The sequence below is a fragment of the Psammomys obesus genome, unplaced genomic scaffold (assembly GCF_907164565.1).
Source record: "Psammomys obesus unplaced genomic scaffold, mPsaObe1.curated_primary_1811, whole genome shotgun sequence".
In the NCBI taxonomy this organism is placed as follows: Eukaryota; Metazoa; Chordata; class Mammalia; order Rodentia; family Muridae; genus Psammomys; species Psammomys obesus.
Window position 1 is genome coordinate 1,529,435 of NW_026594311.1, and position 137,192 is coordinate 1,666,626.

At 49.3% G+C, this 137,192-nt stretch overlaps 9 protein-coding genes and 8 non-coding genes across 22 annotated transcripts in view; 8 read left to right on the forward strand and 9 right to left on the reverse strand.

The window, feature by feature from the left end:
• Eif2b3 (eukaryotic translation initiation factor 2B subunit gamma) overlaps nt 1–11,076 on the forward strand; it is a 65,131-nt gene extending 54,055 nt beyond the window's left edge. For both annotated transcript variants that reach the window (XM_055618532.1, XM_055618531.1), the window contains exons 11-12: nt 7,055–7,158; nt 10,917–11,076. In XM_055618532.1, coding sequence (XP_055474507.1) covers nt 7,055–7,158; nt 10,917–10,969 — 157 coding nt within the window. In that variant the 3' untranslated portion in view covers nt 10,970–11,076. The remainder of the gene's footprint in view (nt 1–7,054; nt 7,159–10,916) is intronic.
• Nucleotides 11,077–18,328: 7,252 nt separating this feature from the next.
• On the forward strand, nt 18,329–37,847 carry Ptch2 (patched 2). The gene is made up of 22 exons (XM_055618465.1): nt 18,329–18,400; nt 18,851–19,043; nt 27,216–27,405; nt 27,492–27,561; nt 27,684–27,775; nt 28,563–28,758; nt 29,717–29,838; nt 29,927–30,074; nt 30,157–30,288; nt 30,370–30,525; nt 30,616–30,708; nt 31,082–31,207; nt 31,299–31,417; nt 31,525–31,873; nt 31,966–32,278; nt 32,365–32,507; nt 32,592–32,772; nt 32,879–33,159; nt 33,270–33,407; nt 36,608–36,750; nt 36,826–36,925; nt 37,131–37,847. Exons 1-22 carry the CDS (start codon nt 18,329–18,331, stop codon nt 37,320–37,322), a joined length of 3,549 nt encoding a protein of 1,182 aa, XP_055474440.1. The 3' UTR covers nt 37,323–37,847.
• Nucleotides 37,848–47,192: 9,345 nt separating this feature from the next.
• Btbd19 (BTB domain containing 19) lies at nt 47,193–52,844 on the reverse strand. 3 transcript variants are annotated; one of them, XM_055618576.1, is made up of 8 exons: nt 52,507–52,844; nt 51,080–51,212; nt 50,895–50,948; nt 49,361–49,420; nt 48,553–48,621; nt 48,340–48,471; nt 48,113–48,238; nt 47,193–47,993 (listed from the first exon to the last, which is right to left on the reverse strand). In XM_055618576.1, the coding sequence occupies exons 1-8, from the start codon at nt 52,590–52,592 to the stop codon at nt 47,859–47,861; spliced, it is 795 nt and encodes a 264-aa protein (XP_055474551.1). In that variant the 5' UTR covers nt 52,593–52,844; the 3' UTR covers nt 47,193–47,858. The 3 variants fall into 3 exon arrangements, with proteins under 3 accessions (XP_055474551.1, XP_055474550.1, XP_055474552.1); XM_055618575.1 differs by having other exon boundaries at nt 51,080–51,281; XM_055618577.1 differs by lacking the exon at nt 48,340–48,471 and having other exon boundaries at nt 51,080–51,281.
• Nucleotides 52,845–53,908: 1,064 nt separating this feature from the next.
• Dynlt4 (dynein light chain Tctex-type 4) lies at nt 53,909–55,547 on the forward strand. Its single transcript, XM_055618574.1, has 2 exons — nt 53,909–53,968; nt 54,875–55,547. Exon 2 carries the CDS (start codon nt 54,883–54,885, stop codon nt 55,540–55,542), a length of 660 nt encoding a protein of 219 aa, XP_055474549.1. The 5' UTR covers nt 53,909–53,968; nt 54,875–54,882; the 3' UTR covers nt 55,543–55,547.
• A 12-nt stretch (nt 55,548–55,559) lies between these two features.
• On the reverse strand, nt 55,560–60,525 carry Plk3 (polo like kinase 3). 2 transcript variants are annotated; one of them, XM_055618572.1, is made up of 15 exons: nt 60,059–60,335; nt 59,848–59,955; nt 59,637–59,753; nt 59,355–59,484; nt 59,176–59,263; nt 58,382–58,477; nt 58,093–58,291; nt 57,856–57,982; nt 57,546–57,637; nt 57,209–57,302; nt 56,990–57,073; nt 56,735–56,897; nt 56,461–56,590; nt 56,194–56,307; nt 55,560–56,089 (listed from the first exon to the last, which is right to left on the reverse strand). In XM_055618572.1, exons 1-15 carry the CDS (start codon nt 60,266–60,268, stop codon nt 55,898–55,900), a joined length of 1,944 nt encoding a protein of 647 aa, XP_055474547.1. In that variant the 5' UTR covers nt 60,269–60,335; the 3' UTR covers nt 55,560–55,897. The 2 variants fall into 2 exon arrangements, with proteins under 2 accessions (XP_055474547.1, XP_055474548.1); XM_055618573.1 differs by lacking the exon at nt 60,059–60,335 and adding an exon at nt 60,496–60,525 and having other exon boundaries at nt 55,562–56,089.
• A 13,351-nt stretch (nt 60,526–73,876) lies between these two features.
• On the forward strand, nt 73,877–77,211 carry Best4 (bestrophin 4). Its single transcript, XM_055618547.1, has 9 exons — nt 73,877–74,028; nt 74,113–74,207; nt 74,615–74,848; nt 75,009–75,163; nt 75,692–75,769; nt 76,216–76,413; nt 76,521–76,601; nt 76,692–76,846; nt 76,959–77,211. The coding sequence occupies exons 1-9, from the start codon at nt 73,877–73,879 to the stop codon at nt 77,209–77,211; spliced, it is 1,401 nt and encodes a 466-aa protein (XP_055474522.1).
• A 3,739-nt stretch (nt 77,212–80,950) lies between these two features.
• Rps8 (ribosomal protein S8) lies at nt 80,951–83,455 on the reverse strand. The gene is made up of 6 exons (XM_055618559.1): nt 83,375–83,455; nt 82,891–82,997; nt 82,322–82,421; nt 81,803–81,978; nt 81,487–81,616; nt 80,951–81,106 (listed from the first exon to the last, which is right to left on the reverse strand). The coding sequence occupies exons 1-6, from the start codon at nt 83,376–83,378 to the stop codon at nt 80,997–80,999; spliced, it is 627 nt and encodes a 208-aa protein (XP_055474534.1). The 5' UTR covers nt 83,379–83,455; the 3' UTR covers nt 80,951–80,996.
• Nucleotides 81,209–81,278, reverse strand: LOC129685165 (small nucleolar RNA SNORD38). Its single transcript, XR_008721447.1, has one exon. It is a non-coding gene; the product is annotated as a small nucleolar RNA SNORD38 (small nucleolar RNA).
• On the reverse strand, nt 81,695–81,762 carry LOC129685166 (small nucleolar RNA SNORD38). The gene has a single exon (XR_008721448.1). It is a non-coding gene; the product is annotated as a small nucleolar RNA SNORD38 (small nucleolar RNA).
• On the reverse strand, nt 82,494–82,597 carry LOC129685167 (small nucleolar RNA SNORD46). The gene has a single exon (XR_008721449.1). It is a non-coding gene; the product is annotated as a small nucleolar RNA SNORD46 (small nucleolar RNA).
• Nucleotides 83,082–83,160, reverse strand: LOC129685164 (small nucleolar RNA SNORD55/SNORD39). Its single transcript, XR_008721446.1, has one exon. It is a non-coding gene; the product is annotated as a small nucleolar RNA SNORD55/SNORD39 (small nucleolar RNA).
• A 6,949-nt stretch (nt 83,456–90,404) lies between the features above and the next one.
• Nucleotides 90,405–116,302, reverse strand: Kif2c (kinesin family member 2C). The gene is made up of 21 exons (XM_055618478.1): nt 116,108–116,302; nt 114,732–114,826; nt 111,900–112,001; nt 111,675–111,723; nt 108,000–108,122; nt 105,765–105,887; nt 104,384–104,484; nt 103,750–103,845; nt 102,477–102,531; nt 102,220–102,382; nt 99,823–99,913; nt 99,538–99,601; nt 99,352–99,443; nt 98,370–98,512; nt 97,472–97,676; nt 97,257–97,367; nt 95,318–95,385; nt 94,913–95,018; nt 94,710–94,823; nt 90,646–90,769; nt 90,405–90,517 (listed from the first exon to the last, which is right to left on the reverse strand). Exons 1-21 carry the CDS (start codon nt 116,166–116,168, stop codon nt 90,435–90,437), a joined length of 2,169 nt encoding a protein of 722 aa, XP_055474453.1. The 5' UTR covers nt 116,169–116,302; the 3' UTR covers nt 90,405–90,434.
• Nucleotides 101,572–101,678, forward strand: LOC129685172 (U6 spliceosomal RNA). Its single transcript, XR_008721453.1, has one exon. It is a non-coding gene; the product is annotated as a U6 spliceosomal RNA (small nuclear RNA).
• A 6,611-nt stretch (nt 116,303–122,913) lies between the features above and the next one.
• LOC129685169 (U5 spliceosomal RNA) lies at nt 122,914–123,029 on the forward strand. Its single transcript, XR_008721451.1, has one exon. It is a non-coding gene; the product is annotated as a U5 spliceosomal RNA (small nuclear RNA).
• Nucleotides 123,030–128,151: 5,122 nt separating this feature from the next.
• Nucleotides 128,152–128,246, forward strand: LOC129685170 (U5 spliceosomal RNA). Its single transcript, XR_008721452.1, has one exon. It is a non-coding gene; the product is annotated as a U5 spliceosomal RNA (small nuclear RNA).
• Nucleotides 128,247–132,817: 4,571 nt separating this feature from the next.
• LOC129685161 (U5 spliceosomal RNA) lies at nt 132,818–132,934 on the forward strand. The gene has a single exon (XR_008721443.1). It is a non-coding gene; the product is annotated as a U5 spliceosomal RNA (small nuclear RNA).
• Nucleotides 132,935–133,679: 745 nt separating this feature from the next.
• Nucleotides 133,680–137,192, reverse strand: part of Armh1 (armadillo like helical domain containing 1) — a 41,241-nt gene continuing 37,728 nt past the window's right edge. For both annotated transcript variants that reach the window (XM_055618417.1, XM_055618418.1), the window contains 6 exons: nt 135,551–135,673; nt 135,405–135,477; nt 134,536–134,665; nt 134,359–134,436; nt 134,004–134,085; nt 133,680–133,926 (listed from right to left, as the gene is read on the reverse strand). In XM_055618417.1, coding sequence (XP_055474392.1) covers nt 133,811–133,926; nt 134,004–134,085; nt 134,359–134,436; nt 134,536–134,665; nt 135,405–135,477; nt 135,551–135,673 — 602 coding nt within the window. In that variant the 3' untranslated portion in view covers nt 133,680–133,810. The remainder of the gene's footprint in view (nt 133,927–134,003; nt 134,086–134,358; nt 134,437–134,535; nt 134,666–135,404; nt 135,478–135,550; nt 135,674–137,192) is intronic.

Consider the following 137,192-nt stretch of genomic DNA (forward strand, 5'->3'; position numbering starts at 1 on the left):
GTTTGCTGTGCAAGCTTGCAGCCCCAAGTTCAGATCCTCAGAACCCATGTATGTGCATTTATTGTTTAGTTATAGACAATGTCCCACTGTATAGCCCAATCTGACCGACAACTCATTTTTTAGCTATAGATGGCCTCGAACTTCTGATTCTCCTTCCTTCACCCCCCCTCCCACATACTGAGATTACAGGTATAAGACACCATGTCAGTTTAAAGTGAACCTCCTTAAAATTAAGTGTGTGAAGTACAACAAGCTTGTTTGACTAGCAGTCCCTCTTGGCTTTTTCTCAGTGCTGAGCATGAAGCTCAATGGTATAATAATTTCCCAATATGTGCAAGTTTCTGGTTCAATCTCCATCATCAGAAAGGAAAGAAAAGACAAGAAAGCTGCCCTTCTAAAAAATGATGAGGCCAGGTGTAATGGCACACACCTTTAATCCCAGCACTCAGGAGGCATGTGCAGGTGGATCTCTGTGAGTTTGAGGCCAAGTGCCTCAGTGCCAAGCCAAGAGCTTAAGTTCTGTCTGATATACATGAATTTCTGTCTAAGAAAGAAAGAAAGAAAGAAAGAAAGAAAGAAAGAAAGAAAGAAAGAAAGAAAGAAAGAAAGAAAGAAAGAAAGAAAGAAAGAAAGAAAGAAAATGCTTGCTTTTGTGTGTGTGTGTGTGTGTGTGTGTGTGTGTGTGTATGAGAGAGAGAGATTGAGATTATAGGCATACACCTTCAGACCTGATTTATGTGATGCCAGGGATCAAGTCCAAGACATTGCGCCAAATACAATCCTGCCTGTTATCCAGGATTTATGTCAGGTAGCTCACAAGCACCTGTAACTCCAGTTGCAGGGAATATGACACCCTCTTCTGCCCTCCTCAGGTACTTGCTCTTGTGAGTGCACACACATACACATAAATAAAAATAAGACACATCTTTAAAGTAAAAAAGCTAGTCATAGCATAGCACACCTAAGATTCCAGTCTGGAGAAATGCAAACAGGAGGGATCCCTGGGGCTTGCTGACCGGCTAGTTTTGGCAGAGTTGTTAAGCTCCAGGTTCAAATAGAGGTCCTGCCTCAAAAGCCCTTCATAAGAAGGGCTCAGCAGATGGAGGTGCTTACTGCCAAGTTTGGTGAACTTGGCTGAACTTGGCTCCCCAGAACCCATAGTAAAGGCAGAGTGACAACTCTTCTGACCTACACACACTATGGCGCACACACACTAAATAAACAAATGTGTAATAAAAAGATGGGGAATAATTGAAGATGAAACCTGAATTGAGCCACCAGCTCCCAAAAGTGCATGCTCACCTGTACACTTTCTGTGAGTGAGCACAAGCATACACACAGACGTGTGCACATTGTACATACATACATGTGGATACGTGAAACAGAAGACTTTCTCAGAGTCTTCATTTTTGTTTAAAATGTGAGCCCACCAAGAAGTAAGGACCAAGACTCCATTAACCTTAGCCATCACTGAGTGGCTTCTCAGAGAACACTGAAGAGTCTCCAGTGCCAAGCCGAGAGCTCATACTAGAATGCAGAAACTGGTACCAGCCAGTTCCTCCCTGGGGTTCAAGGAACTCACCTTTCCTCCTTAGGTGCCCAGTGGGAAGCTGCAGTTCTTGCCGAGAACTGGCAACTTAAGAGAGGCCAGTTGATATGGTCCTACCTCTCCATCTCCTCTAGCATGAGCAAATAATTAAACCCCTCATCTCTGGGCTGACGCAGTGGTACAGCTTATGTGTAATGGTCATAGGCTGTTTGTGGGAGTTCATGACCACAATCTCAGCATTCAGGAGGCAGAGGCAAGAGGACTGCCTCAAGGGGTAAAGTAAGCCTGAGATATACCATGAGTTCAAGGCCAGCCTGGACTACAGGTATGAGATCCCCTGTCTCAAAAAATAAGAAACAGATAGGTGGGTGTGTTATCACATACCTGTAATCCCAGCACTCTGGGAGGCAGAGGCAGGCGGATCTCTGAGTGTTCGAGGCCAGCCTGGTCTACAAAGTGAGTCCAGGACAGCCAAAGCTACACAGAGAAACCCTGTCTCAAAAAACCAAAAATTTTAAAAAGAGTAATAATAAGAAGAAACAGGGCTAGAGATGGCTCAGTGGTTAAAAGTACTGGCTTTTCTTCCAGAAGATATAGGTTCAAATCCCAGCACCCACATGGCAGCTCACAGCTGTCTGTAACTTCAGTTCCAGAGGATCTGACACCATCACATAGACATACATGCAGTTACAACACCAATGTGCATAAAATAAAAATAAGTAATTTAAGGAATAGAAAGAAAAAGCCAGGTAAGCTATTGTATGTGTTTAATCTCAGCAGTTGTGAGGCAAAAGCAGGCAGATCTCTGTGAGTTTGAGGCCAGCAAAAAAAAAAAGAAAGAAAAAATTCATTAGGCCCTGGTTTCAAGTTCCAATACCAAAGATACATAAAATATATAATGTATTCTGATATATAAAATACACTTATAAATATATGTGTGTTACAGTACTAGGGTGACCCCAAGACATACTCTCTGCACTGGGGCACACTCCAGCCCTTGGTGCTTTTGGGGGTTGTTTTCTTTAATGGATTTTTGTTTGTTTTAAGAAAGTTTCACTGTGTAGTCCTAGCTGGCCTTGAACTTGCAAGAGATCTGTCTGCCTTTGCCTCCCCAGTGCTGGGGTTAAAGGCAATTGTGAGAACTCTAATGAAAGTGAGGACAGTGAGACAAATGGTCAGAAAAAAGCTTGATACCCAGTGTTGACCTCGGAGTCTTCATAGAGCCCCTGAGCGGAAGCTTCAGGCGTCTCTCAGTCGACCTGCTCTCCCAGTCATGTCGGCAGTCTACAGTGATCAGCTGTATCTTACAACACGTTACACACAAGCAAGGTAGGGGGATCAATAAAGGAAGTTCCTGAAGACCCTGTGTAGAACCACTAAACAAAAGGAAAAGCCAGCTCTGGGTTTCTTAGGAAATCAGACCTCAGGCATCCCAGCCACTCCCCTCCAGTGACTGTTCCCACCCATGTCCAGACTCCAGCAGAGTCGGTTAGTGGTCTTTAATTATGTCTTTGTCAACGAAAGAAACAGCCCTCACCTCGAAGGAATAAGATGGGGCTTATTCTGGAGCCAAATATGAGCGGCCCTGGCCCTGGAACGTAGAGCTAGGTCTCCCCAAATAAACATGTTCCAGTAAGGTTACAATCTTGTGAACCTTCTATAGTAACAGAACAAAGAAAGGCATGAATCAAAACACTTTCCCAATATGTTAATGGCTACATGGGGTAGGCAGGCTACAGCAAGACTTGGAGAACTCTGCTCTGCCTTACATGCTGCCCGACAGCATCCTTCGCCCTTCACTGGAAGCTCAGGCTTGTTAGGTTAATGCCTTCCGAAGGTTTTTATCTGTTGGTCACAGGATGTTAGACTCAACACAGCGGTGGGCAAGGACTGAAGATAGAACCTGTAATTAGGCTCTGGACCTACAGCATTCCAGCCTGTGCACATCACTGAGGTTTTGATCAGTCAGCCTTTGCAGATATGGCTTCTTTCCAGGAATCCTCATTCACAGCTTCTTGCATCCCATTGGTTATTTCTTGTCTGCCCACTGACTGACTGCCCACTGGCTGTTGTTTGCCTGCTGCCTGTCTACCACTGTTTTTCCACCTTTTGCCTGGCTTCAGAGCATGCTTTTAGGATCTTAACCACTGATGGGAAGTATACATTGATACTACCTTCAGACATCGGACTTTGCTTTGGCTAATTGAAGATCTGTTCTGTCTCTAGAGCACATGAATATAAGGCATTCTATAACTTCCTTATTACATTCTAAACGGAAATTTTCCCCAAGGAGCTGGAACTATCGTAACCACTGACTGTTATGTGTTGCAATTTGGACAAGTTGCAAAGTTCTGGATTGTACCTTGTGGAACACCCACAGAATGAATCCTGAGACTGCCAAAAAGCAAGCTAATACTTGTCCCGTTCATACCACCCACAGAGATGCTTCAGCCTTCTAGAATAGGCTTTAACCTCCCTGGGAATGGAGATAGCATAGATAACCTGTTTCCTATTCCACTCTGGTCTGAAGCAGTGACACTCTGCATGCCGAAGGGGCACCTTGTGCTTTGTGTGCCCTTTCATGCTCATGACGATTTGTCTGTAGACTGTTCTGAATGTTGGCGACACGTCAAAATCCCATCACCTTCAGTAGGTGGGTTGCATCCCTAGGCTTCTGGGTTGTACCAGGAACTGGCTGCTCTGTAGCTGAATCCTGCCAACACCTTGTCTGTGGCATCAGAAAGTCCTTATGGGTGTGGCCATTCTCATTGAAAGTTTAATCTCCTATGAATAAGGCAGCTTTAGTAATATACCTCTGGGCATAGCCCAAGCCTCTAATCCTAGCCCCAGGGAGACAGAGGCAGCCTGGTCTACAAAATGAGTTCCAGGACAGCCCAGGACTGTTACAAAAAGAAGCCCTGTCTTGGGGCGGGGGAGACAGTGTGGGTAGTATCAAAACAGAACTGGATTTAAATATGTTGTTTACCAATTACATGGTTTGGGATAAATGGTTTAAATTCTCTAAATCTGTTATTTTGTCTGTAAAATGTGAGTGCTATTTTTACTGCATTAGATAAAAATGGTATTCAGAAAATCACCTAAAAAGTTGTTCTCTAATTAAATACATAAGGTTCTCATCCTGGACCTACTAAAAAAGATTGCTAAAGGCCAAGATAAAAGATGTTCTTTTATGTTGATTTTTTTAATTAGTATGCGTGTGTGTGTGTGTGTTCGCGCACACACACTATTTGCGTGACTAGGGTAGGGTTGGGGTGGGGACATATATTATGGCATATAAGGGTCAGAGGACAACTTTCTGGAACCAGCTTTTCCTTTTCACTTTCACATCGGTTCTGGGAATTGAACTCAGGTCTCCAAGTTTATACAGCAAGTGTCTTTACCCACTGAACCACATCAGTGGCCCTGCCCAGGTGATTTTTTAGATGAAACAGCTAGATTTGTAAAAATTCATTGTTGTAATATATGGAGGGTTTAGCATATATGTGTAATAAATATTAGTGATGGTTTTCAAAAAGACCTTTTCTGCTAGGCATGGTAGGCACTCCTTTGATACCAGCGCTTGGTGGATCTCTGAGTTTGAGGCCAGCCTGGTCTACCATAGTGAATTCTGGGACAGCCAGGGCTATGTAGAGAGACCCTGTCTCAAATGTAAAAAAAAAAAAAAATCCTTTTCTGGCTGGTGAGATGGCTCAGCAGGTGAAAACACTTGTGTGCAAACCTGAGGACCTGAGTTGAGTCCCTGGAACGGAACCCACACATGATAATCTCTTTAAAAACTATTCTCCCCAATAGTCCTTTGGGAGATAGAGAGGTGGTTTCTAAACACAGTCAACACAGAGGTGGTTGCTAAACACAGTTACTAAACACACATAGTAAGAGCCAGTGCTGCTTTTGAGTGTTTAGTAAAGGACAGCATCATTTGGAACAAAGCAGTCTTTCTGGAATAGAGCTTTTTGTTTGTTTGGTTTGAGGGGAAGGTGATAGTGCTAGGATTGAACCCAGGGGTTTCCACATGCTAAGCAAGTACTCTACAACTCAGTAATAATGTCCAGACTACCCCCTTTTTCTTTATTTTGATACAGAGTCTCACTAAGTTGTCCAGACAGGACTTGATTTCGCTGTATAGCCGAAGAAGGCCCTGAACATATAGACTTCCTGTTTTAGCCTTCTGAGTAGCTGGGATAACAGTCCTGAGCCACCATCCTTGGCATGAGCTGAGCTGGTTTTTAAAATATCTTTTTTTTTTTTTTTTTTTTTTTTGTGCTAGGAATGTACTTCAGTGGCAGAGTACTTGTCTACCATTTATGAGGTCCAGGGTTCAAAACCCAGCAATACCAACACACACACATACACACACACACACACACACACACACACACACACACACACACACACGTATATAAAGACCCAGCAAGACAGTTGTCTTCTCTCACCAAGCCTGGTGACCTCCATATGGTCCCTCCCAAACAAAACTGAAAAATAGTAGTGAATTGAAGACAGATAATTAGCCAGGTGAGGGGGCCACACACCTATAATCCTAGCACTCAGGAGGCAGAGGCAGGCAGATCTCCAAGTCTGAATCTACAGAGCCAGTTCCAGGACAGTCAGAGCTACACAGAGAAACTCTGTCTTGAAAAAACAAAAAACCCACAGACCAAAACAAAACCCTGAAAACAAATCATTAAAATGTGTACACACACATATCTCCCCTCCCATCCCTGAATGAATGCCCTTTTTGTTAAGGAGAATCTGTTAACAGCTGTAGGAGGCCATTGTTTCCATAGTTATCAGAAAGATTCTTAATTTCTGCGCCTCAGTAACACTGTCTTATGATCCTAGATGAGAGGTCTTGATGGGTGAGCCTATAGACCAGCCTCAGATTCCACCTCTACATCAAGGAGAATCTGAATGGAATTTATACCCCAAGATCCCAGGTACCTAGAGAATTAAAGTCAAGCTAGGAGCATGGCATAGTAGCACGCCCCTTTAATCCTCGTGCTTGAGAAGCAGAGGTGCGTGATCTCTGTGAGTTCAAGGCCACTGCATAGTGACTTCCAGGACAACCAGAGCTATCGAGCCCTGTCTCAAAACAAATATACATGCATACATATATATGCATACTAGGTGTAGCAGTATATGCCTGTAATCCCAACATTTGGGTGTCTAGGGTGGGAAAATCATTAGTTCCAGGCCAGCCTGGAATATATAGCAGGACCTTGTCTCAGAATAAAAAGAATTTGGGCCAGCAAGACAGCTAGTGATTAAAGGTGCATTCCACCAAACCTGAGCAGATTTCTATACCCAGAACCCACATTGTAGAAAGAGAACCAGCTCTCAAAAGCTGGCCTCTGACTTCTACACACACGCTGTAGCACGTGTGCCCCCATCTCACCTACCCACACACAGTCAAAATAAGAGCCTGAGCTTCCTGGCTTGGGTTAGTGATGAAGCCCTGGGTTCTCTCACGTGGCTGCTGTGTTCCAGGAGCAGCATACAGGGCAGCGTCATCTGCAACAACGCTGTGATCGAGAAGGGCGCCGACATCAGGGACTGTTTGATTGGAAGTGGTCAGAGGATTGAAGCCAAAGGTAAGCGACACCCAAAATTAAGAGTCATGGAAGCCTTTGTTTGTTTGTTTGTTTGTTTGTTTGAAACAGGGTTTCTCTCTGTAGCATTGGCTATCCTGGGCTCCCTTTGTAGATTAAGCTGGCCTCAAACTCACTGGGATCCAAGATTAAAGGCGTACACCACTACTGCCCAGCTCTTGGAAGCCATTTTTATCTATCACATTAGCACAGATAATGTTTACTGGGCAAGTTGTAACAAGCTCATGTTTATACTGCAAGTGAAAACAAATTTATAGTCGTCTTTGGAAAGCAGCTGATATAGTTATCAAATCTTTAAAACTTTGATTTAGTCTTATTTCTAGAAATATAGCTTATGAATAAGTTTGCTCATGTATGTGTATAACCACACTATCAAAAAATGAAACTACAATAATAGATCTTGTCCAGATTCACAGCAGTACTTTTAAATTTGCTTTTGAACATGATAGAGGTAGCCAGTAATGGCGGCTTAGGTTCTAGGATGTGCTGGGTGGGGCTCCTGAAGATCATGATCACTCTTCTGACTTGTTTTGTGTATGTGTTGTTGGTTTGGGGGGGGGGGTGATTTTGGAATTTTTTTTTTTTGGAGTTTTTTGTCATTGTTGTTTGGAGGGGTTGTTTTGTGGTTGTTTCTGTTTGTTTGTTTGTTTGTTTGCTTGCTTGCTTGTTTTTCAAGATAGGGCTTTTCTGTGAACAACTGTCCTGAAACTCATTCTGTAGACCAGCCTGGCCTCTTCCTCCCGAGTGCTAGTATTAAAGACGTACACCACCACTGCCCAGCGTATTTGTTTTAAGCAGAGCAAACATACATTTATTACAGAAAAGCAAGGAAGAGCTAAGAGTTAGAGGAAGTCCCAGGGCAGGACTCCTGACCTGGTTTTTAAGGACAGTGATCTAGATTTAACCTGGCAGGGCATAACCTGGAGAGCCAGTCTCAGCTGCTGAGAGGTGTGGCTATGAGCTGTGCTTTTAGCATATTGTGCTATACAGCCTGTAAAAAAAACTGGTAGAAAGCATAACATTTGTGCCACTGTTACATCATATGCATATCTTGCTATTCCAGAAGTCATTGTAGTTCACAAGACTCACAGCTATGTAAGGCTGTTGGTGAGTGTTTTTCCCTAGCAGCCTACAAAGCACCTTCTAGTACTGTGATAGCTAGCCATCAGGGAGAAACAATAACAACGCGATTTTTCCATGTACTATGACCGAAATGTATGGTGTTTTCAGCAGCAGCAGCAGGGTCTTACTGCCAAGTTCTGGTAAGCAACCAAGAGCAATAGCAAATAGACTGTTTGGGAGGAAATTTGTTTGTTTGTTTGTTTGTATCTGGGTATACTGACACATGCTTTAATTCCAGCATTCAGGAGGTAGGCAGATCTCTGTGATTTGAAGGTTAGTCTGATCATATAGTGAATGTTAAGCCACCCAAGGCTACAAGATGGTGAAATCCTGTCTCCAAAGGTAAAATAAAATAGGTGCCAGAGAGATGGCTCTGCAGTTTAACACTTGCCATTCTTGTAGAGGACCTAAATTCAGTTCCCAGCATCTACATGGCAGTTCACAACTGCCTATAATTCTTCTACATATGTGTGCTTCTTCCATACTTATGGATAGAAGCAACAATAGGGAGATTAGGAATGCAGGGCCATTTTCCTCTACTAATGTGTTCTAGATCAGCCTAAGCTACAAAATAAAATAATAAGTTCCTATCATTATAGTACTCGAAACCTGTTACTTAGAGGGGCTAAAGAGATGGTTCAGTGAATAAAATACTTTCTGTACAAGTATTAGAACCTGAGTCCAAATCCCCAGCACCCATGTAAAAGCTGAGCATGATGGCAATCATTGGTAATGCCAGCACTGTGGGGGCAGAAACAGGCAGATCCCTAGATTTGTTGGCTAGCCAGTTTAGCTCAGAAGGCTAGCTGCAAGTTCAATGAGAGACCCTGTCTTAAAAAATAATTTGGAAGCTGGGAGCAGTGGCACACTCAGCTCTTGAGAGACAGGCCAGCCAGAGAAGCACAGTGAGACCGGCAGTAAAATGAAATAAAATTAAATTAAAATAACAATAAGGTGACACCTGACCCAGCCTCTCTTTTCCAGCACTAACAGAGCACTCCTCAGCTTCCTTTCTGACAGCACTGGCCTCACATACTATATACCATGTCATTGAGCTGCACCACCTCCACCCCTACCCCCTACCCCCTACCCCCTACCCCCTACCCCGGCCCAGAGGCCCTTACAACATCTGATTCTTCTCACTCCAGCTGAGCACTCTCAGGTTCTGGCAAACATCCTGGCAGCCAGGTTTGAGCTGCTTAAGCAGTAGATGGGCCACAGTAGACCATGAGAACCAGGGAGACAACCGGGTGCTTCATTGGTGTCTCTATGTACTACAATGACAAAGTTTAGACCTCTTCTCTGTTGAGCATAGTGATGAGTCACTTAGCCTCTAAAGTGGGCCTGGTAAACTCAAGGTCTTGACACATTTGACATTCGTCAAATCCTGGTTAGCAGGAATTCCTTATTCTTTCAGCAGTGTAGCCTTTCATTAGTAACATGAGAAATCTTTCTGTCACATTTTCCTTCAGTTACCATATTCCATTGTAGCCTGCCTTTTGGAATGGTTTCATTTATCTGTGTTCAGGTGTGTAAGTGCAGGTGTGTGCCACAGATCAAAGGACAACTTTCAGGAGTTGTTTTTGTTTGTGTTTTTGTTTGATCATACTGTGTACTCTAGGCTAGCTGGCCTGCAAGCTTCCAGTTGATTGTGATTCTGTTCCCATCTTGCTGTGGAAATGCTGGCATTACAGACAAGAGCCACCACATCTGGCCTTTTACATGGCTTCCAGGGGTCAGATTCAGGACGTCAAGCCTATGTGGGTTGCACCTGCTGATCAGTCTCTCCTCCCCACCCCACCCACCCTTTTGAGATATTGACCTGATTCCAGTCCAGAGCTTCCCTGCCCCCATCTCACTTCAGCTCATCATGTAAGGACTTCATCATCTCAGGAATAAACACCATAAGATATTTAGGGAGAAAGACCACATTCATATATTGTCATAATTATATTTTATTGTTAGTTGTTAGTCTCTGGGTCTGACTTGTAAATTTTATTATAGGTATGTATTTATAGAAAAAGAAAAAAACAAAACAAAACCAAGCTGGGTGGTAGTGACGTACACCTTTAATCTCAGCACTTGGGAGACAGAGGCAGGAGGATCTCTGTGAGTTTGAGGCCAACCTGATGTACAGAGAGAGTTCTAGGACAGCCAGAAAAAAACAAAACACATAGTATATATAGATAGGGTAGTCAGGAAAGTGCTGTTCATCTTTTTTTTTTAATTTTTTATTTAACTTTTATTAATTATACTTTATTCATTTTGTATCCCCCCATAAGCCCCTCCCTCCTCCCCTCCTGGTCCCACCCTCCCCCCCCTTTTCTGCATGCATGCCCCTCCCCAAGTCCACTGATAGAGGAGGTCCTCCTCTCCTTCTTTCTGATTGCTGTTCATCTTAATGACGCATTTACACTCTATCCTCTTGTTATGTACGTTTCCATGAAGCCAGGTATTAGAGTAGTTCCATCTTTGTGTCGGAAGATGCTCTCTCGCGGGCCCTTTTGTTGAAGGGAACATTGTCATCTCTGGAAGCAGCTGGATTTGGAGTATATCTTTTGCTGCCCATTTGCTGAAAACCTCTCTCTCTCTCTCTCTCTCTCTCTCTCTCTCTGCAGCTAAACGAATGAATGAGGTGATCGTGGGAAATGACCAGCTCATGGAGATCTGAATCCTGAACAAGTCTGACCCCTTCCTTTTGGCCCCAAAACTACAGATGTTGGCTGGCCCACCTGTTTGACTCTGTATTTATTTTTCAATAAAGAAGAATTTTCAGCCTGTAGATGTGGGTGAAGTGCTCACCTAGCATGCATACGGTCCTAGGTTCAAGCCCTGCTCTGAAACCAAAACAAAAAGAGAGACCCCCAAAGGCACATATGAAACAGTCTCAGGTTTGTGGTATGTGGGCTCCAGGTATGGAATAACAGTTATGTTTGTGGGTTGTATAGTAAGTCTACTGAGAACAACAGTATAGGGTAGACACAGTGGGCTAGGTCTAAGGTTGACAGGCAGGAAGCAGCTGTCCAGTGGCTTCTCTGAAGACTGCTCTCTGACTGGCCAACCCAGCCCAGTCTGTGAAGTACCTTCCTTCTGAGGCTGAGCCTAGAATCATGTACCTGTAACCCCAGCACACAGCAGTGGAGGCAGGAGGATCAGTAGACACTTAGGCATGGCAGCTCGTAGGGCCGTATCTGAGTGGCAGCCCAGGACTTACTGTCTTCTGCTGCAGTGGCTCCATACAGATATCCAGCACCTGCCACTACCCTGTCCCACTCAGGAGATTCACTCTGAGTCTCTACCCCTTTTCTCCAACTCAGTTAATTCTTAAACCTTGAAGGTTCTTCAGAAAAACTGAAGGAAACCCCTGGCTATTGAACAGCCTTTCCCCATGGTTTTCAGGCAAGCAAGAGCTATAATCTAAGATGGTGTTCTGAGGCAAGCCTAATCCATCTCTACCACATCCTGGGTGCCTGCTTAGACTGGTAAAGAAGAGCCAGGAACCAGTATTGTGGTTTGAGAGTCTTCCTGACTTTTCTCCAGATGTGTCCTTTTTGTCCTAATTATATAGGCACCCATGTTCACATAATTGAAGAATGAGGTTTCTCTGTTCACAGCCCTTTGGAGTCCTATCCCCTTCCAATTGCCACCCTGCTTCCAAACATAAGAACACTGCTCTTGTCTCTCCCTGCACTTCGTTTACAGCCTCCAGGGGTTTAGTGGAAGATGAAAGGGACTCCTCGGGTAAGGTTCACCCCCAAGATTATCAAAGTAAAAGTTTCTCTTGATGTCCTCACTGTGGGTGGCAGTAATTATAACAAAGGATAGTTTGAAATACTGGTTTCTACATCGCTTCAGAGAACTCCAGGCTCTCAAGTTCACTTGGGTAATCGTGCCTGATCTTATGCTTGTCCCATTGAACTTGTGAGAGAGATGAGCACCCCTACCCTGGGGGAGACCCACCTCCAACAAGCCTTGAGAGCTCTGATTCTCCATTCCTCCCAGTGCTTAGGACTGGGCTCCTGGAAACTCACCTTCGTCAGACAGGAGCCCGATGTTCTAGCAGAAGTGGTTAAATCCATAGGAGTGAAGGAAAGAGCTGTGGTAGTGTCCAAGAACTAAAATTAAGTTTATAGGTTCTTTGCCAGGTATGAGACCAGTCTAGGCTACATGAAACCTGTCTCAAAGTAATTTTTGTAATTTAAAAAAAAAAAAAAAAAAAAGCCAGGCATGGTGGCACACATCTTTTTTTTTTTTTTTTTCAGGATTTATTTATATAGCATTCTGCCTACACACCAGTAGAGGGCATTAGATCTCACAATAGACAGTTATGGCCCACCATGTGGTTGCTGGGAATTGAACTCAGGACCTTTGGAAGAACAGCCAGTGCTCTTAACTTCTGAGCCATCTCTCCAGCCCCCCACCTCCTTTTTATTTTTTGGTGGCACACATCTTTAATTCCAGCTCTAGGAGGCAGACTCAGGCTGATCTCTGAGTTTGAGGACAGCCAGACCACATAATGAGACCTGTCCTGTCTCAAAAAAATATTATTGTGGTGGTTGTGGTGGTTGTTGTGTGGTGTCAAGTACTGGAGTCCTGGCTGGGGCAAGAAACTGCTTGGGTAGTGGTCTTTAGTTCTAGCCAGATCGTTGCCTCTCCTGTCCTGGAACAAGAGTTAGGTTGAATTATTATCGTTGTTGTTATTACTACTTTAGATTTTATTTTGGGCTGGACATCAGTTGCTCTCTTAGTGGTTGAGAGCACTAGCCGTTCTTCCAGAGAACCCAGGTTCAATTTCAAGCACCCACACGGGGATCTGAAGCCTTCTGGCCTCTGGGCATCAGATGCACAAGTGATACACAGAATGCCCACACATAAAAATAAATATTTTTTAGGATTTTGTTTTTAGTTCTTGTGTCTGTGTGTGCATGTACCTGCAGAAATCAGCATTCAGAGACCCCTGGACCTGAAGTTACAAGCAGTGCTTATTCTGGGGTCCTCTGGAAGAGAAAGCACTCTTACCCACTGAGCCCTCTCTAGCTCCCGGATTGACTGCTTTTCAAAGGTGCTTCCTTATTTACAGCTTCTGTCCCTTTCTCAGAGCTTCTGGCCCAGGCAATCAGAAGTCTCAGACCTCAAAGGGGGTAAAGCTAGATAGATGTGGAAAAGTAAGGTAGAGGCAGAGAGATGTCTAAACTGTTCCAGACACTCCTTCCTTCCCATCCTTCCCTGCTTCGCCCTCAGAGCCCTCAGAGACTGAAGCAGAGGGAACTGTCTCCCCTGCCTTCCCAGGGCAGGGAGACAGTCACACCACCTGCACCAAGGAGAGGAGGAGCTGAGGAGTGCCTCAAGTATGAAGCCCAGTAGGGAGCAGCTCCCAGCTGAGGACACTATTGCCATTGTCTTAGCAACTCTGGGATGGCCACCATGCTTTGTTTTTCTTCTCTGTGCTTTGTTTATCTACCAGTAGGCAGAAGCCATTTCCCCTTGGTAGCTGGAGATGTCTGCAAATGTAGTGTGTAGTGAGCATTGAATGTCCACCAGCCTGCCAGCCAGGAACACGTTGCTGATGGGAGTCTGTCCTGCTTTTCCCAGCCATTTTTGATAAAGAGAAATAAAGGAAGAACAGGCGAAGGCAACCTTCAGAGAGGCCTCAGAGAAGGTGCGAACATAAAAAAAAAAAAAAAAAAAAAAAAAAAAAAAATTAAATAAATAAGTAAACCTTCTGATGTCAGGCTTGGTGGTACACACCTTTAATCCCAGCTCTCAGAAGGCAAAGGCAGGCAGATCTCTGAGCTTGAGGCTAGCCTGGTCTACAAAGGGAGCCCAGGACAGCCAAGGCTACACAGAGAAACCCTATTTGGAAAAAAAGAAAAAGGAAGGAAGAAAAGCAAGAGAGAGAGAGAAAAAAAAAGGGCCTCTGCAAGCTTGCCAGACCAGAAAACTCTGGGGCTGCTCATGCAGGAACCGCCTCTCAATACTTGGTTCCTGCCTCCTGACAAGGCTTTAACTTATGCCAACATTACCCTACAAGTTCTTCCCCAATGTGAGACTTGCAGGGAGTATGCTGTTTATCTACAGCCATCCCTGCCCTTAAGGAGGCAGGTAAATGAAACTTTCATAGGTTACTTTCTAAGCAGTCCAGTGTGTTTTCAGTGCCCGTAATCCCAACACTTAAAAGCACAGGAGTTGCAGATCAGCTTGGGTAACACAGGAAGACCCCTTCTCAGAAACAAAAACAAAACACTAAATAGCTAACTGTGTCCATGGGAAGGACCACCCAGATACAAGGTCTAGAAAGCTCTGTGAGGCAGCTGACCCTGAGGGAAAGAGAGGCAGAAGCAGAACACATTGTGTTGGAGGCCAGAATGACCTAGCCTTGACCTGAGCCACATGGAAAATGATGAGTTGCCTGTTTGGTACCAGAAGTCTCTCTGCCCATGCTCATCTGACCCTGGTTGCAGGCTCTGGCACCAGACTTGATACCTGCTATTGATCTGAAGCTGCCTAATGGGAAGATGAGCATGTAGCAGACATGGCAGCTACATCTGATAGGCCTCTTTACCCCACTATATTATGGTCATCATCTCTGCCTAGCCTAAATAACAAAAGCAAGCAAAATTCATGTTAAGTCTGGAGAATTACAGAAATGGACTGTCCTGACTCTCGTTGATCATCCCCTGAACTACAGCCCTCGATTTCTCCCACAGTATGTGTGTGTGTTCTACCTTGAGGCACTGTCCTCTGTTCTTTTGTTGTTGTGGTGGTGGGTTTTTTTGTGTGTGTGTGTTGTTTGTTTTTGAGACAGGGTTTCTCTGTTCTGTCTTGGACTCACTTTGTAGACCAGGCTGACCTCAAACTCAAAGCAATCCCCTGCCTCTGCCTCTGGAGTGCTGGGCTTAAAGATGTGTGCCAGCACTGCCCTACTGTTCTCTTACATTTTTTGGTTGTGAACCTTTAACAGCTGAGTCATCTCTCCAGCCCAAGGCACTATTCTCAGCAACATCTATTATCTCATTTAATCCTATGTTAAAGGCTAGAGTTGTAGATCAGGTTACAGAATACTTACCTATTATATGGGAAGCCCTGGGTTCAATCCCCAGTACTGCATAAACCATATGTGGTGGCATACACTTGTAATCTCAACACTTGAGAGGTAGACCAGCAATTAATATTTTACATTTACTAAAGTTCAAAAGGAAAAGATTGAAAAAAAGAAAAAACGCTGGATGTAGTGATACAGTCTTTAATCCTAGCACTCAAGAAGCAGAGGCAAGCTGGGCATGGTGGCGCATGCCTTTTTTAAATCTCTCTGTTCAGGGAGGCAGAGGCAGGAGGATCTCTGTGAGTCTGAGGCCAGTGTAGTCTACAAAATGAGTTCTGGAACAGCCAAGACTGCACAAAGAAGCCCAGTCTCAAAAAACAAAACAAAAAAGCCCAAGCCAAGTGTCATGAGAATGAAGAGCTTAAGATACACCTCAACTGCATATGATCATCTTGGGGGGGAAAAAGCTAGGATTTTGCCACAAATGGGAATTGCAGCAGGCAGCAGGCAACTAGTAATGGAAGCAGAGTGGAGGCCGAGGTGACAACAAACCTGTTTCTCTATGACCTTTAGCTTGCAGAATATGGTAAGAGGAAAGATCTCAAGAAATGACAGACTTCTGGCGTTATAATGCCTTCCAGTGCTTATTCCAGGGATTCCCTGTTTTTATAGCCCCAAGAGCAATGTCAGGGGCCTCGGAGGTCCACTTCAGAACTGTTTCTATTTCTTGCCAGTGGTGCACTTTCTCTGCAGTGGACTTCATCGTGTGGCAGACAGGAGGAAAAGTACTGTGCACACAGGTTTCCTTCCTCTTTGTAATACTTAAGCGTATGTGCCTCATGTGTGTGAAGTTGCCCTCAGAGACCAGAAGGTGTTGAATCCCCTGGAGCCAAACCCAGGTCCTCTGCAAAAACAAACAAAAGAGCCACTGCAGCCACAGGGCAGCAGCCTTGTAGGCAGCTGCCTTAATTCCTCCCTAGCTGCTCATCCCTTGGGAGTGTATTCACCCTAAGACTAAGCCCTAGAGCTGATGTTAATTCACACAAGTTCTCAAAAAGTTTGACAGTGTGTAGGAAGACCAAAAACAGAGTCATGCTGTTTGACCCAGACAACCCCATTTCTGGGAATCTGTCCTGCTGACATTCTGCAGATGATTGATAGGTTGACTGTGTAGTAATATAAAATATTTATGATATAATGATTAAAAAGTCTGGAAGAATTGAGCAAGAGGCTAGCCAGATGTGATAACAGATTCAAAATAATGGATTTATTGCACTCTTCCTTTTCCCCAAACTTTGCTTTGTTTGTTTTCTGAGACAGTGTCTCTCCAGGTAACCCTGGCTGCCCCGGAACTTTCTAAGTAGGCTATGCTGGGGCCTTGATCTCCAGAGTGCTAGGATAAAGGCCTGTCCACCATGCCCAAATGCCCAAAAGTTCCCAGATGTTCAGTATTAGGATATTGATTTTTGCCCTCTGATGCCATATCAGACTATACCAGGTAGGAGCAAACAGACACAATCAGATGGGAAAGCTGACACCTGGTTTCTTAGGGATGGACTCAGCATCACTGAGCACCGCTTACTTTTTTCTTTTTTTTTTTTTAAGATTTATTTATTTATACACATATGAGCACTCCATTTACATGTATGCCTGCATGACAGAAGAGAACATCAGAGCCCATTATAGATGGTTGTGAGCCACCATGTGGTTGCTGGGAATTGAACTCGGTACCTCTGAAAGAGTGGACAGTGCTCTTGACCACTGAGCCATCTCTCCAGACCCAAGCGCTTACTTTCCAGTAGAGTAAACAGATTTTCAAATGTTGTACATAAATTATGTCATCACAAATACAATAATAGGACAGGCCAGGACAATACAGGCCTGAACTTGAAAGGTGGAAGCAGCAAGATCAGGAGTTCAAGGCCAACCTGAGGTCTATCTCAAAAACCCATTTTAAAAACTACATTTTACAAACTGAATGTTAGTAAGAACCTAAAAAAAAAAAAAAAAAAAAAAAAAAAAAGGCAATTATCTGCAAAGAGTAAAAGGGAATAGAGGAAGGCTTCCAAAAGTTTGGGCTGATTCAAATTCAGGTTTAAAGTTTATCTGGGGCTGGAGAGATGGCTCAGCCGTTAAAGGCTAGGCTCACAACCATAAATAAAGTTTATCTGCCAAGACAAAGGGGCCCCGACATGTACAAAGGCAAGAACATGTGAACTTGGGAAATTACTGAGGGCAATTCGGGACTGGAAGACAACCGAGTGGGTGTGAGGCACTTAGGAGCGAAAAAGCTTTAGTTAAAGTTTGGATGGTGCAGGGCTCTGGGCTTTGGAGCAATCATGAGAGTTGCATTTTAGAGCGATGACTCCGGCCTGCATGGAAAGAGTGGGAAGGAGGTCTTCGGGGTCGCGCTGGGTCGGGAAGAAAGGCTGGCCCTAGGGAACCAGCAGACTCCCTTTCTCAACATCCTTCCCTACTCTTGGCCGGCGACTAGCGCCTCCAGAAGCCCCCTCCCTTCTCCGCTCCTTAGGGCCTCGCGGGCGGGCAGCCGAGCCGGGGAGGCGAGGCAAGGGGTGGCCCTGCCTGGGTGGTCTCCAGCCCCGCCCCCTGCGGCGCCGTTACCTAGCAACAGATCCGGCAGCAGGGCGGCGGGTAATTTGCGTCCCCCTCAGCCAATGGGAGGGCGTCGCCCCGGCCAGCTACTTTTTCTGAGGCTCCTGCTGCTTCCCGAGATCCACAGTTGCCACCTTGAGCTGTGAGGCGCTTCTCAGCCGGCCGGTCCCACCCACACGCGAAGAGCGCTTTGGAGCACGGCCCACAGACCCAGCGGGGCTTGGCGCCACCACCCCGCACGGCCGCTCCCCGCTGCTCCTCTGCGTCTGCACCCGTGTCTCACCCACGACCGGACGGCACAAGGGGCCAAGGTAGCCAATGGAAGCGCTTAGATAACGCAGGTCGGGGGCGCTCGCGCCCCCCATCCTCGCCAGCATGGTTCGGCCACTGTCCCTTGGAGAGCTGCCTCCAAGCTACGCACCTCCAGCTGGGCCCTCAGCACCTCAGGTGAGTAGTGGAGAAGCTAGAAGAAGCAGGGCCGTGTCTGTCACTTGACCGTCCTTCCGCGGGGTTTGTGATGTTTACACGTCAAGTGTTCCTGGATCTGTGTTTGAAGACAAGTGAGAGTTAGCCAGTGGTGTGTTACTTATTTACTTCCTATTACCTGGTCAGTGAAAACAGTGTGTCTGTGGGTTCACCTGTGCCCAACTGACAGCTAGTGTGTGTTCGGAGCTCACAAGGCTCACCAAAAGGGGAGGGCGTGCTCAGGTGTGCTTATAGAGCAAGCACAGGGGAAGAGAGTTAAGTCTTCAAAATGTGAAGCCTTTATCTGTAGCTGCTTCCAGGATGCAGGCATCGAGAAGTCAGGAGACCAGGACGCACTTGACAGAGGGAGAAAGGGGAAGGATTCCACATCTTTACGCTGACACCTGGCTGACCCTTCTCTTCCCATCCCAGATCCTAGCTGGGAGCCTGCAGGCTCCTCTCTGGCTTCGTGCTTACTTCCAAGGCCTGCTCTTCTCCCTGGGGTGCAAGATCCAGAGACACTGTGGCAAAGTGCTCTTCCTGGGACTGGTGGGCTTTGGGGCTCTAGCACTGGGTCTCCGAGTGGCCATTATTGAGACAGACCTGGAACAGCTCTGGGTAGAAGGTGAGTTACCAACACTGGCCATAGCTGCTTTGGTATACAGAGCCCAAGACAAGGTCGGGATGAGGAGCTGGCTCCTGATCTTGGCCGGCAGGCCTGGTCAAAGATCTAGTGGGGCATTTCCTGGTCAGAGCCTGTATGTCTGGGCAATTTGGAAAATGCCTATTTCTCCTCCAGTCTCCACAGTGCTGTGAGTGGAGCCAGGGCTTTGTGCATTCTAGGCAATTAAGTCTCTTCCATCAACTGTATCCAGGTCTCACATCCTCCTTTCTCACCTGTAATGGACACTTGTAGCGTCCTGTGAATAAGCTGCTGGCCTCAGACTCACAGAGATCCCCCTGCCTCTGCCTCCTGAGCGCAGAGATTAAAGGTGTGCACCACCACCTCCCAGCTGCTCCCAGCTGGAATATTTGTCTTTGATTTGTGTGTGTCTATTTAGCATTTATAGCTAGCCTTTTTTTTTTTAACTGTACATCAGGGTTCACAAATGGAACAAGACCCATTCTTTTTTTCAGTAGCCAAGGAAAGTAAAATATGTTTTGGGATAAGTTCCATACAAAACAAAGCAAAGTGTTATTGTGTTGGCTAGCAGGGAGAGACGTCTCACTGAAAACTCGGAAGTTAGCGCTGTGATTCTAGCTACTCAGGGAGTTGAAGCAAGAGAACTGGTTTCAGTCCAGCAATTCGACAACAGCCTGTCTCAGAGACAGACAGACAGAAGGAAGATTACTGGGGATGTGGCTGGGTAGCATGGCAGGCTGCTTGCCTAGCGTGCACAAGACCCTAAGTTTGATCCCTGATGCCGTGGGGAGGGGAGGAGGCGAAGCAGAGCAAAAAAGAAAAGTTAGGTCTGGAGGAATAGGAAACCTTGAGCAACCTATCTGACCCGGCTTCTGAGCAGAAATCTCAGGCACCCAGGCCCCTGCAGCCATTTAATGGAGAAATAGCCTAGACTTTGAGGCAATAGTCAGGGTCAAACGAGATCAAATCCTCACTTCCTAGTGGAGGCATTAAGCAACTCAGAATTTCAGCATGCCTCTATTCTTTCCCGATGCCTGGTTTCATTCGGCAGCTGTTCCACAAGGGCAGCGTCTGCTCTGTTCTTCCCTGGGAAATCTGCATTTGTGGGCTCCCCAGACCTCCCCAGCCCTGGCCCGTTCCCAAGGCAGGTCCCAGGTCGCAGTCTCACACCCTCGAGTTATTTCAAATGCTGGCAAGTCCTAGGATACGGAGCAGATGTTCCTTGGAGCCTTCCTGCATCTTGGGCTCCCACACCCCATCTCCACCCCCAGCCCTCTGCAGACTCCTAAGCATTCACACTCTTTAACACAGCCCTAGGGTCCAGAGCAGATGTTTCTCCCTGCCTGCCAGCCTGCCCCCAGCATCAGGACACACATGTACACACATGCAGAGATGCTTGCCCCCACACAAACCACTGCTGCTTGGGTGGTCCCAAATGACTTCTGAATACCCTGCCACAGGAGAGGGAGTCTCCCTCCGGTGCCCTGCCCTTCCTCTTTCTGCATTCCCCACATCTTCCCCTGTTAAACTCTGGCTTGGACAGCCACAGTCGCTCATCTCTCTCCTGTCCTAGTCACTGCTAGGTTTTTGTGGTGGTTCTGAGGAAGGCAGTGTAAGAGGATGGTGGCTAGTCCTGGGTCTTTTGAGATATGGCCTCCTCATGTCATCCGGGTGACCCTGACCTTGGGATCCTCCTGCCACAGACCTCTCTGTGTTGAGATTAGTAGGATCACTGTCCAAAAGCAGTGATTGTGGTGTGATCTTTTCTCTATATGGACGTAGTTGAGTCTGCTCTCTTCACAGGGAGGAGCTGATCAAATTGAGAGCTGAAGAGACTTTGTTTTTCTAGGACTAGAAGTAGAAGGAGCCTGCTTGGTTAGCAAGGTTCAGAGGTCGGGACCCTCCTCGGCTGTAAATGTGATGATGTGTTTCCCTTTGCCTCTCCTGATTTTGGGGGGTAGGTGTGAGGGCTAGGGATCAAACACCACTTCCCTGATCAAAACGAAGAGGCTTGCCCAGCAGTGATGGCGTACACCTTTACTCCCAGCACCCCTGAGGCAGAGGCAGGAGGGTCTCTGCTTTTGAGGCCAGCCTGGTCTACAGTGTGAGTTCCAGAACAAACAGAGAAACCCTGTAAACCACAAAAGGGGGCAGAGGGGCCCAAAAGTTGGTAGTCATGAGGCCAGAAAGATGGCTTGTGGCTAAAGTGCTTCCTGTACAAGCCTGAGAACCCGAGTGTGGACCCCAGCACCCATGTAAAAACCAGACGTGGCAGTGCACACCGCACTGGGCGAGTGGGGCAGGCAGGGTCTAGAATTGCCAGCTAGTCTAGCCGGTGAGCTCCAGCTCAGGCAGAAACCGCCTCTCCAAAAAACGAGGTGGAGGGACTGAAAAGACGGCTTAGTAGTTAAGAGCATTTGCTGTGCAGTCTTGAGGACCAGAGTTCAGATTCCAGCACCCATGTAACAAACTGAGGGTCACATACACGCGCTTACACACGCACAAACACACAGTCGTAAGCTGCAGCGTCAAAGGACACCTGATCCCCTCCTGCCTCCCTCTTCATGTGGACGCGGACATGGACAGCTGCACGCATGCACACACAAACAGTAAACTGCAAAGGATAGCATGCACCCTCACTTGAAGACAAGGGGCGGGCAGCCATTGGATGGCTCATGGCGAAGGGAGGGAGGATCACCCAGCTGTTGGTGGAGCCCACAGCAGCTCAGAGCTAAATCCCTGGGGCTGGTCCCAGTCCTCGCCCATTTATCGGTTCCTCCTTGCTCATGTCTCTCCAAGCTAACTATCCTTTCCACCTGGTGATGATGCCATAGTTAAGACCTTTTCAATCTTCCGAAAAACCCTGCTAATTATACATTTGGAGTCCTCGGAGCCACATGAAAGGGAAAGAAAGGGGGCACACAGAACAGGAAGGAAGAGGCTGGGGTTTTATTGTTGTAGCAGGAAATTTGGCAATAGAGAATTCTTGGGCGATTAGTCTGGCAGACGGGACATCAGCCAGGACCCAGGTTCCTTCTTTCTCCTCTGTCTTCAGCACATGAGACTTTGTCCTCAGGCTCATCCCAAGAAGCTGTTGTTCCTGGCACCTACCTATAATTTTAGCACTGGGCAGATGAAGCAGGAGGATCATCAGTAGTTCAAGGCTAGCCTCAGCTACATAGTGAGTTCAAGGCCAGTCTGGGCCACATTGATGATGATGATGATGATGACGATGATGACGATGACGATGACAAGCTGCTGCTACAATAGTGGGGAACAAAAGTTGTACCCAGGCACAGTGGCTCATGGCTAGAAGCAGAGGCAGGGTTCTTGTTGAGAGCTCTAGGCCAGCCAGGGAACGTAGGCAGACCCGGTCAAGAAAGAAAGAGAGAAAGACAAAGGATTCTCTCTATCTTGCGTCCTTTTTCCTTTCTTTAGACAGAGTGTAGTCCAGGCTTGCCATAAACTCATAGTGAGGGCCAGCCTTGGTTCTCCCGCTTTCATGTCCTCTTAAGATCACCGATGAGTGTCGCCACAGTCGGTTATGTGGCACTGGGGACCGCAGCATGCCAAGCTGAATCGTGTTCCCAGCCCTGCATCTCCTTGGGCCGGTATGCATAGGCCTGTAATCTCAGTCACTTGGGAAGCGAGATCGAAAGTTCAAGGACTTTTCTGGGCTAGAGAGTGAATTCAAAACCAGTCTTGGCAACTCACTGAAACGGTGTCTCAACGATAAGGTACTAGGCCTGGGAGGTGCCCCTTAGCCTTGCTACACAAACATGTGGACCTCGAGTTCCCAATACCTATGCAGACGCCATGGGGCACACATCTATAACTCCACGGGCAGCATAGGCACAAGTGGATCCTGGGCCTTGCTGGCCAGCCGATATAACAAAAAAATGGTGAGCTCCAGGTTCAGTGAGAGAACCTGTCTCAAAGAACAGAAAGTGATAGAGGAAGACACCACCTGACATCAACCTCTGGACACACACACACACACACTCTCTCTCTCTCTCTCTCTCTCTCTCTCACACACACACACACACACACGAGGCACACACATGCACAAAATGCAACATGATTCTGCAGTTGGCTTCTTGGAAAATGTGGTTTCACTCTGTGGTGCTAGAGAGGAGTTAGGAGTCCAGTCCATAGCCATCGGCCTTTTGGAGGATGGCTAGTGAAACCAGTCTGCTTAAGGAACCAAATCAGCCTGGCCTTCAAGTCTGCCTCCACATCGCCCCCTGGGATACATAGAATTCTGGCCTGCTGGTCAGTTCCTGCTTGGAGTCTTCCTGTCCTTTGCTTCCTATCAGATCTTGCAAAGGCTCAGACATGAGCCCCGAACACACCCCTCTAGGCCCTCCACGGTTTGGTTCAGTTACTTACTCGGCGCTGCTATGGCACTTTGCTGTCTCACTCTTGTGTTTGTTTTTTTTAATGTGCTCCGGTGTTTGTCTACATGTATGTCTGAGCACCACATGCTTGCTGTGTGCCTGCAGAGGCTAGAAGATGCCAGATCCCTTGGAGCTGGACTCACAGGCAGCTGTGAGCCACCATTCAGGTGCTGGGAATCAAACCCGGCTCCTCTGAAAGAACGGCTGCTGAGCCAACTCTCCAGCCCCCTACCTAGTTTCTCTTAAGTATCGAAACTCCAAACCTTTAACAGTGGATCCTAATTTATGGGCCGGCCCTTGCTGGCTTGTCAGATAATGAAAACATCAGATCATCTGGGCCTTTGTGCAGAACCTACCGTAATCCCTGTTCCGATCACAAGGCCCGAGTCTCTGCAATAGCTCTTAGGCTCTGACAGACACAATTTTCAGACTGGTACTTTCAAGCATCAGTACTGAAAGAGTGTTCCAAACCACGCTCCACAGTGGACCTCTATAATCCAGAAAGGCTGTCAATTTTTACATTTCTATTAATTTAGTAGCTAACAATCTATTACTGTTTTGTTATTAAAACAGGATCTTACACAGTAGTTCAAGTTGGCCTTAAACTCACAGTGATCCTACCTCAGCCACATAGAAAATTTGAAGCCAGCCTGGGCTGTACGAGGCCGCACTGCCAAAAAAACAAAAAGTGCCAATGTGCCCAGATGCTGTATGGCTCGGTTGGCACAGTGCTTTTCTAGCATTTGGAAAGCCCGGGTTCAGTTCCCCACACTGCCTTTAGACAGGCATGCTCATCTCTGCAGGAGGCAGGAAGATTATATCAGTTCACTGTTGTCCTCAACTGCAGAGCAAGTTCAAGGCCAGCCTGGGCTACAAGAGACCGCCTTAAAAAAAAAAAAGAGCCAGGCACAGTGGCATATGCCTGTAATCCCAGCACTTGGGGAGGCAGAAGCAGGTGGATCTCTGAGTTAGAGGTGTACAAAGCGAGTACAGAACAGCCAGGGCTACACAGAGAAACCCTGCCTTGAAAAAAAAAATTATATAATTATTTATATATATATATAGTGGATTAGGGGCAGGTATCCTAGGACAGAGCACTTGGCTGGCGCACACTGTTGCCTGGGAGTAGTGTCTACACTGGCTAATATTTCATTTTGTGAAGGAACCAGTCCTTGGCGGATGTGTTCATTTTCTGTTCTGCTCCTGCCTTCCTCCCACTTCTTCCCAGCTGCTATTTCTCTCTCCTAGTCTCCCTCCTTTTTCTGTCATGTCTTTTCTCTCCTAGCAGTTAATGGCTACAGTTCCTTATCTGCACCTTTGGTGCCAGGCAATTTCCTAGGTCTTTTGCCTGCCTTCATTCCTTTTTTAAAAAGTGATTTATTTATTTTTATTTTATGTACATTGGTGTTTTGCCTGTGTGTATGTCTGTGTGAGGGCGTCAGATCCCCTGAAACTGGAGTTACAGACAGGTGTGAGCTGTCATGTGGCTGCTGGGACCTCTGAGCCATCTCTCCATCCTGCCTGCCTTTATTCTAATCCTACCAAGGTGTGCACCTCCGTTTATTTGGTTGGTTTGGTTTTTGAGACCGGGGGCTCACTGTATAGCCAGGCTGGGGAAGCCCATGAAATTCAACATTGGTCCCCCTGTCTCAGCTTTTGAAGTGCTGGGCTAACAGGAATGAGCCATCACACTCGGCCTCACTTTGAAGATGAGTAAATTGGGCTGGAGAGGTGGCTTGGTGATTTAGAGCACTGGGTACTCTTACAGAGACCCAGGTTTGATTCCCAGCAGCCACTTGGTGGCTCACAACCATCTGTAACTCCAGTCCTGGAGGATCTGACTTCCTCCTCTGACCTCCAAGGGCGCCAGGCATGCACCCGTTACACATACAAACATGCAGACAGAACATCCATATGCATGGAATAAATATACCTAAAAAATCTTTTTAATATTTTAAAATAAATTTTAAAAGTGAAAATTGAGGCTCAGAGAGAGTAATCTGCCAAGACGCAGACTATTAGAAGCAGGGCCTGGGATCAGGCCTGAAGATAGCTTTGTTCTAGTGTCTGAAGCTATCTCCTCCTCCCGAGTACAATGTGCTCTCTCTGCCCTGGTATCGGGCACCAGCCTTGTCAGCTGATGTCTGTCTTCCTCTGTCCACATTTTGTCCTGAGGATTCTCTAGTCTTGCCAGTGTAACTGTGTTTCTTTCTCCTAATTTCTTACCATGTCTCCCAGTTTCTTTCTCCTCCCATGCCTCCGTGTTCTCACAGGGCAGTTTCTCTCTGCCCTTCCCGGCTTCCTTCTGTGTGGCAGCCGCTAACCCAAGCCTGGTGGAATAAATTAATCAATGTAGACCTGGGCAGTCATGGGGATGGGGAAGAAGAGTGAGTGTGAAAGCGGTGTGGCTGTACCAGATGTTCACGAGGAAGGGCAAAGGACGGAGCACGTGTGCAAATCCGCATTGGGAAGCTAACAGAGGCTTGAGTGAGGACAGGCCTGCGGGCTCGAAGAGGGACTGGCTACTAGGAATGGTGGCACACACTTGTAATCCCAGCACTTGGGAAGCAGAGTCAGGAAGACAGTCCCATGTCTGAGACCATTTCGGCTACACAGTGAGTTCTTGGCCAGACAGAGTGAAAAAAAAAAAAAAAAAAGAAAGAAAAGAAAAGAATGGGGAACAGGTGAAGTGGATTCCAGAGGGGGACAGTGACTAGCAAGAAAGGCCTCCAGGCAGGTAGTCTGAGAGCAGACCAAATCCACAAAGTGACCCTGCTGGCCCTTCCCCTCCTCCAAGTCACGGGCATGTCACCTCAAAATGTCCCTTCCTAGCCAGGCATGGTGCCTCATGCCTTTAGTTCTAGCATTTGGGAGGCAGAGGCAGGTGGATTTTCTGTGAGCTCAAGGCCAGCTGGGGCTCTTACACAGAGAAAACCTGTCTCAAAAAACAAAAACAGCAACAAAAAAATCCCATCCTTTCTCACGTCCCAGTTGTACAGTATGGTTCCATGGCTAGCGTGATGTAAAACTTGAGGGATGCTGGGATCAAGGAAGTCAAGACAGGCCCGCCTCTCATCTCGGTGAGGCTGGGGAAGGGTGTCGGGATCTCTCGGCCCCCCTTGATTTCAACTGCACCAAGGCGTGGAGGCCAGGGGCAATCACACCGAAGACCGACCCTCCCTGTTGCCCTCGGGCTGCAGGGTATCATTCCCAGGTGCTGCCGTCACTGCCCTGGGCTGACTGGAAGCAGCCTCTAGACCATATTTTTAGTGAATGCTTCCTACAGACCCCCGTGGCTCCTCCTTGTCCTGACTAGCTAAGCAGAGAGGGACTGGGGCCTCCTTGTGGATATCCCTACAACCAAGCAAGCCCAGCCGACACTGAGATTTTTCTTTTGCTTCAGGGTTGGGGGCTGAGCCCAGGGCCCTCCCTGCATGTCCTTTGCAGGCATTCTACCACTGAGACACACCCGGTTCACATCTTCAAGCCTTTACACTGAACCCCAGCCACTGTGGGTCACACTTAAACTCTAGGCCACCATATAGTCCTGCAGTTTTCGCTTCTCTGCTCTCCTGAGATGAGGGACAGGATATGAGATTTGGGGGTTGGGGGGAGTTGAGTAAGGCCACCAAGGAAAAGGCAAAGACTCTTCCACAGCATTTCCTAACCTGGAGCCCTCAGAGATTAGGACCCCATTTCCCAGAGCTCCGGTCTGCCTGGACCCTCCCCCCTCAGCCCTTTCTCTTGGCTTTGGCAGTGGACAGCCGGGTGAGCCAAGAGCTGCATTATACCAAAGAGAAGCTGGGGGAGGAGGCTGCCTACACTTCCCAGATGCTGATTCAGACTGCACGCCAGGAGGGGGAAAACGTCCTCACCTCCGAGGCCCTGGGCCTTCACCTCCAGGCAGCACTCGCAGCCAGTAAAGTAACTGTGTCACTTTTTGGGAAGTAAGTCCGGCAGAGGCCCTGGGTACGTGGAGGGTCAGGAACAGGGTTCTCTCTCCTCCTGAGCTCCTGGGCCCTGGTTCTTACAGGTCCTGGGATCTGAACAAAATCTGCTACAAATCAGGGGTTCCCCTTATTGAAAATGGAATGATTGAGCGGGTGAGTACCCCAGGGCTGCTCCTGAGAGCCGGGCAGAGGTACCGTGGGAAGGGTGTGGGTGTTGGGAGGATAACAGGGTATCCCAGGGGCAAGAGTGACGAGGCCTGGGGTGTCCCTGGCAGATGATTGAGAAGCTGTTCCCGTGTGTGATCCTCACCCCGCTTGACTGCTTCTGGGAGGGAGCCAAGCTCCAGGGGGGCTCCGCCTACCTGCCGTGAGTGCCGCCCCCGCCGCCCCCAAGCCCTGTTTTATCTCCCGCCAGGGACTCCCCTGCACCCCGAAGAGGTGTGGGGGCATGAATGAAAAGGATAGTGGGAGCCAAGTCCCGGTTACCTCCCAGGAGGGATCAGAGAGAGCCCGGCCCGCCCAGGGCTCTCCACCTGCCTCTTGTCCTCCGGAGGAAAGGAGGGCCTGTCTGGTTTAGACAGAACACATAGACCCTCAGGCGAAGATCTGAGACTTTCCTGCTCACATATAGCTGACTATTGGCTGAGTTGCTGCTTGGACTAAAATTAAAAAAAAAGCCTGTTAGATGCAGGTGCATGCCTGGTGACAGGTTAGAAGCGGGGCAGACATCTTTTTTATTTAACATTTGAGACAGGGTTTCTCTGTGTTGCCCTGGCTGTCCTGTACTCACTTTGTAGACCAGGCTGGCCTCAAACTCCCAAAGATATGCCTGCCTCAGCCTCCCAGAGTGCTGGGGTCACAGGCGTGCGCCACCGTGCCCAGCTTAGGGCAGCCATCTTAGTGTAGACCCCCTGTGAGGCTGTTCTGGACCTGTCCATAGGTCAAGCACACTTACCCCAGGGTCCCTTGTGTCCAAAGCTCACTGCAGCAGCCCGGTGTGCGGGTGCAGCCTGGCAGCTGAGGCAAGCTGAGCCTTGCACTCTCTCCTTAGAGTCACCCTCTGAGGGTGAGTGGGCGGGTGAAGCAGGGTTCCACAGCAGCGGGCCGGGGCAGGCGTCGTTTCCCGACCGTCTCTAACCACAGGCTTTCCCCAGGGGCCGCCCCGATATCCAGTGGACTAACCTGGACCCCCAGCAGCTGCTGGAGGAGCTGGGCCCCTTCGCCTCCCTGGAGGGCTTCCGGGAGCTGCTCGACAAGGCACAGGTGGGCCAGGCCTATGTGGGACGACCCTGCCTGGACCCCGGTGACCAGCACTGCCCACCTAGTGCCCCTAACCATCTCAGCAGGCAGGTGGGTTCCTGGCCAGATCTGCCAAGTCAGACAGTTTCTCGTCCCTCTCTATTCCCTGTGTTTCTGTGTTCTGAGAGGCGCTCTGCCCATCTCCATTTTCTGGAAACACACACGCGTATGTGCACATACACGCGCACACGTGAGCGTTCCGGTCTCATGTACTTCTAAAGAACCCTCAAGACACACGAATAACCTTCTTCTAAAAATTGTATGTAGGTTTATGTGCCTGAATGTGCGTGTGAGTGTCAGGAGCTGGGCTGACAGACAGTTGTGAACTGCCTGAAATGGGTCCTGGGAACCAAACTCGGCCCTTTGAAAGAGCGAGCAGCAAGTGCTCTTAACCTCTGAGCTATCTCTGCAGTCCCCTGTCCTTTCATTTTGTTTTTCAGTATTTGGCTTTGTTGTTGTGTGGGTTGGTTTGGTGGGGGAAGGGACAGGGTTAAGACAAGGTCTCACTAAACAACCCTGGCTGGCCTGGAACCTACTGTGTAGACCAGACTGGTTTGGAACTCACAGAGACCCACCTGCCTCTGTCTCCCAAGTCTACACCCTGCTTTTGGTTTGTTTTGCTTTAGGGTGTATGTGTGTGTTGCCTATTTGCATATATGCGTGCCTGTGGAAGCCAGCAGAGTCAGGCCCACTGAGTTTTGTGTCAGGCATGGGTCCTGGAGGTACAAGCCCAGGGCTTTATCTGGTTTTAGTTGTTTTTTTTTTTTTGTTTGTTTGTTTTTTTATTTTATGTATATAAGTGACAAGGGCACCAGATCACTTTATAGATGGTTGTGAGCCACCATGTGGTTGCTGGGAATTGAACTCAGGACCTCTGGAAGAGCAAACAGTGCTCTTAACCACTGAGCCATCTCTCCAGCCCCCCAGTTTTAGTTTTACACACTCACACACACTAAATACAACTTTTACAATTCTGAAGACTCGTAAACCTTTTCCTGCTCCCCTCTAGGCCCCCAGTGTGGCCCGAGAACTGAGTGGGGGCTGCCACGGCTTCTCCCACAAGTTCATGCACTGGCAAGAGGAACTGCTCCTGGGAGGCACAGCCAGAGATCTCCAAGGACAGCTGCTGAGGTGGGGCCTCCCCCAGGACTTGACGGAGGGAGGGGAGGAATCCACACTGAGTGTCACACTCTGACCCTCCCTCCCATACTCCCCCCAGGGCCGAGGCCTTGCAGAGCACCTTCCTGCTGATGAGTCCCCGGCAGTTGTATGAGCACTTCCGAGGCGACTACCAGACACATGACATCGGCTGGAGTGAGGAGCAGGCGGGCGCGGTGCTGCAGGCCTGGCAGCGGCGCTTTGTGCAGGTCAGTGTGGGCCGGGACGAAGGAGTTCTCCGAGGCCACTCCGTCCTCCTGTCCCCTCCTCACACTCAGCCTGTCACTCCAGCTAACCCAGGAGGCTCTGCCTGCCAACGCATCCCAGAAGATCCACGCCTTCTCCTCCACCACCCTGGATGACATATTGCGCCAGTTCTCTGAAGTCAGCGCGGCCCGCGTGGCAGGCGGCTATATGCTCATGGTGAGTCCTGGGTGTAGCCTCACCTCCAGCAAGTGTCCACCTGGGAACCCCAGTCTGAGACTGTGTCCTCTCTCCCCATAGCTGGCCTATGCCTGCCTAACCATGCTCCGGTGGGACTGCTCCCAGTCCCAGGGTGCCGTGGGCCTTGCTGGGGTGTTGCTGGTGGCCCTGGCAGTGGCCTCAGGCCTTGGGCTTTGTGCCCTTCTTGGCATCACTTTCAATGCCGCTACCACTCAGGTAAACCAGAACGGGGCGGGGCAGCCTTCGGGGCGGTCTCCGGGTGACACAGTCCTTCCGGGTGACTGATTCCCCGCTCTGCCCCTCCAGGTGCTGCCCTTCCTGGCTCTGGGCATCGGCGTGGATGACATTTTCCTGCTGGCTCATGCCTTTACAAAGGTCCCACCTGACACCCCTCTCCCAGTAAGGACCCACCCACCAGCTTGGGCCCGGCCCATCTGAAGTTCATCAAAGTGGTTCAAAGCCTCTTAGTTTGAGTGATCCTGTCTGATTGGCTCATTAACCTTTTTGTGCATAGAAAAGGCACAAAAGTATATAAGTATAGAAATGGGAGTGAGGTTAGCAGTGCTTGCGTCCTGAGGGCCGACACAGGACCCGAGATGTAATTCAGGACAGGTGCATGGAATGGTACATGCCCCGTTCATGGTACCCAGCAAATGTTGGCTGCTGTGGCATCAGAATTCCATTTCTGCCAGGTTCCTGAGCCTCCCTTTGCCCTGCCTTGACGTCCCATAGTCGTCTGTGACCCGTGGGTATGCCCGTTCTGTCCCGGCAGGAGCGGATGGGCGAGTGCCTGAGACGCACAGGCACCAGTGTGGCGCTCACCTCCATCAACAACATGGTTGCCTTCTTCATGGCTGTCCTGGTTCCCATCCCGGCGCTGCGGGCTTTCTCCCTGCAGGTGAGGCCTCGCTGGCGAGCAGGTGCGCGGGGGCGGGCGCGGCGCGGAGAATGCCGCTTCACTCCGCCTCTGCCCGCCCCCGCCCCCCCAGGCAGCCATAGTGGTGGGCTGCAACCTGGCCGCAGTCCTGCTTGTCTTTCCCGCCATCCTCAGCCTCGACCTGCGCCGGCGCCACCGCCAGCGCCTCGACATTCTCTGCTGCTTTTCCAGGTACCGTCCCTTCGTGCCCGAGGTTTTTCCCTCCTCAACCTCCCCCTCGCCTGTCCCCTGCCCCGCATTTCAACACATGACCCATCGGCTCTCCCTGACTCTTCCAGCCCCTGCTCTGCTCAGGTCATTCAGATGCTGCCCCAGGAGCTAGGAGACAGAGCAGTACCAGTGGGCACTGCCCACCTGACTGCCACCGTGCAGGCGTTTACCCACTGCGAAGCCAGCAGCCAGCATGTCGTCACCATTTTGCCGCCTCAAGCCCACCTGCTGTCTCCGACTTCTGACCCACTGGGCTCTGAACTCTACAGCCCTGGAGGGTCCACACGGGACCTTCTAGGCCAAGAGGAGGGGACAGGGACCACAGCGGCCTGCAGGTCCCTGCTCTGTGCCCACTGGACTCTTGCCCATTTTGCCCGCTATCAGTTTGCGCCCTTACTGCTCCAGACACAAGCCAAGGTTAGTCCAGGTGGGGCAGAACGTCTGGCCCAGGGAGGGCAGAGGGCTTGAGGCCAGCCCTGGGCCTCCTGCTTAGCTCCCATTCCCCACAGGCCCTGGTGCTGCTCTTCTTCGGGGCACTTTTAGGCCTGAGTCTCTATGGAGCCACCTTGGTACAAGACGGGCTGGCCTTGACAGATGTGGTACCTCGGGGCACCAAGGAACATGCCTTCCTGAGCGCCCAGCTCAGGTACTTCTCCCTGTACGAGGTGGCCCTGGTGACACAGGGTGGCTTTGACTACGCCCACTCCCAACGCGCCCTCTTTGATCTGCACCAGCGCTTCAGTTCCCTCAAGGCTGTGCTGCGCCCCCCTGCCACCCAGGCACCCCGCACCTGGCTGCATTACTACCGCAGCTGGCTACAAGGTAAGAGGCCAAGAGACCGACAGGTAGGAACGCTTCACAGCACTTTAAGAGCTGTAGGCTGATCCTGGCCCGTCCTGTGTGTCCAGGTATCCAGGCTGCATTTGACCAGGACTGGGCTTCTGGACGTATTACCCGCCACTCTTACCGCAACGGCTCTGAAGATGGCGCCCTGGCCTACAAGCTGCTCATCCAAACCGGGAATGCCCAGGAGCCTCTGGATTTCAACCAGGTACGGAGTGGGCCAACTGGTCAAAGAGCGCTGGTGGGCTCCAGGCCTCAGAGCCCAGGCCTTTAGCCTTCTCTGCCTTCACAGCTGACCACAAGGAAACTGGTGGACAAGGAGGGACTGATCCCACCAGAACTCTTCTACTTGGGGCTGACTGTGTGGGTGAGCAGTGACCCCCTGGGCCTAGCAGCCTCCCAGGCCAACTTCTACCCCCCACCTCCCGAATGGCTGCACGACAAGTACGATGGCACTGGGGAGAACCTTCGCAGTGAGTCCCGGGAGCTCAGCTGGAGCCTGGCCCTCAGCCCACATGGCCCTCCCCCCATCCCCCTGACTGTTCCTTTTTCCCTCACCTCCCTCTGTCCTGTCCGCAGTCCCTGCAGCCCAGCCTTTGGAGTTCGCCCAGTTCCCCTTCCTGTTGCATGGACTCCAGAAGACTGCAGACTTCGTAGAAGCCATCGAAGGGGCCCGGGCAGCATGCACTGAGGCGGGCCAGGCTGGGGTGCACGCCTACCCCAGCGGCTCCCCCTTCCTCTTCTGGGAGCAGTATCTGGGTCTTCGGCGCTGCTTCCTGTTGGCCGTCTGCGTCTTGCTCGTGTGCACCTTCCTTGTCTGTGCTGTGCTGCTGCTCAGCCCGTGGACAGCCGGCCTCATAGTGAGTACTTGCAGGGTGGCGTGGGAGAGACCGCAGTGGCAACCCACCCCGCCCTGTCCAGACTGATGCTGCTCCTGCCAGGAGCCCTGGGTAAGCCCTGCCCTCCGCAGGTGCTGGTCCTGTCGATGATGACTGTGGAGCTCTTTGGCATCATGGGATTCCTGGGCATCAAGCTGAGTGCCATCCCCGTGGTGATCCTTGTGGCCTCTGTAGGCATTGGTGTTGAATTCACGGTCCACGTGGCACTGGTAAGCAGAGGCCCTGGAAGAAAAGGCCAGCTGGCCAGTTCTTAACAACAAACAGTGAGATCACCCTCTGTGTGCCAGGAACTATTTAAACGTTTAGGCTGGGCATGGTGGTGCACACCTTTGATCCCAGCACGCAGGAGGCAGCGGTGAGCAGATCTTTAGGAATCGGAGGCCAGCCCCATCTATGAATTGCCAGGCCAGCCACTCTTACATAATAAGACGCTGCCTAACTGCAACAACAGCAGAAAGAACTGGGAAAGCCAGAGGCAGGCATGGTGGTACACACTTCTAACTCCATCGCTTGGTAGATAGAGGCAGCGAGATAATTCAAGGCCATCCTTGGCTACAGTATGAGTCTGAGGCCACAACAGCTCCAAAGAGGAAGAGTAATTTGGAGAGATTTGAGCATGGCGGCTCACACCTGAAATCCCAGCTTCTCAGGAGACTGAGGCAGACGGCTCAAGAATTCAAGGCCAGCCTGAGGAATTTAGCAAGCTCTTACCTCAATAAATAAAAATAAGGGTTAGAGAGATGGCTCAGTAGTTAAGAGGTCTGGCTACTCTTGCAGAAGACCGTGGTTCAATTCCCAGCACCCACTTGGTGGTTCGCAACCATCTTTAAAAGCTCCAGCGGACCAACTCCGTCTTCTCATGTCTTTGGGCATTAGGCACACACAGCGTACGTACACGCATGCAGGCAAAGCACTCATGCACACAAATAAATCTAGAATATAAAATGAAAAGGGCTGCAAACACAGTGCCGTAGTGGGGCCACGGCCTTTTTACAGAAGGCTCCGAGTTAAAGCTGCAGTTGAGTCGCTGTGTGGGTGCTGGGAATTGAACCCAGGTCCTCTGCAAGAGCCACAAGTGCTCTCAATCACTGAGCCTCCTCTCCAGCCTTAATGCTTAGATCTTAAGTAATCTAGATGGTCAGTAAATAAAGAAGGGTCATGTCTGTAGTGAGAAAGAAATGAAGGCCTGTTTGGAGTCGCTTGGAGACAGAATGGAAGGTGGGAAGACAGGAAACATTTCCCCCTCAGCCAGGCTCATGTAATTTAGGCTGACCTCCTACTACCTGTGTGTCTGAAGATGACCTTGGACTCCTGATCTTCCTGCCTCCACCTCCTCCATGCTTGGGTTTACCACCATGCCAGGCTACATCCTCATCCCTAGGATCCAACCATTCTTTCAGGTAGTTTTACTGTAGAGGGGATCAGGAATTGCATGGATAGCAGTGTGGGGGTGAAGGAGGGATTCTACTGAAACAAATGCCTAAGAGCCAAAAAAGGTCCAGGACTCTCCCAGAGCTTCACATTTATGGGCCAGCTAACACCAACACACCAACCAGTCTCCACAAAGAGATTTCTTCTCCCATCCCCACAGCCCTACCAGAGTGGATTCCAAGAACAATATATGAGCCTGCTTTGATGGCATGTGTGTAATCAGGCACTCAGTCAAAGACAGGAGGAGCACAGCAGTGCTAAGGACAGCTGGGCTACATAGTGACCTGAAAGACCTTGCCTAAAAGAATCAAATAAATAATAAAACAAGCTGTGCGAGAGGTAGCATAGGACTATAATCCCAGAACTTGGTTGGTAGAGGCAGGAGGATGAGTTCATCCACAGTATGTAACAAGTCTGAGGCCAGCCTACGTAGCAAGTCAGAAACCAGTTAGGCTACATGAAACCCTGTTTCAAGCAAACAATGAAGACTGTAGGTAAACTTCAGGAGTGAGGGCATGGGGAGGAGCCAGTGAACACAATACAAAGCCTGTGAGCCAGGCAGTGGTGGCTCACACCTTTAATCCCGACACTCATGAGGCAGAGGCAGGAGGAGTTCAAGGCTAGTCTGGTCTACAGAGTTCCAGGACAGCCAGAGCTACACAAAGAAACCCTGTCTTAAAAAATGTTACCCTGAGTGAGGTGCTGAAGAAAAAGATTAACAGAAAAAAAAAAAAAATATTAGCTACTCTTGCAAAGGACACAGGTTAAATTCCCAGAACCCATTTGGCTGCTCACAACCATCTGTACCTTCTTTCAGGGGACCCAAAGCTCACCTTCTCAGGCACTGCACATACATACACATGCAGGCAAAACACCCATACACATAAAATTAAAACAAACAAATTTTGTTTGTTTGTTTTAATTTTAAACACTACCCTGGGGCTGGAGAGTGGCTCAGAGCTAAGAGCACCGGCTGCTCTTCCAGCGGACCTGGTTCAATTTCTAGTCCCCACATGGCAGCTCACAACTGTCTATAACTCCTGCTCCAAGGATTCAGTACTTTCTCTCTCTCTCAATACTTTCTCTCTCTCTCTCTTTCTCTCTCTCTCTCTCTCTCTCACACACACACAGGCAAAACACCAATGCACATAAAATGCAAATAAGTAAATTATTAAAAAAAAACACGCACATACAGAAAAAGCTACCCTGAGGGCAGGCATGGAAGCACATTCATGATCCCAGCACCTGGAAGGTAGAGGCCGGCAGATCTGTGTGATTTCAAGACTGGCTTCGTCCATAGAGTGAGTTCCAGAACAATCGAGACCCCTGACCCCGAAACAAAGAAAAACAGCTATCCTGAGAAGTGACGTCAGCACGTTGTCCACCCTCTTCGGCTAGAAGCCGGCATACATTTTTTATTAGTGCCTATGTTTAACTTGGAGGCACAGAGGAGCTGTTCAGGGGACAACCTGTAGTAGCCAATTCTCTCCTTGCAGTTTGTGGACCCTGGAAATGAACTCAGATCACCGGGTTTGGCTGCACGCTCCCTTATCCCCTGAGCCCTCTTGCTGACTTTGTAAAAAAGCCAGGCAGTAAGCGGTTCAGATTCCACAGGCAATCTTACCATCATAGCATAGGCAGCAATGCTTTTTTTTGGGTCTCACTGTGTATCTCTGGCTGTCCCGGAACTCACCATGTAGTAGACCAGGCTGGCCTCGAACTCACAGAGATCCTCCTGCCTCTGCCTCCAAGAGCTGGGATTAAAAGTGAGCAAAATTACTGACCAGACACCATCAACACCTACCTGGGCACTGCGCTGTGTGGCCAGACAAATCTCTAACGTTAACAGAGTGCACTGGAAGACGCTTCCAGACCATTCCCTTCTACGGGGGAAGGCCTGGGGGCACCCTGGAACTGGAACGGGAAAACCTTTGCTAGGAGTGACTGGCAGAGGAGCAACTCCAGGCCTCTTCCCTAGGGCTTCCTGACCAGCCAGGGTAGCCGGAACCTGCGGGCGGCTCGCGCTCTAGAGCAAACACTCGCCCCTGTGACGGATGGCGCTGTCTCCACGTTGCTGGGTCTGCTCATGCTTGCTGGCTCCAGCTTTGACTTCATCATAAGGTACAAGAGGGCTCAGGAAGGGAAGACTGCCCACCCTGGCCTGGGGCCTGGCCACCAACCCGCCCTCTCTCCCAGGTACTTCTTTGTGGTGCTGACAGTGCTGACCCTCTTGGGCCTGCTCCATGGACTCCTGCTGCTGCCCGTACTGCTCTCCATCCTAGGCCCCCCACCACAGGTGACCAAACTCTCACCTTGCCCACGCCTAAGGGACAAGGTGGAAAAGTAAGGGAGGGGACAGACCCATTACCAAATGCCCTCAGCGGCTAGCAGAGGGCCCTCCGTCAGCTGAGAGTGGCAGCTTTGGGACCCAGAGCGGAGGGAGTGTTGAGAAGCCCGGCTTGGTCGACAAAGGGGCTCACCGGGGCTGGTGTCTCTTCCAGGTGGTACAGATGTACAAGGAGAGCCCACAGGCCCTACGCCCTGCGGCTCCACAGGGAGGCGGGCTCAGGTGGAGCATGCCTGCCACCCTGCCCCAGAGTTTTGCCAGAGTGACTACCTGCATGACTGTGGCCCTTCACCCGCCACCACTGCCTGGAGCCTACGCCCACCCAGCCTCCGATGAGCCCACGTAGGCTCCGGCTGCCACCTCAGCTGCCACCGGCTCCCAGCAACCTCGGTTCCGGAGGACTGGGTCTAGCCACTGCGTGAAAGAGCATCGGAATCACAGAGACACCACAGGGCCGTACGAAGCCGCTGGGGAGCAGTGGTGGGGTATGAGAGGCCGGGTGGACCCTCGGAGGGGCCTCATGCTGCTGCCTGCATCTCCTCCCCTGGCTCCACTGCAAATCTCTCTGACACCCAAAGAGAACACCCAAGAGCGTCCTAGCAGGGAGGACTCACGGGAGCTCATGTCTGTATCCAGTTTGGGGAGAAAGACTGCATTCTGCCTGCAGTGCAGCCCTGTCCCCTTCCGCCCTGCACTGTCACCTCAGCAGACCAAGCCTGAGGGTCCTTAGCACATTCTCCCTTTCCTGGCCCTTCATTGCTTGGTGACTCCTAGGAGGCCCTCTGCCCTCCCCACCGCCTACCGTATAAATTATTTATGTGAAGATGTTTATTTTTGTATATAGATGCTATTACTGCTGAAAGTTTTATTTTTAAAGAGTGAAATATATTCTATACAAACTCATTTCAAATGACTGTGGTGTTTTTTTTAATTTTTTTCTTAGATGACTCATGAAAGTTAGCCATCAGAGGTGGCTTGCAGGGTGTCAGGGCCTGAAATCCTGGGCTTGTCCAGTTTTGGGTGGGAAAGACTTCAGATGCTGATGTTTTATCAAAATATTTGGTAGTGGGGTCAGCATAAATGTTTAATAAGGCGCTTTGGGAGCCTGGGGTCACCATGCAGGGATGGCCGGGTCCAAGACACACAGCACACACTACCAGTCCTGAAATGGCACAGAAATGGCATCAAGAAACCCTGTCACCAAGACATGAATCTCTTAAAAAGATCTACCCAAGTTCCTGCGGAACGTGCAGCTTGCCAAGAAGCACAAGAGTTGTGCCTGAAGGAGACGCAGGCAATGGGGGCACATGCAGAGGCCATCAAGGCCCTTGGGAAGCCTAAGGCAGTTAAGGCCAGGGTGCCAAAAGACCCCAGCTGTAGCCATCTTGCTTTCATCGCTCACCCCAAGCTTAGGAAGCAGAGTTGAAGCTATGGCTAAGAGTCATAAGCTGTACCAACCAAAGCCCAAGATTCAAGGCAGAGGCCGCAGCAACAGCTCAGGCTCCCAGAGTGCCCAGGCCCCTGTGGAGGCCACATAGAAAAGACTTCTATCAGCCAATGGGAGACAGATGGACTAGTGTGACACACTATTTGCAGATGATCAGTGTCCTACACTGTTTTCACACACACACAAAAAAAAGCTTAGTAAACTGAATGTGGGGCGCACACCTTTAGTCCCGGCGCTCAGGGAGGCAGAGGCAGGCAGAATTCTGTGAATTTGAGGCCAGCCTGGTCTACAGAGCGAGTTCCAGACCAGCCAGGGCTACAGAAGAAACCCTGTCTAGAAAAAAAATAAAAAACAACAAAACAGGCTGGTGAGATGGCTCAACAGATAACAGTGCCTGCTGCACCCTGGCGCAAACCTGACCGCGGGGTTCAGTCACCGGGACCCATGCCGAGGGAGAGGGAACCAGCTCCAGCGCTGTCCTCTCATCTCCACATGTGTGCCGGGCTGGGGACACCACACATGGACTCCTCCCTCTCCCCACCATACACACTGATAATGGGAGGGTTAGGAAAACAAAGAACAGGGAGAACGGCCCTGAAAAAGCCTGCGACTCGGTGGTTAGCACCCTGGGCAGTAATACATCTTTAGAGCCCAATACACCCCAAGGGAGGAAGGATTGTACTAAAAGTTTAAGGCCAGCCTGGGCTACAGAGTTAACACTAACCTGCTGAACAATCTGGGAAAGTTAACCCACCTTGTTTATGGAGAAATCAGGACTTTTATTTGGGTGCTGGAGTGGTGGGTTAGTGAGTGAGAGCACTTGCTGATCTGGCAGAGAACCCAAATTCTATTCCTAGCACCCACAGGGCAGCTTAAGACCTCCCCTAACTCCCGTTCCAGGGGACCTCATGTCCTCTTCTGAATTTCATGGACGCGACACACGTGCAGGCAAAACACTTCATACACATAAAATAAAAGATATGTAAATTTAAAAACAGATTATACCAGAGTCTGCTGGGGGTTTTTTGTTTGTTTGTTTTGTTTTTCGAGACAGGGTTTCTCTGTAAAGCCTTAGCTGTCCTGGACTTGCTTTGTAGACCAGGTTGGCCTTGAACTCACAGAGATCTGCCTGCCCCTGCCTCCCTGAGTGCTGGGATTACAGGCGTGTGCCACTGCGTCAGACCAGAGTATGCTTTTTTAGTTTACTTATTTAGAGACTGGGTCTTACTATGTAGACCTCGTTGGACTCGAACTCATAGAGATCTGCCTGATTCTGCCTCAGCCTCCAGTGTGCTGGGACTACAGAGAGGCACCACCACACCTGACTTTGTTTTTGTTTGTTAGTCAGTTGGTTTGTTGGGGTAGGTTCTTAGATTGCCAAGCTGGCCTCAACTCCGTGTAGCTCAGGTTGGCCTAAGACACACTGCTGCCTTGTTGGCATGGCAGGCACCTACCACCATGCCCAGCAAACTTGAAGAAGTGTGGCTACTTTTTTTTTTTTTTTCTTATGGTTCTTTTTGCAGTATTGGGATCAAACCCAGGGCCTCCTGGATGCTGGGGGAACGCTCTCCCACCAACCCACTCCCCAGCTCCTTCCGATATTTTATTTCCCCTGTGTTTGTTACAAGCTTTCCTGAACCCCAGGCCAGCCTCACATTCACTCTAGGATGATCTTAAACTCCCGATCCTCCTGCCGCTGCCTTCTGGATGCTGGGACTGCAGGGGTCACCAACAGTTCTTACTGTGCGGCCCAATCTGGACTGAAACTCAGCAATCACCCTGCTCTAGTCTCCACCAGCCCAGTTTCCCTTTCAGGACTTCAAGTGTGTAGTGGAAAGCCACCTTGTTTAAAACTCTGTTTGGGATGTTTAGGCCTCTACCTCTCTCTCTCTTCTACCAACCCCCAAACCTTAAGAGGGAGAAAAGCTTAGTCCCCACTAAGAGGGACCCAGACCCCTTTACTTCTCCCTGCTAGTCAGGGTCAAGGGGCTCTTTTAGGGCTCTATACCAACCTCCATCAACCGCAGACACAGCCAGCAGTCTCCTCCATGCCGCTATGCCCTGAAGCATTTCTCTCAGTCTTTCTGCTCCAAACAGCCAAACCGTCTCTGGTCTCTCCAAACCACAGGCCACATATCAATACTGAACGTCCTGCCTTCCCTCTCTGGGCTCTCACATTTATACTCTGAGTCCTAGACCACACCCCTCTCCATGCGGCATATGAAAGGCCGTTACCAGCTGGCGAAGATCACGCCCCGCACTTGACATTTAACAGGTGTGGACAAACTATAGCCCAACTAAAACCCCACACTTGTAAACAAAAGCATAGTTACAGAGACACCAAAGTTTCCATTCCCCAGGTGAAATTAAGGAACCTGTAGGAGAAACGGTCTGTTATCTCCAATGTTCCCTGTTTACTTTTTTGTCTCAGCACCCTGCTACGTAGTGCGGGATGGAAGCACTCCGTAGAACAGTCTGGCCTCAAACTCTCAAACTCCCAGAGATCCACCTGCCTCTGCTTTTCTGAGTGCTGGGAATAAAGGCGTGTGCTACCATAGCAAATGACCATGCGCAAGGCCGTGAGTGGCCGAGGCCTAGGACCACAGACTTAGGTTACTCTATGCTCCAGTGCTCACAGTCTGATGAAGCTTTTTTGTTTTCGTGTGGTTGGTTGGTTTTTCTTTGTAACTTATTTGTAATTTATATATTTATTTTACATCCCAATCACAGGCCCCTCTCTCCTCTCCTCCTGGTCCCTCCTTCCCACCCTCTTCAACCTAACCCCCTCCCCTTGTCTTCAGAAAAGGGGAGTTTCCCCTCCTGGCCCACCCCAGCACATCAAGTCATACCAGGACTGGGTTTTTGAGACAAAGTTTCTCTGTATACAGCCTGGGCTGCCCAGGAACTTGCCCGGTAGACAGGGCTGGCCTGGAAGGGCCACCACACCCAGCCTGGGAAGTTTTCGTGCCAATAGAACAAAGGAAGTCGGAAATCAAGATTTAGGAGGCTGGAGAGACGGCTCAGCACTTAAGAGCACTTGCTGTTTTTCCGAAGTTCCTGAGTTCGGTTCCCAGCACCCATGTCAGGTGGCTCACAACTGTGTATAACTCCAGCTCCTGGAGATGTGTCCTCCACAGGCACAGGCACAGGCACCTGGGCACGTGCGCTTTTATCCCAGCACTTGGGAGGCAGAGGCAGGTGGATTTTTGAGTTTGAGAACAGCCTGGTCTACAGAGTTCCAGGACAGACAGGGCTACACAGAAAACCCAGTCTCAAAAATATACACACATACATATTTTGTTTTAAAAAGTGAAATTATAATAGGATTTTGTTTTATTTTGAAACAAGGGTCTCACTATGTTGCCCTGGCTGGACTGGAACACACTGTATAGACCAGGCTGGCTTTGAACTCATAGATCCACCTGCTTCTGCCTAAGAGTGTAGGATTAAAGGTATGCACCACCATGCCAAGCAGAATAAGGTATTTCTGAGAGAAAGATTTTACTTACATAATTTTTATTACAGTATGTTGTTACAACTGCTCTATTACTATTCTTTTCGTTGATCTGAAGTTTTTGTTTTAAGACAGCATCTCACTATGTCATGCATGTTGGCTTTGATCTTGCAGGAGTCTTTATGCCTCAGCCTTCCCACTCCTGAGATTACAGGCATTCACCACCACATTTGGACACACACACACACACACACACACACACACACACACACACAGCTGCTGGGTTGCAGACCTAGAAGCAGCTGAGGCCCTTATTGAACTTACCAAAGCAGCCCTCAGTCCCTGTTACAGGGCGTGTATGGCAGACCCCACTCTCTACCCTGAGCTTTCCAGCCCAGCTGGCCTTCCTCTCCCTCAGAGGCTTCTCTCTATATAATCCAGACACTGTTATTTCTCCCTCCCTGTTTGTACACTCTCTCTTTCTCTCTTTGGCCCCCTTCTGTCTCTCTGTCTGCCTGGAAGTTCCCCTGATCTCATTCTCTGGGACAAGTGAATCTGCCTGAGAGCAGCCCCCAAATAAACCTGCTTTTATACTTTTAAATGGGCTTGAATTGGCTTTTTTTGTTGTTGTTGGCAGAGAAAACCTACTAATGGCCACAGGGGCCACATATAATTAAAAATTATGTGGTACATGCCTTAAATCTCCGCACTCAGGAGGCAACGGCAAGTGGATTTCTGTGAGGTGCAGGCCAGCCTGGTCTACAGAATTCCACGACAGCCAGGGCTACTCAGAGAAACCCTATCACAAATATAATTTAGAAATTAAAATTTTAGGGTTTCGAGGTCAAGAGCACTGGAATGCTGGCCCTGACACTCCTCTGCCTCGAGGGGGCGCAGGCGCAGAGGTGGGGCTCTGTGTCTGTCCCTCACCCTGACACCTGCAGCACTCAGAAGAGGAGGCCAAGTACCTTGCCTGGACAGACCGCCCTGTGGAGGGGGCACAGGAAAGCCGGCCCTGCGGGCACGGGTGTGGGAGAGGGGCCTCACCCCTTGTCTGCTGCGAGGTGGAGATGGGGCAGGGTGATGGCCCCCTTCAACCCTTGTCACCTTCTGTAGTCAGGTGACGCCTTGACTGGGCAGCACGATGGGGCTGACTCTGGAGGTGTGGGTGCAGGTGAGCCAGACTTGAGGGCATGAGACTGAAGAGCTGCCCCCGCCTCCTGCCAATGGCAGCACTGAGTAGGCCAGCGGAGCAGCGCTGGAGAGCTCGCTCAGGTGGTGCAGGCAAGAGAGAGCCTGTGCCCTGACCAGCTCAGCTGCCATCCACAACTGAAGGATCTCCGTGACACAGGCCAACAGGATAACCGGAAGGAGTCCCCGTGAGGATCCAGCAGTGACTGTGTCATGGAACCAGAGACCTCAAAGCAGACCAATGACACAGTGCAATAAACACTTGCAAGTGAAGATGTGTGGACAGCTGTGGGACATGCTGTGACACTATGCAGCCTCCAAGAGGAGGAATTTTCTATGCTTTGTTTTTTGTTTGTGTCTCTTTTATTTGGAAGGGTGGAGGGCAGACACAGGGGACAGGGGAATGAGTGGGACTGGTGTGCCTGATGTGAAACTCACAAAGAATCAACAAAAAGCTTAAAAAAAAAAAAAAAAAGACAAAATAAGATCCTGGGGCTAGAAAGATGGGTCAGTGGTGACAGGCACTGACTGCCCTTCCAGAAGACCTGGGTTCAATCCCCAGCACCCGCATGGCAGCTCACAGCTGTCCATAACTTCAGTCCCAGGGATCTGACACCCTCACACAGACATACACACAGGCAAAACACCAATGCATATAAAATAAAAATAAACTGTCTTAAAACATTTTTTAGCCAGGCGATGGTGGTGCATGCCTTTAATTCCAGCATTCAGGAGGCAGAAGTAGGTGGATCTCCGAGTTTAAGGCCATGTGGTCTACAGAGGGAGTTCCAGGACAGCCAAGGATACACAGAGAAACTCTGTCAATCTTGAAAAATCAAATAAATAATAAAAGATAAAATAATTAAATTTTTATGATACATTGTTGGAAACATCAGGTCGCCAGGGTTTCTACAGACAGAACTGCTACAGGCCCGAGGCTGGCAATACTCAGAGCTCTTTTGTTGGTTGGAAACTAAAAATTTGTACATCTCAAAAGATTCACCAGGCGAGGTGGCACACACCTGTAAGTCCCAGCATTCAGATAGGAGGCAGGCGGAACTCTTGTGAGTTCAAGACCAGCCTGGTCTACAAAGCAAGTCTAGGACAGCCATGGCTACACAAAGAAACCCTGTCTCAAACAAACAAACAAACAAAACAACAACAACAAAAACCCTAAAAATATGACATCATATAAAGAGGACAATAAATGGTAATGCAGAGGCCAAAGATGCCCCCGGATGATGCGGCTCTAGACTTAGAGCATTCCAATCTTACACCACGGAAGTTCTGAACACTTAATCAGCCTCAAACAAGGTGTGGTTCCTTTTAGGATCATAGCTGTGCTGCAAGTTTCTACCCTGACTGCATCATCAGTTGCAGTCCTGAAGAATGAGGGAGTCACTGGTGTCAACGAACGGATAGTCAGAGCTGAACCACCCCAGGCACGGTCGGTCATGGCCACTGACCTCATCTAGCCTGAGGTGAGAAGTCCCATACTGCTTGTAAAGTGTGCTCACCCTGTGTAGCACCTAGCCCCACTCCACCCTCTAGCCTAGCACCCTTCCATGGCTCCCCATTTCTTATATAAAGCCCAATCCCTTTCCAGGTTCCACTAGGGCTGGACTCCACTGCCAGATGCAGCTCTTTAAAAAAACACCCTAGCTAGGCCCTGTGGCGCATGCCAGTAATCCTAGCATTCAGGGAAGCAGAGGCAGGCAGATCTCTGTGGGTTTGAGGCCGGCCTGGTCTACAAAGCTAGTCCAGCACAGCCAAGGCTACACAGAGAACCCATGTCTCAGAAAACAAAAACAAAAAAGCATACACCCCACTTTCCAGACAAGAATGATTCACTACTCTTTACGTCACTACAACTTTGAACTTGTCAAACCAGGCTGGTTTTTGAATTCACAGAAATCTGCCTGCCTCTGTCTCCTGAGCGCTCAGATCAAAGGTGTGTGCCATGCTCTGCATAAATTCTTCCTTACCTTCCTTTCTCCAGGAACCTACAGTGATCTCCTCAGTGATACGATTACAGGCATGAGCGCCATGCCCAGTTTGTGGCCCAGTTTTCAAAAGCCTTGTTTTCCATTGCCTTTCACAGAGGTTTGAACAGCAGGCTCTGGGGTGTACTCCATGCCTGTAATTATAGTTCTCTCACTTGGGAAGGTGGGGCAGGAAAGTCATCACGAACTTCTTCCTTTTTGTTTGCTAAGACTTGATCTTTCGATATAGGCCGTGTAGGCTAGCTTCAAACTCCTGGCAAGCCTTCTGCGTTAGTCTTCAGTGCTTAGATTACAGGCCACCACAACTAGTTTGGTTTTGATTTATATGTAACTCTGAGTGGCCTGGAACTCAGAGACTTGCCTGCCTCTCCATTCCGGAGTGTTGGGATTAAAGGTGTGTAACACCAGGAATGGAGAGGTGGCTCAGAGGTTAAGAGCACTGGTTGCTCTTCCAGAAGTCCTGAGTTCAGTTCCTAACAACCACCTATAATAAGATCTGGTGCCCTCTTCAGGCGGGCAGAACACTATATGCACAATTAAATAAATCTTTAAGAAAGAACCATGCCCAGTTTATTTATTTATTTATTTGAAACAGGTCTTACCATAAAAGCAACCTAGACTGGCCTCAAACTGCTGACCCTCCTATGCCCACATCCTGAGTGCTTACATTTATAGTTCTATACCACCATCTGATTCCTGCTTTATGGAGCACAAAGGTAGCAACGTTAGTCTGAATGAAAGAAAAAAGTTTTCTGTCCTCAAGTAAAGGATTGGTGGTTTTGAGCAATTTGAACGACATCCAAGTTCCTGAGGACAATTTAGAAAGCCTTATTATTATTATTTGTTAGGAAACGTGGGAATGTGAAGGTTACACGAGGGTTCACAAATCACACCACGAGATCGGTTCCACATGGGAGGCTTATTAGGGGAAGTGGGGAGAGGGGAGGAGAGAAAGAGTAAGAGAGTAAGGAAGAGGAAAAGGAAGAGAGAGCGGAAGGGGAGGGCTCCAGTTCTCTTATAGGTAGTTCCAGGTGGTCAGGGTGTCTTCACAAATGCCTGATAACCGGTTAGGTCCCTTGGAGCTGGCCGTAGAAGTGCCCAACATTATTCTTTTGTGGTTTTTCCAGACAGGGTTCTATAGCCTTGGCTGTCCTGGATGGCCTTACAGTGATCCACCTGCCTCTGCCTCCCTGAGTGCCTGGATTACAGGCATGTGCCACTACACCAGCTAGAAAGCCATTTTCATCGCAGTGCTCTGGCAGAGCTAATGGAAGCACAGGGTTAGTATACGGCCACTAAAGCTGGCGTACAATAAGGTAACCAAAAGTAAGAAAAGTACAGGCAGGCAAAGAGCAGATCCCCTTCAGTGTGCACTAGCCAAACCAGCGTACCAGGAGCGGTCCCACTGGGGAGTTGTTTTTTCAACCTGTAATTCATAAACAACAGAATTATAATTTTATTTCCTATTAAATTGTCCACTGTCCTTCATTTTTAGATCTTTGCCCTACAACTCCCTTAAAATTATTTACTGAGATCTGGGTGGTAGTAGTTTTTTCTCCAAAAACCAATAAAAATAATCATTTGCTGAGTAAGGAGGCAACAGCCTATACTATAGATATAGCTTATAATATATAACTTATGTATTATACTACAGTAGGTCCAGCTACTGAAGGCAGAGGTGCTAAGACAACTGTTTCAGCACAGTAAGTCCGGACAGCCTGTGCAGCCCTGGCTGTCCTGGACCTTGCTCTGTAGACCCAGACTAGTACCCTGGATCTGCCTTTCTCTGCTTCCCTAGTGCTGGGATTAAAGGTTCGCACCACCTCTCCCAACCCCGCTTCTTTTGATTTTAATTTAGCTGGGAGTGATAGTATATGTCTTTAATCTCTGTATCAGGGAGGAAGGGGCAGTCCGAGCTCTGTGAGTTCAATGCTAGCCTATCCTACATATTTCTACGCCAGCTGAGGTTACACAGTGACAAACTGCCCCCAACACCCCCCCCCCGCCAAACACCCCAAAAAAGTAATTCTGGAATTCCCAAACACAGAGTTGAAGATTGCTAAATACCTAGGAACCTTAGAATGTCCTGTTAAGTATGTTGAAGGACTCAGGAGAAAAAGCTTGACAATCACAGCGATGTATTGTGCACTGATTTGAAAAAGAGTGAGGGGCACTGGCTGGGGTGATGGGAGAAACGACCCCAAAACGTGTCAGAAGATAGGCTGCAGACTAAACCTGCTCAAAAGTAGTATTAGAAGGGAGAAAAAGAAGCCGGGCGCCGTGGAACACGCCTATAGTTCCAGCACTCTGGGAGGCAGAGACAGACGGATCTCCGTGAGTTCAAGGCCAGCCTGGTCTACAAGGCTAGTCCAGGACAGCCAAGGCTACACAGAGAAAAACACCAAAAAAGGGAGAAAAAGCATGAAGTAGGCAAGAATGAGGTCCTGGTTCCTGTCCCGCAGAAACGAGAAACGCTAATTTCCGGGGCCGAGAAGGTGAGAGGCTCGAAACTGCAGTGAGACTGGAGCCAGGAAGCTCCAGAGGAGCGACCGGCTGAGGCCGAGCGAGCTCCTGAAACAAAGGCCACCCTCGCTTCCGGTTCCGGGACGTCCAGCCCCAACCGTAGGCCCACTGTCCCGCCTCTAATTCTCAGCGGAGCCTGACTCTTCCGGCATCCGGCCCGCTAGGCTTGCTGGAAGCGGAAGCCCGCCTCCAGCGCAGAGCACCTCGGGAGTTGTAGTTTGTTTTGGGGGCGTGGTCAAAATCCGAGGAAAGTCCGGAAGTGGGTCATTTGAAACGAAGGTCGAGAAAGCGGTGGTGATCCCGGGGCACGGTGCCCCTCCGCCGGCGGCATGGTGCGCCTCGGGCCGCATCCCCTCTCCGTAGAGCGTGGCACTTCCATGCCTCCACAATTTGCTCAACCTATAGGGGAAAGAGGAGTGTGGGCGTTAACCACACAACCGGAAGTCCCTGGCCATAGTGCCCATCCCCTCGTCCCCACGTGGTACAGTGGATCGAAGCTTGGTTACTTCGGTACACACCGGGATGAGCGGCTCCCGCCGGTTCTCCTCTTCCAGTGCGCTTAGCTCCGCCGGGGCCAGCAAAGCCAGCCTCAGCTCTCGAACCACTGGAGCCGCCACCTCGGCCACCGGTTGCTCCAACACAGCCTGTGGAAGTGAGCCTTGAGCCTGTGCCCCGCCGCCCCCTTGCCGAGTGCCTGCGGTCCTTACCGCTTCAGCGTCCTTGCCCTCCCCCAGACCCCACTCACGGCGCCCACGCGCGCCCAGCTTCGGGCTGCCTGGACCAGCTCAGCCTCGTCCACGCAGAGCTTGTCACTGCGTAACACGGGCAGCAGGGCGGTGGCGGACAGTTCCAGGAAGCCCCGGGTGCGGAGCGCCTCCTATGGGCCGGTGTATCGGTCAGGGCGGAGAAGAATGGCATGGGGGAGGCAGGTTACCAGTGTCAGGATGGGGAGCTGTACCTGGCTGTGAGTCTCTATGAAGGCTATGCACCGCTCCTGCAGTGGCCCCAGGCCAAAGGTTACAGCAGCCTGAGAGCAGAGCAAAGGTGGTCAGGCTGGACACTAAAGAGGCAGTGTAACCCAGATCTGCACACAAGCCTGAGCGTAATCCATACAGGGGAGGCTAACAGCACCTGCAGTATCTCATGAAATTAGACCTGGGGAAAGCACAGACCTGAACACCAACCAGATTCAGATCCCTGAAATCCCATCTTTGAGTTCAAGCTTGGCTTCTAAACGCCATGTCCCACCTTCTCCTATCCCTGTTTAGAACCATTACCCACTTTTTGTTTTTCTTCCAAAAACAGGGTTTCTCCGTGTAGCCCTGGGGGTCCTGAAACTTCCTCTGTAGTCTAGGAGGGCCTTAAACTCAGAGGTCCTCCTGCTTCTGCCTCCAAAGTGCTGGGATTAAAGGCATGCACCACCATCTCCTGGCTCCATTTCCCACTCTTAATAGATCACTGTGTAGCCCTGGCTGGCCTCGAACTCTCATCTGGCTGCTTACGCTCCCACAGTACTGGGATTAAAGGCCCCATGTCACCATTCCTCCCTTTCCCAGCTCTTTGACTCTTCCTCCTACGTATGACCTTACTGATAGGCTCCACATCCCACAGATCTGGGCACAGGGTTTATCTCATGAGCACCCTTGAGCACCCATGCCCTCACATCGTTCCTTAGCAGATGTAGCAGTCAGGGCTTCTGATACAAGGAGGCCAGGAACACATTCTAAAAGTGAGATTCCTCCCCGGGGCTGCTCCAAAATACCCACCTGCAGAGCCTCACAAACCAGCTCCACATCCAGCACCTTCACCACAAACTCCAGGCATAGCTGGGGACAGAAATGAAAGTGACCGACCGGCGTGCCAGTGTCCCTGTGTCAAGACCCCAAGTCCCACCCTAGAAGCATCAAGTAGCAACGAGTCATTCAGATTTCCAGGAGCCCCAGAGCCATCTTGACCTCCCAGATTTGGCAGATAGATGGAATTGTTCGGACCTGCAGTTTAGCAAGCCCAGAAGGCATGGAGGCTAGCAGAGAAGAGTGGCCAGAGCACAGTTCTGGGGCACTTGTCCCTGGTAAGACCCATCCAGAAGTTCCGCTCTCCTCTTCCCTCACTCTCTTCCCCCACTTGTTCCCTTCCTTGACTCAATGACACTTCTATTTTTAACAGAAACTTAAAATTTCATGCTTGACATCTCCCTCTCAGAAAAGTGCTGGGTGGTGACAGCCGTCTCTTCTCAGCCACCCGCCTCTCGGACTGCCATTTCCCTGTTGGCCACACCCTCTTGACTTCTTCACTAATCTGACTGGCCTGACAGGCTTTCCCTTTCCTGTCAGTCCCTTTCCCCCTTAGCTCCCTTGCCCGGAATTTTCAGTGAATCTCCACTACCCTTGAATTAAAAGGAGTCCAGGAGAGGAAGAGTTGAGACAGGGTCTTGCTGGGTAGTTTTGGCTGGCTTAGAACTCACTCTGTAGACCAAGTTAGCCATGAGCTTGGAATTTTCCTCCTCACCACACCTGGCTAGTGCTGGGAATTGAACCCAGGGCCCATAGCATGCTTTGTCAGTGCTCTACCGCTGAACTACACTCACAGCCTCAAGGCCAACTTTTTTTTTTTTTTTCCAGAGCTGAGGACCAAACCCAGGACCTTGCACTTGCTAGGCACAGGCTTTACCACCACTGAGCTAAATCCCCAACCCCAAGGCCAAATTCTTAAAGCACCTGTGTGAAGCAGCTTTCTGATGCCCTTTTCAGCTCACCCCACACCCACATTCCCAGGCCACCGCGTATCTAACCAGCTCCTTGAGTGCTCTGTGATTACGCCATCTTCCCACTCCTGAACAAAACCCCGCTGTTCTTCCAGCTCTGAAACAAGAGTTTCCTTCTCCAGGAATCTCTCTCCGCACATCAGCAGCTTCCCTATCACACTTAGAAACCTACTTTTAAGTTTAGCTTTTTGAGACTAAGGCTCACTCTGAGCCCGGGCTAGCCTGGAACTCCTGAAACACGCCAGCCTCCCCAGCCTTCAGAGTGCTGTGAGTGCTAGCCTAACGCACTAGGCTAGCTTGTGTCACTCCTTGCGTCTCTCTCTTTCCATTCCAATCACCTGCCAAAGCCAGTTTACCCTTGTACTAAAACTAGCCATGAATACGTTCTGTGCTCACCCAGCACACACTGAGCATGTGCAGATCCTGGGCACACAGAGAGCTATCACACTTGTCTCTGTGTGAGAAGGTCAGGCTGTGTGAAGGGCACTATGAACTGAAAGGCAAGAGACACCAAACAGCCGGGCTGAGACACCCACCTCTCTGAGTTCCTCCAGTCCGTATTCCACAGCTGCTGTCAGCACCTCCAGCACCTGTGGGGGGATGGTGAGGGAGCAGAGGGAGTTTCCCCTGCCCCTCAACCCACAGCATAATGAGCAGATGCCTGCCTCTGCCCCCCCCCCCCCCGCCTCTTTCCCACCCGACCCCAGCTTGGCGGGCTCACAGAGTGTCGGTGCAGCTTGACGCTGTTGGTGTACAGGAACTCCAGCACGGCTAAGAAGGCCTCCGCCGGCACAGTGCTCAGCACCACGGGACTAGGCACCCCGGGGCCCAGAAGTCTCTGGAAGTAGTTGCATCTACAAGCCAACAAGCACCGGTGGGCAAATACCTCTTGGCGTTCTTGACCAACCACAAAGCAAACATCACTGTGGGAGAGAGGGCCAAGAGCCAGGGAGTCTGAGAGCTAGATTGCACTTTTGCTTTTGCCTCTGCCACACTGGGCTTAGCTTCTTTTTATGTAAGGTCAAAGCCTGGGAGACACAAGCCCGAACACTAGTCTCTGTTCCATCCTGTGACTTTCTATCTTTGACTCTTAGACTTCTCAGCCATGACTGCAGGTCTCAGGGGAGTTGACTGTGATTGGCCAAAAAGGGGATACCAGGGTTCAGGCAAGCAAGAGTGATGTCTCCCCAGACTGAGTCTTTGGGGGGGGGGGAAGAAACTCCTCTCCCTCTCGGGACTTCTCCACGAGACGCCAACTCAGCATTTTCACCCTTCCTCCCGTAGGAGGGTGAGGATGTGGGGTACAGAGTGCAAACAGACATGGCAATGATGCGCCATCATGAGGTGAGACCACATTTTCCATCTTCATAGTCACTTCCGGCCCCAGCCCCTGGGCCTCTGGGCCTCCTGTGCATAAGGTAGAGGGGGTAGGAGGCAGCAGAGGAAAACCTCAGCTCCCAAAGCCTCCTGCTCCCAGGCTCAGGCCTAAGCTTCTACTCTTCAGGCCAGACTGTGACACCCCCCCCCCAAAAAAAAAAAAGAGAATGATGACAGTTGCTAACCCCAGGGGGAACAGAGCGGCTTCTGCGACAGTGGGAAAGGGAAGCAGCCTTCTGTCTCCCATGACCAGCCCTGCCCCCAGTAAACTCTATTCCTGCTTTCAGACAGCCCCAGCCTCTTAGGCAAGCAGTGGGCGGTCAGAAACCTTGAACTACTTCCTGTCTGGGTCTCCAGTTCAATCCTTTGTGCTTCGTTCCTCTTATGATTCCCTAGAGTCATCTGCTCCTCTGTCAAGGAAAGAAGTCCAGCCCTTACGTGAATGCCAAACGAGAGCGAGTCAAGTCCTAGCCCACCTTTCAGGGCTGAGGGGGCAAAGGATTTCTTCCTCAAGCCAGAGACTAAAGGGCTTTGCCTGAGTTCACACAACTGCCCTCCCACCTACCCCCCCCAACACTACCCCGACCCCTGCCTCTCAGGGGATAGCATGGACACAGGCCAGTAGATTTCCTCTGTACTTGACTTCCTCACAGACTGAGTTTACCAGGGAGGCCAAGTGCCCTTTCCCAGCCTCTTCACCCATAGCCTCCTCAAATGCAGAGGCCCCTGAGAGCCAGCTAGGGAAAACCCACCAGGGGGCCACTGCCTCACCTGTACAGGGGGTTGTTGACAAGGCTTCGAAGTGCTGTGGAAAAGGGTGCATTCTGCCCATGCAGCACCAATCCTGGGTTCTCCATATGTGGGATAGGCAGCAGGTCAGAGGGTGGACCGGCCTAGGAGGCCCAGCCAGGCCAAGAGCACATGAGGCCAGAGAAGCCTGGGAGGGAGGGCAGGAGCTGTGGATGTCTGTTTGCTGAGGAAGTAAAGTTTAGGAGAAAAGAGGCCCAGGTCCCTAAAGAAGGCCTGACATTCAGAAAAGGGGTGCCGATGCAGAGGGGACCCAGAGAAGCTGGGTCTGGAAAGGCCTACGGTCCCTAGAGAAAGTGGTGGTGGATGAGGCCCAGGTTGGGTGTCTGCCCAGCAGCGGCTGGGTGGGAAGCCTGTGGGTTTCCATGGAAACTGGAGCTGGGCCTGAAGAGGCCCCGCCCATCTCACTATATGCCCAGTTAAGAACTGAGCAGTAGCAAGGCCCTAAGAACTGGTGCTGGCTCCTGCCCACACTGGCTTCAGGATCCAAGGCCTCTGTTTTCCTAACCCCTTCGCTACTGGTTCTGTTTAGAGCCAGGAAGGCCAGGCCTGAGATATCTCCTTATCAGGAAAAACTCTCACCCCTGAAAGCATGGTTTTCAGGGCTCAGACTTAGTTTGTCCGGGAGGGGGCAGCCCCCTGCCTCCCAGAGTAGGGGAGGGGAGGTGTCAGTTCTAACAGGAGGAGCCCAGCCTCTGGTACCCCTGAAAAGCAGTCATCCCTAGGGAGAGAGGTACTACAATGTATAAGACCTGAGCAGGTCAGCAAAGGTCAAGAGACCGGACTTAAATTCACTGAGTCATGGCTATGCCAGGCCTGAGTTTTTCCTGCTGAGCCAATAAGACCTCATCTCAGCACACAGCTCTGAACCAAGGAAGTCATCCAAGCCCCACCCTAGCTCTACCCTGAGGCGGAAATGTTTGTCCTTGTTGAGGCTGATGGGGAGAATGTAGAACCATGACGTACTCTTTCCTGTGAGCCCAGATACTGGATTCCTAAGAAACCACCCACGCACCCTCAAGGTTTCAGCACATCCCAGGCCCCTGTGGATTGTTCAAAAAATGGCCAGGCCAGATATCTGATCACTTCATAAGAAACAGTGACCCAAAGGCAAGCACCTTCCAGACCAGCGAGCGAGTGTACCTCTCTACCTCCGCCCCTTATCTGTGGTGCTCTAGAATGACAAGACCCCGTGAACCCCCTCCCCCTGATAACTCCGGGCAGCCTCCCTGAAGCAGGTCCCCTAGCAGGAACACTAGGTTATCCCAGAGTTTGGCTGGAAGGAGAAGTTCTGGGAAGGAGAGGCATGCTTGCCACAGCAGCCCCATGGTAACTGCACAACACAGCCCTTTCCCGCCCACAGGCCTGTCAGGCCAGCTCGGTGAAGACTGTGGGGCCAGCAGAGCTTGGAGGCCAAAGGCTGCAGGTGAGTCAGATGCCTGAGGGGGTTTCAGAAGAGGGCATCCATCCCACAAAGGATTGGGATGGAGAGACCTAAGCAAGAGGAGGCAAGTTGCCTCACAGGGCACCTGCCTCCAGGTCCATCTGGCCAAACCCTGGCCAAACAATTAGGTTCTGTACTTCTAGAGGGATCTGTGAGGGTGTCGGAGTTGGGTCTGTTCCTCTGGGCGATGGACTGAAGAAACCCAGAAACCATATCCCCGCTCTGCTGGTGAGGTCAAACGGGAGGGGGAGAGGGGAGTGGACTTAGTGCTCACTCAGTTAGCCTCCACCGTGACCAAGGGAACCCCAGGCAGAGGCTCCATGATCATAGACCAAGCCACCCTTCCCTTGCTTGTATCTCTAACAGCTCTTAACCATCTCCGAGCACCTAGTGGTCCACCCAGCCCCAATTTGATCTCCTTGTTCCAAGCATAAAATTAAGAAAGGGATACGGAGCAGCTAGACATGATGACATATGCCTGTAGCCTACTAGGGAGGTACTGAGCGTAGTAGCCTATAATCCCATCACTCAGGAACGGGGGGCAGGCAGATGGAGTTCAAGGCCAGCCTCAGCTACCTAAGTGAGCTGAGCCGGGCTGTGATTGCACCCGCGTTTGATCTCAGCACTCACAGGCACAGGCAGGCGGATCTTGGTGAGCTCCAGGCCAGCTTAGTGTATCTACACAGTCAGTTCCAGGACAGCCAAGGCTACAAAGATAAACTGTTTCTTGAAGAGACAGAGTCTGGAGGCCATGTGCGACATTGTCTCAAACATGGGCATGAGAGAGAGAGAGAGAGAGAGAGAGAGAGAGAGAGAGAGAGGAGGCTGGCTGTAGGGAGAACTCAGCCCATCAGCGAGGGTCATTCCTGAGTATGACTCTTTCAGCAGACAGGTCCATGGCTTGCAAGACTCTACCATCCGGGCGCCAGGAGGAGGACACTACCAAAGACCTGGCTCTGAAATTACCACCAGGGAAGTCTGGAAGTCACCTGGCCAGCATTGATGAGACCCGGCCTATAGGTCCAGGCCCAGCCTCCCGTCGTGGCTCCCTGCTGAGCATACACCCATCCTTCTCACGCCGCAACTCACTGGCCGGACCCTTAGCGGGTCCTGGAGGTCGGCGACCATCCCTGGGCCCAATGCCCCCTCTAGGTTCACGAGTTAGCTTTTCTGGGCTGCCCCTGGTGCCTGCCCGTAGGATGGCACCGTCATACCGCACAGAACCGGCGCCAGGAGAGCGCTGGGAAGCTGCCAGAGCCCAGAGTGTCCTGGAGGCGGCACTGGATGCCGAGCTGAGGGACGTGCGCTACTCCGGTACCGAGGCCGGGAAAGCGGCCCAGGCGCTGTGTGAACAGATACGCCTACGGGTGCGGGAGCTCAACCTGCCACGCTACAAACTGGTGTGCAATGTGGTGTTGGGGCCTCGCGAGGGGCAGGGCGTGCACGTGGTCAGCCGCGCCCTCTGGGACGCGCTACACGACGGACTGGCTTCTGCCACTTTCACCAACACGTCACTGTTCGCCGTGGCCACCGTGCACGCGGTTTACTGGGAATGATGAGACCTTCAAGTTCTGAAAAAATGGTTTATTATCTCAGGAGGACACCCCCCTGGGGCTCACATCCTAATAAATAAATGTCTGTTAATAAATAAAAGTGGTCCATAAATAATGCCCCCTAGTGGGAGCTAAGGCTCAGGCTTATCTCAGGGAGAAGGGTAGGAGACTGGGAGGGCAGGCCCTCCCCAGCTGTAGTAAAGCTGGTCCCTGATTCCCTGGGGGGAGGGGGTTCAGCCCGCAGCCCCCAGTGAGGCACCAAAGGGGCAGGAAGGGCCGGCCACAAAGACCAGGGCCAGAGCGAGCCTTTCCGGGCAGGCCTGGGCGCTGGGGCCCCGCCTGCTCTGCAGGTTGGAGCCTAGGCAGGGCTTCGGTCCCTGAGCAGACGCAGAGCGTAGCGCAGTCGCTGCCGCAGGTCCGGGGCGCAGCCCAGCTGCCGCAGGTGGGAAGCGAGGTAAGTGCAAGCCCTGCGGTTCCGAGCCACGAAAGTCACGAGGAGAGGCTCCCAGCCGCTGAGGATCAGCTTCGTGTGGTCGCCATAGAAGTTCACCTGTGCGCAGCCGGCACTGTTGATCAGGGCTCGGCCGCCACGCCCACACCCCTTCCCACAACCCTGGCCTGTCAGACCTCCCCCCCCACGGGAAGGGCTCTTACCTGGACAGTGCCGTCACTAAACAGCATGAGCAGCGCCTGGTCAGTCTTGACCCACTGCAGCAACAAGGGTGGGGCAGGCGCCTCGACCTCTTCCACGCTGGGCAGATCCCCGCCCTGGGAGAACAGGCAGGTCAGCTCACTGGGCCCGCAAGAGCCGGGTCTCTCCCTATGGATGTCTGTCTCCGAGCGCCCCCAGTCACTGACCATGGAGAATCGGAAGCGACCATTAGGCCCTACAGCCCCCTACGTGCACCGCGGCCCACCCACCTTCATGAGGTGCTGCTCCATGTAAGAGGCGAAGTAGCGCAGGATGCCCAGCTGAGGCTGCAGAGCGCGAGGTACAGAGCCCACAGGGAAGGAGAAGTGCTTCGTGTTGGTGGGGTTGTAGTGCACAGTCCTGAAAGCGGAAAGGCAGAGAGGGGATGGAGCCTGGCACCACCATTTCCCCCTCTGTGGATTTGAAACCTCAGACTCCCGGGCACAGAGGCACACACGGAGGCCACAATAGCCTAAACACAAAGCATGCCGAAAGAGCACTTACTTCCTGTTGGCCGACAGGGCCATGTGTGTGCCGTCGTTGAAGAGCACGGCCACACGGCGGCTGGACAGCTGGTACCCGAAGCCAAACTTGTTGGAGTAGTCAACCCACTTGCTGACCCACACCAGAGGCTCTGGCTGTGCCAACGGGGCTGGGTTCTGTTCCGCTGTCACAGGAGAGGAGGGAGTGAAGACTTTCCCCAGCCTCTATGTCCAAAGACTTGCCAAACTATTCACAAGAAGCAGAGCTCAGCCTTACCTGGGGGCATGAAGGCCACACAGTTTCTCAGTGCGCACAGGGCAGACTCCACCACAGTGGCCACAGTCAAACCTTCTTCAAACCCTGAAGGGAACAGGGAACTGACATTTAGGCAACAGCAGACCCAGCCCAGGTCGTGTCCCTCAGCCAACTACTTCCTTCCAGCCCCTGGCTTCCGCCCCAGCAACCCCTAGCACCTCTCATCTTCAGGCTCCTCACCATCTCCGCTGCTCGCCGGTGTCCCACGGGGTGAGCTGTCCTCAGCAGCTGTCTCTACCAAGCTGACAGGGGCCTGACCCGAAGCTGCCGGAGCCTGGACGGTTGGGTAGAGAGGGAGTGAGGTTAGGCCCCCAGATCCAAGTCCCTGAAAGACCAGTGGCCCATCCCTGTTCCTGGTGGCTCTCAGGGCACCTCAGGTCAGCCTCAGCTGGCTCATGAGACACAGCCAATTAGGCTACCACGAGGTTGGATGCTTCATCAGCCTTTTATGCTGGGCTTCCCTCAGCTGCTAGGGTCAGGGTGAGTCAGGGAAATAATGCTCAGGTGAGCACCTCACCTGGGGCCTGACATCTGGATGACCGATGGATGTGCGCATGAGGCCGCTCACCAAACAGGAGACGTTACCCTGTTCCTCAGAATGGTTCTTATCTGGGGACGAGGAAGAATACAGCCTTCAGTGTCCTGCCTGAACACATTTCCCAACACTTTCACACACAGGCAGGTCTCCCCAAGGGCCTAGACAGCACATACTCCCCCCCCAAGAGTCTGCAGACGCCCACGCCCTGGAACCACCCCCCCAACTGAACTGTAACAATCACTAAGACACTCTCCTGCCCTGCACCCTAACCCACTGACCCCTGACTCACTCTTGTTCTTTTTCCTGCCAAACAGGCTCTTGGTGACTTTGGCAAACAGACTTCTCGCAGGGTTGGGGGGTGTCAGGTCTGGGACTGTCACACAGCTGCTGACAGGGAGCCGGTCAGGGGTGTAGCCCTGAGGAGAGAGCCACACACAGGGAGAAATGAGACCCCAAGGGTCCTGCTCCTCTTGGTCCTTTAGGAACATGAGGACTGAACTCCTCCGGGGTCTGGAGAACCACGGACCTTCGTAAAGAAGTCGTGGCGCAGGATCTGTTCAATGGAGGGGCGGTCTCGGGGTGAGGCTCGGAGGACGGCAGCCAGGAGCTGACGGGCAGGCAGGGAGAGGCTGGCAGGCAGCGTGTAATGCACCTGCTTGATGCAGCGGTAGGTTTCCTTCAGGTCGGCTGTCTCAAATGGAGGGCTCCCACACAAGAGCGTGTACCTATGCCAGAGATGGGGGCTCAGGCGTGAGGCGGTGGGAACGCCCCATCCTCACACCCACCACCTGTCTGCCGAGGACTCCGGCACTCACATGACACAGCCAAGGGACCACACATCTGCCTCCGGGCCATGGCCCTGTCTCAGCAGCACTTCTGGGGCCACGTAGTTGGGAGTGCCACAGATGGTCCTGAAAAAGGGGAAGGCTCAGACCCAGCCCAGCTCCCGCCCCCATTCCTGCCCCTGCTGTGAGTCCAGACAAAGCAGCTGCCTGTCACCAAAGGCCAGAGAGCTCCTGCTTGTCTTGGGACAATGGATGCTGAGAATGGCAGCTGAGTCCTCACCCACCCATCTAGCCCAGCTGCTCAGCTGCTCTGAGGAACAGGAGGAGGCCCTGACCCCCATCACAGTCCCTCTCCCAAGGTCAACACAGAGGGTCCGAGCCTGATCCCTTCCCCCACCCCCATCTGTCAAACACTCACTGGGCCCTCACCTCCCACGGCACACAGCCGACACCAGCTGTCTTCCCCTCCACAAACACTCACCTGCCACACACGCTAGCAGTGTTACACACTCTGTCACCATGTTGACCACAGCAGGGTGCTCTCAGACGCACAGGGCCTGTCATCCTCACGCACATACATTGCCTGGGCTGTGTTTTCCCCCGCCCAACACAGGATCAGCCACACAGTTCCAAAAACACTAGACTCCCATGTCAGGGACTCCGGACACCCAGCCTCCACGGAACACATTCATTAGACGGTCGCTCTTCGCCTAACCCAGTAACGAGGCTGCCACCTTTACTGTCACACAGACAGACAGCCCATCGCCCCCTCCCCATGTATCCCCGTGCCCCGTACAGGCTGTGGCCACGACTCCCTCACTCACTTTTTCCTCTGCTCCGGGGGCTCTAACCGAGCCGCCAGCCCAAAATCCCCCACTTTCAGTTCCATGTTATCAGTGATGAAAAAATTTCCTAGACAGCAGCGGAGAGACGTGTCAGATTCTTAACTCCCTCCCTGACCTCCCCAAATCCCCAAGCTTCCGACCAGACCCAGGAATCTCACCCAGCTTGAGGTCTCTGTGCAAGATGCCCCTCTGGTGCAAGTACTTGAGGCCAGAAAGGATCTGGCGCAGGTAGTAGCGAACCTCTGGCTCCAACAGGGTGTGCCGGGCCTTCCAGATGTGGGCCAGGGACTGCAGAAAGCCACGGTTTCAGTCCCTGCTGGCCTTCCCAGACCCGCCCGCCAACTGGGTTTGCTAAGGATGACAGGAACCCAGCTTTGGATCTGAAGAATTCGCTTCCTCCCCCACCCCTCCCGGCGAATCCCCTCCCCCCAACTCCGGACCTTTCGGCTACAGAGCTCCAGGAAAATGTATATGTTGTCCGCGTCCTCGAAATGGTGCGAAAAGCGAACGATATGGCGGTGCTGTAGCTCTCGGTGCAACTCGATCTCGTTTAGGATCTGCGACAGGGGCGCGGGATCTTTATCTTGCCTGGGTTCCCACGCCACGCCGCCTCCCCCTCCCCACCCCTTGGTCCCCAGGGCCTGGACCCACCTTCTCGCGCTGATGCGGCTTGGCGACGCGGCTCTGCGGGATGACTTTGACCGCGTAGGCTTCCCCGGTCTCGGTGTCAGTGGCCTCATAGCAGCGGGCGAAGCCCCCCTAAGGAGGACACATCATCGGTCGGGCGCTCCGGGGAGGCCGGGTCCGGCCCGCCGAGCTCCCCTTCACCTCCGTCAGCGCCACCCCGGAGCCCCCGCCCCACCTTGCCCAGCAAGCGGCCCTTGACGTAGGTACGGCCGCTGCGAGGGTCGGCGATGAGGCGAGCGGGGTCCGGCGCCGGCGGCCCGGCCAGCCCCTCGGGCTCCGACCGCGGCGAGGCACTGGAAGGCGGCCCCGGGCCGGCGGCGGGCGAGGACGGGGCGGCCGCGCGCGGGAAGGGGCGCGGGGACAAGAAGCCGGCGGCGGGCTCCATGCGGACGGGGCGGCGCAGTGCCTGCCGAGCTGCCTCTCCGTTCCGCCCGGCCCCGGCCGCGCGTGGCGCTGCCTGGCTTCTCTACGCTGCGCTCGCGCCCCGGGGAGCCCGGCGTTTTTATCAATGAACGCCTGTCCCCTCCCCGGAGTCGCGTCACCGCGAACTCCGCCCCTTTCCTGGAGGCCGGGCTTAGGGAAGGCCACGCCCTCTACGCGGCCTTGCGTCACCTGAAAGATCATCCCTCCGCCCAGGCCGACTTCGAGGCCACGCCTACTTCTCTGGCCTTAAAGGAGCCGCCTCTATAAGTCACCCGTCAGGTGCAATCCTGCTCCTTTTTTCTCTCCGCTACCGTGCCCACGAGGTGACCCCCTGTCCGGCCAAAGGCAGCACCCCTCTTTCTTCATTCTTCGAGGTGTACGCTGAAGTCGGAGTGGAGGCCAGGTATCCGGAGGCCTCTTTCGAGCCACAAGGGTTAGCGTTCCCGCTGGAGGAGGAAAAGCAGGGGTGGTGCAAACTTTGCCCGGTGCGTGTCACCCACACAGGTGGTCTCTCCCGTAAGCGGCTCGTGCTCTGGTACACAGCCCACACGCCTAGCCTACTGCTGCCCTCTTTGGAGACTATGAAGTAGCACGCTTTGGAGCCTGATTTACCTGGTCTGGGACTGTGCAATGGATTTATGGAACAGAGCCTGGTGTTCAAGGATTTGGGGTTTGGTTTTGGGAGACAGGGTTTCTCTGTGTAGCCTTGTCTGTCCTGGACTCCCATTGTAGACCAGGCTGGCCTCGAACTCCCATTGATCTTCCTACCTCTGCCTTCCTGAGTGCTGGAATTAAAGTCGTGCGCTGACACGGCGGGCTATTGGGACTATTCAAGGTTTTGTTTTTTGAAGTCAGGGTTTCTCTGTGCGGCCCTGGCTGTCCTGGAACTCGCTCTGTAGACCAGCTGTCCTCAGATTCGGAGATGTACCTGCCCCTGGCTTCTGGCACTCAAGGTTTGAGGGAAAGGGGAGTTGAGGCAAAGCAGCTGTCATGTGACCCAGGCTGGCTGTGAGCTCGCGCTCCTTCTGCCTTCACTTTTGGCATGATGGGGCCACAGACATGCACCTCCGGCTTCCAAAACGGAGTTCCCTATTACATTCTCAAAATACCCGTTGCCCGGAATCATCAGCCTTTGAAAGGCCGGAAAGTGAGGAATGAGAGACCGGCAGTTGGGCAGTTGGCAATTGGAGCCCTTTAAACGCATTATGTGAAATATTTTTTTGGGGGGGAGGAGTTGTTTGTTTTGTGAGAGTTTTGGTTTGGTTTTGTGACAGGGTTTCTCTGTATAACCCTGGCTTCCTGGAACTCCGTAGACCAGGCCAGCTTTGAACTCAAAGATCCTCCTGCCTCTACCTCCTGAGAACTCCTATTAAAGGCAGGCACCACCACTGTCCCACTCAACCTTGACTCTTAATCCCTCTGGCCTTTGTCAGGGTCACTGATCTCCCCCTGGTTTTGTGGGCTTTGTTTTTGCTCTGTGCCATCCATTCAGACCTCAGATTTACTGAAAACATCGGCTCCGTGACAGGGTACTGCCTCCAGTGAAACTGATCAAGGCTGCAGCCCTCTTTTAGTTTACATGATCTTGCTTTGAGGAAACAGACATAAGTACATAAAGTAATAACAGGCTGTAAGAAGCGCTGAGAAGGAAGTAAACAAAAGAGCAACCAAGAGCCTGCTTTACAAAAAGTAGTCAGGAAGCCAACAAATATAGGCACCTAATTTCTGCTGAATTTATCTCCCAAAATATCTCAGTCAGCTCCCTCTTCACCCAGACTTTGGCCTGAGTCAGAGTCTCTCCTGCTGGCATTATTGCTACACTACACTGCTCTCCCAGCCTTTGGTCTCATCTCCACTCCATCCTGCCTGCCCGAGCTGTCAGACAGCCCACCCAGTCTTCACCAGGCCCACAGGGACCTTCCACACACACACACACACAAAGAGGTCCCAAACAGCCAAGACCAGAAGAAATAGCAGCTTAAATGAGAGGCTGGGGAGTGGGGTGGGCAGGACAGTCTTAGAGGCAGTGCTCAGCCATTTCCCTCGGTGAGGCCAGAGAGCACAAAACTTCAGGTCAAATGGCCCAGAGCATAGTAGAGCTTCAGAAGACACATTCAGAGCCTGGGCTGGAGACTGCGGCAAGAGGATCAGGGAGTTCAAGGCCCTAGTTAGAGTCAACTGACAGCTTGACCTACGCAGAGTCATCCCAGGGCGTCTCACTGGGGAACGGCACAGTCCAGACCGACCCTTTCCCCGCGCCTGGGAGGAATTCAGCCCACTGTGGGCGGCCTCATCCCTGAGCTGTGTTAGAAAGGCGGCAGAGAGCTCTGGAGAGATGAGTCAGCAGTTAGGAGCCTGCCCTGCTCCTTCAGAGGACCCGATTCAGTCCTCAGCTCCCACACTGGGGAACTCACAGCTGCCTGGAACTAGAGCTCCAGGTAGGTGGAAGACGTCCAGCCTCCTCGGGTGGGCACTTTCCGTGTACACACTCACGTTCATACATATGTAATTAAAATAAATATTTAAAGAAAGAAAGAAGGCTACTGGGGAGCAGATGAGGGAGCAAGCCAGTAAGCAGCATTCCTCCACAGTTTCTGCTTCGGTTCCTGCTTCCCTCTAGGATTGACTGTAACCTGTAAAATGGAATAAACCCTTTCCTCCCCAAGTTGTTTTTGGTCATGCTGTGTATCGCAGCAACAGAAAACTAGCTAGAGCAAAGGTCATCCTTGGCTCTACACATAGTAAATTTGAGACTAACCTGGAGTAAATAAAATCCTGCCTTTAAAGAAAGACATATTCGGGGCCGGAGAGTTCGCTCAGTGGTTAAGAACACTTGTTGCAAATAACCCAGATTCGATTCCCAGCATGGAGGCTCAGCACCTTCTTGGGCACCAGGGCACTGGGCACACATGGGAGGCACAGACATACATGCAGGTAAAACACTCACACATAAAATAATTAAAAAAAATCGCTGGAGAGATGGCTCGGGGGTTAAGAGCACTGCCTGCTCTTCCAGAGGACCCAGGTTCAATTCCCAGCCCCCACATGGAAGTCTACAACTGTCTGTAACTCCACTTCCAGGGGATCAAACACTCTCACACAGACACATGCAGGCAAAACACCAATGCAAATAAAAGTAAATAAATTATTTTTTAAAAAAATCTAAAAAAAAAAAAAAAAACCAAACATAGTTTATATTGCCTATTTTGTTTTATTTTTATTTTATAGTCTTGGGAAGTAAACCCAGAGCTTTGTTCACTTGAGGCAAACTGTATCTCCAGCTTGATGTTATGGCTGTATATTTGGAAAGTAGATTAAGATACGTGTGGATTGCTTTGCTGGAGATGCCAAAACAAAATAACCTTAAATTGAATGACTCAGATGACACACATACACACAAAAAACTATTTTCACAGTTTTAAAAGTTGGAGGTGCAAGATCAAAATGTAAGCAGGACACGTTTCTTTTGTTTTTTGTTTTTTTAACTTTAAAAAAAATTGTAGATGGGTAGTGGTGGCACAGGCCTTTCATCCCAGTATTCAAGAGGCAGAGGCAGGCAGATCTCTGTGAGTTCGAGGCCAGCCTGGTCTACAAAGTGAGTCCAGAACAGCCAAGACTACACAGGGAAGCCCTGTCTCAAAAATACAAAACAAACAAAAATGTTATTTTAAATTCTGTCTCTGTCTCTCTTTCTCTTTATGTATATAAAAGTGCAGGTGCCAAAAAAAAAAAAAAAAAGGACAGAATTTAAAATTACATTTATTTATGAGGGCACAGGAGTTGATTTTTGTTAACCATTGACCCAAATCATCATGGCCAAATTGATGAAAATAAGCAGTTCATGCAAGTGGTGGCACAGGCCTTTAATCATGCCACTTGGGAGGCAGAGGCAGGCAGATCTCTGTGAGTTCGAGGCCAGCCTGGTCTACAGAGCAAGTCCAGGACAGCCAGTGCTACACAGGGAAACCCTGTCTAGAAAAACAAAAAATAAACAAACAAAAATTTTTTTTTATTAAAAAAAAACCCTAGCTCAGGAGCTGGGGCTGTAGCTCAGTTGGTAGACTTCTTGTCTAACAGGTTTATCCCTGAGTGCAAATGAGAACATAACCACTCCCAGGTATGACTGAGGAGGTTTTTAATCATCGATTTGAGGCAGAGTAGAGCCTGAGCCTGAAGAAACCAGAACAGGGAGAGAAAGAGGTACACTAAACATGACTGGCACACTGCACCTGGACACGTGGGGTGGGGTGAGGAAGCAAGAGAGGAGAGAAGGGCAAAAGACCAAGAGCACCAAGATGGCGTGGCCAAACTGGCAGGGCTTAGAGGAATCAGAGCCAGAGGAAGGGAAGGGAAGCCCTGGGCTGGAGAGATTTAGGGCACTGGGTAGGAGCCACAGGTACTGAGAGCCTAGAGGTCCAGCAGATTGACCCCTAGCACTACATAAACCAGTTATAGTGGCACACACCTGTAACCACAGCCTTTGGCAGGGGGAGGCAGAAGATCAGGAGTTCAAGGCCAGCCTCAGATACATAGTAATTTCCAGGTAAACTTGTGTAAGACCCTGTCTCAGAAAAGATCTGGAATACAGGTAAGGCACACACCTGCAATCCTGGCACTCAGGAGACAGAGGCAGGCAGGTCCCTGAGTTTGAGCTGCACAGAGAAACTCTATCTCAAAAAAGAAGAGAGAGAGAGAGAGAGAGAGAGAGAGAGAGAGAGAAAGAAAGAAAGAAAGAAAGAAAGAAAGAAAGAAAGAAAGAAAGAAAGAAGACATCTGGGAGCTTTAGCTTAGTTGTCCCCTTGTGGCATAAGCCAACTATAGGGTCACAGACCTGTCATTCTATAGCCCAAGTGGTAAAGATCAGAGGATTAGGAGTTCAAGGCCATTCTCAGCTACATAGCAGGTTCCAAGCCAGCCTGGGCTATGCTAGGCTATCTCCAAACAAAAGACATACCAAATAAAAATAAAAAATCAAAAATAAAACCCGGGGCTGGAGAGATGGCTCAGAGGTTAAGAGCACTGGCTGCCCTTCCAGAGGTCCTGAGTTCAATTCCCAGCAACCACATGGTGGCTCACAAACCATCTGAAATGAAATCTGGTGCTCTCTCCTGGCATGCAGGTGTACATGCAAACACACATTAGATACATAATAAATAAATCTTTAAAAAAAAAACAAAAAACCAAAACCCCTAACAAGTTCAGAGTAGCTGAAACACTTCAAGGATCAGACCCCAAAAATCTCTGCAAGGACACTGGGCATGGTGGCACATGGCTTTAATCTCAGCACTCGGGAGGCAGAGACAGGTGAATCTCTGTGTCCGAGGCCTGCAGAGCTACACAGAAAAACCTTGTCTCAAAAAACAAACAAACGAAAACAGGTCTGCAGGGTGTATGTGTGTGTGTGGTGGGGGGAATTAAAAGTCTTCTTGTCCCTCCTCACTTTGCAAAAGTTCCTAAGGTGCTGACTAGCAACCTTGGCTCTCTGGAAAAAAAAAAAAAACAAAAAAAACAACATTTGAATTTGATGAGACAGTTATTTAGAGTCTGGCAATTCAGCCAGGGTCAGAGAGTGGGTTTTGGGTAATAGGCACGGGCAGGAGAGCCTTAGTGGGTTTCTAGGGAGACAGGCTGATGCTGAGGCTTCACACCTGGTTCTCTGGCCCTCCTCTCCCATCCTGAGGAGCTCCTGCGAAGCACCTGATGCTAAGCTTAAGGCTTCTCTTTCCAGGCATGATGGAGGCCGAGCTCAGGCTGTCGGACCCAGCTTTGCCACAGAAGACAAGGGCCCTCGACTGGAATCCCTTCAGGGATGGCCTGCCCTCTTCCTAGGCTTTCCTCTACTGGCTTCTGTCCTCAGACCTGCGGAGGCACTGTGAGCCTCCTGTGCACCTGGTTTTCGTTTTCATTCCCTCTCTAACGCTAGGGATTGAGCTCAAGGCTTCAGGCCGGTTAAGAAAGTAATCTAGGGGCTGGTGAGATGATGGCTCAGAGGTTAAGAGCACTGGCTGCTCTTGCAGAGGTCCTGAGTTCAGTTTTCAGCAGTCACGCGGTGGCTCATGCTCTATAACGTGGTCTGGTGCCCTCTTCTGGCGTGCAAGTGTACATGCAGACAGAGAACTCAGACATTAAAAAATAATACATAGGGGCTGGAGACATGGCTCAGGGGTTAAGAGTACTGATTGCTCCTCCAGAACACCTGGGTTCAAATCTCAGCATCCACATGGCATCTCACAACTGTCTGTTAACTCCACTTCCAAGAGGATCTGACACCCTCACACCGACACACATGCAGGCTAAACACCAATGCACACAAAATAAAAATAAACGCATCTTATAAAAGAGAATACATAAATATATTTTTAAAAGAAAAGAACGTAATCTACCACAGAGCTACACCCCAGACAACTGTCCAATCTGGGATGTTAATGAGGTGTTTGAACCCTCCTCTGGGAGCCGGGATACCAGATCTTTTTGGATGCTGTTATCTTTCTCAACCCTCAGTCCTCGTATGAAACCAAAGGCCCTGGGCATGTAGACAGCCTCTACCACTGAGCTCTGTCCCAGGAAGGAATGGAAGGGCCTGCCTGTGCTTTCTTTTCCTGTGTCACCTGCTCCCCATCTGTAGACCTCCCAGGTCCCAGGCACTGGGCAATTAGGGTATTCATTGATCCCAGTAACCCTATGATACGGAAGTGGTCATAATCCTCACAAGGAAACACAAGCTTGCAGGTGGAACGATTTCCCCGAGGTCAACTCAGTTCCCCAGGGCCAGACCCGAGACCTGAACACAAGTTGGACTGACACTACTAGTCACAGCTGCTTGATCTTTGTGGGGTTGTTGGTTCTGGGCCCTTGCCCCTGATCACCTCCTATATTTCACTATGTTCCTCTTCATCTTTCCAGAATATGAGGCTGGGCTGAACCTGAGACTTCTCTGGGAGTTCTGTGTCCATCCCTGAACGTTGCCCGTAAGGCCTCCTGCTCTGTTGAGCACCTGGTCCAGATCCCCAGTTCTCCTGGCAACTTGAAGTCAGTATCTCTTGGTCAGAAGCTAAGAGCAGAGGAAGAGTCAAGAATAAAAATAAGAAGCTGGGTGAGGGGCTGGAGAGGTGGCTCAGAGGTTAAGAGCCCTGATGCTCTTCCAGAGGTCATGAGTTCAATTCCCAGCAACCACATGCCGGTTAATGTAATCTTATGCCCTCTTCTGGCCTGCGAGCAGGGCAGTGTACACATAATCTATCTGTAAAAAAAATAATAAAAAAAGAAGCTGGGTGAGGTGGTGCGCACCTGTAATCCCTGCACTCAGGAGGGCAGGAGGATCTCGGTGAGTTCAAGCCCAGCCTGGTCTGCAAAGCAAGTCCAAGACAGCCTAGGCTACACAGAGAAACCTTGTCTTGAAAAACAAAACAAAAAAGAGGGCTCCTTGATGATGCTACAATTCACCACATGGATTTGAGGCCAAGGTGGGATACAGAGTAAAATTTCTACAAGAACAAAAAGCAATTTGGAGGAGGTGGTGGGGTGGCCCAGTGGGTAACAATGCTTGCCATTCGAGACTGAGAAAACACGTAAAGGGGGAAGGTGACTCCACAAAACTGTCCTCTGACCTGTACGTCACACACGTACACATTTATAATAAAGAACAAATACATAATTATAATTTTTAAAAAGCATGAAGGATGTCAGTGAGATGGTGCCATTGGGTAAATGTGTGTGTGTGTGCCACTAGCAGCCTGAATTCAATTTGCAGGACACACGGTGGAAGGAGAGAACTGATTCACCTAAGCACAGAATAAGTAAGTAAGTAAATGTAACTTAAAAATTTAAAGCAAGCCAGGGCAGTGCTAGCACACACCTTTAATCCCAGCCCTCAGGAAGCAGAGGCAGGTGGATATCTGTGAGTTTGAGGCCAGCCTGGTCTATACACTGAGTTCCAGAACAGCCAAGCCTACAGAAACAACCTGACTCAAAATATAAAGAAATAGTGGCACACTCCTGTAATCCCAGCACTCAGGGAGGCAGAGGCAGGCAGATTGCTGTGAGTTTGAGACTAGCCTGGTCTACAAAGCAAGTCCAGGAAGGAATGAAGGAAGGAAGAGAACAAGAAAGAAAGGAAAGAATGAAGGAAAAAAGAGAAAGAAAGAAAGGAAGGAAGGAAAGAGAGAATGATTTAAATCAGAAGGCTGAGCAACATCTCGTTTAGTAAAGTAGTTGCCAATGCCAGGACAAGGACCTGAGTTTGATTTCTGGAGCGCACGTAAAAATCGAGGCACGGTGGCACACCCTTATGAGGTGGAGACAGGTGAATCCCTGGAGCTGACCGGCCAGCCTGGCTTAATTCACAAACCCCAGGTCTTACTAAGAGGCCCTGTCTCAAAAGACAAAGCCAGCAGCTCCTGAGGAAGGAATGACCCCAGGATTAACCACTGGCCTCCACCTGCCAATACAAGAGCTCAACGGGCCAGCCAGGGAGCCCCACCCCCACACAGAGTACACAAGCACACGCAGGCTCACTGGAACACACACAGACACACGTGCACGAACACACAGAGCACGCATGCACACACATGGACAAGCACACAGAGAGAGAGAACACACGGAGCTCGAGCACATGGAGTGAGCATACAGAGAGAGAGAACACAAGGGGGGCAAGAATTCAACTCATTTAGTAGAGTGCTGGCCTGACATACAGGCTGAGCCGTGGGTTCAGTTCCCACTATTACATAAAACAGGGTGTGGTGGTACACACCTGTAATCCCAGCACTTGGGAACTGGAAACAAGAAGATCATAAATTCAAGATCATCCTCACCTACAGAGGAACTTGAGGCCAGCCTACGCCACATAGCTCTTCCCCGCCCCACATCCACACACAGTTGCTAATAGCTAAACCTCCTGCTTACCTCCTGCTTGTTGAGTCCTTTATATATTAACTAGTATTTCCAGCAACTCAGTGAAATCGGTATTGTCATCTCCATTTCCTCTTGGTGCAATTCACCCATTAAACGTAAAGAAGTTAGGCGGGTGTGAGGGCCTTTGTCTGTGATCCTAGCACTTGGACGGCTGAGGCAGGAGGACCAGGAATTAAAGACCATGCTTAGTTACACAGTTTGTGGCTAGCCTCAGCTGCATGAAACCCTGTCAAAATGAATAAACAGCTTGGGAATGCGGCAGCCCGGCCGCACACCGAACACTGTTAAGTACCAAGCCACCTGCCGGACTTCCCTGTGGGGAACCTGCAGGAAGAAATAGAGAAGTGGAGCAGGGCATGTGATTTATGGGCCCAACGCTTCCCTTTCTGGAACCATAAAGCAGGGAGAAGGGGATCCCTTCTCAGTGGGAAGGGAGATAAGGTATTTTAGGAGAGCAGGCAGATGGGTGTTCCTTCTCCTTCCTGGGGTGGAAGCTTCAGGTCAGGGACTTTTTATTCCTAACTCTGTGGGAAATTCGTAAACCAGAGAGCTGATTACAGCGTCACGTGTGAGGACCATGAGGCGTGGGGCACAGGATCTCAAGAAAGCAACGGAGAAAAGAAGGAAGGGATGGAGAGAAGGGAAGAGAAGGTAAAGAAAGGGCAGGGTTGGGATAAGGATAGAATCTCTTTAGCTGGGCAGTGGTGGCACACACCTTTAATCCTAGCAGGTGGATCTCTGTGAGTTTGAGGACAGCTTGGTCTACAGAGCTAGTTCCAGGACAGTCAGGGCTACACAGAGAGACCCTGTCTCCAAAAACCAAAAAGAGAAAAAGATTCCTTCCTCTGCAGCAAAATCTTTCCTCTGCTGGCAAGAAGCTGCAAGATGAACCTACTTGTACCACATTCAAAAGAAGTCTAAATTAGTCCACTCTTCACCCTGTTTGTTTTTTTGTGGGAAGGCTGGATGGAGCTAGGGTCTCATGTATCCCAGACTCTTGCATTCTTGTTGTTTCTTCTTTCTAGGAAGCGGGTGAGGACCAGCCTCACAGTGTGGGTGAGAGGCTCCTGTCCCTTCTGGGGTAGGGGAGCTATCACTGTCCCTGCTTTTATTTCTTCTGTTTGACAAAGGAAGAGATGAAGGCCCTGCTGGTAGGTGCTTGTAACCCCAGCACCTGGGAAGCTCAGGCAAGAAGATGAATCCCAGTTCTGCCTGGGCTACATGCTGTCATCCTGACTCAAAAAAGCAGAAATAAACTGGGCATGCTAGTGTGTGCCCGTAATCCCAGCACTTCTGAGGCAGAGGCAAGAAGATCTTTGTGAGCTCGAGACTAGACTGATCTACATAGTGAGTTGTTGTGCATATAAACATGTTTTTGTTTTGGTCCCAGGTGTGGGATGTAGGGACTGATTCAGACGGTCCACAGGGGCAGACTATTTGATTCCTGCAGGCTCTGAGAGAAGCTCTTTGCCAGCTGCAAATAGTTTAAATCTGAGGATTCTGGAGAGAGAATAAATGCCAGAGCCCAGAGTGTGGAGATCAGAGCAAGAACTGAGACCAGGCCTGACCACACCCGAAAAAAGTCACCAATCCCAGGAACTAAGCTATAGGTCACCAATTCCAGGAACAAGACCATAAACTCCCCTACCCAAGAAATAGCCTGTAGATAACCACAAAAATGGGAAGGTGTCTTTTCTCAGTGTTGTGGGGCATCCATCTGTGCTGGGCAGCCCACTGACCTAACATCCTGAGGTGTATAGCTCCCTCAGTGTTAGTTTTGTTAGCTAGCCAATCACTTTGTAACAAACTTGCCCTTGCTGAATGTCACCCAGTCATGTAACTGCTAAGCTAGAATTTCCCAAACCATGCTGTAACCTTAAATAAAAACCCCTCTCTCCCTGAGCTCGGGGCTCTACACTCCAAGCTTCAGCTGTAATAAAGACCCTACTGCTTTTGCATCGGAATCAGCTCCTTGGTCGTCTTTGGGGTCTGCAAGACTTGGACATAACAGAACAATGCTGCTCATGCTTCTCCCATGGCTCCTGGTTGCTGTTGTGAGACAAGAAGTTGGAGATCTCCTGAAAGGAGGATTGGACTGGCTCCAAGGAACCTGATGATCCTAACCAGGAGGAAGCAACTAAGAAAGAAAACTACACCCCTTCTCTCTCCTAGCTGGTGTTGGGATGTTGGAAGGGATTGGGGTGGAGTAGGGGGGAAAAAGATATGAAATATATAAATAAAAGAGTTTAAAAAAAAAAGTACGCCTACAGCCTACAGTGAGTTCTAGGATGGACAGGGCTATGTAGAGAGACCTCTGTCTCAAAACAAACAAAGAAGAAAGAATTCACAAAATAATCCTTTTTTTGTTTTTTAAAACCTAAGCAATCAAACAAAAAGGGGCTAGAAAGGGCTGGCTAGGGGGTTCTGTAATGGTGCCTGTAATGGTGTCTGCTGTCAAGGCTGATGGCATGAGTTCAGTCCTCAGGACCCATGTGGTAGAAGGAGAGAACCAATCTCCACAAGTTGTCCCTCTGAAGCCCACAGTCGAATCATGGCAAATGGGCAAATGCACACACACACACACGTGCATGCACATACACACACACACACACACATTAAAACTATAACCTTGCCACACCCCCAAGGCTCAGGTACCACCATAGAGGATGGGGAGGAAAACCTGTAAGAGCCAGAGTTGAAGAGAACTTGAGAGAACATGTCTGTGGAAATGACAGGACCAATGAATTCAGGGGCTCCTAGTGCCTGAGTCAAGTCAGGCAACATTTCAGCAACGGAGGAGGAAGGAGTTCACAAGCCCCCACCTCTAACTGAGGAGCTATGGACAGTTAGTGGCTTCCAGGGGAGAAACTCAGATTTGGAGATTTGTTAAGGGTGTGGCCTCTGGTCGGTGACTCACTGCAGAGTGGATGGCCCTAAACTCAGGAGTATATGGGCAGCACACATTGGACTTGATGGGTTATGAGAGAGAGAAGGATAGAGGGAGAGAAGGAGGGAGGGAGGGACAGAGAGAAGACAGAGAGAATGGGGGAATAGGGAGGGATGTGGGGATTGATTTAGAGTTGGGAAGGGGGATGAATATGATCAAAGTACATTGTATGAATTTCTAGAAGAATTAATAGAATGCTATATTTTGGAGCTGGAGAAATGGCTCAGCAGCACACAGAATGTTTCTCTTGCAGAGGACCTGGGTTCACTTCCCAGCACCCACATCAGGCAGCCAACGACAGCCAGTAACGCCAGCTCCAGGCAATCCAACACCCTCTTCTGACCTGTAAGCCTTGCATGCACACAGTGCCCACACATACATTCATCTACCTACACACACAAACTTGAAATAATAAGCATTTAAGAGAAGGCCAGTCTCTGAGAGCATCTAGGAGTGAAGACGTTGGACACAGAACTTAACAGGACACACGTCGTGACCCAAGTTCCTAGATTCATGCCCTCTTTAACCCTGTGGCATGGAAATGGCCTGACCAGGACCACAGAGCCTGGGACAGAAGCCTGACACTGGGTTGAGGCCAAGGGTGTCAAGGACCTTGATCTCAGTGCTCAAGTCCTGCTCTAAGGTCCAATCAGGGCGACGTCCAGCCTTTCAAGTCCAGAAGCTGCCTCCTGCCTCCAACATGACTAGTCCTGCGACCTTGAGCAAGTCATTTGCCTCTAGGAACCTAATCTATGATACTGGGATAATTCCTACCTAGTAGTGAGGATGTGATAAAGAATCCATGAGAGGAAGCTGAAATGGCGTCCTGGGCACAGTGTCTGTCCCTTAGTACTCTGTGATCAGCAGCTGACAGTCATGACAACAGTTTGCCCTCAACTGTCACCTCACTGGAGTGTAGGACAGTAATCCCCACTGTCCCTAGTTTAAAGGAGATGCTATCCTCTGTGTGAGCTGCGGGGTCAGGACACATGGCACTTTTGTTATTCAAGGACCAGCCCAGCCCCACAGGGCTGGCAGCACACACCCAGTTCCCAGGAGCAGCATCGGAATAACAACCTCCATCCATCAATGACAGCATCAGTCCAACCTCACTTTATGGACCCAAACAGCTACTTAAGACTGGGAAGAGAAGGTGTGGGCCGGCTCTTCCAGGCTGCTGCTCAAAACAGGTAGGCAGCTGTGAGTGGGGATGAGAGGGCCCTGGGGCTTGCGAGACCAGGTTTCAAGGGGAAGCTCCAGGAAAAACTGGTGCCTCTGGGCTGGAGTTGGGCCTGTTTGTCTTGAGAGGAGGTCTTGCTATATGGCATGGGCTGGTTTTGAACTCTTGATCTCCTGCCTTGACTTCCTGAGTGCTGGGATTGTACACACGAATCATCATACCTAGTAAGTTGGGGCTCTGGTCCTCAACACTTCAGAATCTACTAATCCTAGGTCCAAAGGTAGAGGAAGAGCTGTGAGAAACCTCTGTGTGAGGGCCACGGAGCTCAGCTCACCTTGCCCAGCTCTATCCTGGCTTCAGCCGTGTTCCACAGAGGATAATCTATACAGCCTTTTAGCCCCTCGTCTACAGACACAGGTTGAAGATGAGTGACCAGGGATGAAGGGACTTCGCTTGGAGTGCTACGCTTAGTGATGGGAAGACGAGCAAAGGAGAGGACGGCTCTGTGAGCTCCTGCACCGGGTCTCGGCACCATGACGGTGTCTTACACTCTCAAAGTGGCAGAGGCCCGCTTCGGGGCCTTCTCCGGCCTGCTCCTCCGCTGGAAGGGCAGCATCTACAAGCTCCTATACAAGGAGTTCCTGCTCTTCTGTGCCTTGTACGCTGTGCTCAGCATCACCTACAGGTGAGGGCAGCTCCGAGCCCTGGCCGATGGGTCCTGTGCTGCCAGGCACCTCCCAACCCGAGGTCTCTGCCTGCCTTTCCCTAGGCTGTTGCTCACCCAGGAGCAGAAGCATATTTATGCCCAGGTGGCCCGGTACTGCAACCACTCGGCAGACCTCATCCCCTTGTCATTTGTGCTGGGTGAGGCCCCCTTCTATTCTTCCTGGTATCCTGACCTTGGGGCTGAGGTGACAACTCTGGACAGCAGGGGCTGGAGTCAACCAGTAGACAAAAGGGCTAGAGCCTGGGCCCACAGTTTCCTTCGGCCGTCATTTGCTGGGCCCTTAATCTTCACTGCGCATAACCCCACGATGGGCACAGAACGGAATCTAGAGAGAAGGGGTAGTCCCTCCCTACCCTCATGGTAAAGGGTCTCAGATTCCACTTCCCTCTTCCCTGGAAGTTTGTATTCTCTGCCTCCTCCTGGCCCGACTTTCCCAGCAAGGCAGCGGCACCAGAAGGGCACTAAGATGCAATGTAGTACCTCAACCCCTTTTTAGTGCCTGGCATCCTTCTTTCTGTCTCGGTTACCCATGGCGTCTCACTAGGTTTCTACGTGACTTTGGTGGTGAACCGCTGGTGGTCTCAGTACACAAGCATCCCGCTGCCGGACCAGTTAATGTGTGTCATCTCAGCCGGCGTGCACGGCGTGGACCAGAGCGGCCGTCTGCTCCGCCGAACCCTCATCCGCTATGCAAACCTGGCATCGGTTTTGGTGCTACGTTCTGTGAGCACTCGTGTGCTCAAGCGCTTCCCCACCATGGAGCACGTGGTGGTCGCAGGTGCCAGCAAAGCCGCACCCCCCTGGGTGGGTGGCCTCCTTATGGGACACTCCAGGACGCCAGGCTTGCCAAAGGGTTTAAAGGGAACATCCAGACGCAGGACCACTAGCGCCCCCTGGCGGCAGAGGGCGTGCGCCCCTTACCTTCTTCACGCCGGCAGGTTTCATGTCTCAGGAAGAGAGGAAAAAGTTCGAGAGCCTGAAATCTGACTTTAACAAATATTGGGTCCCTTGCGTCTGGTTCACTAACCTAGCCTCCCAGGCCCGCAGGGATGGACGCATTCGTGATGACATCACTCTCTGTCTCATACTGGAAGTAAGTCAGTTTGGGATCTGGATCCTTGCTTCCCTTTCTCTACCTTCAGAATAACCATGTCAGTACTTAGCCCTTAAAGTGCATCAGCTATCAGGATTACTCTCCGTAGCTCAAGCTTGCATGGAACTCACTAGTTAGCCCAGGCTGGCCTCAAACCCATGGCAATTCTGCCACCATCTACGCACTTTGAAAGCGTGTGCTTATACCGACTCACTTAGTTCTCAAAACAACCCTTGAGACAGGCACTGTAGTCATCCCGTTTTCACGGGGAAGGAAACGGAGGCCCAGGGTTGAGAAGCCCCTCACACAGCCTGTTAGTGAAGCTGGGATGGGATTCGGAGTCATTCTGGCTCCAGGTCCGGAATGTGATTTTTTTTGCTACTTTCCTAAATTTGCCTCCTACCCTAAGCACCGCAGCCTGCTAAGGCCTGAGAGCAGCGGAGCCTCAGGCCTGGCCCCAGTCTGCTGTGTGAGCATCCCGTTTTCTTCCTGGTCTCCTGTGACCTCCCCTTCATCCTCTTTCTCCAGGAGCTGAACAAGTACCGTGCCAAGTGCAGCATGCTGTTCCACTATGACTGGATCAGCATTCCCCTTGTCTACACCCAGGTAACTGCCCGGCTCCGCTGTGACATGCACGCCAAGGGGCAGAGAAGCCTCTGAGAAGTCAGTCTTGGAAAGCACTGAACTGCTGAGGGGCATCCTCTAACCCATCAGTAATACCATGTCCCTCATCCTCAAAAACCTTCCTCCAAACCGGTCAAGATGTCCCTGTCCTGCCACGCATGCTGGCACACATCTTTAATCCCAGCACTTGGGAGGCAGGTGATCTCTGTGAGGTCGAGGTCAGCCTGGTCTACATAGAGAGCTCCAGGACAGCCAGGACTACACAGAGCACTGTCTCAGAAACACACACACACACACACACACACACACACACACACACACACACGAGCCTGTCCCCATTACTTGCCAGACTTCTCCAGCCGCTCAGAGACAGGGACAGGATTTCTTGCTGAAGCAGTGTACTCCGGCCCTGGCTTTTCCTTCTTCAGGTGGTCACCATAGCCGTATATTCCTTCTTCGCCCTTTCCCTGGTTGGCCGCCAGTTTGTGGAGCCACAGACAGGGGCGGCCACGCTCCAGAGGCCTCTGGCGCCAGGCAATGAGACCTCTCCTGCTCTAGGGGACCTGGACATGGTCGTGCCTCTCACCACGCTGCTGCAGTTTTTCTTTTACGCTGGTTGGCTCAAGGTGAGTATGGCGTCCTACTCGGCCGAGGCGGGCACAGATCACTGCCATGCTGGGCCGTTGGGAAGGGAAGCTCAAAGCTTGAGAGACGCCGTTTCTGCAATCCATAGGTGGCCCAACAGCTCATTAACCCCTTTGGAGAGGATGACGACGACTTTGAGACCAATCAGCTCATAGACCGGAACTTGCAGGTGAGGTGTGGGGCAGGGGCCTGGGAGCAGAGAGCTGGCTGTGCAGGTGAGAAACGGCTTTGCCTGCTTCTTGCCCTCCTGCTGGCCCAGGTGTCCCTGCTCTCTGTGGATGATATGTACCAGAACCTGCCTCCCGCTGAGAAGGATCAGTACTGGGATGAGGCCCAACCTCAGCCACCCTATACGGTGGCCACAGCAGCAGAGTCTCTGCGTCCTTCCTTCCTGGGTTCCACTTTCAACCTGCGGTGAGTAGGGATTTGATATGGAAACTGATCCCTAGTCCCTGACTACCCTATGGGGATACAAACAAGTCCTCTGGGCGTCAATATTTGTCTCTGTCCGCCCTGGCGCCCGCAGCATGAGCGATGACCCTGAGCAGCGTCTGCAGATGGACGCGGCCCTGCCCACGCCTGCCACACAGACCCCGCTGCTGGGCCGCTTCCTGGGCGCAGGAGCGCCCTCGCCTGCCGTAAGCCTGCGCAACTTCGGCCGAGCGCGCGCTCCCAGGACCCCGCACCTGCTGCGCTTCCGGCCCGAGTCCTCCGGCGAGGAGGCTGCAGGCCGCATCGAGGAGGCTGCGGAATCTGGAGATGAGGCTCTGGAACCCTGAGAACCCCCTCTGCTGATGGCCACCACCCTGCCCTCTTCCCCAGCTGCGTTCGGTCCTATCAGCGGCCGCTTAGAGAAACTTTGGAAAAAGCCATTTGGGGGCAGCCCTTGAAAACAAATAGCGAGGAGTCAGCAGTAGGGTGGGTCTCCCTTGGCGTGGAAGTGGGATTGCTTGGGGAGGCGAAGCTAGAACGAAACGGCAAATATGTAGGACTAAGAACACAGAGGCAAGGTTACCTTGCCTGTTCCCAGGCCCTGGGGAGCTAGGCCAGTAGTCCCAAACACTGTCAGTGTCCCCGAAAAGGCATGCGGGGTGCCCAGGTCAGTCCCCAGCCTCTATGTGCTTTAATTGATTTAGAACCGAGTTCAGGAAGTGGCATTTCCAGTTCTTGGACAATGCTGTGCTGCTGGCCTGGGACAGCTCTCAAGATCAAGCTTGATATGACGGCACACATTCCTCACCCCAGGAACTTCACCCTGCAGGCAAGGCAATGAGTGTGCAGACCTTTATCTGTACTGCGTTTCTGTTTCTAATAATATATGCCCGTGTTCATTGTGAATTGATTAATTTGGCATCTGCTTAGGATACAGGTTGGAATCAGGTTTGGTAATTTGCCCCGGTGGCCCCGAATTAAGAGCATGTTGTTCTGGCACTAGCTCTCATGAAAACACGAGTCACAGGGAAGTTTTTACAACTCTGGCCTTCATGAACTAAGGAAGAAAGCGGAGAGAAACACTGGAGACTAGGACAGAATCTCACTAAACTGCCCAAGCTGATCTGCCTCAGTCTTTCAAATAGGCAGGAGTACAGGCTTGTGGCTCCGGGACCTCGAAGTGACACATGAGCTATGTACATATGGGGTACTGGAAACTTAACTGGAGTCACTAAAGAGCCACCTCTTTAGCCCCTTTCCCTTTTTGGTTTTCTAAGACAGGGTTTCTGTCGGCACTGAAACTCATTCTAGACCAGGCTGGCCCCAAACTCAGAGATGTTCCTGTCTCTGCCAGTGCTGTGATTAAAGGCCTGTGCCACCACCATCCAGCTGACCCCCTTTAACATTTATGTAGATGAGCATTCTCTCTTCACACACACACCAGAAGAGGGCACCAGATCCCATGGCTATAAGCTACCACATGGTTGCTAGGAACTGAACTTCAAGACCTCTGGAAGAACAGTCAGTGTTCTTAAACTGCTGAGCCATCTCTCCACCCAACTTTTAAAAAATTTATTACATATACAATGTTGTCTGCATGTACACCTGCACATCAGAAGAGGACACCAGATCTCATTATAGATGGTTTGAGGCACCATGTGGGAATTGAACTCAGGACCTCTAGAAGAGCAGACAGTGCTCTTAACCTGAGCCAGCTCCCCCAAACCCCACTTTCGAAGTGAAAATTGTATTACACTCTAACAGTGTGTATGCATGTGGTCAGAGATCCAACTTTACAATCAGTTCTGCTCTTTGAACCTGTGGATCCCAGGGACTGAACTCACCCAGCTTGGCACCAAGTGCCTTTACCTAAGTCGTCTCAATGACAATTTACAAAAAATCTGTGCATTGAAGGCCAGCCTGGTCTACACAGTGGGTTTCATCACAGCCAGGGCTATGTTGAGCATCCATGGATGCTCCACAGCATGCCTGTAGAGGTCAGGAGGTGTGCCCCCTCCCTGAAGGTTCTAGGTATTAAACTCAGGTCCAGCAGGCTGTGTTTGAACCCTTCACTAAGCCATCTCACTGACCCTACCAGTTTCTTAAACATGAATGCTTTTGCAGATGTCCGCAAGGGACAATACTTGCCTCAGAGCAAAGGCGAGTGGGTTCATTTAAGATTCAAGAAAATGGGGCTGGAGAGATAGCTCAGTGTGTTCAATTCTAAGCACCCTCACAGATGTACATGCAGACAAACAATGTACACGGGGGGGGGGGGGGGGGGGGGGGGGGGGGGGGGGGAGGGCGCGGCGGAGGGGGGGGGGGGGGGGGGGGGGGGGGGGGGGGGGGGGGATAAGGTTTGGTGGCAAGCTCACACCTACAAGCTGGAAGGATCAGGAGTTAGTATCATCCATGGTTACAAAGTAAGTTCACGAATAGATTACAAAAACTTGTTTCAATGCAAGGCAGAATGTCCTAGAAACAACTCCTGGAGTTTAATTAAGGTTAGGCTTGATGGCACACACCTGTAACCCTGCCAGGTGGAAGGCTAAGGCAAGATTACTACAAAATGAAACCCTGGGCTTAGGCATTTAAAAATTGCTTGCTCCCTGCTCTTCCAAAGGACCTGTTTATATTCCCAGCATCCAATCAAGTGGTTCATAATCACCTGCAATTCCAGCTTCTAAAGATTCAACATTCTTTTCTAGTGTCTGAAGTAGACACACACTACACACAAGAAAGGTGGGAGAAAGGAGTGGCTTGGTCAGTAAATGTGCTTGGAGCCGGGTCTAATCATCTAGGTTTGACCACTGGAACTCACATCCCTTCCACAACTGTAGGGACCGGAAGAGAGGAGATGGCTCAACAGTTAAAAGCACTGCTGAAGACCTCAGATCCTAAACAGCAGCTCAATCATTCCAGGGTAATTTCCAAGGGCAGTGTACATGTTGATGCATGTTCATTTTATGTACACAGCAATGCATCTATACACAGTGTATAAAATGCTGGGTGGTGATGGCCCACGTTTTTAATCCCTGCACTAGGGAGGCACGGGCAGGTGAACTGTGAATTCCAGACCAGCCTAGTAGTCTACAGAGTGAGTGTAGGACAGCAAGCACTGCAAAGAAAAACCCTGTCTGGAAAAAAACAAAAAACCAAACAAAGATGTTAAAGGCAGCTCATTCATCACAGGCTGGAGAGTGACTACCCAGCCCAGCTGCAAGGAACCCAGTACTCCCTTCTGGCCTCCCTGGGATCTAGACAAGCATGTGCTGCACATACATGGATGTAGGCAAAACACTCACACACAGAAACCAAAACAAAACCCAAAAAGGTGAGGCAAGATGGCGCCCACCTTTAATCCCAGCCCTGGAGAGGAAAAGTAAACAGATCCCTGTGAGTTCTAGGCTAGCCTGGTCTACATATGGGGAGTGCCTGATCAGCCAAGGATAGCGAGACCCCAATCTCTCTATAATAAAGACAGGATGAGTGCACCTTCAAGTGACTTATAACTCAGCACAATTAAACATTTGCTGTTAACAAGATATTCACCTTCTATATGAAGGCGGATCTCTCGAGCTGAAAACAGGGCTCCAGGCCAGTCAAGGCTACAGAGTGGGCCCACGCCTCAAAACAAACTATTCACCTTGCAGTGAAGACACCCCTCACAACCTAAAACTTAGTTTTAGGGGTTTAACATCAACTGTACAGTCCTGTCAGGTGCTCCCCTGTGACCTCAGTTCCTTAGCTATCTTTTATAGGCAGTAAGCGCAAAATCCATCAGCTGTTGTATGACTACCTGTGAGGATTCAATACAATGTCAAAGCCCCCAGACTTCCCATGAGCCACCTCACCTGGCTGGAGGTGTAGCCAGTGGCTCAGTCATGTGCTTAAGGCCCATGAAGATTAATGACACACACACACACAAATTTAACAGAATCCTTAAAACTCAAGTCTACAAAGGAAAGGGAGTCAAGCCTGACAACACAAGCTCGATTTAGACAGCATCCCAATTAACAGTAAAGGTAAGTTCTCTTCCTCAGTTCTGCTCAGAAATGGGTAAACCATACAAACATTCAGACAATATAAACATAGAATAAACACCTTTATTACATGAGCTATGAACGATGATTTATTTGCCTTTCCGGGCTTTGATTTTCCTCAGATAGAACTCCAGCTCCTTGCCCTCTAGCACATAGCCATCTGCTCGGCCACACTGGCCCGGTCTTGAGGCAATGCAGGCTGCAAGAGAATAGGTGGTCCTCAGTAAAAGGACAAGAGACTCCACACAACTTATCTGTCCCCTTAAGAAGCCCACACTGGTCTGATGACTTAGGCCAACAGTCTCCTCAGATTCACTTCATCCTCACTCTGAAGTCAGCAGCAGAACTGGACAAAGTTCTCATCACAGAGACAGCACCATCAGCTAGGACAGCTCTCCCCTACTCCCAAGCACATGCTCTATCCATGGTTCTCCTCTTTAACCTCACAGCATGTTACCAACTATGCCCAACCATGCTCTGTGCACCCCACTGTTCAAACCCCTGGCAGCCAAAACGAACCAGGGAAAGTAAACAGCCACACCACCACCTCTCGCTCCCCCAACACAGCCCACTTCTCACCAAGAAGCTTGCCCTGCTGGAACTGCTCCTCCAGGAGACTGCTGATTTTGGCGTTCTTTTTTCTTTCATCATATTTCTTCTGAATTTTCTTTGATCGTTTTTTGTTTAAAATCTCTTCCTCCTCAGGAGTCTGAAGAAAGAGAACACAAATGGATGTCACCAGGAAGGTCACCAAGCCTTCCCGAACCCCAAAATCCTGATGATTGCCTTCTTCAGCATTAAAGCATTCATCCCATTCCTTCAGTAGCAGAACTGGACAGTATTTTCATCACAAGAAGGCAGCCCTTCCCCCCAACACCCTGCGAACAGCACGCACCAGCTTGGCCCCCTTCTTGCGGCCCAGGGGCAGTGCGTAGTGGGACTCGTACCACTGGCGGTACGGTGTGCTGTCAATGAGCACGATGCAGTTCTTCACCAGGGTCTTGGTGCGGACAAGCTCGTTATTGGATGCATTGTAGACGACGTCAATGATCCTTGTTTTGCGAGTACAACCTGCACAGAGAAAAATCACGATAAAGGCGGTGAGGCATTTGCTCAATGGGTACCAGGCCCAAATCTGATATCCAGCGCGCGCATGCGCACACACGCACAAACAATGCAGCTGGCTCTACCTCCCACCCACAGGTAAGGCAAAAGGGAAAGAATTCCCAGCCTGCTGCCCAAGCTCTTCTCCCAGCCCATTTATTTTCTCGTTGCAGAGATTGTCTGTAAAACCACCCAGGTGGCAGGAATTACAAGACCAACGGGATCAGGATCAGACAGATCGGAAAGAATTCAATTGCCTCAAGGTCTTTCAGTAAGGAACAAACTCAAATAACCCCAAAGGCCTACTTACACTCAGAGCCCCAGGAAAAGTTCCCCACATCCAATCTCAAGGCACGGTACTTCTTATTGCCTCCTCGAACTCGGACTGTGTGGATTCGACGAGGGCCAATCTGGAAAACCGAAGACCAGAACATGGTCATCAAGAAGAGAGGGGGCGGGGAGAGATACATGAACTGCAGAGGTAACAGTCAGTGTAACTATGACAAGTCCTTCCATTGGCAAGTGGCATAGAGGTGACCAAGACGGCCAATACCACGCCTAAGGATACTTTTTCATCACTCTGGTTACCTCCAAAAGAAAATAAACCAGACCCCCTCAAACACAGGAAGAATCCCAGTAGAAGTACATGTAGTACTTTCAAGGAGCCCATTCCTAGGCGCCCTTCCAGTCCTGGAACCCAGCCATGTCGCTGTTAGACCCTGAGCTCTGGGACAAGATCTTACTCGGCACGTGGACACGTACAGCACGCTCAGTCCCCAACACAAGAGGAATCAGGGCCTAGTAAAGCGACCACGCAACCACGCGGGAACGCAGGGAAAGGCGGCCTCCTACCGAGGGGGTCCCGACCCCCGCACCCACCTTCGTGTTGGCGGCAGGCCGTCCCAGCTCATACTTCCGCTTCTTGTGATAGGGCTTTCTCTTACCCCCGGTCTTACGGCGCTTGTGCCAGTTGTCCCGAGAGATGCCTGCGTGTGGGAGCGAGGGCGCATGAGCCACCGGGGCTCGGTGCCGGCGACTCAGCCAGCTCCCGAGCCGCACGCCGCGCGGGCCGCACGCTCAGCTCTCCAAGGTTGGCTTCCCCACGCCTCAGTCGGGAGTGTGCAGCATACCCAGGTGTCATCATCCGCGTGCGGCCCGCGGCAGCCATGTTGGGAGGCTCGCAACCCGGAGCCCGGGAAGCGGCCGCGGCGACCTCGGCGGCCCAGCGGCCAAAGCCGGCCCTCCCCATGCATGCTCGTGGCCCACGGGCGGGCCGAAGGCGCCCCCGACCGGGCTGCGGGGCACGATGGAGACGGATGGAGCTCGCGCCCCACGGCCCGACCGGGCCCGCAGCAACACTCACCCATCGCTCGGCGCTGGCTGGAAAGAGGAAGCGCAAAGCTTCACGGTCCGGTTTCTAAAACGCAGCCCCGCCCTCCTTACGCTTCTTCCGGCTTCCGGGAAGGAGCTCGGGCCTCCGCCGTCCTGGGTCGCCGGCGCTGGGCACGCTCCTGCGCAACGCGTGCGGACCGCGCCTCCGGGGGTCCTGGGCGGACTGGGGGGCTGTGCACTGAGCTGACGTGATGGGGCACAGCGGACGGCCGCTGGGCTTACGCCTTGCCCTTTATAAAAACTTTTTTTTTTTTTTTTGAGACGGGGTAGCCTAGATTGGCCCCCGGTAACCTTGATTAAATCCTCCAGTTTCTACCCGCCGATTGCCGGAATTAAAGGCGGTGTGTGAATGTGGGGTTTTTTGTTCCTTTTTTTTTTTTTTTTTAAGTTTGTTATTTTTAAAATTGCACTTGTCAGGGTATGTTGCACGCCTTTAATCTTTAATCCTAGCTCCCTGGCGGCCGAGGCAGGTGAGTTCTAGGACAGCCAGGGCTTGTTGCACATTAAGCGCACTGGTTTATCTTCCAGAGATCTGGTGCCCTCTTCTGGTGTGAAGGCGAAAAGCAGACAGAATATTGCATACATAAATAAATAAATAAAATAAGGTGCACGCCCTTAATCCCGGCACTTGGGAGGCGGAGGCAGGTAGATCTCTAATTTCGAGGCCAGTCCGGGCTATAGAGTTTGTTCTAGGAGAGCCAGCTCTACACAGAGAAACCCTGTCTCGAAATCAAAATAATACTAATAAAAAAAATTACATTTATCGCTGTGTGGGGGGCCTTGTGGCTGTAGCAGAAGGAGTTGGTTCGGTTCCCTCCTGCACCGTGGGACCCAGGGTCTTTCGTTTTTCGTGCACGCTGCTGCTGGGAACAGAAGTCGTTGGGTACCAGGGAACCACTCTACCAAATCAAGAATACATTTATTTCTTAAACTGTTAAAAAATGATTCGTTTTCATTTTGTGTGCACTGATGTTTGGCATGCATGTATGGCTGTGTTACACACGGCTGTGAGCTATGATGTGGGTGCTGAGAATTGAACCCTGTCCTCTGGAAGGACTCTTAGCCGCTAAGCCCTGGAATACATTTATGATGAGAAGGAAATAGTATAGACACAACTACTCGATTCGGTCTAGTCAAAGCAGGTACAGAAAGTGGTAACTATGGGGACAGCCAGAGGGCTCGGCAGTGAGGGTTCCTGCTGCCAAACCTGAAGTTAGATCCTCCAGACTTACATAGTGAAAGGAGAGGACAGACTTTGGCAACAATAAAATAGTGAATGAATGGTTGTGTCGTTAAAAAAAAACTTGGATCTGAGTTTCATGTAATTCTCATGTTCGTGTATTATGTCTTAAAAATATGTTCCTGAACTAAGGGCCCCACAGACCAGACAAAACCAAAATGGGTTCTAACTCAAGTGCTGTAAAGGTTCAGTACTCAGCAGTAGAATAAATACATGCTTTTTAATAAATTTGTATTTATTATGTATACAGTGTTCTGCCTGCACATCAGAAGAGGGCACCAGATATCATTACAAATGTTTGTAAGCCACATGTGGGTGCTGGGAATTGAACTCAGGGCCTCTGGAAGAACAGACTGTGCTCTTAACCTCTGAGCCATCTCTCCAGCCCCTCTCCCCCTTTTAAGGCAGGAGTTAGCTAGGTGTGCTGATACATGCCTTTAAGCTGAGGCAGGCCAATTGCTGTGAGTTCTAAGGCCAGCCCGGTCTAAAAAGAGAGTACAGGACAACCAGGGCTACACAGAGAAACTGTCTCAAAAACATGAAAAACAAACGAAATGTAAAGGTATGGATTCTCTGTGTAATACTGAAACTTGCTCTGTAGACCATGCTGGCCTCAGATGTAGATACTCGCCTGCCACCGTCTCCTGAGTCCTGGAATAGAAAGTGTGGGCCACCACACCTGAATCCTTTGTTTTGGCTTTTCAAGACAGGGTTTCACTGTGCAGCCTTGGCTGTAGACCAGGCTGGCCTCAGATTTATAGATCTGCCTGCCTCTGCCTCCCCCACCCCCCAGTACTGGAATTAGAGATGTGGGGTGCCACTGTCCAGCCTTTGTTTGCTTTTTAAAATGATATCTCTCACTCTTTAGCCTAGGCTAGCCTCAATGCAGGGATTAGAGGCTTGCACCACCCTGTCAGCCCAGACTGTGAGGTCCTCTGGAATTGGAATTACAGGAATTAATTGTGATCACCTAACACCATGGCCCAGTGGATAAAAGTTCTTGAAGGGACCAGAGCTCAGTTACTAGCAACAATCTTTCCAAAACTAGAACCATTTGTTCGCTTTTGTTTTGAATTTAATTTTCAGATTGCTTATTGCTGCCCAGCCAGAGGTCCACATGAAGTTTAGTGTGGTCATATACAGGATCCAATCCACCTGTGAGTAGAGAGCCAGAATGTCTACTCTTCCAATTAGGAACATGAAGTGGAAGTTTCTGGTTTCTTTGAAATTTTGTTCTGTGATGTTTTGCTGCAAGCTGGGCACATGCTGTTTTGCCCAGGTTGGCTTGTGAGAGGTCAGTGATGTCTTGCTGTAAGCTCTCACACACAAGGGGAATGGCTTTGGCCAGCTGTGAATGTCCCTGATGGACTCTGAGGAGAGGAGACATACAGAGGTCCACCCACAGGAGACATGGATTTTTGGATCGACATTGCTGTGCTGATCTTCATGCTTTGACACTTGACTTTGCAGAGAGAAACATTTCAGAGAACTTCCTGGGGCAATCCAACTGAGTCTTGCAGCTTTCCCTGACTTCCTTGTTGCTGCTTGGGATTATCCTTCAGGCTGGACTGCTGGTACCCTGATTACTGAGTTTGGTAATCCCCTAAAGACCCATTGACACTGATCAACAGGAGGTAGAGAAAAGAGGTCTACAGCCCTGTCCCTATTAATCTCCTACCTAAGGTTGGGGAATAGAGGGTAAGGGTGTTTAAGAACCCTAAATAAAGTAGGTTTGGGGGAAAATCAAAGTCTACAGGACCCTTCTTTTTCTTGCTGAACATCCCTGGGAAGAATAATGCAATTGTGAGTGGAAATACTAAGAGAAAGTAACTTTCCTTGAGCCAGGCCTAGAGGTACAGGCCTATAATCTCAGTTACTAAGGAGTCTGAGGCTGAAGGATTTCAGGTTCAGGGCTAGCCTAGGTACCTCAGTAAGTCCTTACTCAAATATATGAAGAGGTAGTAAAGGCTGCTGAGATGGCTCAGCAGGCAGAGGTGCCTACAAGCCTGGTGATTGGAGTTTAACCCCCAGACCCAGGTAAAGGCGGAAGGAAAGAACCACCTCCAAAAGCTGTCCTGACCTCCACGCCTCACGGGTGCCTGTGGCCACTCTCTCACACACACACACAATCCTTCTGTTTCTGCGCTGCAGCACTGTGCTTACAAACTTGGCTTTTTTTGTTTTTATTTTTTTAAAGATTTACTTAAACCTTAAATGGTGGCGCACAACTTTAATCCCAGCACTTGTGAGGCAGAAGCAGGTGGATCTCTAGTTCGAAGCCAGCCTACAGAGCAGAGTTCCAGGACAACCAAGGCTACACACATAAAAACCCTGTCTCAAACCCCCCCCCCCCCCAAAAAAATGTACTTTTTTGTTTGTTTGTTTGTTTTGAGACAGGGTTTCTCTTTGGAGCTGTGGCTGTCCTGGAACTGGTTCTGTAGACCAGGCTGGCCTTAAACTCGAAAAGATCCACATGTCTCTGCCTCCTGAGCGCTGGTATTAAAGGCGTGCGCCACCTCTGCCTACGAAAATGTATTTTATGTATTTTTTTTTTTTTGTATTATTTACTATTTATACCGTTTTCTGCCTGCATGTATGCCTGCAGGCCAGAAGAGGGCACCAGCTCTCACTATAGATGGTTGTGAGCCACCATGTGGTTGCTGGGAATTGAACTCAGGACCTGTGGAAGAGCAGCCAGTGCTCTTAACCCGAGTCATCTCTCCACCTTCCTTTATATATGTCCACTGTGTACACGCCTGATGCACATGGTCAGATGGCATCAGATCCCTGCCGCTGGAATCACAGAGGGCTGTGAACCACCATGTGGGTGCTGAAAACTGAATCCCGACTCTCTGCAAGAGAATGTTCTCAACCGCTGAGCTCTCCAGTCCCACACCTGAATGCAGGATGCAAACTCAGTTCCTCCTGGCTGCACAGCAAGCTCTTACCCACTGAACCATCTCTCCGGCCCCTTCTTTTAAAATTAAATTTCAAAATAACAAAAATATTATCCCCACAGGTAGCAGAGATTTGACAACCCACTCAGCTTCTGCAGTTGTGTAACCAGACAGCCATGAATTGTGACTTCAAAAGCTGAGCTGTCGGGGGCTGGAGAGATGGCTTAGCAGTTGAGAGCATTGACTGCTCTTCCAGAGGCCCCGGGTTTAATTCCCAGCAACCACATGGCAGTGTCACAACTGTAGATAACTCCAAGATCTGACACCCTCACACAGACATGCAAGCAAAACACCAATGCACATAAAATAAAAATAAATTACATTTTATTTTATTAAATTATATTTTATTAAAAAAAAAAAACAAAAACAAAAAACTGAGCTGTTAACCTCCAAACTGTTCTGCCCAAATGTGGTCCAAATGAGAGCAGCAGAGGGGAACTGACCACACAGGGCATCCCGTATTAGGTCATTAGGGGTATTGGGAATTTATCCTTTGTACCAGAAAAGTTACTGAAGAATTCCAAGCCCAGGGCTAATTTACCATCCCTCTGAGCTCAAGGACTGGTTAGGGGCTCCTATAGTATTCCAGATCAGAGAGCCTTTGGTTTAATCTATGAAAGGTGGGTTTTTATAGTCTCCTTTTAGAGATGGGGTGGGGGAGTTAAATTCTCTTGAAGCTGTTTTCTTCCTTTTTCATGCCAGCATCTCCTCTTGCTGATGCCAGGCAAGTGTTCTGCCACTGAGTTCCATCCTTAGCCTCCAGAAGCTGTTGTCAAGGCCACAGAACTAATGGCATCTTAGGCTTATTTTGTCACAAGGTAGAAAAAGGCCTGTATTTCATAAACTGAGGGGTTCAAGGTTTAGCTCAATGACATGAGTTGAATCCCCAGTACTAGAAAAACAAACAACAGTTTGGGCATCATGTCACAAGCCTTTAATCCCAGCACTCCGGGAGGCAGAGGCAGGCAGATGGAGTTCAAGTCCAGCCCATTCTACTTAGTGAGTTCCAAACAAACTGTTTTTTTGTTTGTTTGTTTTTGTTTTTGGAGGGGTTTTAAGACAGGGTCTTACTTGCTGGCCTAGAACTCTCAGTAGCCCAGGCTAGCCTTGAACTCATGGGAACACTCCCGTGTCAGCCTTTTTGACTTCTGGGATTATCGGTGAGCCCCCATATCCAGCATTTCTGGATCACTTTGAACTGTGGATGAGCTTTATCCCTCACAGCAGCAGCTAGAGCACTTGACTGCTGAAGAGGAAAACATTAGCCTGCCACATGCAAGCCAGCACCGCTGTCAATTTGCTGGAGTTGGATTTGCAAGGTTTTGGTAGGAGACCCAAGGTCAAGTACAAGATACAGGTTTATAGACCACAGATTCCAACTACAGCCAACTGTCCAGCAACTTCTGCAAGATGGGTGCCATGCAGAAGCAGGTCTTGCTCCGTGATAAAGACCCCTCAAGTCCCCAGCTCAGAAGCTGTAGGGCCCAGACCTTATGGGTACCACTTCATCGGTACAGCTGGAAGATCCAGCATCCACAGACCTGGTCTGTGGCAAGAAGTAACTTAGGAAGGGTCAGGCCGGAAGTACTAGGTGTAAACCTAGCCAACCCCTTCATAGCAGAGGCAAAGCCAAGGACTTTCACCACTTGTTTTGTTTTACCCAGTCTGAAGACTTGGCCCACTGAAATCCTTTAGACACACCGTGGTCACTGCTCACTGAATCCATCCCATGACCTATGAGCCTTGAGTACGCAAACACCCATACCTTAAGCTTGGTTCCTCAGTCCACCCAGCAAACTTCTCATTTTGCAGCTATACTAGTGTCTGTTCAGATGCCTTTACCTGTAGGAAGTCAAGTGCTTTCTTGTCAATGTTACCAGTTCTTAAACAGATCCTGAGAAGACTATGCCAGGCCTGGTCCCTCAGGCTACATATTCCAGCTAACTTCAGAGGATGAGGCAGGAGGATTACAAGTTTGAGGTTAGAGACTTAGTGGGATATTATCTCAAAAGTAAGACTGTAAAAGGGCCAGTGGTAGAGCTGTGGAGTTCTTGCCCAGTACGTTCAATCCCTGCTACTCTGTACTAGCGCTAGACAGCAGGGAACAACTCCAGCTCCATTCTCTTGGAGTTCTTGGCCTCAGGGTCTGGGGCTCAGTACATGTCTACTGCAGACAAGCCGAAGGTTGGAACTTCGTTCAGCCTGTTGCCCCAACTCACAGGTGTGGGCTAGCTTTCCCAGGAAGACGACAGAATCGGAGCCCAAGGTGGTAGCACTGTCATTGGTCTCAGAAGACTCAAGACATACTACAGTCTCTTCTGACTATCACACAAAATCTGATTTTTTTTTTTTCTTTCTTTATTGTGAAGTACAACATAAATACAGAAAACAAAGATTTCTCTTGGGCTTTAAAAGTCAAAAGGAGTCTCCAAACCTTTTTTTTTTTTTTTTCTGGAAGTTATAAAGCAGTGCTCATATCAACATCAATACCACAGCCAGAGGCAGTGGTTGCTGCGTGAGGACTGCTTCTCTCCCAGAGCCTGGACCATAAAGATTCTCTACCAGCAGCTGTTCCAAAGGGGCAGGATGCTGTACCAGGAAACCACCCAACAGCACTCCCCTTGATAGGGAGGTCACTAAAAGCTCCTTCCTCCTGCTCCAAAATGAGAAAGAGAAAGCATCCCTCCCCTAGCTTTCCTGGGTCTGATGCCCCTTAATTGGCATTTGACAAAACCCCTTCCAACTCAGTTCCTAACCAAAGCCAGAGGTGCCCAAAGCTTTCTGGGGAGGGGAAGAGGCTGGTGTGATAGTAAACAGATCTTTATTTGAAATCATCATTGGTGCCGTTTCTTGCTGTTTATTTGTTTGCTAGCCTGTTCTTCCAGCTGCATGGCCAGGCGCAGGGCCTTGATGACTTCTGTAAAGGGGAGGCGAACACAAAGGGTTACTGAGCGTCTTTGAACTATGTTCCCCCACTTCAGACAAAGCTGCCACTGCCTGCAGGCTGGCAGGATTGCCTATGGCACGTGCAGTAATATCACCCACCTCGAAGGGATGAGAAGTGCTTAGCCTGCTGCGCCAGGGCAAACTCTGCTTTGTTCACAAAGGTCTCCAAGTCGTAGTCTGGCTGATCAGTCATCTCAGAGAGCTCAAGCCAGCCTGGCCCTTGCTGCAACAACAGGGAGAAGAACCTGGTCAGCTCAGACTCACCAAAACTGCCCAGCAACTCATCCACATTGCCTGCAATACTGATGCATCTGCCAGAGGCCAGACCCACATCTACACCTGTATTCTGCCTCCTAAAACCCTTCCCCAGTTCTCAGCCTGGGCCAGAACGGTGGTGTGTGCCTATAATCTCAGCACTCAAGAGGCAGGAGCACCAGCAGGTAGGGCTGGAGAGACAGACCTAAGTTCAGTTCCCAGGATCTACATGTAGGAGAGGACTGACTCCTACAAGTTGTCCTTTTGAGCCCTACACCTGTCCATACCATCCACCCAAACAAGGGGAAAAACAAAACAGAAATGGGCTTCAAGGGCTTTGAGACACCCTGGTTCAAAGCAAACAGCAATAACTGGGAGGTGGTGGCGCACACCTTTAATCCCAGGGCTGGGGAGGCAGAGGCAGGCAGACCTTTGAGTTCAAGGCCAGAGAGTGGTCTACAGACTGAGTTCCAGGACAGTTTGAACTGTTACACAGAGAAACCCTATCTTGAAAAAAAACAAAACAAACACAAACTAACAATAAAACAAAAGGAAATCCTTGGCTTGAACTTAGCATCTAACCTCTCCCAAATCTGTCCCTATGTCAAGTGAGTGATGTCACTGATTCAGAACCTGGGGGGCTGGAGAGAAGATTTAGCAGTTAACAGCACTAGCTGCTCTTCCAGAGGATCTCGGCTCAGTTCCAACAGCCTCATGGTAGCTCACAAGTCTCTGTAACTCCAGTTCTGGGGGATCTATCTGACACCCTCACACAGACATACATGCAGGCAAAGCACCAAAGAATATGAAATCATTGAAAAAAAATGTGAGAAATTGGGCCAGGCAGTGGTGGCAAACACCTTTGATCTCAGCTCAAGGAAAGCAAAGGCAGGTGGATCTCCAAGTTCAAGGCCAGCCTAGTCTACAGAGGGAGTTCCAGGAACCCCCAAGGCTACACAGAAATTGGAATGTCAACTTCCCCCTTCCTTTCTTTGTGACAGGGTTTCATGTAGCCCAGATCTAAGAGTGACCTTGAGCTCTTGAGCACTGGTATGAGGCATGTCACCACAACTGATAAACCTTACTTGCACTCCAGGCAGACAGCCACTCAGCCTTCTTGGCCCCGTATTTTTTTGCAACAGATCTTACTTTGTAACTGAGGCTGGCCTCTAACTCTTCACCATTCTCCTGCTCAGCCTCTCAAATGCTGGGATTATAGATGTGAGCCAGCACACACGGCTCTTTGGTTCTCTTGTTTTCCTCCTTTCCTCAGACATGAGCTGAGCATGGTGGCACACACCTGGAATCCCAGTACCTGGGAGGCTGATGCAAAAGGACTAAGAGTTCATGGTCATGTAGAGACTCTGTCTCAAAAGCAAGATCAAGGGCTAGAGAGATGGCTTGGTAGTTAGAACTTGTTCTTGTAGAGGACAATTCCCAACACACACACGGCAGCTAGAGGACCCAGCCCCTGCCTCTGACCTCCATGGATATTAGGCATACAAATGGCAAACATAAATAAATACATGCACTCAAACACACTGGGAACAAAAACAAACACCAGGGCTAGAGAGGTGGCGCAGAGGTTAAGAGCACTGGCTGCTCTTCTAAAGGTCCTGAGTTCAATTCCCAGCAACCACATGGTGGCTCATAACCATCTATAATGAGATCTGGTGCCCCCTTCTGGAACTGTAGGTATCCTGCAGGTAGAACTCTGTATAAATAATAAATAAATAAAATCCTAAAACAAACAAACAAAAAACAAACACCAACCCTTTGCTTTGACCACACTGCCACTTTGCCAAAGGTCTTACTCACTGCATCATAATAAAATCTAAGCCTTTGGCACGAACCAAATGTAAGGCCCTTTAGCATCAGGGGTTCCCTGATCAAAGCTTTTACCACCTATCTCTTTGCGTTATCTGTTTACAACTTTTGTTTTGAGCACAGCGGACTCTCATGTGACCTGAAAGGGCCATGTAGTGTGTCGCAGTGCACTGGATGGAGGACATGTCTGCACACTTAGTCGCCACAGCAACATCACAAGTGCCACAAGTTCTTCTGCTGTCTGCCGCTGTCAGGAGACGCTTTCTCACAGCGGGCCCGCAGCAGAAGCAGCATCTCCCCTGGCTGGGCACCATGGGGCATGCCTGCATTCCCAGCACCCAGGAAGAGCCGGGGCTATCACACAGAGAAGCCCTGCCTCGCAAAGCCAAGAAGGAGAACCTCCCACTAACTTGCCAGTCAGTGCTGGTCCTGTGCTGCATCTACAGGAGCCCGTCGTTTAATCTCCAGAGGCCACACTGTACCTTGGCCAGTTTAGAGACAAGGAGACTGCGGCTCAGGGGGACCAAATACCTTTCAGCAGGCAATGAGCTCACACCTGCAAGAGTGAGGTGTTGTAGGGCCATGTGTCACTACAGAGCTGGAACAGTCACCGAATGACAAGTCCCTTATATGAAGGACCCGCCACACACCTAGTCAGCAGCACTGTTCCACAGGAGAGCCTGCGCAGAGAAATCTTAATCCAGAACATGGCTGCTCTGGCAAGAGATAACATCCAAAGACCTTTAGGTCTGTGCGAGCCTACAGAATACAGACACAACCTTAATCCCAGGAGACAGAAGCAAATAGATCTCTGAGTTCATTGCCAGCCTGGCATAGGGCAAGTTTCAGGCGGTATAGGTGGTGCAGGCCTGTAATCCCAGCACTCTGGGAGGCAGAGGCAGGTGGATCTCTGTGAGTTCTAGGCCAACCTGGTCTACAAAGTAAATCCAGGACAGCCAAGGCTACACAGAGAAATCCTGTCTTGAAAAACAAAACAAAAAAAAAAAAAAAAAAAGAGGAAAGTTTAGTTCCAGGTGTGGTAGTTCACACCTTTAATCCCAGCACTCAGGACACAGAGGCATACAGAGCTCTGAGTTCTAGTCAGAGCTGTTCAGGCAGCTTGGCTGAGTCAGTGAGGTGAGAGGCAGTGAGTGGAGTTGAGTTCATGGCAGTTCAGTTTGTGGAATTCAGAGGCAGTTTTTACTGGGAAAGTTTTACAGAAAGAGGCTAAAGAGAGAACAAGACACAGGTGAAGACAAAATGAGCCAGAAGATTGAAGTTAGTATGAGGCCAAACAGAGCAATTCAGTCAGAAGCTGAGAGAAGCCAATTTGAATCAATCAGCTTAGGAGTTTGAGCCAGATAGCTAAGTTGAACCAGCCAGCCAGAGTTCAGAAAGGGTGAGCTTATTCAGCATTAAGTCTCAAAGGCCAAAAACATTCTATGCCTAGATTAGATCACATGGAGGCTAGAAGCTTCCAGGCCGAGGCCTACGTTAGAAAACAGTAAGCCTCAGAGACAGAGACAACAATTACATCAGGTGAATAAAAATTACTTTTACACAGCTGGGAATGGTGGCCCACACCTTTAATCCCAGCACTGGCAGAGGCAGGCAGATGTCTGTGACAGCCAAGGCTACAGAAAGAAACACTGCCTCAGCTGGAGAGATGGCTCAGAGGTTAAGAGCACTGGCTGCTCTTCCAGAGGTCTTGAGTTCAATTCCCAGCAACCACATGGTGGCTCACAACCATCTATGAGATTTGGTGCCCTCTTCTGGTGTGCAGGTTTACATGCAGACAGAACCCTGTATACATAATAAATAAATAAATGTTTAAAAAAAAAAAAGAAACCCTGCCTCAAACAAACAGAAGAAGTTACTTTTACAAGCCCATTTCCAGGCAAGGTAGTCATTAACCTCCTCCAGCAGGTGGAGAATGAGAGGTGGGTGTAGAGAGCTGTCTTGTCCCATCCCAAAGACCCACAGGAGCAAAGTTCAGCCTGTGTTCCAGGAACAGGGCTGAGTTCTGTGGCTGTGTGCAAGTGGCCGGCCACCCCTCCCTGGTGGGGCCAGTGTGTACCTACCTGTATGATCTCCCTGAGCTCTTCCATGGCCCTCTCTTCCAGCTCTCTGATCTGAGTCATGGCTTCATTAAAGCTGGACATCTGGGAACATAGCTCCTCCTCCTCTTTGGAGAACTGAAGGTCAAAAGAGGAGATAACAGTGTAAACACTGTGGCCCAGGCTCCATTTCAAAGGCTGCATTTCATCTCACCCTCCCATCTTACATTGTCTGCTATCGAGGTCCCATCAGAGCTGGCTTCCATGTCTTCTGTTTCCATTTGAACTGGCTGCTCTCCACTGGGCCCACTATGGGGGCTCAGCTCCTTGACTCTGAGGAAAAAAGGTCTTGAATTTCCCAGCAGCCCCCTGGACACTCACTACAGGAGTGCGCCACCACTCAGACAACAAGGCTCAAGGATCCAAGGGGCGAGTAGCCGCTAGCCTTCAGTCAAAGAAGTGGCCTAACCTGAAGCCGACACAGTAAGGCCTCACATGCTAGTGACTGGGAGGGACTGGGACAGACCTAGCCTGTGGCTCAACTCCACACATCAGATTGTTTCTGGAGGACACTCAGTGGTCACTGGATGCTCGCCACTCCCTTCATCCCACCTGGCGGTAAGCCCTCATACCTGTCTGCATATCTCAGCGTGTTTAAAGTATATTCACAGGAGCTTATGCCTGGTGAGATCATGGCGATCTGAGAAAGAGAGAACAAGAGGTTGCAGGTTCAGACTCACAGGGTGAGGGCGGCACAGGAAAATCCGCTCCTGGCGGAGCTACCAGGAGTGTCTTCCGACAGGTGAGACTGACAGGGAGAAGCAGGTGCGCTCTGCTATGCAACTTGTCCCTGGGCATGTAAACTAGGCTACTTTAGAAGCCGGCTTCAGGGGGCTGGCAAGGTGGCTTAACAAGTAAAAGGCACCTGTTGCTCAAACTGACAACCTAAACTTGACCCCTAGAACCTACACAGTGGAAGAACAGACTCATGCAAGCTGCCTCCTGACCGCCACGTTAGTACCACAGCAAGTGTCTGTACACAGGATTCCACAATCAACACATATTTAAAATATCAAGAGCAGGTGTGATGGCACACCCTTTAATACCAGCACTAGGGAGGTAGAGGCGGCTAAATGTCTCTGAGTTCGAGGCCAGCCTGGTCTACAGTGAGCACCCAGGGCTACGTAGTGCAGATACTGTCTGGTTTTTGTTTTGTTTTTTGTTTTTTTGTTTTTTTTTTTAAAAAAAGGAGGACTGGAGAGATAGCTGAGTGGTTAAGAGGGCTGGGTTCACTTTCCAGACCCATATGGCTGTTCACAACCATGGTAACTCCAATCCAGAAATCAAACGCCCTCTTTTGAACTCATCTATTCATACACATAAATTTTAAAAAAGAAAAAGAAAATAGGTTGCTGGGTGTTACGGTGGCACATGCCTTTAAATTCCAGCACTTGGGAGGCAAAAGCAGGTAGATCTCTGTGAGTTTGAGGCCAGCCTGGTCTACAAAGCAAGTTCTAGGACATCCAGGACTACATAGAGAGACCTTGCCTGGAAAAAAAAAAAAAGGAAAGAAAAGAAAAGAAAAAAAGAGGCTCCCCAAGCTGGATATGTTATGGCATAACTATAATCTTTGTACTCAGGATCACTGTGAAATTGAGGCTAGCCTGGGCTACCTAGAAAAAAAAAAACATGTTGTATCCCCCAAACAAACAAAACTAAAGGTTTCCTGCATGTGGCCCAGGTTGGTTTTGAATAGCACTCCAGCTCTGGCCTGCCTAAGTGTTTGTGACTGCAGACACCAAGCCCAGCTCGGTTCCCTGCTTTCAAGGCACACCTAATTATCTTCTGCTTCTTGATCCCTCTATCAAAGACACAGCTCAAAGCTTGCTGACTCCTGCTCAGATCACCCGTCCATGAGGTGATGTCTCAGAGAGAAGGCTTTTAGGGCTAAGACAGAAGGCTCAGGACTAAAATACTTGGCTAGGAGGAGTTTGAATTCTGGGTTCAATCCTATACACTGACAAGAGGGGGAAAAAAAGGGAACAGCAGTACTAATTAACATTAATCAATCAGTATTAATTAATACTAATACTAAGAAAGCTTAGACAGAACAGTCTATGCTTCATGCAAAGGCCCTACTCATGGGCAGAGGTAAGGTGTGCTCTTGAATAGTGGCAGATCTCACTTAGCAGGACCTGTCGATATATAGTAGGGAAGAAAGAAGTCCTTAGAGGCTTGTAATATGAGGCTGTTGTGGCACAGGAGCCACGCAAGCTGAGGGAAGCTGTGGAAAAGGGAGGGCTTTCTTCTCCTGCATCTGCTAAGGCTTCCTTCTTGAATTCCAGACCCTTTTACCAGGTCAGGGAGTAGTGGCTGCACCTACACACCGAGAGTGGATTCTTTCCTCCTTGCCAACAGGCAATGTGGAGGCTGCAGGCTGGGGAAGCCCGTCAGGAGCCTTGGAAGCCAGGCAGCGTAGGCGCTGAGCTCCCTGGCCACAGACATGTCAGTGTCTCCCTGGAGAGCAGCACTGGCTCTTCTGCAGCAGCGCCTGCAGAGCCGCCCACTCACCATGCAAGTCCTGGAGTTCTCGCCAATGAAGGAGTCCCTCAGCACCTGCGTCAGCTTGCTCTCTCGGAATGGGGTGTGGGCCTTGTTCTGCCCCAGCGCCCTGATGCACTCCTGTGGGGCGGCAGAACAAACTGGAGTCTCTTTTCACTTCTTAGGTGGACTGCACTCTCCCTCCCCAGCTGCCTTCCGGCCCACCCCTAGCTTGGGTCCACTACCTTCAGAGCCAGGAGAGACTTGTTAATTTCCGCACCCTCCATGCGGGTCTGCCGGTCAGCGCTAGAAGTGTCGGCCCCTCGCTCATTCCCTGCCAGATCCACCAAGGAGAATTTGCCATGCAATCTCCCTTTAGCTCGAAGAAGAATCTGGAAGCAGGCATGGGAGCGGGAGGAATTGGAGTTGGCAAACGTTTGTCCCGAAGTCCTATTGAAAGGAAGGGAAAGGCAAAGAAAGGTTACAAACTTCTGGGACCACCCCCGGGCACCCCAGTGTTTGCAGCATCTCAGGGCACAGCAGTGAGAGCTATGGTAAAGGACGGACACAGCTCAGGAGCCTCAGCAGTCCTGGGTCTTCCTGTCTGTAACCTCTGTTTTACCTTCAGGACCGCAGCTCTTAACCTAGTAGTTTCCAGGCAGCCAAGGCAGTAACTGGGGTCTGTACTGGTGTGTTAGCTAGATCTGGGGCTCATAAAGACGAGGAGGGGCTGACTCTGCCACAGGGGTGGGAGAAAAATCTGAGCCCTCCAACTACCCAGCACCCCATGGCACCCTGTCAGCACTTTCTACATTTACACAGAGGTCTCGTTACTCCACGCCCAGAAAAGGTTCAGGGCTGCTAACTTCTTCACAAGGAAATACACATACCCCAGGCAAGAATGCTTGTTTTGAATAAAGTCGGCCTTTGTTAAGAGTTAAGCTGCTCTGAACTTACTCTTGAAGACCCTCTGGGATTATCTACCCACTGAGGTTCCTTAAGATGGAGGCCCTCATGGCTCTTACCCTGCTGTGGTGGTGAGAACTATGGGTTCCTCCTGTTCTTGTGCCTGTCTCTGCATCTGAGGCCTCATTACCTGAACTAAGTATTACAAGTGGCCCCTCCCCTCCCCAGAGCTCTGACCTGCAGGCGCTGCCCATGTTGATCATCTTGATGACGTCATCAGCGCAGTTCACCAGGTACTCCTGCAGGCCCACAACCTGCACCTGCTGCTTGCTGTCTTCTAGCACACGTAACTTGGCCTTTTTGTTGAGCAGATCAAACACCTGTGCCAGGCAGGGAACATAAACCTAGGGCCATAGGTGCTGGGCACCCTGCCTGACTCCTTCCTAGTCAGGGACCAGAAGCAGGAAAGGCCAGGTACGTACTGACAGGTAACAGCTCAGTGGTAAGTTGATCCCGTTTCCCTGGCTCACACCTGTGCCATTGCTTTACTAGCTGCACCAGCCTGAGCAAGCGACTGAACCACTCTAGCCTGTTCCCAGCCTATAAAGTCAAGACAAAAAGACTAGAATAGCAGCCAGGTGGTGGCAGAGAACGCCTTTAATCCCAGTACTCGGAGGCAGAGGCAAGAGAATTTCTTTGAAGAGGTTTGAGGCTAGCCTGGTCAACAGAGTGAGTTCCAGGATGGTCAGGGATACATAGAGAGACCCTGTCTCAAAAAGCAAAACCAAAACAAACAAAACACCTAGAACAGTTAGCACTTAGCACATAATATCCCATTAATGATATTAGGTATTTTTATTATTGAGGTCTTGCTCTACAAATGGTAATTCTAAAAATGTGCAGAAAATAGTGTGTGTGTGTGTGTGTGTGTGTGTGTGTGTGTGACAGAGAGAGAGAGAAGCACGGAGGGTATGAACAAGTGAATATACAGGATAGGAAGGGAGGACATGAAGAAGGGGGAGGTCAGTGGAGGGGAGCTCACATATGAGGCAGACCCCTACCTCAGAGAGAGCCTGCAAAAGGACGTCTGCTTCCTTATGGAGCTTGGCTGCTACCTCACCTTCAGAGGCAAGGGCCACATGCCAGGCGGAAAGGCCTACAGCTAACAGGATGCCTGGATTCAGTAGCTTCTAGCCATCTAAGGTTTTAGTCAGTTTACCTTCCCATTGTAGATCTCGAAGAATGTCACATAAACCTCCAGGTTTAAGTTCCGGTAGCGAGGCTGATTCTTGAGAAGGAAGACATCCCGGGCTGGAAGGAAGAGCCTGCCTCAGTAAGCAGCTTGCTTTCCATGCCCAATGGCTAAATGGTTTAGCCATTTAGTGTGGCTAAATGGTTTACTCACAAGCCATGGCGTAGATCCCTTTTGATGCGTTCTGACTTTTCCCAGACAAGTCTCCACCCATCGTCTGCAAAGGGAAACAGCATATGACATGGCACCAGAGCACAAGTGGCTTCCGCTGCCACAGTGGGTCGCACTAGAGCCAGAAGACTGGGCCTGCTAAAGCCCCTCTCTGCGTCTGGCATGGCAAACGCCTAGTGATGGGCATCTGTACCACATGAACTGTCTTCCTTCCCAAGGACTTACTGCTGCACTATAGAAGATTCTCTGCCAGACTGAAATACTCACGTGTGTCTTCCCACTGCCTGTCTGTCCATAGGCAAAGCACGTTGCCTTTCCCCCTTCAAAAATCGTCTGTACCAGTGGCCTTGCTGTGAACCTACGAGAAAAAAATAGAGTAGAAGGAAGCATATTTTTGCAGCTATCCCTCAGTACCTAAGAGGGATTGATTATGGGAACCCCACTGATACTCAGCACATAGCTGACGTTCAAATCACTTTTTTTTTTTCTGTTGGAACCCAGGGCCTAGCACTTGCTGGGCAAACAATTTACCACTGAGTTGACCCTCAGTCAAGTCCTTTATATAAAATGGCATAATGCTTGTGTATTATTTACATCTACTGTTACATATCTCTAGATTATTTCTATCCTAATAAAATGTTAACACAATATAGTTCTTACACTGTATCGTTTAGAAAAAAATGAAAGGAACAAAAATCTGAATATGTTCAGTACAGACAAATAGTTCTTTCAGGATTTTGTCTTTACTTTTAAATTACATGTATTTATTTGTATGTGTTTAGGCTATGGCACATGTAGAGGTCAAAGGACAATTTGTGGGAGTCAGTTTTCTTTTCCTACCTACGCCTATTCTGGGGATCCAACTCAGGTCATCAGGTGCATCAGCTCAGCGGTCACTTTTTTGGAAATATTTTCCCTCTGTGGTCGAGTCCACAGCAACTCAAGAACATGGGGAAAAACTGTATCTCTTCCCAAAATGTGCTCCCTACAACATGCTCCTAGGCAAAGCTTCAAGTCTTTGTTTGGTTTTGTGAGACAAAAAAACTTGTGTGTGGCTGTCCCGGAACTCTATAGACCAGGCTAGCCTCGAATGAATTCAGAGATCCGCCTGCCTCTCCCTCCTGAGTGTGGGCGTGCAAACATGTGCCACCACTGCCTTGAGAGGTATTCCTCTAAGGTCTACCCTGATCCATCCCACTAACCAAGCTGAACAACTAGTTAAATGGAAGGGTGTCTAGCTGGCCGGCCAGGAACAAAGCTGGTGACCCAAACTTTAAGACCCCTGACCTCCCTGATAGGATGTATTACAAAGGGCAGAGGAAACCAAGACCAAAAATATTTCGTTTGTGAGCTACACAGAGGTCTGTCATAGTTCAGACCTCACACTATAGCCTAGGCCAGCCTTAAATTCAAAAACCTTCCTTTCTCAGCTTTTTAAGTGCTGGGATTAAAGGCATAAGCCACTAAACTGGAATTCTATGAAGCACTGGCTGGTCTTAAATTCAAGACCTTTCTACCTCAGTTTCCCCAACACCAGAAGCATAAGAATGTACCACCAAACCTCTTTAAAAAGAAAATGCAGGGCTGGAGAGATGGCTCAGAGGTTAAGAGCACTGGCTGCTCTCCCAAAGGTCCTGAGTTCAAGTTCCAGCAACCACATGGTGGCTCACAACCATCTACAATGAGATCTGGTACCTCCTTCTGGCATGTAGGTGCATGCAGACAGAACATTGCATACACAGAAAATAAATAAATCTTAAAAAAAAAAAAAAAGAAAAGAAAAGAAAGAAAATGCATGACAAACCCAAATCCTTTAAGGCTTGGGAGATGGCTTAGTGATGAAAGTGTTTTCTGCACAAGTTTCCACTCCTGGTGGAAGGAGAGAACTGACTTCAAGTTGTCCTCATTTCCACACATACACCAATGGCACACCTGTGCCCACACATCTCTGTGTGTCACACAGACCACCAGGAGACCCCCTTCCCCAAAAAACTTTTATTGAGAATTAAATGTTGAGTGCTCGCTTCAGCAGCACATATGCTAAAATTGGAAAGATACAAAGGAGATTAGCATGGTCCCTGTGCAAGGATGACTCACAAATTTGTGAAGCATTACATATTTAAAAAAAAAAAAAGAAAAGAAAAACCTCCACTAATAATTAAATGCTGTGCTGGAGAGGCTAAGCTCACAACCAAAACTCTAAGATTAAATGCTGAGTGGCATGAGGACAGGGTGACGTCAAGTTCCCAGATCCGTTAAGCTTGGTCGGGTAATGAGTCAGGTGTGCAAGGCAGTGACGGTGTGACTCAGCACTTGGGAGGCAGAGGCAGCACTGTCATGGCTCAAGACCATCTGAGCAACACAGATAGGTCTAGGCTAGCCTGGGCTACAGAATGAGATATTGTCCCACCAAAAACAACACTGTGGGAACGGCTGACCCCTACTCATCAGCCCCAGTGCAGTGGGCAATATTTCAGTCATGAGTCACCCAAGGCTGGGCTGCAGCAGCTTAAAAGGGGACATGGCAGGCCCCAAACTGGACCTTCTGGTTACAGGGGCCAGAGCTCTTCATCAGAGAGGGAGGAGTCTGTGTCTGACATCAGAAAGACAGAGGCCAGGGGGAGAAGAGGGTTCAAGGAAGAAAACGGTATCAAGGGGACCAACCTATAGACCACTTCGTTGGAAGCTGTTTCATCGAAGGCAAAGTCAAAGCAGAAGGCCTGGTTCTCCAGGTACTTGGTTAGGTCCACCTTTAACTTGGGTTCATGCACGAGGACGAGACACTTGCTGGGAACAGAAATCACATCGATTTCTTTCTTGGCCAGCTCTGCAGAAGGAGAGTATTTCAGGGGACGCTCCTGAAGCCCCTGAACAGGGGGCTTCCTCTCAGTCGGCCTGATGCTTCTGACTGCATATCTTACCTTGTTTATTCAGTGGGCGCTTCCTAACACAGACACAGATCCTGTGCTCTTCAATCTGCAAGGGGATGAGGGACAGCCAGAGGAAGGTCAGAACAGTACAGAGAAAAGATTACCCACACCCCTCTCTTGGCCCTAGTATGGGACAGAGAGCCCTGATACAAGACCCCAGCTTTGTTATCCACTCTAGGGTACAAGAAAGCTGTTCGGAATTCCCCCCTTGGTTCTCTTATTCTGCTACCTTCAAGGTTTCAGCACTATGAGCCTAGCCCTGAGCAGTCTGGACAGAATAAAGCAGGAGGCTCCACCCTAGGCCCCACTAAAGTGTTTAGAAACAAAAAAACCTAGCTGATGAGCTGGTCCAGTGGGCAAAGGCTCTTCTGTCAAGCCTGATGATCTGAGTTCCATCCCTGGAAACCACAAGATAGCAGCCCCAACTCCAGCAAGATGTCCTTTGACCTTTTCATGTGTGCCATGTTGTGTGCCCATGTATACGCGCATGCACACAAGAGCAAACACATGTACACACACAAAGAACTTGTTTTGTTTTTTATTTTTTAAGGCCAGGCCTAATAGCATATACCTGTAACACCAGCATACACTAAGACTCTGTCTTCAGAGTAGAAAGAAGCAAAGCAGAGCAAAACAAAACAAAAACCAGCCAGTGAGATGGCTCAGCAGGTAAAGACATGCACTACACCAAACATGATTAGCCGAATTCAATCCCTAGGGCCCAACGTGGCAGAGAGAAGCGACTCCTACAAGCTGGCCTCTGTCTTCCAGCTAGGAATGTGTGTACCCCATGGCATGAGTGAGCATAATGTAAGGACATTTTTAAATGGGAGCAGTGGCATGTGGCACGTCCTTGGGAGGCAGAGGCAGGCCTATTTGTGTGAGTTTAAGGACAGCTGAGTCTACATAGTAAGTTCCAGGCCAGGCAGATCTACATAGTGAGATGCTTTGGGTTTTTTAATATATATGCCTGTATGTCTGTGTAATGCATGGGAGCAGTGCCCACGGAAGCCAAGGAGAGTTCAGCTGGCTGAGACACCACATGGGTGCTGGGAACCAAAACCAGGTTCTTTGGGAGAACGAGTACTCTTATCTGCTGAGCCATCTCTCTAGCCTTGAGCCACTGACCAAAAAAAAAAAAAGTGTTGGCAGAGGTGGGGGTAGGGACCATGACTATGTGCTCAAATATATGTAGTACCGGATTCAATCCCCAGAAACACAACCACACACACCACTGTCTGTACCTGCTTTCTGGTATACTCACAGGGTCAGTCACAGTAAGCGGGTGACATTCCATAGTAACCCGAAATTCTTTAATCATCCGGGCAAATTCCCAGTTTGGAAAAGTGCTGTCATATTCCTGTTTGAGGCAGGAGGAACAAGGGCAGACTGTTAAGGTGTGAGTGCTCTTAGACCCGGAGCAAGCAGGCAGCAGCGGTTTCTCAGCTAATGAGTGCCTCACTGTAGCTCTAGCTGAGAAGCCGGGCACAAAGTCCTATGGGGGAAGGAGAGGCAAGACTGCTGGGGAGCGTGGGCATGCACCAGGGACAACAGCACTTTGCATGTCTTAGGAGGCAAAGCGGCAGAATGGGTCTCCTCAGAGCGGCTACACAACTGCCAAGGTTTCCACCCTGTGACACAGGGGACAGACGGGAAAGCATCTCATAAGCACAAGATGGGCTTCCCCACTGGCCAATCAGCATCAACTATGGCTCATCTGGACATCTCCAGATAATTTTTCAATTATGCATTTATTTTCTGGATTCTGATAAGAAGCAATTAAACTTCCTGGATATGAGAACTGGAGCCTTAGACACGCTAGGGTCAGTATGTGTTGGTTGCTTGTCTGTCAGGGGCGCCTGTCCTGAAACTCTCACCCACGTCTCCCAAAGAAGCACCTGAGCTCGCTTTATTCTTATTTCTGAGTTCTGGGCCCTCTTCTCTTCCCGCTTGTTCTTCATTTTCTCCATTTCCTTCACGATACATGATTTCCTCCGAACTAAGAGGGAAAAGAAGTTACTCTTTCACTCATGGTTCAGTTTAAGTCTCTGGCCATTTCACTGAGTACTGGACCTTTCATAAAAACAGATAATCCTTCTCTATACCCTATCTGCTTTTGCTTATTTTGTGTTTGTTTGTTTTTTTCAGGATAAAGTTTCTCTGTACAGCCCTGGCAACCTTGGAACTCACTCTGCAGATAGATCAGGTTGGCCTCAAACTTAGAGATTCGATCTCCTAGTACTGGGACCAAGGGTGTGAGCCACCACGTTTGGCCTATTTGTTTATAAATTAGTGTGTTTGCATGCTCATGCCACACCACACGCGTGGAAGGCAGTTGTCACCTTCTACCATGTGGGATCCTGACACAGAAATCAGGTCATCAGGCTTAGTGGCAAGCATCTTTCATTGCTCAGCCACTTCACCAACACTCCGCACCCGCTTTTCCAGAATGTTTTTTGTCTATAAGCTAGTACACACAAGAAGCAACAGACTCGACTCTTGGATGGCCGAGTCCATGAAGCACTGACCGAGCTAATAATGTTAAAGACACGGTGATAATCACCCCACTTTGGTTTTGGCCTAAGCTCTCTTTATCCTTATGCAGCTATTTTCTCTGGAATCAAAATGAGGCGAGGCTGGAGAGATGGCTCCGTGGTTAAGAGCACTTGCTCTAGCAGAAGGCTTGATTCCCAGAACCCACATGGTGCTCACAGCCAGTTCTAGGAGATCCAGTACCCTCTTTTGACCTCCACTGGCACCAGATATACACAGACACCCATACCAGTAAAACACTCATATACTCAAAAACAAAAAACAAAACAAAAACAAAATCTTTTTGTTTTGTTGTTTTTCGAGACATTTCTTCTTGCCTGTCCTGGAACTCGATCTGTAGACCAGGCTGGCCTTGAACCTCACAGACATCCAACTAACTGCCTCTGCCTCCCGAGTGCTGGGATTAAAGGAGTTTGCCATTACACCAGGCTAAGAGCAATAAATCTTAAAAAGGAAAAAAGAAAAAAAAAAAAAAAAGGGCAAGACATTCTCACTATATTTTCACAAGTACTCTGGGCTGTTTATCAAGAGCTTAGCTGTGAATACACCTCACTTATATCAAATGGCTTCTGCCAAACTTTTGTGTCTTGTGGAAGACTCAGTTCATAACTAGAAGATAACATACCTTCAAAGTAATGGAATGGCTTGAACTCAAGCACCGGGCAGGCCCAGGGTAATCACCTGTCCTGTGCTAGAGCAGAGGAGCGCACAGCTCAGCATGTCTACCTGAATTCCCAGGGTTTGCAGAAGAGGTGCTTCGGGTGGGATGGACCTGCTCTTCTGCCTCCTCGCTGACCATCGACAACGGTAAATCTGTCACTGCAGAGCAGGAGGGCCTAGGGTGACCAGCTGTGGAAGAGCAAGAGAAGCAGGTATCAAGGGCAGCAGCTCATGGAAGGAACGTGGCCTTTTCCTCTTGCCCTCATCTCAAATTCAACCACCCTTCAGCCAGGGATTGCACCTGGGGCAAAAAAAATCTTAAACTAGCTGGGCATGGTAACACATGCCTTAGATTTAGCACTCGGAAGGCAGAGGCAGGAGGATCTCTGTTTGAAGTTTGAAACCAGCCTGGTCTACAAAGAGAGTTCCAGGACAGACAGGACTGGTACACAGAAAAACAAAAAACAAAACAAAATATTAAGCTGTCTCAAAAAACAAAAGACAAAACAAAATATTAAGCTGAGCATGTCTGCTCCCACCTGTAATCCCAGCACTTGGGAGGCTAAGAGAGAATTATTCTACAAGTTCAAGGCCAGCCTTGAGTACATGGTGAGTTCCAGACTGTCACAGAGTACAGAGGCAGAGAGATCCTGTGTGGAAACAACAAACAACTGTTTGGAGACATGGTATCACATCACCTAGGTTGGCCTCAAGCTCACCATGACTGAACTGAGGTTGACCTTGAACCTCTACTCATCCTGTGTGGTGAGTGCTAGACTTGCAGGCAGGATCCACTACGTCGTTTCAGATGGTGCTAGGGACGGAACCCAGGGTTGTGTGTATGCTGGGCAAGCATTCTAACAACTGAGCTACAACCCCAACCCAATAATAATTTTAAGCAAAGTGTTTTTTCAACTAGGTGTGTAAAGTAGATGAAGATTCTGTGGGGCAGTGAATCATTACACTTTAGTATTAAATTCATATAAATGAAAGGATCATGACCACGATGGATTATATTTTTCTATGGTATTTTGGTTTGCTGCTGTTGCTTCTTCTTCGAAACAGGGTTTCTCTGTGTAACCTTGGCTGTCCTGGACTCACTTTGTAGTCCAGGCTGGCCTTGAACTCACAGCGATCCACTGGCCTCTGCCTCCCTGTGCGCTGGGATTTTAGGTGTGTACCACACCTGCCTCAAAATGTTATATACTTATCTATTTAATGTATGAGTGCTCTATCTGCACGTACACCTGACGCCAGAAGAGGGCATCAGATTCCAGTATAGATGGTTGGGAGCCACCATGTGGGTGCTGGGAATTGAACTCAGGACCTCTGGAAGGGCAGATAGTGCCTTATCTACTGAGCCATCTCCTTTCTTTCATTATTTTTTTTTTTTCATTTTTTGTTTTGTTTTGTTTTTTGAGACAGGGTTTCTCTTTGTAACAAGGCCTGGCTGTCCTGGACTTTGTACATCCCAGGTGCGGGGATTAAGGGTATGGGCCACGGTACCCAGCATGGTGGTGTTTTTTCAGTTTGAATTTTTGTTGTTCTTGGTGTGTGTGTGTGTGTGTGTGTGTGTGTGTGTGTGTGTGTGTGTGTTTGGTAACAGATTTTCACTCTGTAGCCCAGGCTGACCTCAAACTCATGGCAGTCCTTATGTACTCTGGCATTTTAGTTATGAGCAGCCACAGTCACCTAGGTCATCCATGTTCCTTTCTCTTCTCCATCTTTGCTTCTGTTAATTGGGGCTTTGGAGAAGAAAGGGGCTGGCATGGCCTAAAAAGCCACACTTGGCTCAAGCCTGTAGAATCAGGCCTCTGGCTGGGGATGGTGGTGCACGCCCGTAATCCCTGTAATCCCAGCACTCTGGAGGCAGAGGCAGGTGGATCTCTGGTCTAGAAAGTGAGTCTAGTACAGCCAAGACTGTCTCAAAAAACCAAAATAAATAAATAAATAAAAGAAAAGAATCAGGCCCCCTGAAGGTTTTTTTCCCCTTTATAATATAAACCCTATCTGAGAGCTGGAGAGATGGCTCAGTGGTTAAGAGCACTGTCTGCTCCTCCAAAGGGACCCGGGGTTCAATTCCCAGCACTCACAACTGTCTGTAATGCCAATTCCAAGGGATCTGACACCTTCCCACTGACAAACATAAAATAAAATTATTTTTTTAAAGATTATTTTATTAAAAAACATGACGACGCCCATCTGAGCTGCGCATGCAGGGACCCTGGGAAATCCAGCCTGGAGCACATGGAGCATAAGGAGCTGCCTAAGGGCTTCTCAGGGAACACACTGATTACTCACTGGATACGGAAAACTGCTTGCGAGAATTCGTAGGCATAGGCATTTCCACCTCCATGTCATTCTCCTGAGTGGCAATTCGGACCTCTGAGACCATGGACATGCGCGTGGAGCGGCTTCGAAGACCTAGGACCAAGAAGACCAATGAGTGCTGCAAGATAGGAGGGCTGAAGCAGCAGACCTCTACAAAAGGCAGGCTAGATCCTACCCACCCAGAAATGAGCCCAGGAAACAGGAAGACAAGTAATGGTGCCCTTAAACTGATCTTATGGCCTATATGTCTAGGTGTTCCTGAGGGCAAACATATCGCCCTGAGGAGCACTTGTCTTGGGCTGGCCATACACAGAGTGCTATTCTAGAATACATGTGGCTCTGGGTTCAGCCCCCAGAATGGGGTGGGGCAGATATGAATAAATAAATGGAAGGACCTACAGCAAATCTAAAATCATTTCTGGAGAGGAAGGCCTATTTTTTTGTTTTGTTTTGTTGTTTTTCAAGACAGGGTTTTTCTGTGTAATCCTGGCTGTCCTGGACTCACTTTGTAGACCAGGCTGGCCTCAAACTCACAGAGATCCGCCTGCCTCTGCCTCCCTGAGTAGAGTGCTGGGATTACAGATGTGCGCCACTAGGCCTGACTGGGGGAAAATTTTTTTTAAAGATTCTTTTTTTTTTTTTTTTTTTTATAGGCAGAGAGATGGCTCAGGGGTTATGACCGCTGGCTGCTCTTCCAGAGGACTCGGGTTCAATACTCAGCACGACCCACATGGCCGCTCATACCCTTCTGTAGCTCTAGTTCCAGGAAGACTGATGTCCTCTGCAGGCACTATATGATGCAGTGTACAAACATACATACATGCAGGCAAAACAGCCCCCACGCATAAAACCTCCAAAATAATTGTTAAGAGTCACTTTTACTTTTGTTTTGTCTTTGTTCTTTGAGATATGTTTTCTCCATGGACCTTGGCTATCCTAGACTCCCTGTAGACCGGGCTGGCCTCGAACTCACAGAGATCCACCTGCGTCTGCCTTCCAGGCGCTGGGGTTAAAGGTGTGCACACCACTAGCACCTGGCCACCTTTACTTGTTATGTATGTATGTGTGTATATGTCTGTGTAACTACAAATATGTGTGTATAGGTGCTTAGGGAGGCCAGAAAGGGACAGCAGATCTCCTAGAGCTGCAGTTATAGACATTTGTGAGCTGCCAGAAGGTACTCGGATGCAAACTCTGGTCCTCTGGAAGAAGAGTAAGCACTCTTAACCACGGAGCCATCTCTACAGCCCCCAAAATCTTATCCTTAATAGCAGCAGTACCTACCACTCTACAAGCTTCCTATACCTTCAAGCGTAAGGTAGTGCCTGGGTGATGTAGCGCATTAGTAGAGTATCTGCTTAGCATGTGCAAGGTCATGGGTTCATTCCCCAGTACAGCAACAACAAAAATAAAAGGACTGGGCATAGCAGTACATGCCTGTAATCCCAGCACTCAGGAGGCTGAGGCAGGTAAAAAACAAAGAAAGAGAGGTTACATAGCAAATACCAATGTGCCCCTCTCTTGGAAGAGAGCATTAACGCCTAGCAACATCAAGTAACTTGCCCAAAGATCCCAATTAATAAGTGCTAAAGCCAGGCTATGACAGTCTGACATGACAAAAATCTAGGCTTTTCTCACTGCTCTAGGACACGTTAATTGAAGCCCTTAGGGCCAGCTATTCTGGTTTCTAGGACTCTTAAGGAATGGTTAACTGAGACATTGCTAATTTGTTCTTGAATTCTTTTTAAAAAACTATTTATTTATTTGTTTGTTTATGTATTTATTTAATGTGCATTAGTGCTCTGTTGCATATGTCTGTATGAGTGTTGGAGTCCCTGGAACTGGAGTTATAGACAGCTGTGAGTGCCTTATAGGTGCTGGGACTTGAACTTGAGTCCTCCAGAAGAGCAGCCAGTGTTCTTAATTGTTGAGCCAACTCTCCAGCCCCAATACCTGAATTCTTATAGCTATAGTAAGACAGAGATACAATCAGTCATCTATAAAACACTTCAAGTTAGTGACACACGCCTTTAATCCCAGCACTTGGAAGGAAGAGGCAGGTAGATCTGAGTTGAGGCCAGCCTGGTCTACAGAGTGAGTTCCAGGACAGCTAGGGCTACACAGAGAAACCCTGCTTTGAGAAATCAAAACAAACAAAATACATTTTTTTCTCTAAGTCAAGCTAAGTGGGTGGCTCACCCCTATAATCTGAACACTTAGGGAGGGCTGAGATAATAGGACTACAAATTAGAGGTTGGCCTGGGCTACACAGTGAGTTCCAAGACAGACCTTTTCTCAAAACCTGAAAACCAGGGCTGGAGATGGCTCTGCAGTTAAGAGTACGAGCGGCTTGCACAGAAGTAGAATGGCCCACAATGGCTTTTTCTTTTTCTTTTAAGATTTATTTATTGTTTATCCAGTATTCTGCCTGCATGTGTGCCTGCAGGCCAGAAGAGGGCACCAGGCTTATTGTAGATGGTTTTGAGCCACCAAGTGGTTGCTGGGAATTGAACTCAGGCCCTTTGGAAGAAGAGCCAGTGTTCTTAACCTCTGAGGCATCTCTCCAGCCCTTATAATGGCTTCTAGAAGAATCCAATGCCTCCAGCCTCCTTGGGCACCTGCACCACTCACTCACACAGAATTTAAAATAACAATAAATATGAACCTAAAACGTCAACAAACACAACAGACAACAGGTCATCAGGTTGATCCCTAGAATCCAAGGTGGAAGAAGAGAACTGACTTCCAAAAGTTGGGAGCCCTGGGGCGTGTGTTCGAGCATGCATGCTGCAATCAACAGACCCCGGCCACCAACAAAGTGTCCATATGTCTTGAGGACATGCGCGAGGATGGCACCAGTGCCTTTCTTGCGGGGCGTGTGTGAAGCGTGTCTATGGGACCTGCATACCATGTGGAGATCAGAGGACAGCTCTGTACAGTTGCCTCATTCTCCTTTTAAGATTGAACTCAGGTTGTCAGCTCTGTGCCACACAATGCTTTTACCTGCTGAACTATTTTAGTAGCCGGTCACTTTTTACATTTTTCTTTGTTATTATTAATTGTAGACAGGGTCCCACTGTTTAGCTCTGGCTGTCCTGGAACTTGCTATGTAAACCAGGATGGTCTCAAACTTACAAAGATCCTCCTGCCTCTGTCTCAAGTGCACCATCATACCTGGATTCTTTATTTATGGGAGAGGATCATCTCTTTTTATAGCCCAGGGCAGCTAAAACTTTCAGTCCTTCTGCTTCAGCCTCCTATAAGGATCAAAGCCACACATCGCTGTACTCAGGCCCATCGTTCTTCTAAGTAGCCCAAAACGACATTTATGCTTTCCTCACAGCCTCACTGCAAGGCACATGTTCTGAGCAGCTCATTCCCACTCTCCCCAGCACCAGACTCTGGTCCACAGGACAAGTGTCTACATCAGAAAGCAAATGTCTGTGACGTACAGTTCTCTCAGAGGTAAGGTGTGGGTTGGGTTCTTCCTCACTGAGAAAGATGCCTGAACAAAGAGCAGAGCTCAGCTTCCACCGCAGTCAGTCACATGCTCAGTCAGGGCAAGGAGTCTACTCTGGCTTCCACTCTTGAGTCCTGGGAATCTCACACACAGCAAAAACACCATGACAACAGCCAGTCACTTACCTTCTTTTGGAGCTGGAATTTTGGAGTTGACTGATCTGCGTTTTTGCTTCTGAAAAACAGAACAAATTGCCACAACATATGGCTCTTGTTGGACCTCACAGTCCTATCATGAGCCTACATACTATGATAAGGCTTCAGACAGGCCCAGACAAAAGTCAGCAAAAAGGTTAGGTTGAACAAGCTAGGTTCAAGGCCAGCATCTGCAGTCAGGTGGCAGGTACTTACCGGAACGGCTACATTTTCCTGCAGTGGCAGACTGTCTTTTGGGTGTAAGGGAAGAAGTTGTAAAAGTTCTGGGTTTATTGCAGCCACATCATCAATATTGATCTACAAGGACAAGTGAATTCTGGTGAAGCAACATTGCTTGATCTAACTGAATTGCTGTAATCAAGATCACCCAAGATTCAGGCTTTACCAACCTTAAGTTCCATTAAGCACTGACTACTAAAAAAAATAGTTATTCCTTAGCAATCAATAGTTTACCATCTAGATGGAATGGGTTTCCAGTTTCCAAGCCAACGGAAGATTGTGAATGTTGAGAATGAGTTGGAGAGGAAAGCAGACAGGTAGGCACCCAGAAGTCCACAGTAGACCTACGCCACTTGGCTCTCCTACTGATCTGCTGGGCAGCGACGTCCTGCTGGCCACAGACCCCTGAGCACTTCTTGCTGGCTGACACGAAGGAGGAAACAAGTTCTAACTGTGTGTTGATAGTCAAGGTGGTGGGGCCCTCAGGATCTTATGAGCAGGAGTGAGTTCCCGAAAGCTGCTACCTAACCCTAAGCCTACCTACATTTTCTACCGGGCCCAGAACCTTCTTCCCAGTCACACCTTCCTGTTAAGGCCTTTCCTAGTTCCTGCTCACACCCACAATGAGGTCACAATTCTGGGTTTACATCACCAGAGTCCTGTAACTTTTTAGGAGCACCTCAAACGTCACCAGCAAAACTCATAGCTTTAAAAGGGCAAATGGGGCTGAAGGATGTAGCTCAATAGTAGCATTTTCTTTTCTCCGGAGAGGCCCTGAATTTACTCTTCAGCACCCCACATGCCACAGGACCCCAATGGATCCCACTTTGTTTATGTTTGAAACTGACAAAGCTTAAGAACACACCTCCCGGGGTTGGGGATTTCGCTCAGTGGTAGAGCACTTGCCTAGCAAGCACTAGGCCCTGGGTTCAGTCCTCAGCTTCAGTTGGGAGACAGATCACTTACTGCTTTTGCAAAGGATCTGAATTCAGTTTCTAACACCCATATTAGATGCTTCACTAGTACCTGCAACTCCAGCTATGGGGGATCCAGCGCCCTCTTTGACCTTTGCTGGCGCCTGCACATACCCAACATCCACATAACACATAATTTAAAACAAAACACACACACACACACACACACACACACACACACCTCCCTAAAGTTGTCCTGAAATCTTCACACAGGACACTTTTAAACACAAGCACACCATGGCACTCATGGCTTCCTCCCACCCTTTTTTCTTTCTTTTTTCTTTCTTTCTTCCTTCCTTTCTTTCTTTCTTTTCTTTCTTTCTCTCTCTCCCTCTCACTTTCTTTTCCTTTCTTTCCTTTCTCTCTCTCTCTCTTTCTTTTCAAGACGGTTTCTCTGTGTAGCCTTGGCCGTCCTTGACTAACTTTGTAGAAACTCACAGCAATCCTCCTGCCTCTGCCTCCTGGAGTTCTGGGATTACAGATGTGCACCACTGCATCCAGCTCTCCCCCCCCCCCCACCTCCTTTCACACACATTTTTTTTTTTTTTAAGTCTCAATATATAGCTTTAACTGTCCTGGAATTCACTACGTAGATCAGGCTGATATGAAACAGAGATCTGCCTCCCAAGTGCTGGAATTAATGACATGTGCCACCACACCAAGCGCAATTTTTTTTTTTTGACAGGTTCTATGTAGCCCTGGCTAGCTTATGTGGACCAGGCTCGCCTCGTGCTCCTGAGCACTGAGATGAAAGCTGTGTGCTATCACACCAGTTCTACTGTGTCACCCTATGAAACTCCATGAGGGAGGGAGCCCTTAGTCACTTCTTTCCAGCCCTCAACACTCAATAATTTGAAATCAGTCCAGAAGGACACTGTGGTTAAATCTTCACAACATTCTGAGGTAGACATTGCCATCATTACTTTATGAATGCAGAGAAAGAATTCCTGTGGGCAGAGGCACAAAGACACTAAGAACACAAAGCAGAGGCAAGGAGAAAGTAGAAACCTGAGGGCTTGGGGTTTTTCTAACATTTATTCATTTATCATCTAAACAGTATTCTGGCTGTGTGTGTGCCTGCACACCAGAAGAGGGCACCAGACATCAGGAGAGATGGTTAGGAGCCATCGTGTGGTTGCTGAAAATTGAACTCAGGACCTTTGGAAGAACAGCGAGTATTCTTAACCTCTGAGCCATCGGTCTAGCCCCAAAACCCCAGTTTTTGTATTCACAGACCAGAGACCTTTTCACAATGCCTTCTTCTCATCTCTCCTCTTTTCACAGTCCATCCAAGTCCCTCCCTGGGGCTGTTCCACCGCTGCCCATCTGTGCCCTCTGTCAGCAGCCGCTTTATGATTTGGCATCTCAAAGCACACCTTTGTCCCCTTTCTGGGGTCAGGGATTTTGTCAATCAAACTGACAATGGTAGTGTGCACTCAGAACCCAGCTGAGGTGAGAATCCTTGGTTAAGATTCTCTGCAATTTGCTCTCTACAGACACACCAGAAACTGTTAATTCCTTCAATTTAGAATACACCTGAGGAAGCTGGGCTCGGCAGTGATGGCACACACTTTTAATCCCAGCACTCAGGGAGGCAGAGGCAGGTATAGCTCTGTAAGTTTGAGGCCAGCCAGTTTCAGGACAGCCAGGGCTGTTACACAGAGAAACCTTGTTAAAAAAAGAGAACACAAACTGACTAAACAAGGCTCAGGGAGCCAAGCATGATCATTTTTTTTAAGACTGGAGAGGACAGCACATCAGTGACTGGGCTTCCACACAGATGTTCTGCACAGAATCATGTGAAATACCACACAAGCATTCTCATAGAACCTACCTCTTTGCCCTTTGTGTTACCTCCTTCTACCCATTCCACTGAAACGCAGGATTTCTCCAAGTTCACTGTGCTTATGTTAGCACTGTGAATTACACCTAGGTAAGAAAAGATGAGAGGTTATCCAGCTGTCGCCTGAGAACTTAAATTTTATACCCTACTTTGCTTTTAGGATCCTACAGAGACTTCAAATGTACAATTTACCTGGAAAGGTTCCCCACCCCCTTAAAAATCAACACAAACAGCCAGGCAGTGGTGGTACATGCGTTTAATTCCAACACTCAGGAGGCAGAGGCAGGAGGATCTCTGTGAGTTTGAGGACAGCCTGGACAGTCAGGGCTACACAAAGAAACCCTGTCTCAAAAACAAAGCTGGGCAGTGGTGGTGCACACCTTTAATCCCAGCACTTGGGAGGCAGAGGCAGGTGGATCTCTGTGAGTTCAAGGGCAGCCTGGTCTACAGAAGAAAAGTCCAGGAGAGCCAAGGCTACACACAAAGAAACCCTGTCTCGATACACCAAAAATCAATACAGACACTAACAATCCCAGTGGGTTCACCCTTAGCCCATCCCACAGTGAGGTGGGTAGGAAACAGGCCTCAAATCCCAGCTGCATAGGATAAGAGCTCAAAACCTCTCCAGAGAGCCTGCAATAGAATGAAGGCTGATTTGAGCGAGAAGTCACTGCAGCCCTTGGAGGAGCTGTTCCTCAACACATCGCTGAAAAGTTGGACCTCTCGGGTTTCCCTAATTTTTGGTAGTCGCCGTATGGCTGCTCCACGAATGACCCGTTATTAGACCTGCAGCAGTCGCTTAATAAAAACAGAAGAGCCGGGCATGGAGGCGCACGTTTGTAATCCCAACACTCGGAGAGGCAGATGCAGGAGGATCTCTGAGAGTTCGAGGACAGCCAAGTCTACGCAGAGAAACCCTGTCTCAAAAAGGCCGAAACAGGAGTAGTAGCAGTAACAGGTTGTCTTACCAGCTCCTTAAGAGCAGGAATTCTGCTCGTTTACTTTGAATCCCTGGGCCTGACATACTGCAATGTCACTATATTCAGCCAGGAAGCCGTGGGTCCCACAAGGCGGAGCAGTTTCGGATGAAGATTTCGGAAGGAAGTGCATCCACTCGCCCTAACCTATGCACACCAAATGACCACAGAGAAGCTCCGCCTACGCTCAGAAAGCAGGTTAGGGACCCACAACCAGGGCACATCTTTTCCCCTGTGTCAGGAACACCGACTGCCAGTTCAGGGACACGGACCACCTCAGTGAGGGGAAGGGGAAAGAGTGTCCCAGAGCTTGCCGTTTCGGGGTTCGGGTAACCATCTTGGAGGTCTTACCCCTCTCGCGTCCCCTTGGCCTCAGGACCCTGCCCTCACCATTACTGCGCTGAATGTTGATGGAGAGACCAGGAAACAGTCGGGCGTGAAGCGACTCCATGGAATCAGGAACAGCACCGGACAAGACAATTCCAAGAAGCTAGGAAACCAGGACTCTGCTAATACTGTGCTGTGTTAACGCCGCCTAAACCGCTGCAGTTTAAATCCCGCGCGCCGGCGTCCTTACGACGTCACCCCTGCGATGCTCCGCAGAGCATTGTGGGATGTGTAGTCTCGGCCTCCCGGCTTCCGGCGCGTGGGCGGGCTCCAGAGCGCTGCGACTGATGGGAGTATTTCCAGGTCCTTACGGATCTCCCGGATAGGTAGTACTAGGTTGAACCTCTGCCCTTATGTCCAACTGGAAAACTTACGTACAATGTTTCAGTGAGGGCCCTGTGGTTCTGCAGACAAGGGTCCAAATTCTGGCTTTTTTGGTGACTAGCTCGATGACATTAAAGACGTCAGATGCTTGATGCTTGCTTTCTCTTTGAAATGTTTAAAATATTTCGAAGATAGCGGTTTAACATAGTTCTGGGTGTCTGTCACATGCTGGTGCTAGGTATAGTGCTAGACTGTAATAGAGGAATGAAAAAAATGAATAGTTCCTGTCCTTGGGACAATTTTTTTTATTTTTTTTTTAAGATTTGAGATCATGTATATGGAATATTCTCTATTCTGCCTGCATGTGTGCCTTCAGAAAGAGGACATCAGAGCTCATAGATGGTTGTGAGCCACCATGTAGTTGCTGGGAAGTGAACTCAGGACCTCTGAAAAAGCAGCCAGTGCTCCTAACCTCTGAGCCATCCCTCCAGCCCCCGACAGTTTTTCTTTTAAGAAGACGGGGGGGGGGGGGGGGGGGGGGGGGGACACGGACCAGAGCGGTGGTGGTGCGTGCCTTTAATTTGACACTAGGGAGACAGAAGGACAGATCTGAGTTCTTCGAGGTCAGCCTGGTCTACAACATGAGTTCCAAAATAGCCAGGACTACACAGAGAAACCCTGTCTTGAAAAAAAAAAACAAACCAAACCAAAAAGAACACGAGGAAAATGGGGGATGGTAGCTCATGCCTGTAATCCTAGCTCTGGGTATAAGAAGACAAGAGAATCATTTTAAAGCCAGTCTCAGGTAAGCTGCAGGTTCAAGGCCAGCCTGGCAGCATGAAACTCTGTTTCAGCAAAACAAACAAAACTGGTTGTGGTGATGAACAGCAGTCTCATCACCTGGTTTTGTCATTATAGTCTTTATAGTCATTATAGTCTTTTTTTTTTTTTTAATTCTGTGCTACTGGGTATCAACCTGGACCTTGTGCATTATAGGCAAACACTGAACTACACCGAACCCCCGCTTTTTTTTGCAGTGTGTGTGTGTGTGTGTGTGTGTGTGTGTGTGTGTGTGTGTGAAATGGTGTCTAGTTGTTATTCTATCTAGGCCTTGCCAAACCTGGACCTACATGGTAGGAAAATGAACTCCCAAAGGTGTGCAATGGCATGCAACACACACACACACACACACACACAGGTACAATAAATAAGTAAAATGTGATTGAGATAAAAAGAACAACAACAGTGAAAGGAGAAGGAGGGCATTGAGGCAGCTCAGTGAGTAAGAGTGCTTGCTGCTGCTGTTGTGGGCCCTGGCATACACAGGATGGGAGGAGAGAACCTACTCCTGAAAGTGACCCTCCGACTTCCACATGTGAGGCCACACACACAAAATAACACTAACACATTAAAATATAAAAGAAAGAAAACCACCTCTTGTCCACAAACACATCTCACGTATCTCATAGTAGAGATTATGGCAAACTGTAGTTGCGAAGATGGAGATACAAAAGGAGAGAGGGGGTTGGGAATGTGTGCTAGATCGGTCATCAACCTCTTGTGTCACCAACGAAAAAATATTTTTTTTTTGAGAGAGAGACTCTTAAGTATCCTAGACTGGCCTCTTACTCACTGTTTGTTTGTTTGTTTGTTTTATTTTTTGAAACAGGGTCTTACTATGTAGCTCTGGCTGTCCTAGAATTCATTATGTAGGTCAGGCTGGCCTGGAACTCACGGAAATCCACCTGCCTGGTTCCGCTTTTTTTTTTTTGAGACAGGATTTCTCTTGTAGTCCTGGCTGTCCTGGACTCAATTTGTAGACCAGGTTAGCCTCTAACTCACAGAGATCTCTGCCTCTGCCTCCCCAGTGCTGGGATTAAAGGCATGCACCACCATACCTGTCTCTCTTTGTTTTGTTGTTGTTGTTGTTTGGTTTAGAACTACATACTGAAGCTAACCTTGAACTCCTGACCCTCCTGTCCCCCCTCCTAAGTGCTGGAGTCACAAGTATGAACCACAGCCTCATGCTGTGGTTAACCTGGGTTGAAGAGATGGCCCAGAAGTTAAGAGCACTTGGCTGTTTAATTTCCAGCCACCACATGGTGGCTCATAACCATCTATAATGAGATCTGGTGCTCCTTTCTGGCATGTAGGTGTACATTCAGATAAAGCATTCATATAAATATATATTTAAAATAAATTTTTGAAAATTAAAGATGTATTTGTTTTACGTATATGAACTCTGTTTTCATGCACACCAGAAGAGGGCTTTAGATTGCATTACAGATGGTTGTGAGCTACCATGTGATTGCTGGGAATTGAACTCAGGACCTCTGAAAGAGCAGCCAGTGCTCTTAACTGCTGAACCATCTTTCCAGTCCAATAATAAGAATAAAAATAAAAATAATTTAAATCTAGCATTAAGACAGGGTCTGTTACGGACTGGCAACCCAGATCCTCTGGAAGAGCAGCCTTCTCTCTCCCTTAACATCTGAGCCTTCTCTCCAGCCCCATTTTTTTTCCTTTTCCCATTTAAACTTTTCTCCTTTCATATTTATTTATTTGTGTGTGTGAGTATGTCCACAAGCACATGTCCATGTGTGTTTCTGTGGAGGTCACAGGACAACTCTCAGGATGTAGCTTTCTCCTAGCATGTGTGTGCTGGGGATCAAATTCAGGTCTTCTGGCTTAGTGGCAAGCATCTTTATCTTCTAAGCCATCTCTCTGGCCCTCCAACCCTCTCTGTCTCTGTCTCTGTCTCTGTCTCTCTCTCTTTCCCTCTTTCTTTTTTGTTTGGTTTTCCAGACAGGGTTTCTCTGTGTAATCTTGACTGTCCTGGAACTCCCTCTGTAGACCAGGCTGGCCTCAAACTCAGAAAAAACTGCCTCTGCCTCTGCTTCTGGAGTGTTGGAATTAAAGGCATGTACCATTACCACCCAGATCCTTCTTTCCTTCCTTCCTTCCTTCCTTCCTTCCTTCCTTCCTTCCTTCCTTCCTTCCTTCCTTCCTTCCTTCCTTTCTTTTTTTGGGGGTGAGGGGTTGAGACAGGGTTTCTCTGTGTAGCCTTGACTGTCCTGGACTTGCTTTGTAGATCAGGCTGGCCTGGAACTCACAGAGATCCACCTGCCTCTGCCTCCCCAAGTGCTGGGATTACAGGCGTGAGTCTCTACGACTGGACAGTAAAACATCTTTAAATGCCTGAGGTTTTTTTGAAGACCACCTGTCTTTCTCTAATATACCTGAATTGTTTGTTTCTAGCTATTTACTATCTGCTCAACCTAGGAAGTATATTTCTGTAATTAACTAAACTAGTACCTAACAAGACCACACGTTTGATTGACTATTATCTTGTATTTCTTGATTATCCTAAACAATTTGTAACAGTAGCTTTCAAAAGGAATAGAACTTCACATTGCTTTTTTGTTGTTGTTTTGTTTTTTGTTTTTGTTTTTTCTAGACAGGGTTTCTCTATGTAGCTTTGGCTGTCCTGGACTTGCTTTGTAGACCAGGCTGGCTTTGAACTCACAATGATCTGCCTGCCTCTGCCTCTCTGAGTTTCACATAGATACAATACCAAAATATAACCTTAATTTTGTATCAATATACAAAGATCTGTAACAATGTCTTGTTGTTGTTTATAGATTTTTGTTTGTTTTGTCTTTCCAGATAAGGTTTCTCTGTGCAGCCTTGGCTGTCCTGGACTCAACTTTGTAGATCTACCTGTCTCTGCCTCCATCTGTGTGGGATTGCAGGCTTGAGCTACTGCCCCTAGCTAAGTAACGTTTTGTTTTGTTGTTTTGAGACAAAGTTTCTTTGTGTAGCCCTGGCTGTCCTGGAACTCACTCTGTAGACCAGGCTGGCCTTGAACTCAGAGATTCACCTGCCTCTGCCTCCGAGATGCTGGGATCATGCACCATTACTGCCTGCATCTGTAACAATGTAAGATTTTTGGCTAGTAGTAGCTCTATAGTTTAAGAGTAGATTCATTAATCTACTAACCCCCTATTATTCCTATATTATTTCCATATTTCCCCTACCGTGTTTTTTTAAATAAAAAGAAAGATTTTTAACTCTAACACAGTAAAACTTTTCATAATAATGAAGCTATTTCTGCTAAGCTTTCCAGTGTCCAGCTTGGTTGTATTTGGCAGTTTTAGGACTGAGTAATTTTTAGTTCAAAGTTTTATAAAATGTTCCTGTCAGTCCACTATGAAGTCAGCAATCTGAATGTCCTGAGTTAAGGTTGAGAATATGCTATGACCTTGGAGGTCTTACAAAGAGCTCGGCTGGGCCTGGAGAGATGGCTCAGAGGTTACGAACACTTCCAAATCCCAGCAACCACATGGTGGCTTATAACTATCTATAATGAGATCTGGGGCCCTCTTCTGGCCTGCAGGCACACATGCGGGCAGAACACTGTATAAATAATAATTAACAAATAAATAATATTAACAAAACAAAACAAACAGAAAAACCCAAAGAGCTCAGCTCTCTCCCCTTCTTGCAACTGTGAGCGAGGCCAGCACCTCTGAGCCCTACAGCCAGGGCAGCCTTGAATCATAAGCCTGCTTTTACCTGGTGTCTTTCCACTTTGTGACACCAGGCTGAATGATACAGTTTGAAACTTGTCTACCTCGATACCTGTAAGAGTCAGAATCGCACTTTGTCCTCCAGAAGTGAGCGCTGGCTCTCCCTTCAGCGTTCTGGCCTGGTTTAGTGATGAACACCTTTAATCCCAGCAGAAGGGGGCAGAAGCAGGTGGATCTCTGAGTTCCAGGACAGCCAAGCTCAGGTATCACGACCCTGTTGAAGGAGGAGAAGAAAAAGGAAGGGGAAGAACGAAGACACACATTATTCTGCTACTGTCTATCTTAGGATGCTCATTCTCTCCTTATGTGCTCTCACGTCAAGTCCCTGCTCATGGTACCCATGGCTAAGATACTGTCTCTCCTAGGAAAGCTCATCTGGCATGTAATTTCACCTCAGCTTTCCTTCTGGTCAATAAATCATACGTCAGGTACCTCTCTGCAGTTATCACCTGGCCCTTCTGCATCCTTAGTGTGTGGCCTGTGTCAGTAAACATTCTATTCTCAGTGTTATCTAGACACAATCCTAGAGCAAGCACTGCTGGTTCTCAGCACTTTTTTTTGTAAGATGAATGTACCGTTATGAGTTCAGGAATAGCTGCACACCTACCAGACTCTGACTGATGGAAGTTTATTTAAAGCTAACACAGCACGATATTACGGTCTCAACTCTAACAGAACATACATTCATCTTTTTTCCCCCAAAGATTTATTTATTAATACAGTATTCTGCCTGCATGTGTGCCTGCAGGCCATAAGAGGACACCAGATCTCATTACAGATGGTTGTGAGCCACCATGTGGTTGCTGGGAATTGAACTCAGGACCTTAGAAAGAACAGCCAGTGCTCTTAACCTCTGAGCCATCTCTCCAGCTCCATATATTCATCTTTAATTCAAGTAGAACATGCATTTATCATCTATTGTTTTATTCTAAACAGCAAGTATTGGACTATTGAATTGCATCTTGTATTGTGCCTGAGAACTTGAACTTAATTTCCCTTTATAATCAAAATGGAAACTTGGAGACAAAATGATATGCTAACGGTGACAGCAGGTGTTAACGGAGGAGCTACAGTTATGCTGAGAACAGAGGGGGTTATAGAGAGTAAGCAGGTTACAACAGTGCCACGATAATTGGTGATAAGGTTTGATTATTCGTTTTTATATTTGTTTCTTGGTGCTGGAATGAAACCCCGTGCCTCCTGCTTGCCAGACAATCCCCACCCCTATTTATTTTGTTTTATTTTTACTTAATTAAGAGATCTTTTAAGCTAGGTGTGTGGGCACATGCCTGTCATGCCAACATGTAAGAGACAGAGGCAGGATCAGAAGTTCAAAACCTTCCTAGGTGATGTGTTGAGTTCAATGCCAGCCTGGGCTTATAGGAGGTTTAGGCAAAGAAAATTGTGCTCAATTTCTTAGGCCCACTTGGCTACAAATTGAGTCCACCGTCTCACACTTTCAAGATGCAAAATCAAATTATCACTGCCACCACCCCTCAATAAGAGAAGGAAGTTTTACTTGGTGTAAATTATAAAACCGGATTTTTGTAGTTTGGACTAGGTGTTTATAGTCCCGTGAAGCTGGCTTCCACACTGCCCCCTGGCGGCAGTTCGACATCTGCTCGGGAAAATGAAAGACCTATTTCTGGCTCTCGCAGATGGGTGAAGCAGCCTTATTTACATACCCACAATGCATTGCACGCAGGCCAGTGCGGAATTTTAAATGGATAAATTCTTTTATTCTTCTTTCCGTTTTGTTTTCTTTATAGTGATACGTATTTTAGAGAGTTGCGTGAGAGGAAAGCAGGAGTCACCATTTGTGTTTCGTTCAGCTGGTTCCCATCGGTGATGTAGGAATGACAGGCGGCCCAGGACGGTGGGCGGGAGCCCAGCAGCATACTCTGGTTTCTCTTCAGATCGTATAAATCTTTCGCCTTTTACTAAAGATTTCCGTGGAGAGGAACAACTCTGAGTCTTAACCCAATTTTTTGAGGTCCTGCCTGTGCAGGGCTATTATTGCTGGTACAAAGTTAGAATTTTCACGCTCTTATTTTTTCCTGCTGTTTATGCTTTCTACGACTTTCCCTTGGAGTTAACTCTAACTCGAATTTTTCTTTCATACAACACCTTATTTTAGGCTGACTTGATTCTGCCTCCCAACTGCTGGGTTAAAGTGATTATGTCACTATGTCCTGCTATGTCCTTTCTACCAATCTACTATTTTTGGATTCCTTTTGTAAGAATTACAAAACCAAGAATCGTGTATGGATATAACCTACAACCCCTGCTCAGACATAGCCCATGGTAGCTCAGTATCCCTAGTAAGGGAGACAGGGACTGTTTCTGACATGAACTCATGAGCTTCCCCTCCCCCCTGAGGGAGGAGCAGCCTTGCTAGGCCACAGATAAGGACATTGCAACCATCCTGAAGATACCTGATAAGCTAGGGCCAGACGGAAGGAGAGGAGGTATTAAAAACAAAAACAAACAAACAAACAAAAAACCTACAAAACCAGAATTGTGTAGGTGGTCCATTCCTGTATTCTCATTAAGAGGGAAACATACCTAATACTGCTTGAGTGACCAAGGACCAGACACTAGAATGCCCAGAGACATAGGGTAAACCCAAAACTACTGGTCTCAGGCACACACACACACACACACACACACACACACACACACACACACAAAGAAAGAAGAAGAAGAAACACATATCATAAAAATGTGTACAGCTACTGGGCATGGTGGCACTTGTCTTTAATCCCAGCACTCAGGAGGCAGAGGCAGGCAGATCTCAGTAAGCTCAAGGCCAGCCTCATGTACATAAGTGAGCCCAGGACAGCCAGTGTTACTGGCTGTTACACAGAGAAACCTTATCTCAAAATACACACAAACAAGCAAAACAAAAAAATCAAAGCAGTACCACTCTTGCAAGCTTGATTCCAGTCCCCTGTCCCTCTACCATCCTTCCCTCTGGCCTCCCGAAGCACCTGCACGCACATGCTCGAACTTAAAAATAATGAGGACAAATGACATAAACAACGCACAATACCCTTGGGGACTGAGGACAAGCTGCAATTCTACCTACTCAGGAGGCTAGGACTTGGTCCCATAACAAGACCATTTCAAAAGACCAAGCCTCCCTCCACTAACCCACCCTCCACTAAAGGGCTCAGGCATATAACTCGCTCATAGAACAAATACTTGTTCATATCATTAAAAGGTGGACTGTGGAGTGTTTGTTGTTGTTATAGACAAAAATGAAAATCCCAACTGTTCTGTCTTACCAATAAAGACTCAGGGGCCAGATGCTGGGGTAAAAACCTGCTAGCCTAGAGAGGCAGAGAAAGAACCCAGCTGATCTTCCTCCTCAGCTCAGGTCTGGATGGAAAAAGCCCAAAGGGCTCACTAGCATAACTAATAGCTTAGTAAGAAAAGGCCAAAAATTCCAAGGCCAAAGGCTTGCTAGCTCAAAGCCCCAAAAGTCAGGGAGCTGAGGAGCTGAAGCCTAAACTAAAGCTAAAGCCAGAGCTTGAGCTAAAAGCTTTTTCTTCTTCTCCACACTGTTTTATTTACCCTCAACTCAAAATCCCTCCTACTCTTTAATCCCTGTCAGCTGGTTTCTTGATCTGACTCTTGACCTACGGTTAATTTTATTAAATCTTATGTACAGAAAGCTCTTGGATTAAAGGTGTGTGTTAAGGCTGGGTGAACCACACCATAATCATCTGTTTACAATGAAAAAGGTCTTGTATTAAAGGTGTGTGATAGGGTTCAACCACACCAAAGGAGAAGCAGGGTTTTACCGTTCACAATTTTGAGTTCCACAATGGGATCAAATACCCTGCAGCGCTTTGCTGCTCAAGCACGGGGACTTGAGTTTGGATCTCAGCACCAACGTGCGAGTGTAACTCCAGCGCTGGAGAGCTGGGCAGGCAGGTGGATCCCTGGGGCTTGCGAACCAGCAACTCGCTCGTAGGAGTAAACAATAGAACAGAGACAGACAGAGAGGCAGGAGTCAGAGGTGGCCTCTGGCCCAGTGCTGAGGTGTGGCTCGGAAGGGAGAAGGGCAGATGCTGGTCACTGGTAGGTGAGGAAGGGCTTTGGTTCTCTCCTATCTGGTGATGCCTTCTGTGATCATGGGCTGAGGGTGAGGGGTGGGTAGGTGTGTGAAGCTCCTGTGCCCCGAAGGCCTTGCTGTAGGTGATATCCAGCTTTCAGCTTAGTTTCCTCGTTTCCTGTTTCCCTCCTGTCCTCCCTCCCTCAACTTTTAAGGTCTCACTTTCTATCCATGGCTGGTCTGGAGCTGGTTCCAAACTTGTTCTGGCTTTGTTTCTTTTTTGAGACAGGGTTTGTCTGAGTAGCCCTGGCTGTTCTGGAACTCAGTCTGTAGACCAGGCTGGCCTTGAACTCAAAAAGTTCCACCTGCCTCTGCCTCCTGAGTGCTGGGATTAAAGGTGTGTGCCCCCCTACACACACACACTAGTCCCAAACTTGTATAGTCACCTGCTTCAGCCTCCTAACTGCCAGGATTATGGATGTAAGCCACCGAACTCAGCTTCCTCTTTTAGATTTTATTTTATTTGTTTTTGAGACAGAATCTCTCTAGCTGTCTTGGTACTTGCTAAGGAGACCAGGCTGGCCTTGAACTCACAGAGATACACCTGCCTCTGTCTTTCTCTGCTGGGAATAAAGTCATGTTTTATGGATTTTTGAAACAGGATCTCATCTTTAGTCCAGGCTGGTCTTGAACTCACACCTAACCTGCCTCCTGAGTGTTGAGAACACCAGTGTGAGCCACTAGGCGTAGCTCTGGTTTCCTGATTTTTCAGTCGCTTCAGCTGTCACAGGGTGAATGCTGAAAAGGTAGAGGTGGAAGGAAGGCGGGTTAGCCATTGCTCCAGTCCCTAAAGATTGACTTGATGTGTGGGTGTGTCTGTGTGAGAATATGCCACGTGTGTGTGGGTGCCCGAGGAGGTTTAGAAGAGGACACCTGACCTCTGGAGCTAGAGTAATGAGTAGGTGTGAGTCATCCAACGTGGATTCTGCAGCTCAAACTCAGTCAAATCCCCTGGAAGAGCAACAAGCACTTTTAACCTCTAACTTTTTAGGACCTGTTTAATTCTTGAAGAAGATGCCAAGATCCTGGAAGCACTTGACTCAGACCCTGACCACCAGTAACACTGGAGACCCCGTTCTAAGGAAAAAACAAAACAGGGCTAGCCAGTGTGGTGGCACATGCCACACAGGGGCAGAGGCAGGTGAATCTGGGAGTTCGAGGCCAGCCTGATCTACAGAGCAAGTCCTGGGGCAGCCAGAGACATGCAAAGAAAACCTGTCTAGAAAAACAAAAACAGAAAGAAAGAGAGAGAGAGAGGGAGAAATCAGGGTGGTGGTTCATGTCTGTAATGCTGACGCAGGAGGGAGAGGTAAGGGGATTGGTATGATAGCCATAGGGATAATAATTCTCTGAATGGTAATTATCAGTTTTCTGAAGCTCTGCTGTTCCTAGAATCCAAGGAGACTTGGTTTAGGGCAACAACTGGATACCTTTAATCCCCTTTGGGGAGTTTAGAACATAACACTGTAAAACAAAACAAACAAACAAAAAAACCTGACAGCAAGATTCCTCAGGTTGCCCTTATGCCTTTGGCATTATGGAGAATGGCCAGTGCTGGGGAATTTAGTCCCAGTGCTGGGGAATTCAGATAGACACTATTCCTTGAGCGGTTAGTGTACCTAAATACTGAAGCAAGCAGGTGGTCCAAAGCAGAGGAAACGGACTCAAAATGAAGGCAGAGATTCCAGACTTTCCTCCTGCTTTTGTCTTCCTGATAGTCCTCTGGAGCCTCCATGCTTTTTGAAAAAAATGTGCTTGGTATAACCCAGTATCCAAATGAATTCACATTTCTGGTCTGCATAGTGACTTCCAAACCAGCCTAGCCTGGTCTACAGTGAGAGCCTGGCCAGCAGTCTGCACAGCAACTTCCAGGACAGCTAGGGCTACACAGAAACCCCGTCTGGAATAACAAAATAATTTGTTAAAAAATCATCTTCTAATTGCGCTGGCTAGTTTTATGTCAACTTGACACAAGCTAGAGTCATCAGAAAGGAGGGAGCCTCAAGTAAGAAAATGTCTCCCTAAGATCCTGAGGCATTCTCTTAGCGGTCAGTGGGAGCGGGCCCAGGCCATTGTGGGTGGTGCTATCCCTGGACAGGTGGTCCTGGGTTCTACAGGAAAGCAGGCTGAGCAGCCCCGGAGAGCAAGCCAGTAAGCAGCACTCCACCATGGCCTCTTCATCAGCTCCTGCCTCCAGGTTCTGCCCTGAGTTCCTGCCTTCACTACTTTTGATAATGAACTGTTTTATGTGATTGTGAGCAAAAAAACCCCTTTCCTCCCCAAGTTGCTTTTAGTCACTGTGCTTCATCACAGCAGTGTAGTGACCCTAAGCCACTCAGGTACCAGGCAGGGCCTCAACATGTGAACGGGAAGTAGTCGGTTCACCTGAGAATATCAGCTGATTTGCCTGCTTTTATTATTTTAAAAACTGTTGTGTGTATGAACATATACACCAGGGCGCGCACGCCTGCTGCCCATGGAGTTCAGAAGATGGCTGTGAGCCACCGTGTGTGTTCCATGAGAGCAACGAGGGCTCTCTGCCTTGTTGTTGTTTTGTTTTCCAGACAATCAGCGCCGACCAAACGCGCGTGGGGCTGGAACGACCTACCACAGTCTCCTCTCCGCAGTAGCCATTCACGGGTCGCCGGGCCCGCTCGGCAGGGCCAGGCTGTGTGGTTGGTTTGTAGGTTCCCGGAGGTTCGGCTTTCCTCCTGCCTCCTAGTGGCAGACCCGCGATCGCACGGCGAGAAAGGCCGCGCTTCCGAAGCCCGGTGTGTCCTTTAGCGTCTTTTACATACCCACAATGCACCGCGCACAGACCCGCGCTTACACTTAAAAATGTGAACTCTTTTTTCTTCTTCGCTTTGTTTCCTTAATAGTGGTGCGGCTTTGACAGACTTAATGTAGGACGGAAGCAGGAGTCATTAGCCTTTTGTTTCGTTCAGCTGGCTCCCATCGGTGATGTAGGAGTGACAGGCGGCCGAGGACGGTGGGCGGGAGCCTGGAGGCATACTCTGGTTTCTCTTCAGATCGTATAAATCTTTCGCCTTTTACTAAAGATTTCCGTGGAGAGGAACCCAATTTTTTGAGGTCCTGCCTGTGCAGGACTACTATTACTGGTACAAAGTTAGAGTTTTGTGGCAAACGTTGTGGCACATGCAAAGCCAGTTCCAGTCAGTGTTGTTCAATCGATAAGTCCTATAAACCAGCTCTGCGGGTTTTTTGTGTTTATGTTCCTAGTGCGCCTATGTGCATCGCCTGCGTTGGTATTATGGCTTTGCTTTTGATTACAGTTCCCATTCTGCTTTGCAGAGGCTGACGCCTGTAATGGACACAAGGGGTGGCTTTCGTTGTTCTCTCTCCCCTGGGTCTGCTCACCAGTATTATTCCTCCCTTTCCATTTGTCCTGTGTTAGCCATATGATAAGACTGGTGTCTTCCAGTTTACAGACCATTAAACTCCCGAAGGTCTGTGTTAGCTCCGAGTTCTCAACCACTACCATCAACACCCGCCTTCTACCACAGAGGACCTTCTGACCTCTAGACGACCTCACAGTCTGCCTCTTCAATTCAGAAATCCACCCCCTTCTCCCTCCTGAGTGGACACGGTAGTGAATTCCTGTAACCCCAGCACTCAGGGTCTGAGCCCAGCCTGGTCTACAAAGCTAGTCTGGGACAGCCAAGGCTACGCAGAGAAACCCTGTCTGAAAAAACAAAAAACCTCCACAACAAAAATGTCAGCCCAGTTACCAGTCTCTCACAGTAACCGCTCCCTCCCCAGCCCAAAAACGCCACTCAGGCCTTCCATGCCTTAGAGTTCTATCCTGTATGATGAATCAGTGTCAGGCAGGGCTCGGTCTCCATATGAAAGAGCCAGGGTACTGGGGTGGGCTAGAGGTAGCTATCTCGGACTTATTCAGTGATTTTGATTTGACCTCGCTGTCAGGGGACATGTTGGAACAAAAAGGCCATGGCATCTTACCCTAAACAAACAAAAAGACAACTGGTGCTGTAAAGTTTACCAGCTAACACGGTGAGGTGTCTGTTTAGCTGTCCAGATCTGGACCCACATAAATGACAGAGGAGACAAGACCAAGGAAGTCTCTTGGGTTAAAAAAAAAAAAAAAAAAAAAGCCAGGCCTAGAGGCAGAGGCAGGCAGATCTCTGAGTTCCAGAACAGCCTGGTCTACAAAGTGAGTCCAGGACAGCCAGGGCCACACAGAGAAATGCTATCTTTAAAAACCAAATTTAGAGAAGTAATTCTGAGACAAATTATTTCTCCCACTGAGTCTCTGTCTCTCCTGCAGCATATTTCCTGTTTTTAAAACTTGATTAGTTAAAACAAAACAAAACAAAACAAAACAAAAAAACAAAACAAAACTTGATTAGTTGTCAGGAGAGGTGGTACACGCCTTTAGTCTCAGTATTTAGGAGGCAGAGGCAGGTGGATCCCTGTGAATCTGAGGTCAACCTGGTCTATGGAGTGCCACTATATATATATATATATATATATATATATATATATATATATATATATATATATATATATATTTTATTTTTTAGGATATATATAAATCCTAAAAAATAAAATTGTGTGGGTGTACACGCACTCCTGTGCCCATTTGGAAGTCAGAGGATAATTAACGCGTAGGAGTCAAGTTCCACTTTGCGGATCCCAGGGATTGAACTGAAATCATTAGGCTGCAAGAGTCTACATGCTGAACAACTTCATCTGCCTAGCAAATGTTTTCTTTATTAAATCTTTGTTTTGACACAAAAGTGCTAATATTTTGACTAAGCTGCCCTTGAACTTTAGGTGATCCTCTTGCCTTTGCCTTTGGCCTCTGCCTCCTCTGTATTGTGGTTACAAGTGTGTGTCACCAGGCCTGGCAACTAAATATTTTTGTTGTTGACACAGGGCCTCACATAGCTCAGGCTGGGCTTGAACTCCTGACCCTCCTGAAGGAACTCCAGCCAGGCTGAGCATGACAAACATGGCTCTGGATGGTCTTTCCCTTCTCTTTCATTCCCTCTGCCTTGCTAAAAAACTGTTAGATTACATTCCTAAAGCTAGCCACCAAGGTCTATTCCCTTATTTGGCCATTTCCTCCGCCAGAATCTGACTACCAAGGTCCAGTTATCAAAGTATTGAAATCCAGCAACTCAAAGCCCTCATGGCTCACCTAACTGACATGCCCAATTAAAACTAAAAGCCTCTGGAGCTGGTGAGATTGCTCATCTCGGTTAAGAACACTGGGTGCTCTTCCAGAGGTCCTGAGTTCAAGTTCCAGAACCCACATGGGTCTGATGCCTTCTTCTGGCATGCAGGTGTGCATGCAAACAGAGCACTCATACATTGAAAAAAATAATAAAAAAGTTATTAAAAATAAAAAGGCCAGGCTTAGTGGTGCATGCCTGCAATCCCAGCGCTCAGGAAGGTAGAGACAGGCAGATTGATGTCAGCTTGAGGACTTGTCCACAGGGTGAGTCCAGGACAGCCAAGGCTACACAGAGAAACCCTGTTTCTAAAAACAGAACAACAATAACAACAAAAAACAAAAACAAAAAGAAACCAAGCCCGGCAGTGATGGTACACTTCTTTAATCCCAGCACTTGAGAGTCAGTGCCCGGCAGATCTCTGAGTTTGAGGCCAGCCTGGTCTATGGAGTGAGTTTCAGGATAGCCAGGGCCACACAGAGAAACCCTGTCTCTGAAAACAAGCAAACAAAACAAGACCAACTAAACACCTCATCCTAACACGGGTTTGGGTTTCCCCTTGTATCTTTATAAACTGCCAGTGGCCTATGTGCCATGTCTGTCTCCTCTCTATCCAGAGGCAGTCCTTTGTCCCCCTCCAGGACAAATACCCCCTCCCCTTCACTGTTGTCCCCTGAATCCCGTCTTTGTCTCTTATTCCCTGACCTTTGTCTCTCTGGAAAAAAAAAATCCCCTTTGTGCTGAGAACTCGGTCTTGGGATGTCCTGAGCCTATGCCAGTCCCTTTTACCTCCTTCCTCTGCCTCTCAAATGCTGGGATCACAGGATCGCAGGTTATAGGTGTGTGCTGCCATATTGGCTCTTTATTAACTCTATTTTTTTTTTTAAATCTATTCTAAGGTGGCTGATGAGATGGCTCAGAGGTTAGGAACATTCGCTGTTCTTCCAAAGGTCCTGAGTTCAATTCCCAGCAACCACATGGTGGCTCATAACCATCTATAGTAAGATCTGGTGTGCAGGCACAATGTTGTATAAATAAATAAATCTAAAAAAAAAATCTATTATAGGGCTGGAGAGATGGCTCAGTGGTTAAGAGCACTGTCTGCTCTTCCAAAGGATCCGGGTTCAGTTCCCAGCACCCACAAGGCAGCTCACAACGGTCTCCATTTCCAAGGGATCTGACACTTTCACGCTGATGCACATAAAAAAAAAAAAAAAATTAACTCTATTCTAAGAGCCAGGGGCTGGCACACTCCTGTGATCCCAGCACTCAGGGAGGCAGAGGCAGGCAGAGCTCTGTGATTTTTGAGGCGACCCTGGTCTACAAAGCGAGTCCAGGACAGCCGAGGTTACACAGAAAAATCCTGTCTCAGCACCCCACCCCCCGCCAAAAAAAAAAAAAAAAAAAATCTGTTTACAGTTGGCTACTGGCCTTCAGCTTGTTCCAGCACCGCACATGTGAATTTGGGTGATGGTGGGAGTTATCAGTTACCCTTACATGCTGTGCTAGTAACCCAACCCCCCCCCCCCCCCCCCCGGGAGTAAGAGGCAGCCAAACCTCTGTGGGTTCGAGGTCAGCCTGGTCTGTATAGCCAGTTCTAAGCCAGGGTTAAACCAAGCAAAACAAAACCACCAAGCTGGAACAAGAACAACAAGTTTGATGTGTTGGCCCATCTCAAATTCAGTCATTTCCACCTAGGTGGAGAGAGCGAGGCTGACCTGGTCTACAAGAGATCTTGTCCCAGACAAGCAAACAAAAGCTGGCAACTGTCCAGTTGTATTGTTCTCTGCAGAGCTTTAAATAGCTCCCCACTTCATTCGAAGTAAAACTGAGTAAAGTTCTGGTGTCTCTCTGCCCCTTCCCATTGCTTCTCTTCGACCCTTTAGTTCCAGACTCCTGTGTCTTTGAACTTTTCGTTATCAGGGCTTGGCGTGCTTTGCTACATTGTTGGGTCTTAGGACAGGGACCTCGGAGGCTACATCTGTTGTGTTAAATGGGTATGCTAATACAATCATTTCGCTGTTGTTTACTGGGTAATGCGGAGGGTGGAACCCAGTGCCTCGTGTACAGACTAGGGCTCTACGTTTCTTTGAAGAGCTGTTCTCGTGGAGTGGCTTAAGTTAGACTGCTTACCATTTCGAAAACCTGGCGTTTCTACTGCCCCTCGGTGGTCGGCCCACATCTTTACACGGTGGAGGGGTGTGAGATTCTTAAGGTATTTCCAGAGACTTGAGGGTGGCGACTTGGCTCCTTTACATACCCACAATGCATTGCACAGAGGTCATTACTGAATTTTAAACCAGAAACTCTGGTTTCTTTTTTCTGTCTTGGTTTATTTCATAATGGTACGACTGTAACAGACGTAGATCACGCACAGGGATTACGTGTGTTTCTGAGGAAAAAGTTACCATTGGTGATCTAAGACTTACGGTCAGACGAGAACTACATGCCACAGTCATGAGTCATACTCTGGTTTCTCTTCAGATCGTATAAATCTTTCGCCTTTTACTAAAGATTTCCGTGGAGAGGAACAACTCTGAGTCTTAACCCAATTTTTTGAGGCCTTGTTATTTGCAAGGCTAACAATAGTTTCAAAAAGTAGAATGTGATTCTGGCAAAATGTTACTTGGGCAAGCCACGAGTTAGCCAAGAAATAGAACCGAGTGGGTCATCCATAACCAGAAAAGAGATAAGCATTCTTGTATCCCTTCTTTGGAGCACCTCCCACTCTGCTGAGTTCTTTCTCACTTTTCTATGCACAGGCCCTCGAGTCCCAGTGCCTGGGAGGCAGAGGCAGGCAGTGCTGGCTTACAGAGAGTGAATTCCAAGAAAGCCGGGACCACATTTAAAACATAGTAAAGAAAAGCAGCAAAATCTAAAGGCAGCACAAACCAAAATGTAAATGTCTGTCTGGAAACAGGAGCCGAGGGAACAAAAGCAAAGCAAAAGGTGGGACGGAAGCAGCTGTGTATGAGGTGGCTCAGAGCAGTGGGTCCCTTTGTCTGGGGTTGCCTGAGAGTACGGAAAACACAGATGTTTACATTATGATTCATAACTGTAACAAAATTAGTTGTGAAGTGTCAGTGAAAATAATTTTGTGGTTGAGGTCACCGAAGCACGAGGAACTGTATTAAAGGGTTGTGGAGAGCCTTTAGGAAGGTGGAGAGCCGCTGTCTGAGAGGCTCGCTGCACTGTGCCCTGGAGCCCTTCAGCAGTCTTGACAACCCTTCCCTTGGGACCTGCTTTTGATAAGCAGGAGCACGCCCCAACCCTGTTACATAGCTCCCTAGCCCTCCTTTCCATTCACACCACCCAGTACAGAAATAAAAGACTTTATTAGGCTCTTCTCTGGCAACGGCCTCCCCTCTGCCCCACTCCCAGCTTCCCACCCAGGGCCTGCCGGACAGGCTTCCCCCAAACACAGCCTCAGCCTTCCTGCTTTGCCACAGGGGCTCTGTCACTCCTGGGATTCTGATTTAGGCTTCTCCAACTGGGTGTCCTCTTCCACCTGATTCGAACCTCCAACGCGCAAGTAAAAGCTGCTGGAGTCTTTGCTTTCAGTGAGGATTAACGCTGCAGGCAGCAAAAGGCCAGTGTGAGCCTGAGGGCTGGCTCTGCCTGGGCTCCGGGTCCCCTCAGCCCTTGCTCACCTCTGCTAACATTGACTTTGTTGGCTGCCAAGATGTCCGCCTGAACGCTATCCATTTTTGTGTACAAGAGCTCGGCATTGCTCTGAGAATAGAAGCAGGGGGGACCGGAGCAGTGTGCTCCTGGAGTTGGGCTAGGGAGGAAGGGTTTCTGCAAGGAGAGCCGCTTAGGCGGAAAGGTCCTGCTGATAGCTAGGGCAGGTCGGGGACAAAGAAGACAGCGTGTGTGTGTGTGTGTGTGTGTGTGTGTGTGTGTGTGTGTGTGTGTGTTGAGGGGCATCAGGAGACTAGAGTCATTCTGTGCACAGGGGCTACCATTCTGTCCCGGGCAACCGCTGAGCCTGGCGGGGATACTTACAAGGAAGAGCTGGTAGAGTTCCTCCCCCATGGACTTGCGGACATGTTCTTCCACCAATGAGAACATTTGCACGAAGTACTGCGGCAGAGAGGGTGGGGTGGCAGGAGAGTGTGGGTACCCACCGACCTGACCTCCCTGTGTCCTGCCCACGTCATATGTCCACCCCAGACCGCGCACCTCCAGTGTGAGGCTGGCCAGCCTCTGGCTGTTGCTGTGGTCCGTGTTGCCCATGGCCGACATCAGGCAGTGGACCACGCGCAAGCGCAGTAGGTCCTCTGCCAGGCTGAAGTCACTGCGTGCCAGGATCCTTGTGAGGAAGGATAAAAAGACAGAAAAGGCTCTGGGGACATCGGAAGGGGAAGGAGGCCCTCACCCCCAAGTTTGGAGTCTCTCTCCAGCTGAGAAACAAGAATTCCAGCTGACCCGGCCTTGGTGGTGCACGCCTTTTATCCCAGCCCTCAGGAGGCAGAGGCAGGTGGATCTGTGTGAGTGCCAGGCAAGCTTGGTCTATGTAGAGGGTTCCAGAACAGCCTTGTCTACATAGACCCTATGCCATAGAGACCTTATCTAAAACAAAACAAACAAACAAACAAACAAAAAACAGTGAGTGCAATTCTTCCTGAGAAGGCTCTTTTTTTTTGTTGTTGTTTTTGTTTTTTGAGATGGGGTTTTCTTCTGGGTTAACAGCCCTGGTGGCTTTTCCTGGAACTTGCTTTGAAGACCAGGCTGGCCTCACACTCACAGAGATCTCTGCCTGCCTGTGCCTCCTGAGTGCTGGGATTTTTTCTTTTTCTATCTTTCTCTTTCTTTCTTCTCTCTCTCTCTTTTCAGAATAGGTCTCACCATGCAGCCCTGGCTGGCCTCCAACTATGTAGACAAGGATAATCTTGAACTCACAGAGATGCCCTGGCATCTCTCTCCTATGAGCCGGGCATGGCGGCACACGCCTTTAACCCCAGCGCTCAGAAGGCACGCAGGTGCATATGGGCCTGCAGACAGGGTCCGGCATGGACTGCTGCAACCACCCACTCCCTCTTCGGCCCTACCCAATGGTCTTGGCAGCTGCAGCCTGCTGCAGGAACACAGGTAGCTGGTTTGTGATCTGGAGAAGTGAAGAATCTGAAGAAATGAGGGACCATCAGCCAGGAAGTCTTTCCCTCTTCCAGGGGCAGTCCCATAACAGGAGTCCTACCAGTGAAGATCTTGGCCTGCAGTTTGGATGTATCCTTGGCTGATGGGATAAGCAGTGTCACGAGGCCCTTGAGCAGAGGCAAGCGCACATCGTAGTGGATCAGGTCCTTTATCAGCTCGATGGCTGGGGAAGGAGAGAGACATACATACATACATACATACATACATACATACATACATATATATATATATATATATATATATATATATATATATATATATATGTGATTGACCCCTGTGGATCAAACTCAGGGCCTCCTACATTCTAGGCAAGCAGCCTACCATTTAGCTACATCCTCAGGCCTGGGCTGGGTCTTTTGTTTTGAGACTCTCCATCTTACGTTATTGCCCTGAGACTTACTCCCCAGAAACCAGGTAAAGCTAGGAGAGAACCGACTCCACTGACCTTCACAGATGCACCTTGTCATACAAATTCTTCCTCTCGCCCCAGCATGCTTGTAATCCTAGCACTTGAGGTGGAGATATGGAAGAATCAGGAGTTCCAGGTCATTACAGGGAAAACAAACGCTGGGCACAGTGGCACACACCTGTGATCCCAGTGCTCAGGGAGGGCGAGGCAGGTGGACCTCTATGAGCTGGGGGCTAGCCTGGTTTACAAAGTGAGTCCAAGACACAGAGAAACACTGTCTTGTAAAACCAAATCAAACCAAACAAACAACATCAACAACAAAAATAGCTAGAAGGGTGGCTACTGTACCTGCTTTTCCACAAAGCACTTCCTGTAGGGAAACACCTGTAGCTCCTGCACTCTAGAAGCTGAGGCAGGAGCCTGGTGAGTTTGAGGATAGCTGCATTATATAGGAAATTCCTGGCAAGTCTAGGCTACACAGTCGGACTGTCTCAACCAACCAACCAACAAGACAAAACAACAGTAACAACAGTCATCCGTTGCCTGGCAGCCATTTCTCTGCACTGTGCATTTCATGGAGCTCCTGCAGGGTCCCTTCAAAATCAATCCTTGATGCTCAGCCCTTACAGCCTCTTGTTACTCAGACGCGGTTGCTGTTGTTGTTACTGTGTTGGTTGAGGGCCTAGGGTCTCACTGTGTAGCCCTGGCTGGGCTGGAACTTGTTATGTAGACCAGGCTGGCTCTGAACTCACAGAGATCCTCCTGTCTCTGCCCCCCAAGTCCTGCTCGGCTGCTTACCTGTTCTAGCCTGGAATCACAGACGCAACAATGTTGTGCGGGGAGAGGGGCCAGTCCTGACATGATGCAGAGCACTTTGGGCCTCTTTGGCTTCTCCCAAACTTTAGGTGGACAAAATAGTAGCCTCTAAGTGCTTGGCAGCCATGTGGCTCCACCTCCCCACCCCCTAACTCTCAAGTCGTTCTTACTCGCTCTGCCGCTGGGCTTGTCAGTGCAGCTGTGTTTGGACCTGAGCGCTCTGGCTCCTTTTATCTGACTGCGTGCCATTTTTGTCAGCGACAGCACAATGCCACAGCAGTGCTGTCTGCACTGAGAAGTGAGGAGAAGTGACAGCAAATGCTCAGAATGGAAGTGAGGAGGATATGTTTATGCTGAGTCCTGGACACAAGCAGCATTTTCTGCAATGCAGAGTCAAGTGTCCCAGGAGATAAATACCTGCTTCTGCCAACCCAATTCACACTCAATGCTTCATCCT

What these genes read in the sequence shown, in the direction of transcription:
- Ptch2 (XM_055618465.1), top strand. Translation starts at nt 18,329, where the DNA reads ATGGTTCGGCCACTGTCCCTTGGAGAGCTGCCTCCAAGCTACGCACCT. An exon ending in CTAACCATCTCAGCAGGCAG is followed by an intron (nt 28,759 to 29,716) that starts GTGGGTTCCTGG and finishes GCTCCCCTCTAG; the next exon opens with GCCCCCAGTGTGGCCCGAGA. An exon ending in ATTCTCTGCTGCTTTTCCAG is followed by an intron (nt 31,418 to 31,524) that starts GTACCGTCCCTT and finishes TGACTCTTCCAG; the next exon opens with CCCCTGCTCTGCTCAGGTCA.
- Btbd19 (XM_055618575.1), bottom strand. Translation starts at nt 52,592, where the DNA reads ATGGAGAACCCAGGATTGGTGCTGCATGGGCAGAATGCACCCTTTTCC. An exon ending in GCTGGGCGCGCGTGGGCGCC is followed by an intron (nt 48,239 to 48,339) that starts GTGAGTGGGGTC and finishes TCACTTCCACAG; the next exon opens with GCTGTGTTGGAGCAACCGGT. An exon ending in GGCGGGAGCCGCTCATCCCG is followed by an intron (nt 47,994 to 48,112) that starts GTGTGTACCGAA and finishes TTTCCCCTATAG; the next exon opens with GTTGAGCAAATTGTGGAGGC.
- Dynlt4 (XM_055618574.1), top strand. Translation starts at nt 54,883, where the DNA reads ATGGCTTGCAAGACTCTACCATCCGGGCGCCAGGAGGAGGACACTACC.
- Plk3 (XM_055618572.1), bottom strand. Translation starts at nt 60,268, where the DNA reads ATGGAGCCCGCCGCCGGCTTCTTGTCCCCGCGCCCCTTCCCGCGCGCG. An exon ending in AGCCGCATCAGCGCGAGAAG is followed by an intron (nt 59,754 to 59,847) that starts GTGGGTCCAGGC and finishes CCCCTGTCGCAG; the next exon opens with ATCCTAAACGAGATCGAGTT. An exon ending in TGGCAGGAAAAAGAACAAGA is followed by an intron (nt 57,638 to 57,855) that starts GTGAGTCAGGGG and finishes CCTCGTCCCCAG; the next exon opens with ATAAGAACCATTCTGAGGAA.
- Best4 (XM_055618547.1), top strand. Translation starts at nt 73,877, where the DNA reads ATGACGGTGTCTTACACTCTCAAAGTGGCAGAGGCCCGCTTCGGGGCC. An exon ending in GTGCTCAGCATCACCTACAG is followed by an intron (nt 74,029 to 74,112) that starts GTGAGGGCAGCT and finishes GCCTTTCCCTAG; the next exon opens with GCTGTTGCTCACCCAGGAGC. An exon ending in CCCCTTGTCATTTGTGCTGG is followed by an intron (nt 74,208 to 74,614) that starts GTGAGGCCCCCT and finishes GCGTCTCACTAG; the next exon opens with GTTTCTACGTGACTTTGGTG.
- Rps8 (XM_055618559.1), bottom strand. An exon ending in GGCCTGCCGCCAACACGAAG is followed by an intron (nt 82,422 to 82,890) that starts GTGGGTGCGGGG and finishes TCGGTTTTCCAG; the next exon opens with ATTGGCCCTCGTCGAATCCA. An exon ending in GCAAGAAGGGGGCCAAGCTG is followed by an intron (nt 81,617 to 81,802) that starts GTGCGTGCTGTT and finishes CTCTTTCTTCAG; the next exon opens with ACTCCTGAGGAGGAAGAGAT.
- Kif2c (XM_055618478.1), bottom strand. Translation starts at nt 116,168, where the DNA reads ATGGAGTCGCTTCACGCCCGACTGTTTCCTGGTCTCTCCATCAACATT. An exon ending in AGGAAAATGTAGCCGTTCCG is followed by an intron (nt 111,724 to 111,899) that starts GTAAGTACCTGC and finishes TCTGTTTTTCAG; the next exon opens with AAGCAAAAACGCAGATCAGT. An exon ending in GCACTTCTCATCCCTTCGAG is followed by an intron (nt 90,518 to 90,645) that starts GTGGGTGATATT and finishes TCCCCTTTACAG; the next exon opens with AAGTCATCAAGGCCCTGCGC.